Source organism: Hemiscyllium ocellatum, chromosome 26 (genome assembly GCF_020745735.1).
Source record: "Hemiscyllium ocellatum isolate sHemOce1 chromosome 26, sHemOce1.pat.X.cur, whole genome shotgun sequence".
In the NCBI taxonomy this organism is placed as follows: domain Eukaryota; kingdom Metazoa; phylum Chordata; class Chondrichthyes; order Orectolobiformes; family Hemiscylliidae; genus Hemiscyllium; species Hemiscyllium ocellatum.
This window is the reverse complement of record NC_083426.1, coordinates 47799905-47944083: the sequence shown is the minus strand read 5'-3', so window position 1 is coordinate 47944083 and position 144179 is coordinate 47799905. Positions and strand designations below refer to the sequence as shown.

Here is a 144179-nt window from a genome sequence, read left to right as displayed (position 1 = left end):
TGGACTTATTGAACTCCCCTCGTGAATCAGCAGCGGGAGTCAAGAGAGCGCAAGCCAGGGGACAGCTGGGAAGGTAAGTCAGGAGAAGGAAAGGGAATAGGCAGACAGTGAAGGGATCCCCTGTGGCTGTTCCCCTCAATAATAAGTGTACTGTTGGGCACTGTTGCAGGGGAACAACCTACCCGGGGAAAGCCACACTGGCCAGGTCTCTGGCAATGTGGCTCAGAAGAGAAGGGGGGGAAAGAATAGGAGAGCGACAGTGATACTTACTTTGTGAATCAGGGGATTGAAGGCTGAAAAGGAGTGAATGCGGGCATGGGGACTGCCGGGTAAGTGAACTAATATATTTGGTCAGTGGCTATATCCAAAAGATAATTCATGTTGTGTCTCTCACCTGTTCCTCCTCCTCTTTCAAAAAAACACAGAGTGGAGGATTAGTAAGTAAAAGTTTTTTTCAATCTCTTTTGGCAAGTTAGAGCAGAGGGGATGGAGGCTAGGACAGTCGCAGGCTCCTCTTGCAGGATGTGGGAGATAAGGGTCACCACTGGTGTCCCTGATTAGTTTGCCAGCGAGAAGTGCACCCAACTCCACCTCCTCACAGACCCCGTTAGGGAACTGGAGGTGGATGAACTTTGGATCATTCGGGAAGCTGATGGGCTGATAGAGAGGAATTATAGGGAGGTAGTCATACCTAAGTTACAGGATAAAGGTAGCTGAGTGACCATCAGGAGAGGGAAAGGGAATAGCAGACAGTGCATGGGTCCCCTGTGGCCATTCCCTCAATGATAAGTGTACTGTTGGATACTGTTGTGGGGGAACAACCTACCAGGGGAAAGCCACAGTGGTCAGGTCTCTGGCAATGTAGCTCAGAAGGGAAGGGGGAGAATAGGAGAACGACAGTGATAGGAGATTCAATGGTTAGAGGAACAGACAAGAGAATCTCTGGTTGTGAATGAGGCTCCCAGATGGTATGTTGTCTCCCAGGTGCCAGGGTCAAGGATGTCTTGGATTGAGTCTACAGGATTCTTAAGGGGGAGGGGGAGGGGGAGCAGCAGAAGGTGTGTACACATCAGTGAAAATGACAGATCAGGAAAGGGATGAGGACCTGAAAAGTGAATATAGGGAATTAGGTTGGAAGCTAAAAAGGCAAGACGAGCAGAGTAGTCGTCTCAGGATTGCTACTGGTCCCACCGGGCTAGTGAGGCTAGGACCATAGAGCGAGCGCAGCTGAACACGTGGCTGCAGAGCTGGTGTAGGAGGGAGGGCTTCAGATATGTGGATCATTGGGATACCTTCTGGGGAAAGTGGGACCTGTACAAGGAGGATGGGTTGCACCTGAACTGGAGAGGCACCAGTATCCTGGGTGGGAGATTTGCTTGAGCTCTTCGGGATGGTTTAAACTATTTGGCAGGGGGGTAGGAACCAGAACTACGGATCAGAGGATGGGGTACCTGGTGAATAGCTGACGTGTAGAGAGTCTGTGAGGAAGGACAGACAGTTGATAGGGCAAAGTTGTAGTCAATGTGATGGGTTGAAGTGTGCCTATTTTAACACAAGAAGTGTCAGTAGTAAGGGTGGTAACCTTAGAGCATGGATCAATACTTTGAGCTACAATGTTGTGGCCATTACAGAGACAGGAATGGTTGTTGGATGTTCTAGGGTTTAGATGTTTCAAAGCAAATAGAGGGGGAGATAAAAGAGGTGAGGGAGTAGCATTGCTAATCAGGGACAGTGTCACAACTGCAGAAAGGGAGGTCGTTGAAGAGGGTTTGTCTACAGAGCCAGTATGGGTGGAAATCAGAAACAGGAAAAGAGCAGTCACTTTATTGGGAGTTTTCCACAGACTGTTCAATAGCAACAGAGACATAGAGAAGCAGATTGGGAGGCAGATTTTGGAAAGGTGCAGAAGTAACAGGGTTGTTGTCATGTGTGACTTGCCTAATATTGATTAGAATCTCCTGAGTACAAATAGTTTGCATGGAGCAGATTTTGTCCAGGAAGGATTCCTGACTCATTATATAGATAGGCCGACTGGAGGAGTGGCCATTTTGGATTAGGTGCTTGGCAACGAACTAGGCCAGGAGTTAGATCTCTCAGTGGAGAGCATTTCAATAGTGATGATCACAATTCCCTGACCTTTACTATACTCATGGAGAGGGATAGGAACAGACGTTATGGAATGTATTTAATTGGGAGAATGGGAATTACAATGCTATTATGCAGGAACTGTGGAGCATAAACTGGGAACAAATATTCTCGGGGAAATGCATAACAGAAATGTGGAGGTTGTTTATGGAGCACTTGCTGAGAGTGCTGGAAAGGGTTGTTTCACTGAGGCAAGGAAGGGATAGTAGGGTGAAGGAACCTTGGATGACAAGAGATGTGGAACATCCAGTCAACTTAAGGTTGAGGAAGCAAGGATCAGACAGGGCTCTAGAGGGTTACAAGGTAGTCAGGAACTGAAGAATGGATAAAGACAGCTAGAAAGGGGCATGGAAAAGCCTTGAGTGGGACTAAGGAAAACAACAAGGTGTTCTACACTTATGTGAAGAATAAGAGGATGGCCAAAGTGAAAGTAGGAACAATAGTGGAGGGAACTTTTACCTGGATTCGGAGGAGGTAATGAATACTTTGCTTCAGTATTATTAGTGAGAGGGACCTTGTCATTTGTGAGGACACCATGAAACAGGCTGATATGCTCGAACAGGTTGATGTTAAGGGGGGGGGCATGCTGGAAATTTTGAAAAATCCGAGGATAGGTAAGTCCCCTGGGTCAGATGGGATATACCCAAGGTTACTACTGGAAGTGAGGGAAGAGATTGCTACACCGTTGGCAATGATCTTTGTGTCCTCACTGTTCACTGGAGTAGTACCAGATGATTGGAGGATGGCAAATGTTATTCCCTTGTTCAAGAAAGGGTATAGGGATTACCCTGGGATTTACAGTCGGTGGTGGGCAAATTATTGAAGGGGGTTCGGAGATATAGGATTTATGATTATTTGGAAAAGCATAGTTTGATTAGAGAGAGTCAACCTGGCTTTGGGGGGGCAGGTCATGCCTCACAAGCTTTATTGAATTCTTTGAGGATGTAACAAAACACATTGGCAAAGTTAAAGCAGTGGATGTGGTGTGTATATGGATTTTAGCAAGGCATTTGGTCAGGTTCCCCATGGTAGGCTCAGTCAGAAAGTAAGGAATCATGGATATAGGGAAATGTGGTTGTCTGGATACAGAATTGGCTGGCCCATAGAAGACAGAGGATGGTAGGAGATGGAAAGTATTCAGCCTGGAGTTCGGTGATCAGTGGTGTTCCACAGGGATCTATACTGGGATCTCTGCTCTTTGTGATTTTTATAAATAACTTGGATGAAAAACTGGAAGGGTGGGTTAGTAAGTTTGTAGATGACACGGAGGTCAATGGAGTTGTGGATAATGTGGAAGGCTGTTGTAGGTTGCAACGGGACACTGACAAGATACAGAGCTAGGCTGAGAAGAGGCAGATGGATTTCAATCTGGAAAAGTGTGAAGTGACTCATTTTGGAAGATAGAATTTAAATGCGGGTTACAAGGTTAAAGACAGGATTCTTGGCAGTGTGGAGGAACAGAGGGATCTTGGGGTCCATGTCCATAGATCCCTCAAAGTTGCCACCCAAGTTGTTAGGGTTGTTAAGAAGGCATGTGGTGTGTTGGCTTTCATTAGCGGGGGTATTGAGTTTAAGAGCCGCGAGGTTATGCTGCAGCTTTATAATGCCCTGGTTAGACCATACTTGGAATATTGTGATCAGTGCTGATTGTCTCATTGCAGAAAGGATGTGGAAGCTTTAGAGAGGGTGCAGAGGACATTTACCAGGATGCTGCCTGGACTGGAGGGCATGTGTTATGAAGAAAGGTTGAGGAAGGCTTTTCTCATTGGAGTGAAAAAGGACAAAAGATGACTTGATAAGGTGAACAAAATGATGAGGCATAGATAGAATGGATAGCCAGAGACGTTATCACAGGGTGGAAATGGCTATCACGAGGAGGCATAATTTTAAGGTGATTGGAGGAAGGATAGGGGGAGATGTCAGATATAGGTTCTTAACCTAGAGAGTGGTGAGTGCATGGAAGGGATTGTCAGTGGTGGTAGTAGAGTCAGATACATTCGGAACATTTAAGCGATTCTTGGATTTGCTCATGGATGGTAACAAAATGAAGGATATGTAGATTAGTTTGATCTTAGAGGTAAAAACAATGAATACAGATGCTGGAAATCAGAGTCTAGATTAAAGTGGTGCTGGAAAAGCACAGCAGGTCAGGCAGCATCCAAGAAGCAGATGCTCCTCAGATGCTGTTGAAAATGCGTTGCTGGTTAAAGCAGAGCAGGTCAGGCAGCATCCAAGGAATAGGAAATTTGACGTTTCGGGCATAAGCCCTTCATCAGATGCTGCCTAAACTGCTGTGCTTTTCCAGCACCACTCTAATCTAGTCTGATCTTAGAGTTTTATAAGCGTTTGGCAAAACATCGAGGACCAAAGGGCCTGTACTGTGCTGTACTGTTTAATGTTCTGTTCTTATTTTGCAGTTACTGGCAATTATTTTTGTTGAAGAGAGCAAAATAAATTTCTGCTTTTGTAACTCCAAGTGGACTACATCAATTTAAAGTAATGCCTTTTGAGAATGAAAAATGCACCAGCCACTTTTCAAAGGCTCATGAACAGAATTGTGCTGTCCACATAGGTGACGTAGTGACCTTTAGCCATTCATGGAAAGGTCACATGGAGCATTTGGCAGAGCTCTTTGAGAGACTATAGAAGGTAAAGTTGATCATAAACTTGGCAAAAACAGAATTTGCGATGGCAGAAGTGGCATTCTTCAGGCTCAACATTGCATACGGGCAGATGACACCGAGGAACAAGAAGACAAAGGCCATCAATGAATTCCCAAATCCATCTTCGATTGAAGTGCTAAAAGTTTTGGGATGGAGTGGATTCTACAGGAAATCTGTATCATACTTGAGTTGTGTAATGGCACCATTGACAGATTTGTTAAAAAAAACACTAAAAGTTCAGTGAACAGGAGGCATTTGAGAATTTAAAGCTATGTTAACCACCGCACTAGTTTCAGCCATGCCTAATTTTTGAAACTCTTCAGCATTGCCATTGATGCAAGTGATGTAGGGGTTGGAGGATGTTGTTTCAGGAGGATGTTTGTGGAACTGAAAGGCCATTTTTCAAGAAAACTCAATATCCACCAGAAAATATATTCAACTATTGAAAAAGAGAGAGTTATTGAGTTTGGTAATGGCCTCACACATTTAAATGTTTACATTACAAATAATGCATCAGAGATGATCATGTAGGCGATCACAATCCTTTGACATCTCTGGAAAGATTGAAGGACAATTGCAACATTTAGGAGGCATTTGGATGGGTATATGAATAGGAAGGGTTTGGAGGGATATGGGCCGGGTGCTGGCAGGTGGGACTAGATTGGGTTGGGATATCTGGTCGGCATGGACGGGTTGGAGCGAAAGATCTGTTTCCATGCTGTACATCTCTATGATTCTATGACTCTATGATAAGAACACCAGATTAGTTTGTTGGAATCTCATGTTACAAGCATTTATGGATTGTACATGTTGCAGGTCATGAAAATATTATCGCGGATGCTTTACCTTGGGTTTAAAAGTAAAATGCTTATATAAGATAGAAATGGTAGTGTTCAATGTTATATATAAATTGGGTTGGTATAGAATAATGAGCAATGGATCTGTTAATATAATGGAGTTAAGGTTTTAAAAAAGAAAATCTTAACTCCATTATATTACCAGATCCATAACTCATTAATCTTTTCATAATAGTGGTTCATTATTTTTTAAGTGTGAGGTATGGCGAAGTTGGGTTGAGTAATTGTAGACTGGGAGGCAGGAAGTTTGAATTTGGTGTTTGTAAAATTGGGAAGGCATTGTGTGATCCCTTTAAAAAAACAACATTTTTTCCGTGCGAAATTTAAAATAGATGTTTGTGAGCGGCAGCTTGAAGGTTTGCAAGTACATAGAGAGCACCCAAATTGAAACATTTGTTTCAAAAGGCCAGATGGTTAACAGGCCACACCGCAGTTTTTAACCAAGACAACAGGCTTTTGAATTTAGCTCTTCAATTTGAACCAGGTACTAAAATACCAAAAACCAAAAACCTATTAAATTTAAATGATGGTTTTGACAACATAGGACCAACCCGATTGTAAGAAATATCGATATGTCATCAAGGTATAAAAGAAGGGGGCAGTTGGACAAAGACCCCAGAGCAAGCTGCCACCCACCAGAGCTAACAGCCCTCAGCTCTTGAGAGAATCACTAGCTCCCACAACCTCATCTGTGTCTTAGAAAAAGCACCATCTTAATAACATTGGTACCAACATCAGAGAAGGTATTCCTGACAGAATAATCGACGGAAAGGGCACAGAGCATTCTGGAAGACACGTAATCTGGTTGTAATTTTGCGAGACTAAATTCTACTGTTTTTATATATGAGTGGGGTTTGTTTTTTTTTGGAATAGCATACCATTAGAATCTGGCTTTATTGTGGGACAGTCGGTAGTTAGAAGGGTTTTTATTCAGAGTGTTAATAGTTTAGTTCATTTGTTCTGTTAGGGACTTAGATAATAACATCAACAATTTAAAAGTGAATGGCAAGGATTTATTTTATTTAACCACTAGAAGTTGCTGAAAAGCAGGTTACAACACTTTTCACTCTCCTTTTACAGATTATATGGTGAGGTGCTCCTCTTTGGGTGTTTCAGTTGTAGTTCGCAGAGTGGGATGTTTGGGAGGGGATCAATCTTTGCTTAATAACACTGTTCTTTTGAAAGATTGAATATCCTTGAATATAGAGTTCCATGTCATGTTCATCCTATACATATACAGTATCTCCATAATAGCTATCAAGTCATAATCATTTATTTCTGTTTTGCTGTCAACTCATTTATCTTGTTACAAATGTTGCATGCATTCAGATAAAGAGCCTTAAGCTTCAACATTTTAACCATTTTTTCACATTTTGGTGCTAATTTCTCCTCTAATTCTGTATAGATTTTCTACTCCTTCCTGTCTCACTCTAATTACTGTTTGGCTGGAAAGTGAACTAAATTTTGATTCAATTTAGAAGACTTGTTTGGGACTACACCAGACCTGCATGATGCAGACATGCTTCACATGGATGAGCAACAAAAAAAATTCACTGCTAAAACTTTCACTCACTTAAAAGTTTCATTAGCTGACTACCTCTGTGCCCCTGAGCAAGATGGTGCTTTTCTCTGTACCCACCTTCCTAATACATTGTTAGAATTGAGATCTCATCATGTGTGGAACTGAAGATGGCAGTCCGTTTCCAGCTAGAAATCTTGATGGTACCACATTAATTTAATAACACATTGATCAAGTCACATCAAAATCCGATTTAAAACTGTCTCCATCAAGATGCCAAACCAGAGTTCACATCCAATTTAATTTGAAATATTGATTCTAATTTCAGATTGAAAACGTGTTGCTGGTTAAAGCACAGCAGGTTAGGCAGCATCCAAGGAACAGGAGATTCGACGTTTCGGGCATAAGCCCTTCATCAGGAATTCCTGATGAAGGGCTTATGCCCGAAACATCGAATCTCCTGTTCCTTGGATGCTGCCTCACCTGCTGTGCTTTAACCAGCAACACATTTTCAGCTGTGATCTCCAGCATCTGCAGACCTCATTTTTTACCCTCTAATTTCAGATTGTTCTGTATTAGTAATGTGAACAAATTCACTCAGCTTTTCTCAGTGAAATTAAATTCATACCTTTTTATGAAGTGATAGTTCATCATCTGCATTGCAGCAATGATAATACCTAGAGGAGCTGGGCGAAGACAATTTAAAATTAGAACTGAGCATTCCGCAATATAATCACAGCTTTTGTTCTCTCATTCTTGCTTTGAGGAAGGAGGAGGGAGAACGCTTGTAAAGCTGCCTTTTAAGAAATGACTGAGGAGATTGCTGCTTGCTATCAAAAAAACCTGGTTACCATTGACAGTGATGAGATCTCAAGTTTGGTTTCAGTCAGTCAGCAGATGGGGTTTTACACGACCAGGTGGGGATTTGGACTTTGCTGTATTTCATTTTGTTCGATTTTAAGTGGAGATTGTGACTAGCTCTGCACTGTTGTTAAAGAATTGTGTCTGAACTTGGTATTACTGTATCTGTAAAACTGTCCTGATTCTTTACTTCCATGTAACCCTCTAATACCTGGAGATCTGGTTTCAGCGATCCTCCTTCCCCAAGCCTGGTACAAACTGCATAGGAAGGGAATGAAATGTTGCTGGGTATTTTCAGCTGTACAAGCTGAATGATATTTCAGCTGAATCTAATATCTCCACACTGATGTAGCACATGTATAAAACAGGTAACTCCTTCAGCTTGATAAACGTGTCTTTTTATTAAAAGAAAATAATTCCCAAGCATGTTGCAGCCATGAGTATGTTGATGGCAGAACTAAAGTGAGCAGGATTACTGCTCGAGGGGACATGACTGACCACGCCATGGACAGCCAATACACTGGTGAGGGGGCTAGGCAGTTGTGCAGTAGGTATGGGCAGGGAATCATGGACTTTGTTATCACTGCACAGGGTCAAAGGACCTGGTGCAATATTTAGACTGCACCCCAGCACACATCTTCTCCCTGTTAGCCAGCATCACCATTCTGCCTGTCTCAGAGGAGGAGTTTAAACTGCAGCTGCTTCCAGTGAGGGTTTAGGGTGGAGTCGCTTACAGGATGGCTTTTTGGAACAGCTTGTCATGGAGCCCACAAGGGAGCAGGCTATTCTGGACCTAGTGCTTTGCAATGAACCAGACTCTATAAAAGACCTTAAAGTAAGGGAACCCTTAGGAAGTAGCGATCATAATATGGTAGAGTTCAGTCTGGAGTTTGAAAGAGAAAAGGCAAAATCGGATGTAATGGTGTTACAGTTAAATAAAGGTAATTATGAGGGCATGAGAGAGGAACTGACAAAAATAGACTGGAAGCAGAGGCTAACCGGGAAGACAGTAGAGCAAAAATGGCAGGAGTTTGTTGGTATAATTGAGGACACTGTACAGAGGTTCATCCCCAAGAAAAGAAAGATTATCCGGGGAGGGATTAGACAACCATGGCTGACAAAGGAAGTCAGGAAATGTATTAAAGAAAAAGAGAGATCCTATAAAGTGGCCAAGAACAGTGGGAAATCAGAAGATTGGGAAGGCTACAAAAACAGAGGATAACAAAGAGTGTAATAAGAAATGAGAAGATCAAATATGAAGGTAGGCTAGCCAGTAATATTAGAAATGATAGTAAAAGTTTCTTTCAGTACATAAGAAACAAACGACAGGCAAAAGTAGACATTGGGCCACTTCAAACTGATGCTGGAAGCTTAGTGATGGGAGATAAGGAAATAGCAGGAGAACTTAACAAATACTTTGCGTCAGTTTTCACAGTGGAAGACATGAGTAATATCCCAAAAATTAAAGGGAGTCATGGGGCTGAGTTGAGTATGGTTGCTGTTACGAAAGAGATAGTGCTAGAAAAGTTAAAAAGTCTTAAAATTGATAAATCTCCTGGCCCCGATGGGATACACCCTAGAGTTCTGAGGGAGGTGGCTGAGGAAATAGCAGAGGCATTGGTTGAGATCTTTCAAGAGTCACTGGAGTCAGGAAAGGTCCCGGATGATTGGAAGATGGCTGTTGTAACCCCCTTGTTCAAGAAAGGATCAAGACAAAAGATGGAAAATTATAGGCCAATCAGCTTAACCTCGGTTGTTGGTAAAATTCTAGAATCCATCATTAAGGATGAGGTTTCTAAGTTCTTGGAAGAGCAGAGTCTGATTAGAACAAGTCACCATGGTTTTAGTAAGGGGAGGTCATGCCTGACAAACCTGTTGGAATTTTTTGAAGAGGTAACAAGTAGGTTAGACCAGGGAAACCCAGTGGATGTGGTCTATCTAGACTTTCAAAAGGCCTTTGATAAGGTGCCACACGGGAGGCTGCTGAGCAAGGAGAGGGCCCATGGTGTTCGGGGTGAGCTGCTGGGATGGATTGAGGATTGGCTGTCTAACAGAAGGCAGAGAGTTGGGATAAAAGGTTCTTTTTCGGAATGGCAGCCGGTGACGAGCGGTGTCCCGCAGGGTTCAGTGTTGGGGCCACAGCTATTCACATTATATATTAATGATTTGGATGAGGGGACTGGGGGCATTCTAGCGAAGTTTGCCAATGATATGAAGTTAGGTGGACAAGCAGGTAGTACTGAGGAAGTGGGGAGGCTACAGAAGGATCTAGACAGGTTGGGAGAGTGGTCCAGGAAATGGCTGATGGAATTTAACGCGAGCAAATGCGAGGTCTTGCACTTTGGCAAAAAGAATAGAAGCATAGACTACTTTCTAAACGGTGAGAAAATTCGTAAAGCCAAAGTACAAAGGGATCTGGGAGTGCTAGTCGAGGATTCTCTAAAGGTAAACATGCAGGTTGAGTCCGTGATTAAGAAAGCGAATGCAATGTTGTCTCTTATCTCAAGAGGGTTGGAATATAAAAGCAGAGATATGCTACTGAGACTTTATAAAGCTCTGGTTAGGCCCCATTTGGAGTACTGTGCCCAGTTTTGGTCCACACACCTCAGGAAGGACATACTGGCACTGGAACGTGTCCAGCGGAGATTCACACGGATGATCCCTGGAATGGCAGGTCTAACATATGAGGAACGGCTGAGGATCCTGGGATTGTATTCGTTGGAGTTTAGAAGATTGAGGGGAGACTTAATAGAGATGTACAAGATAATACATGGCTTGGAAAGGGTGGACGCTAGGAAATTGCTTCCGTTAGGCGAGGAGACTAGGACCCATGGACACAGCCTTAGAATTAGAGGGGGTCAATTCAGAACAGAAATGTGGAGACATTTCTTCAGCCAGAGAGTGGTGGGCCTGTGGAATTCATTGCCACAGAGTGCAGTGGAGGCCGGGACGCTAAATGTCTTCAAGGCCGAGATTGATAGATTCTTGTTGTCTCGAGGAATTAAGGGCTACGGGGAGAACACTGGTAAGTGGAGTTGAAATGCCTATCAGCCATGATTGAATGGCGGAGTGGACTCGATGGGCCAAATGGCCTTACTTCCACTCCTATGTCTTATGGCCTTCTGGGTCGAAGGGAGGAGGAGATGGAGGCTTGGTGAAGGAGCGGAGGAGATGGAGGCTTGGTGGAGGGGAGGAGGAGATGGAGGCTTGGTGGAGGGGAGGAGGGGATGGAGGCTTGGTGAAGGGGAGGAGGAGATGGAGGCTTGGTGAAGGAGAGGAGGAGATGGAGGCTTGGTGAAGGAGAGGAGGAGATGGAGGCTTGGTGAAGGAGAGGAGGAGATGGAGGCTTAGTGGAGGGGAGGGGGAGATGGAGGCTTGGTGGAGAAGAGGGAGAGATGGGGGATGTGGGTGGGGAGGCATGTTCACTTCAATCATCCCTGAAGACCCCTCCATTCTGCTCATAAACATTTGCGATATTCAATCGTATATTAAAATGTATCAAGTTTAACATCATTTGAAAAGCAAGACCACCGTACCATCATCTGGGAGCTATTGTCAACAATAGAAGAGCTGTTTCACAGACTAGTCAAGCAACAACTAGTCATATTCACAGAATCATACTTCAGTGTTAATACCCCAAACATCATCCCTGGATCTGTCCTGTCCCACTGTCACGATAGACCCTGCAAAGGTGATAACCCAGTGGTATACAGTCAGAAAAGAATTGACCTGGGAGTCCTCAACGTTGACTCCAAACTCCATGAAGTCTCATGACATCAGTTTAACACGAGCAAGGAAACCTCCTGCTGATTACTACGTTTTGTTTTCCCTCAGCTAATGAAATAGTGGCTCCTCCATGTTGAAGAAACACTTGGAGGAAACACCGAGCATGGCAGGTGCACAAAATGTACTCTGGGTGGGGCATTTCAATGTCCATACCAAGAGTGGCTTGGCAACAGTAAGACTGATTGAGCTAGTAGAGTCCTAAAGGAAATAGCTGCTAGACTGGTTCTGCAGCAGATAGTGAGAGAACTAACAAGAGGGAAAAATGTACTTGACCTCATCCTTGTTAATCTGCCAGCTACAGATGCAACTGTCCATGGCAGTATTGATAAAAGTGACCACTGCACAGTCCTTATGGAGACAAAGTCTCACCTTCACATTGAGAATCCTCTAGCATTTTGAGTGACAATATCACTGTGCTAAATGGGACAGACTTTAAACAGATGTCCCAACTCAAGATTAGACATCCACAAGGCATTGTGGGCTATCAACTGTACTCCAGCACAATCTGTAACCTCATGGCCCAACATATCCCACACACAACCATTACTATCAATCTGGTTCAATGGAGATTGCAGGTGGCATGCTAGACGTAGTGCCAGGCAGTCCTGAAACTGAGGTATCAATCTGGTGAAGCAACCAAACAGCACAGACAGCAAATGATAGATAGAGCTCAGTGATCCCACAACCAATGGATCAGATACAAGCTCTGCAGTCCTCACACATCCAGTCAGGAATAGTGGTGGGCAATTAAATAACTCACTGGAGGAGGGTGGAGAGGAGGAGGTGACTCCACAAATTTCTCAATGAAAGGAGAGCCCAGCACATCAGTGTAAAAGACAAGGCTGGATCATTTGCAGCAATCCTCAGCCAGAAGTGCTGCATGGATGATCCATCTCTGCCTCCTCCTGCAGTCCCCATCATCACAGATACCAGTCTTCAGCAATTCGATTCACTCCACATGATATCAAGTAGTGTTTGGTGACACTGGATACTGCAAAGGCTATGGGTCCTGACAATATTCCTGCAGTAGTACTAAAGACTTGTGCTTCAGAATTTGCCACTCCATTAGCTAAGCTCTTCCGTACAGTTACAACAGTGGCATCTACCCACCAATGTGGAAAATTGCAGCCCACCAGTCAACCCTCGAACATCAGTAAAGTCTCATCAACAGTGCTTTCAAGCAACACCTGCTCAGCAATAACCTCCTCAGTGACGTCCAGTTTGGGTTCCACCAGGACCACTCAGCTCCTGACTTCATTACAGCCTTGGCTAAAACAACAATCACGCAGCAAGATCTGGACAATATCCAGGCTTGGGCTGACAAGTGGCAAGTAACATTTGGAACACACCAAAGGCCGGGCTATGACCATCACTAACAAGAGACAATCTAACCACATCCATTTGACATTCAATGGTGTTACCATCAATGAATCCCCCACTATCATCATCCTGGGTGTTACCATTGACCAGAAACATAACTGGACTCGCAAATAAACACAATGGATACATGAGCAAGTTAAAGGCTGGGAATGAGTAACTCATCTCAACTCCTAACTCGCCAAAGCCTGTCCATCGTTTACCAGATACAAGTCAGGAGTGTGATGGAATGCTCCCCACTTGCCTGGATGGGTTCGGATCCAACAACATTCAAGAAGCTTGACAATATCCAGGCCAAAACAGCCCGCTTGATTGACACCACATCCACAAACATCCACTCTGTTCACCACTGACACTCTGTAAAGCAGTGTGTACTGTCCACAAAATGCAGTGCACAAATTCACCAAAAATCCTCAGATAGCACCTTCCAAACCCATGACCACTTCAATCTAGAAGGATAAGAGCAGCAGATACATGGGATCACCTCCACCTGAAAGTTCCTCTCTGAGCCTCACACCATCCTGACTTGGAAATGTCGCTGGGTCAAAATCCTGGAATTCCCTCCCTAAGGACCTTGGGTTAACCCACAAAACAAATGACAGCGATTCAAGAAGACTGCTCACTACCACCTTCTGAATTAGAGACAGACATACATGCTGGCCCAGCCAGTGATATCCACAAGAGAATAAAAAACAAATTTACTTTCTCAGTGATTAAAATTAAAAAGATAGGCTAAGTGAGTAAGCTCTTTTCTTGCTGGGAAAGGACCAATGAATTTAATACCACCTTTTGCTGAAATTGGATACAGCTCACACAACAGCCATTTCACTAAAACACACTCGCTCATTCTATCTAACTGGTTATGGCTCACTCTACAGTCTGTTCACCGGAGCCCACTCACTTAACACAAATGGATATAGCTCTTTCCAGAATCAGTTCACTCAAATACACCCAGTCAGTCAACATAACTACTTTTAATGCTCTCCAAAGTCAGCTCACTGAATGCATACTCTCTCTAACTGGTTAAAGATTCTCAAAGACTCTAGCAAAGACCAAGGATAGGCTGAGTAATGCAGAGAGCACATCTTTCTCATTGTCTATACTCAGAGGATCAGAACAAATGCCACCATCTCAATGTACATTACAGAGGAGGCAGGCAATGAATTGAAACATGAACCAAGGGTTGGGAGTTGATCAATTTACTGCTTCAGCTACATGAACACAGAATTCATTCTGCTGACTAAAATACTGCAGCTTTTCTCTCTCTGGAGACGTATCTTCTAATCCACTTGGCAGTTGACAAGCCATTCTGTGGCTGTCATTAATTCAGTAACAGCTGCAAGCTTCACTGTGATGTCAATATAAAAGTCATACAGGAAATTTAATGCAGCAAATGAAACTACTACAACTACTCAGCAAGTTAAACAGTATCAATAAAGAAAAGAGCTGCCCTGTCCATAAAACTGACAACATGCCCTGAGGCAATTAATTTCCATGATAGGTTTCTGCCCATGTGCGGTGGAAAGACCTTAATGATTATATACTTTTTAAAAGCAAGTCGCCTGATACTCATTGTAAGTACTGTTTACACAGCTGCTTCTTTGAACAGTAGAGGTGGTTGGGTTTGCAGACAAGCTGGAACGAGCGACCCACATACACACAGATTTTTGGCCGGCTAGAGTTGTTGAGAATCTTTAACCAGTTATAGAGAGTGAGAGAGTACGCATTCAGTGAGCTGACTTTGGAAAGCGCTTTAACTATTTACATGTCCTGAGTGAGTTCAGTGAACGGACTGTGGAGAGCAATAAAAACAGTTACATCAACTGACTGGGTGTATTCAAGTCTGTGAAATCATGACTAGTTCTTGATAACAAACACTTCCTACTGGCCAACACCGAAGTGATTGGCTTCCAGGCAGCCAAAGAGCTCAGAGGTGTGAATATTAGGTGTAATGGCAAGAGCCTTTGGACATTTGAAGGTGAAGGAGCTGTTTTTGTTCTGCAGTGAAAACCATGTCAAGCATAATGAAAGCCAGTATATTTCCCTTCTTAGGGTGCTGTAAGTAGTGACTTTTAATTAATAAGCCTGAGACTTTTGTGTGTGTTAACTAGTCACCTTGTGCCTCCTTCAAACAAGTGTGGAGTTTGCACATTCTCCCCATGTCTGTGTGGAGTTTGCATGTTTTCCCCGTTTCTGTGGGTTTCCTCTGGGTGCTCCAGTTTCCTCCCATGGTCAAAGGTGTGCAGATGAGGTGGATTGGCCATGCTGAAATTGTTTGTAGTGTCTATGGATGTGCTAAGTGGATTAGCCATGATAAATATAATGGGGTAGAGGCGTAGGTCTGGTTGGGGTGCTCTTTGGAGAGTTGATACAGACTTATTGGGCCAAATGGCCTCCTTCTGCACAGTACAGATTCTGTGATTCCATGAAATTGGCAAATAGTCCTTAAACATAATTCAGTCACATAGCAGCTCTTATGGTGCAGTTGTAGATCTATTCAACCCATACTGACATGTAGTGAACCCAGAAAGGACTGAAGCCCAAATGAAGATTCCTGTCCATCAACAACTCTTTGAAAATTCTGGGTGACACCATGGCTCAGTGGTTAGCACTGCTGCCTTACAGCACCAAGAACCTGGGTTTGATTCTGGTCTTAGACAACAGTCTGTGTAGAGTTTGCACGTTTTCTATGTCTGTGTGGGTTTCTTCTGGGTGGTCTGGTTTCCTCCCACAGTCCAAAGATGTGCAGGTCAGGTGAATTGGCCATAGAAATACGCTATTATATGGGTCTGGGTGGGATGCTTTTTGGAGAGGCAGTGTGGGCTGAATGGCCTGCGTCCACACTGTGAGATTCCATGATAAGTGTAAGTATTTGGAGAAGGAAGGAAGATTGAGAAGCAGCATTATGATCAGCAGGGACCACTGAACTACTTTCTCCAACTTTGCTCTTGCACACAACACCCATTTTAGTTTGCATCTGTGTATCGAGGGAGAGATTTAAGTGGATTAGAGTTTTAACCAGTTTGATTATTTGTCAATAGTTCAAAATGGTTTATCTGTAGTTAGAATCTACTTCAGCCCAACTAGTCCACGCCGACCCTCCGAAGAGTAACCTACCAGACCCATTCCCCCTAACTAATGCACCTAACTCTACGGGCAATTTAGCTTGACCAATTCACCTAACCTGCACATCTTTGGACTGTGGGAGGAAACCAGAGCACCCAGAGGAACCCCACACAGACACGGGGAGAATGTGCAAACTTCTTTATAATAAATAGTCAGTCATTCTTATCAAGCACAGAAACCTGTCTAAAATACAGGCAAATTGAATATTCCGTGTATTTTTTAAGACCATAAAGACCATGAGAAGTAGGAACAGGAATGGTTCTTTTGACTCCTCAAACCTGCTCCATCATTTGATAAGATCATGGCTAATCCAACATTTCTTACGTCCACTTTTCTGCCCTTCCCCATAACCCTTGATTCTCCGAATGATCAGGCGTCTATCAATCTCAGTCTTAAATAGACAGAAGGATTCTGCCCCCCACAGCTCCGAGGGGAAGAGTTCCAAAGACTTACAACCCTCAAAGAAGAAATCCCTCCGCATCTCAGAATAAAGTAGTGCCTATTTAAGATTGAGACAATGGCCTCTCATCCTAGACTCTCCCATGAGGGAAAACATCCTCTCAGCATTTACCCTGTCAAGCTCATTAAGAATCCTATATTTTCATTGAGATCACTTCTCATTTAAATTCCAATGGAGTAGCATCCCAACCTGTTTAATCTTTGCTGATAAGACAATCCCTCCATAACCAGGATCATCCTAGTGAACAGGTAGCATTTGTGGGCGGCACGGTGGCACAGTGGTTAGCACTGCTGCCTCACAGCGCCTGTAGACCCGGGTTCAATTCCCGACTCAGGCGACTGACTGTGTGGAGTTTGCACGTTCTCCCCGTGTCTGCGTGGGTTTCCTCCGGGTGCTCCGGTTTCCTCCCACAGTCCAAAGATGTGCGGGTCAGGTGAATTAGCTAAGCTAAATTGCCCGTAGTGTTAGGTAAGGGGTAAATGTAGGGGTATGGGTGGGTTGCGCTTCGGCGGGTCGGTGTGGACTTGTTGGGCCGAAGGGCCTGTTTCCACACTGTAAGTCTAATCTAAAAAAACCTCTGAACTGCCTCCAATGAAACAATATCTTTACTTAAATACTGCTCCCAGTACTGCAGTTGAATAAGATAAGGGCCATGGTGTCAGAGGCAAGGCGCTAACATAGATAGAAGCTTGGTCTCTGGCAGAAAACAGAGTGGGGATAAAACGGTTTTCTCAAGATGGCAGCCGGTGACAAATGGGGTTCCGCAAGGCTCAGTGTTGGGATCACAACTTTTCACTTTATACATTAATGGTCTAGATGAAGGAATTGAGGATATTCTGGCTACCTTTGCAGATAATACAAAGATTGGTAGAGGGATAGGTAGCATTGAAGAGACAGGGAGGCTGCAGAAGGATTTGGACAGGTTAGGAGAGAGGGCAAAGAAATGGCAGATGAAGTACAACGTGGGAAAGTGTGAGGTCGTGCACTTTGCTAGGAAGAATAGAGGCATGAAGGCTGAGGGGTGACCTCAGAGGTTTATAAAATCATGAGGGGCATGGGTAGGGTAAACAGACAAGGTCCAGAACTAGAAAGCATAGTTTTAGGGTGAGGGGGAAGAGATATAAAAGGGACCTAAGGGGAAACTCAGAGTGTGGTGTGTGAATGGAATGAGCTGCCAGAGGAAGTGGTGGAGGCTGGTACAACTACAACATTTAGAAGGCATCTGAATGAGTATATGAATAGGAAGAGTTTAGAGGGATATGGGCCAAGTGATGGGAAGTGGGACTAGATTAGGTTGGAGTATCCAGTTGGCATGGATGAGTTGGATCGAAGGGTCTGTGTCCGTGCTGTACATCTCTATGACTCCAATACTATTTTCTGAATGGGGAGAACTGAAGTGCAAAGTGACTTGGGAGTTATAGTCCAGGATTCTCTCAAGGTAAACTTGCAGGTTGAGTCAGTAGTTAGGAAGGCAAATGCAATGATGGTATTTATTTTGAGAGGACTTGAATATAAAAGCAATGATGTATTTTTGAGGCTCTATAAGGCTCTGATCAGACCACATTTTGAGTATTGTGCACAGTTTTACGCACCATATCTCAGGAAGGATGTACTGGCCCTGGACTGTGTTTCAAGGAGGTTCATGAGAATGGTTCCAGAGATGAAAAGTTTAACATATGAGAAACGATTCAGGACTCTGGGTTTATGCCCGATGGAGTTTAGGAAGAAGAAGGGGGGTCTGATTGAAATATACAGAATACTGAATGGCCTGGACAGAGTGGATGTTGGAAAGATGTTTCCATTGGAAGGAGAAACTAGGATCTGAGGACACAGCTTTAACGTAAAGGGAAGACCTTACAGAATGGGGATAAGGAGAAATTTCCTCAGCCAGAGGGTGGTGAACCTATGGAATTCATTGCCACAGAAGGCCAGGTCATCGAGTATATTTAAGATGGAGATAAATAGGTTCTTGAGTATTAAGGGGATCAAGGGTTATGGGGAGAAAGGGGCAGAATGGGATTGAGAAACTTAATCAGCCATGATTGAATGGTGGAGCAGGCTCGATGGGCTGAATGGCCTAATTTCTGCTCCTGTGTCTTGTGCTGGTGAGACCACATCTTATGCAGTTGCAGTTGCTGTCCTCCTCACTCTCCAAGGGTGAGTATTGAGGCTTTACAGGAAGCATTGCCAAGCCCCCTCCAGTTCAGAAACTGACACCTTGGGGGGAGTGACACATTTAGAAATTGTGGGAGCACAGTCTGGTGAAACCGTCACTGTGACAGCTCCATGGCTGGACAAGGTAGAAACAGCCCCAGTTGCTGGCCTAGGCAGAGACTGGAAACGCACTCAGTAGCAGGCAGGAGAGGACACCGTAGTGTCAGTAATCAGGGACTTGTCCACACACACACACAGGGAGGGACAGGAGAAATTTTTTTAGATCAGATTCCCTACAGAATGGAAACAGGCCCTTTGGCCCAACAAGTCCACGCCAACCCTCTGAAGAGTAACCCACCAGACCCATTCCCCTACCCTATATTTACCACTGACTGTGGGCAATTTAGCATGGCCAATTCACCTGACCTGCATACCTTTGGACTGTGGGAGGAAATCAGACCACTCAAAGGAAACCCATACAGACACAGAGACAATGTGCAAACTCCACACAGACAGTCACCCGAGACAGGAATCGAACCCAGATCCCTGGTGCTGTGAGGAAGCAGTGCTAACCACTAAGCCACCATGCCACGCAATGTGGGGCAGAATGGCCCTTATTGCCCAGAGGCTGCAGCAGTGCAGTGAAAGATATGATTGTCTACCATGGCCTTATAGTATCCAATTTCCATCCCATCTTATCACATGCTGTAGGGACTCTTGTGGTGATGTGGTAATGTCCCTACCTCTGTGCCAGGAAACCTGAGTTCAAGTCACACCAAGACCAAAGGTACATCATAGCATCACTGAACAGGTTGATTAGAAGATCTACCATGAGCTGTACTCAGAACAACTCGCCCCTCAGCAGATAACCCAGATTTCAGTTGCATCCCCCACACCCATGTCATCTTTAAAAGCCATTGTGCACCCAGACAATCACTAGAGCTGGACTAGAGCCTGACATGTGCCCCACACGTGACGGTCAATGGGAAATTGGTGCCCCACATTGTGGCAGGTGACCTGGAGGTCCTGCTGGATTGGGTGATGCCAATGTGGGATTTCGTCCTCCCCAAAGACCAGTAGTGGAGGACACAATTTAGGTCATGCCAGTCTGCTCAGAACTTTTCACCTGGACAAAGCAGATTTAACCATCAGGAGAAATGCCCTGCATTCTAGAAAGAAGCTCAATACCATTCTCTGCTTCACTAGTGTTTGTTCCGCTATCTTCTTTTTGCAACCTCACTCTACCTCTGCTACCACATCCACCTCCCACTAAGGCTCAAGTTCTACCACTTTCACTGTTACCCGCAACATCTTCCCTCACTCGCCCCAACCCAAGAAATCACTAACTTCAAATTGCACTCTGTACTGTCCGCTTACCCACTCAGGTCACCTCTCCATCTGCACCAACAGTAACAGCTGCCTCTTCCATCACCCATAATACCTGCCTCTTCCTCAATTCAGGAACAAAACAAACTACAACATGGCAGAAAGAGTTGATGGGTGGTGTGCTGTCTGTCATTTGGCTCCTCACCTCTTATGAGCAAAGGATCCAGACTGACTGCCCTGGGCAGAGCCTAAACTGGTATCAGAGGCTGCCCTTGACTTTGTGTGATGGGACCCCCTTGACTTGACTGAGGACTGCAGTAATACAAGTCTGGTATCTCTCACTGGGGGGGCAAAGTGTAAAAAGGCAAGGTTTGGCAGTGCCAGGGAGAAATGCTGTAAGCATCCAGGTAGCCTCAGAGTGTGAGTGCTATAAAAGCAAATGAAGAGCCTGGAGATGTAGCCTGGCCCAGTCAATGTCTCTGAGCACACAGTGTCCTTGCTGCAACATTACAATGAGAGTTGCCGGTGCAGCATTGAATTGCAGAAACATTGTGAATGTGGATTAGAAATGTGCCATGAGTGTTATTAAATGTTGGCACATGTAGGATGCCAGTGACTGTGGATGTGGAGTGTGTGTGGCTAGCATCCATGGAGTGTACCCTCAGATATTGTTGCCTGATGTCCAATAAGGGGTCCTTTGGAGCAAGTGGCGAGCTGCTTGCTCTGGTTTTCATGTCATGCTTTCCTTAAGTCGACTGTATTTGGCATATTTGGTAAGGTTGGAGCCTGAATATTAATGAAGTGATGGCTGTTTACAGCAAATAGCCTTCACTTCCCCACGGATGTGCAACCCATCTACACGTCCAATCCTTATCAGCATGGACTGAACACTCTCTGCTTCTTCTTAGAAAGAGACCTGAACAATCCCCATCCACCTCTGCCCTCTTTTGCCTGACTGAGCTTCTTCTCAATTTGAAAACTTATCCTTTAACATGTCTCACATTCTTCAAGTCAAAGGTGTGGGTATTGGTCCCAGTGCTGTCTGTCTCTTTGAGGGGTATGTGGAACATTCTTTGTTCCAGGCCTACTCAAGGCCTCATCCACAATTTTTACTCCTTTACATTGTCATGTCTTTGGTGCTGCTTCTTGCTCTTTTCTTGAATTGAAAAACTTCATTAGTTTTGCTTCCGAGCTCTATCTTTCTCTCATCTTCATCTGACCCATTTCTGACTCTTCCCTCCCCTTCCTTGACTTCACTGTTTCCATTTCTGGCAATAGACTGTCCATTGAGATCCACTACAAATCCACTGAAACTAGCAGTTACCTTGACTACACATCCACACACCCTGTTTCTTGTAAGAATTCCATTCCATCCTTAGTTTCTCCATCTCCACTGCATCTGTTTCAAGGACATTGGTTAGGCCACTTTTGGAATACTGTGTGCAATTCTGGTCTCCCTCCTATTGGAACGATGTTGTGAAACTTGCAAAGGTTCAGAAAAGATTTACAAGGACGTGGGGAATCCACAACTAAAGGGTGAGAGGAGAAAAATATAAAAGGAACCTAAGAGGCAACTTTTTCATGCGGAGGGTGGTGTGTGTAGGGAAAGAGCTGCAAGAGGGAGTGGTGGAGGCTAGTACAATTGCAACTTTTAAAAGGCATCTGGATGGGTATATGAATAGGAAGGCTTGGAGGGATGTGGGCCAAGCGCTGGCAAATGGGATTAGATTAGTTTAGGATATCTGGTTGGCCTGAGTAGATGGGATGGCGATAGGTGGGCGAAGGTAGGAGTTGATTGTTATAAGTTGGTGGAAACTGTGGAGCAGATAGGTGGGAAGGAAAATGGTCAGTTGGGTCAGGTTAAGAGGGTGATGCTAAGTCAGAGGGTTAGATCCTGGATAGTGAGGGGGGGGGGGGGGGCGGGGGGTGCGGTTGGTTGGGGAGGAAAGGAGACTGGTGAATTCAATGTTGAGGCCGTGTGGTTGTAGGATCCTGAGGCAGAAGATGAGGTGTTCCTCCTCCAGTTTGTGGGGGGCTTTGTTTAGGTGCTGGAGGAGGCCTGGGATGGACATGTCATGAGTGGAGTGGAGTGGGAGGGGCAGAGGGAGTTTAAATGGTTTGGTGTATACGGAGCAGAGATGTTCCTGAATCATCCCGCAAGTTTGCACTTGGTCTCTCCAATGTTTAGGAGATCACATCAAGAGCAATGGATGTAGTAAATGAGGTTCGTGGATATGCAAGTAAATCTCTGCCAGATTTGAAATGATCCTTTGGGGCCTTGGACGGAGGTGAGGGGGAGGTTTGGGCACATGTTTTGCACTTCATACAGAGGTAGGGGAAGGTGCCTGATGTGAAGAGGGGGTTGGTGGGGAATGTGTAGCTGACGAGGGAGTCACGGAGGGAATGGTCCCTGCAGAACACAAATAGAGTGGGGAGGGAAATATATTTTTCGTAGTGGGGTCTGACTGTAGGTGGTGAAAATGGCGGAGGATGATATGCTGGATTTGGAGATTGCTGAGGTGGAATGTGAGAACCAGGGGATTCGAGGGCAGAGTTGCTGGAAATGAAGGAGATGTGATTGAGGGCATTGTTGTTCACAGGGGAGGGGAAATTATGGTCCTCGAAGTAGGAGGACATTTGGGATGTCCTGGAGTGGAATCACTTATCCTGAGAGCAGATATGACGAAGGCAGAGGAATTGGGAGTAAAGATGGGAGGGGAGGGGAGGGGAGGGGAGGGGAGGGGAGGGGAGGGGGGTGGAGTCATTTGGGTTTGAAGTAGATGTCAGCGTTGAGTTGGTCATCGGAGACAAAGAGGTTTCGGAGATGGTCCAGGTGAATTTGAGGTCAGGGTGGAAAGTGTGGGTGAAGTGTATGAACTGTTCAAGCTCCTCGTGAGAGCTCAAAGCAATGCTACTACAGTGATCAATGTAGCAGAGGAACGTTGTATTCAGGGGACGTTGCATTCTACAAAGAGGCAGGCATAGCTGGGACCCATGTGGGTAGCCATAGCTAGCCCGCTGTTTTGTAGGAAGTCGGAGATTTTAACTCTGACTCTCCAGCATCTACAGTCCTACTATATCCTGAGTGGAGTGCATGTAAATTGTTGCTTCCTGTGGAAGGTGCATCTGGGACCATGGATACTGAGGAGGGAGGAAGTAAATAGGCAGGTGCTACACCTTCTGCGATTGCAGGGGATGGTGCCGTGGGGTCTGGGGATGTATTGTGAATGAAGGAGGAGTGGACCAGGGTCTCCCAGAGGGAACATACCTCACAAAAGGCTGACAAGGAAGGGGAAAGGAATGTGTGTCTGGTGGTGGTATCGAAACGGCAGCTTGTGATCCTCTGGATGTGGACACTTGGAGAGGGAAGGGTGGGGGACATGAAATGAGGATGGGGGACCTTCTCAACGTAGTGTGAGGGGAGAAAAAAGATGAGAGCAGAAGTGGAGGAAGTGCGTCACACACGGTTGAGGGCGCTGCCAACCACGGAGGCAGAGAATCCTTATTTGAGGAAAAAGGTGGACATTTCTGAGGTGCTCCTGTCAGAACAAATGTGAGGAAATGGTGTATTTATAGGGAGCAGGATAGGAGGATGAAATTGTGGGCATCGGTGGGGGTTTGTAGCGGATATTGGTGGGCAGACTATCCCCAGAAATGGAAACAGAGATGTCAAGGAACACAAGGGAGGAGTCAGAGGTGCAAGGTGAGGGAATGATGAAAATTGGAAGCAAAATTGATAATTTTTTTCCAATTCCTAATTAGACAGGAATATAAATACTTGGCATAAGAGCAGATCAGAAGCTGGCAATTCTACAGTGAGTAACTCCACCCTCTCTCCCCAAAGCTGGTCTATCATTTACAAAGTAAAAGTCAAGAGTGTGATGGACTACTCCCCACCTGCCTGGATGAGTGCAGCTCCAACAATACAAGAAGCTCTGCATCGTCCAGGATCTGACTGGCATCCTATCCACCACTTTAAATACTCATTTCATACACCATCATGCATAAATGGCGGCAGTATGTATCATCTGCATGATACACTTTCCAAGGCTCCTTTGACAGTGCCGTCAAAATCCATGACCTCAACCATCTCTAAGGACAAGGGCAGTGAATACAAGGAAACACCACAACTTTCAAGTTCCTCTCCAAGCCACTCACTATCCTCACTTTGAAATATGCCACCGTTCCTGCAGTATCACAGTTAAAATTCTGGAACTCCCTCCCTAACTGTCGTGGGGATGTACATACTCCCATGGACTACAGTGGTTCAAGAAAGCAGCTCACACCATCTTATTTAGGGCACAGAGACTTGGACAATAAAAGCTGGCTCAGACAGAGGTGTCCACTTTCTAAAGAAGAATCATTTTTATTTTAAATTGATATTACCCCTTGTCTCCATCCCTCTCTTATTTCTTCAAATAGTTTGAAGTTGGCTGAGCAACACTTTTGGAATTCACACCAATTTTTAAAAATTACACTTAAGGTAGAAAGAAGCTGGAATATTTGGTTGGCTAGGAATGGGCTGAAATTTGAGTTTACTTTTGGCCAAATTCAAGGACAGGGTCAAAAGTTTCTGGTGTAAGATTGAAGAGTTTTAGACTGGCTGGCAAACCCAGTGCAAAGTGAGCAATGATACTGCAGCCATAGGCATATTGTAAGTAATGTTCATGTAGGGAAGTTAGTTTGGTTTTGGCACAGAGATGGCTGAGGTTAAAGAGTTTTCCATTTGAAGCATTTTCAATGCTAACACCTCTATGATGAGGTGTTTAGTGACTGGACATTGTCTGGATAAATCAAAATTTGGTCTATCCTATGAGTAGTAGCTCTCACTCTCAAAAGAGAGTGAAACTATTTCAAAGACACTCTGGAGCTCTCCTTGAAGCAACTACATTAATGTCTGGAAGGAATTGCTACTAATTGTTTAAAAAGGTGATAACATGCCGATCAAACTGCATCATTCTTGGAGTCACAACACCTTAATGGTAGTCAGAGAGACAGCAGAAAAGGAGAGTAAAAGAAGCAAATCCTACACTTGGGATCCAACTTTGTCAGGGGACAAACTGCCCTTCACGTCAAAAGATCTGCAAAGGTGAGAATCAGTCTGTTATTAAATTCAGACACAGGATGTGGATGTCACTGGCCAGGCCAGCAGTTATTACCCATCACTAATTGCCCAGAGGCAAGTTTTACTCATAAGACGACCCATAGTAGAAACTCATGGCCCTGAGTAGACACTATCCTGGAATGAAGGCACAGTTGATGATAACAGAATAACTGCAATCATGTTGGTGTATCGGTTATCCAACTACTTTAAGTAGCAGCTGTAGTGGTAAACAATTCCTTGCAGAGTGGAATCCACAGAAACCAGAAAACAATATAGCACCAGAAAAGGCTTTTTCATATTCAGTTGGTATGGCACTGGAGAGGAATTTGTGGAGTCAGGCTATCTCAAGGCATTTTGAGGACTTAGAGTCAGAGATGTACAGCACAGAAATAGACTCTTTGATCCAACTCGTCTATGCCGACCAGATATCCTAAATTAATGTAGTCCCATTTGTCAGCACTTGGCCCATATCTCTGTAAACCTTTCCTATTCATAGGAAAGGCATTTGGATGGTATATGTTTTAAGTCCACCAGCCTCCAACCACTTCCTCTGCGTAAAAAGGTTGCCCTTGAGGTCCCTTTCAAATCTTTCCCCTCTCACCTTAAGTCTATGCTTTCTTGTTCTGGACTCCCCCACTTCAGGGAAAAGACCTTATCTATGTACCCTATCCATGTCTTTCATGATTTTATAAGCCTGTATAAGGTCACCCCTCAGTCTCAGACACTCCAGGAAAACAGCCCCAGCCTATTCAACCTCTCCCTAGAGCTCAACTCTGGCAAAATTGTTGTAAATCTTTTCTGAATCTTTCAAATTTCACAATATGCTTTCGATAAGAGGAAAACCAGAATTGCACACTTTTACTTCTAAGAGTCTACTTTGTCTTTGCCTCAAAAAAAGTGTTAATTTGTTCAATACGAAACCATTTTACAAACCCCACAATCCACAAAACAGGCAAGTTTGTGCAACATACAACTGGATAAACCAGCTACTCAGCATTCAGTTTTTATTAATTCTATCCACTGTTCATGCAGAATCACTTATTTCCAAATGTAGTATTGCAACAAGTATAGTTAATACTGTGGTCAAAACCAACCAACCAAACATTTACATCTCAATTTACTCATTTATTTGTCCACTTCTAGAACTGGAACAAGTTGATTACATAAGATGCCAGTTAGAATGCATACTGGAATGGCATAATCACAAGTCAATTGCACTTTTATTATGCTAGATTACTTCCTCAGTTTTAAATTCCAACCACTATATCAGTTTTTGAACAACAAAAACCTCAAACTGTCAACCAAAAGGACAATCAGCAAGTAGCTTCAAAATAAGCTGGCAAGCTATCCAGACACTTAAATTACTCCAGAAGGCAGCAAATATCACAAAATCTTCATATCATCTCATCTAATGTTTTAGCTGAACTAATTTTGGTTTTGTGTTATCCAAACTGCATTGAGAGAACAGTTGCAAATTCAATTTAATTCAATACAAGTATTGAAGCGTCACATGTTAGGCAAATAACCCACATCCCCAGTTCCACTTTGCACAGTACGTTTATGCTATGCAGGAATTATCAACATAAAAGTTTCTGCAAAGTTCAACAGTTCGGCAGAATACAATCCACAAATATCACATCATGCATTTATGAGAAACAGAATGAACCAAATGAGGAACTCAAGTCAATAACTATTCACAGTAAGACTCTACAATTCATTTAGAAGTCTGCAAATGCCCATTCACTCAAATTGACATTTTCACAAAAAGATTAAATTCAATGTTAATTCACGACTTTACAAACCATGCCATAATTCCACCTGCAAAGCAACCAAGGCTTCAGCCTAAATGCACTCAACTATGAGCAGCAACATGCATCTTACTGAACTGACAAATTGGATTTCAAAGAATGTTCATACCTTCTCTTTTTTCTGCAAGGAAAATACAAAAGGAAAAGCAAAATTTTAAGAGTTTAAGAATGGGAGAAACAAAAAAGGACAATGAGCATATGGTTGCAGTTTTTAAGCACAGTCAAGAGACTATTGAATACACATGTTTTTGCACTGTGTAAGACAGTTTGCTAACCAAGGACCATCAAGATGTTGGTCAAATTAATACCAACCTATTCTCACTTTTGGAATCTCCCTCTTTCAAAATCAGTTTCGTTGCAGTGACGACAAAAAACACCAGCTCCCAATACTCAGCTTCATTTGGAGGGGCGGAGCATAGCAGAAGCACACAAATTAAGAACATTACTTCTTAATGTAATAGAGGACATTCCAATTGGTTCAAGGGAAAAAGAAAACTTCTACTTGATTAATTTCAATGGATTTCAGCGAAGAAATGAGAACCAGACAATTTTGATCAAAGCTGGCTTCTTTCCTTATCTGGAGCATCATTCAGTCCACAAGACCACCTCAAGTACCTTAATGATTCATTACAGAATTTAACAGGCAAACTTCAGACCAGAGATTTCAAGACCAAAAGCTTGTTCCAGCAGCTTGATATTCTTTCCCTATCCTGCAACCAAAGAAACTCCGTTCCATGACTCTCCTCTTAGACCAGTCATTGTAAGCTTCTCAGACAGCCAAGTGGCAAAAGAAAATCAACTAGCAGAATGCTACAGACAAGCATTTGGTGGAACAAAGATAATAATCAAAGTAACTCAAACATCAATGAGCCCCAATCAGAACAGTACAATGCAGGAACAGGCCTTCCAACCTTAGCAATATCCTTGTAAATCTTTTCTGAACCCTTTCAAGTTTCACAACATCCTTCCTATAGAGGGAGACCAGAATTGCTACAATACTCCAAAAGTCGCCTAACCAATGTCCTGTGAAACCACAACATGATCTCTCAACTCCTGTACTCAATACTCTGACCAATAAAGGAAAGCATACCAAACAATTTCTTCACTATCCTATCTACCTGTGACTCCACTTTCAAGGAGCTATGAACCTGCACTCCAAGGTCTCTTTGTTCAGCAACACTACCCAGGACCTTACCATTAAGTGTATAAGTCCTGTCCCGATTTGCCTTTCTAAAATGCAGCACCTTATATTTATCTAAATTAAACTCTGTCTACCATTCCTCAGCCCATTGGTCCTTCTGATCAAGATCCCATTGTAGTCAGAGGTAACCTTCTTTGCTGCCCACTACACCTCCAATTTTGCTTCATCTGCAAAGTTACTAACTATACCTCCTGTGTTCACATTCAAATCATTTATATAAATGATGAAAAGCAGTGGACCCAGCACCAGTCCTTGTGGCACACCACTGGTCAAAGGCCTTCAATCTGAAAAGCAACCCTCCACCACCATTCTCTGTCTTCTACCTTCAAGCCAGTTCTGTATCCAAATGGCTAGCTCTCCCTGTATTCTGTGTGATCTAACCTTATGATATTGATATCATTATGATATTGAATGGTGGAGCAGACTTGATTAGCTGGACAATCTATTCGTGTTCTTATTTCATAAGGTTCTAATGTTCTTGTATGTATGATTCTGTATCAGTGATGACAACTGATCCACATGGACCTTTCTTCTCATGAAAAAGGAGAGGTATAGACTCCTATATGAACACACATCACTTGCACCACAGGCATCCAAGCAGATCATTAAATCTGTAAAGCTCTCCTGTTGTTGAGCATTTCCACAGTGGAATAGAATGAGTTGTGAGAGTAAAGCATTTTAATCTGCATGATATAACTGAGGATGGGAGACCGAATAGTTATCACCACCATTTATTTAGAAGGACTCTTTTAGACAGGTACATGGATAGGATAGGTATGGAGGGATATGGACCAAACACAGGCAAATAGGACTAGTTTAATTGTGAAAACTGGGCGGCATGGGAAAGTTGGGCCAAAGGGCCTGTTTCCATGCTGCAGACCTCTATGACTCTAATATTCAGTCATGTACGAATTCACAGTAACCTCTCAGCATTGATAAAGTCACCCACACCCATATTACTTTCTAGGTCTGTCTGAAACATATGCATGTTTTTGTAATTAACTTAATATTCTATATATGAAAATGGGAGGATGCGTAAAGTCCAAGTCTAGCTGATTCGTTGAGCTGCAACTGCCCGACATGAATACTGTGATCTTCCTTTCCTTTCAAACACAGAGGAAAAGCCATATAAAATCCCGAAGTGAAATGTCCCTGGGGAAAATACACAGATCTAAAAAGTGTGCAGCATTGCAAAGCCAATTCATTACAAATCCATTCTTCTAGAAGAGATAAATAGATATATTATAAAATACCTGCCAGTATTTGAGATAACATGAGATCCCTTAAAGGAAAACAATCATTTGGTATCAAAGGGATTTTGGCATTTTGAGGTGGGATAGGAAACTAAGAATAGACGGGAGGTTCAGGAGTTTCTTCCCATCCCCAGCAAAACGCTGTTGAACTGGGTCAATATAAACTTTCAAACTGAAATTGGTAGTTTTTTTTCAATTGTACAAAGTATTAAAGAGCATTGGTGGGGAGAATGAGTTAAAGTATATAATCAGTCATAACTTAGTTGACTGATATTTGGTAAACAATGTTAATTGTTGAAGCACTCAATTTCAGATGTAGCATCCAAAAACAATTCCACAATTTTCACGTTGTGAATTTAACTGCTTAAGAGTGACCAGCTACATATGTTGTGATGGGAATATTTTCAGACATACGGGTCTAGCATGAAGAGTCTGTTGATAATATATCCTGAGGTAGGGATGTAACTGCCAGCTTCTTGAAAGGTTCACCTTGCCCTTCCACTTCCTGTGTATTTTCACACAAAGTAGAAGAGTATAGAAGGAAAGTTATAACTGAGCAGTTAATGAGAACTTCAAGTGAGCTCTAGGCTTTTCCTCAATGCAGGAAGCTAATACAGACAGTAGATTAATGGTTGCAGTCAGAAGTTGCTTGTAAAGATATATAATGTTAGAAACATCAGTCCAAGAATGGAGCATGGCATATGGTTCATTTCTTCTTCCAAAGAGAAAACATTACACTGAATAAAGGAGGTTGATTTGCTTTGACTGTTTTTCTCCAAGTTCAATTAATATTTGTAAAATAATAACTAAAATTAATGCTTCCCATCAGGTTTGGTCTGCATGTTTTTCAGTTCACCTATCGAAATGGCAGAGAGCTGTAAAACAGAAAATGTGAGAGACATAATATACGGGTCCGAGTTCAGGCAGATATGATTGTTAAGTTCCTAGGTTATGGTGGATAGATGTTGGGCACATGGGCATATTCAACAACAACAAGCTGCATTTATTAAGCATTATAAACATAGTAAAGCATCCTTGTGACACCTTACACCAATGTAGCTTGGATTGAAATGTAATAATGGACTAATGTTCTACCTTGCCTGTAGTCATGTGACCTCACCATACAGCACATTCACTGCAGGGCAATTCAATGAAAACTCTTCTGAGCAGAAAGCCGACTTCTCAACAGAGAACATAGTGCCAGAAGTGAGAGATACTGATTAATAAACAGCACAGGCAGTCAGCTGCACAAGTTCATTGCCTGGTCAGTTAGCTGGGCAGGTTCACTGCTTCTTTCTTCACCTCTCATGTGGTACCTGCACTCTCAATTCCTCCCTTTTTAAAAGTACTTTTGTTTTGATCTTTTCTCCCCAAAGTTCCAAAACAATGCAAAAACTTTTAAAACAGTAATTTCTGCTCCAAGAATTCGAAGAAATCAGCTCCAATATTGAAAAAAAAACTAAAAAAAGGAGCAGTTCTTACAATCACAATTTTCTGCTGTCCTCCATTTTGCATTACCAGTTGGCAGTACTAAGTGAAACTTAGATAAATGCTGTTTAGTGAAGGCAGGAGCAGTGGGTGGGACTTGATGTGTGTTTTGACCCAGGCGACTTCAAGTTTACATAAGGTATGTGCTGGCAGACCAGCCAGGAGCATTGGAATAGGAATGTGTAATGGTGTAGGTGAAGCTTTCTGCAGCACAGAGATGAACAGAAGTAGATTTGGGTGATATCAGTGAGCTGGAAATAGGGGGTCATGGGGATGGCATAGATGTGCTAAAAAATGGTTTCAGTCATCTGAATATTTAATTGGATGAAATATCAGTTAGTGCAGTTCTGGATGTGAGACAAATAAGAAACAGTGGAGGAGTCAAGAGTAAGTCAAGATGGTGAACTATACCTTAATGTCATCAGTGTAATGTGAGAATTAATGTTGTCTTTTCAGATGAGGTCACTGAGAAGCAGCATGCATATGCAGGATGTAGCAATGTAAGCCAGAAGAGGCACAGGCTGCTTCAGCGTGCTGGGCCCAGTACCACGTTTGAGCCCAGCTTGAAACCTGACTGCTTCAGTGCTGGCTGCATTGCCGAGGTTTACCCAGCACAGACTCGTGGCAATGATGGAGATAAGATGGCACGAGAAAATGACTACAGTTCCAGCGATGGCAGCACAGCTCCATGTCATGACTAGGCCTGGGTACCTGAGGTGGTGGTGGTGATGGTGGTATTGGTGGCAGTGGCATTCTGGCTGCGGTGGCTTGTGGGGACTCGGGGTACCTGAATATTCGCAGACTGCAGGATGGACTTTGAACTTTGTTTTTCAAGGCAAGGACTCACCAGCAGAGACAGGGAGTAATTTGGACATTTCCTTTTCATTTTGTCTGTTTCTTTTATTTCTATCTTTTACATACAAAGGTGGTGCTGGAGAATGGCAACTTTGTACACTTTTACTGCACTACTGTACTTGAGTACATGTAACAACAACATCTTACCTAAATCTAGATAGAAATGGAGCATGAGTGAATACCAGAGGTAATAGTGTCAAAGAGAACTAATTTAAGGAAATCTTTGCCAATGATATAACAGCGCAAATATGAATGGCAGGTCAGATGATTTTTCAGAATAAAAAAAAAGCACGAATGACTGAAAGGTAAATCAGAAAAAAAGTCAGAGAAGTGGAGGAAGCGAGCTAGAAGTGTAAAAGAGATAGCAGGAGTTTCGACATATCTTAAAAGAAAGGAGGAAGTTGAGTGTTGGTCCTCTAAACATTTGAGAATACAGAATTAACTGTAAATAACAAGGAAATAGCAGATGAAATGAACAAATATTTTACTTCTTTCTTCAGTACAGAGGTGTAAATCAGAACATGAGAGGAAGAGAGGAGCTTGGTGAAATTACAATCGCCAGGGAAGTGGTACTCAACAAACTGATGGAGCTATGCATTGATATGTCTTCAGGTTCTGATGGAGTTTACCCCAGGATCTTAAAGAGTTGACAAGCATTGGTGTTAATTTTCCAAAATTCCCTAAATTCAGGAAATGTTTCTTCAAACTAGAAAGTAGCAAACATAACCCTCTGTTCTAGAAGAGAGAGACACATAAGATAGGAAATTATCAGCCAGTGAGCTTGATGTCTGCTGTGGGGCAGGTGTTAGAAAGGATCATTCAGTTGGTTGTAATTGGGCATTTAGAAAATTTAAGGGAATTGGAAAGCATCTGCATGGTTCTTTGAAATGAAATCATGTTTAACCAGTTTATGACATTTGCAGTCGATAAGAGGGAACTCATTGAACTCCAGAACATATTTGACATGGTGTCACATCAAAGGTTAATGCGCAAAGTAGAAATAATGCACCAGCAGAAATGGAGCAAAGTACAGTGGATGCTGGAAATCTGAAATAAAAACTGAAAGTGCCGGAGAAACTCAGCAGATCTGGCAGTGTTTTTTCACTAAAGAAGAGTCATTTCAGACTTGAAATACAAACTCATTCCTCTTTCAAAAAGTGCTGAGTTTCTCCAACACTTTGTTTTTATAGCATGAATAGAAGATGAGCTGCCTATCAAAAAACTAAAAGTTTAATAAATGTCTTTTTCTGATTGGCAGGATGTGATGCCTGGTCTGACAGGGGTCTCGGCTTTTTATAATTGATATTGATTACCTAGATGAAGAGAATGAAGGAAAGATAACTAAATTTTCAAATGACACAAAGATACGTACTGAAGAGGACATAAGGTTACAGGCAGATCTAGATAGGTTCATCAAGTAGGCAAACATCTGGCAGATTGAATATTATGTGCGGAAATGTGAAATTGCTCACTTTGCAGTAAAAAATAAAAAGCACAAACAGAATGACTGCAGAAGGATCTAGTTGTTCCAATGCATGAGTCACAAAAGGTTAGTATGATGACACAGCAAGTAACTAAGACGACTAATGGAATCCTATACTTTATTCAGAGACATTGAATATAAAAGAAAGGATGCTATGCCTCAGTTTTACAAGGCATTGTTGAGGCCGCCTCTCGAATACAGTATGTAATTTTGGTCTTCCTTTTTAAGGAAGGATGTAAATGTGTTGGAGGCTGCTCAGTACAGGCGTATTGGGTTGCCTTATGAGGAAACGTTGGCCAGGCTGACTTTGCTTTCATAAAAATTGAAAAGAGTAAATAGTAACATGTTTGAAACATATAAGATCCTGAATGATCTTGAGTAGATGGAATGTGGAAATGATGGTTCTTCTTGGGGATCAATACATTACTAGGGGGCAGTGTTTTAAAATTAGGGTCACTTTTTAGGGCACAGATGAGATTTTTCTTTCTCTCTCGGCATGATATACTGCTTTGGAACTCTGCCTGTGGAGATGTTGGAGGTGGGTCATTGAATAGAGCAGTCTTAACAAGATCAGGAGTGGAGAGGCTTTTGAAGATGATGTGGTAAACTGTGTCAAATGCTGCTGAATGGTCAAGAAGGAAAGGAGGCAAAGTTCAACTTTGTCCTAGTTACATCACTTGAAATTGATGTTTGCTGTTTCAGTACTCAGCAGGGATGCAAAGCTGACTGGAAAGATTCAAAATTAGAACACTGGGAAAAGAAGGGAATGGATCTGGAAGATGTCAAAGCATTCAATTAGAGTACAGGATGATTGGAGATGGTGTGGTTGTTTGCAAGGATGCAGGGATGAAAGAGGTCAGAATGATCCTTTAATGGAAGATTGTCCTGATGGATAGGGGAGAAAAAAAATAGAATGGATAGTTTCAATCTTAGTGCCATAAATTCATTCCAGTTATTTAGGGTGAGTGAGGAGGCGGCCAGGGAGAGAATATTAAGCTAAGATTTGTAATAGAGAAATCAGGAGTTATCTCTGCCTTCCAGGACAATCCTGGAATAATGAGCATCATTGGCAGTGAAGAACAATGCTCTCCCCCTCTCTGCCCTTCCTCCAACTCTCCCACTTTCAGTTTGATACACCCAATCAATAAAGTCACCCCACTGATACAGTGATTTATAAACAGTCAATTTGAATATTTGAATCCTCTAGGATCAGAGAGGGATGGCTTTGAATTGTAAACAGAATGTTATAAAATATTGGGCTTTAATGGGAGTGTAAGAGATTAGCAATGGCTTTCACTGGGAGTGTTAGGGTTCAAGAGGTGGCTCGCATTCTCTCCCCTTCCATCTCCTCCTCTCTAATGAGCATTTGTGACACATTGAACTCTAAACAAACACCTTCCCTACTCCCAAACATGCATGAAATCCTAAGTTGTATTTGTACTTGCTCCTTAAGAGAATATGTTTCATGGCTCCTGATCAAGCATCCAAGGGCACCAAAGAGTCCTTTCCTATATGTCTGTTGTGATTATTCTGTATTGGTCAGTCAATCAGAAGCTGAATATCATTGTGCATCTTTGGAAATAGAGACTCAATTACATCATCCCATGTAATAAATGTCATGGAATAAAGTGATGGAAATCCTGATATACTGAACAGTGCGGCAGCACTAAAATTAACAGAAGAGCATAACATCAGTAAACAGTGTGTGTGGTATCTTCATGTGACTTGGTTTCTGTTCCTTGAATTATAAAGCAGCTGTCTTTGCTCCTAAATATATCAAACAGCATCACAGTTTCTTTCCTCTGAGAGGGGTTTAATTTCATTGCCATGAGGCTGATCAAACAGGATCAGGCAATCACACTAATCAAAAGAGGTTAGAATTCACCATTACTGCTTGTCACTAACAACCTACCTCACTATTTCAGTAATATTTCATCCACATTTTTTTTGAAAAATTCTCTATTGAGGATTCAGATGAACAATTGAAGGACAGGAGCAAAGGGCAGATTAATTCCTCCTGGCCTATCCTTACTCAGTACAACTATGAATACTCTCAAGGACATGTTTATGATTTTGTAGCTGAAGTACAGTACATCATTGCTGAACACAAATCTAGTAACCTAGCAATAGAAATACACATTGTGCAATCAGCCAAGCACATGGTGTCACATCTAAAGGACAAGCAAAGGAAGTGTCTCAAGTAGCACACATCAAATAATGCAATTATAGTGAGAATATTCACATCCTCTTCATTAGCAAAGCAGACCATTTTCACACCATGGTGAATGAACTATTAAAGTACTTACATGGTCACTGACAGTCAAGGATGAACAAAGAATTAATACCATGGTTCCATCAGATATTGGAAAGTATTTCCAAGCCCTAGATTAGTTCCAATGAGGTTATTGGACAAGATGGACCAAATCTCAACACACTTTCAGTTGATGTTCATATTGCAAAAACATTGCAATTGTCAGGTGTAAATTTGTTATTGTGCTTTAAAAACATGTATATTTTGAAGAATACATAATAATCAAAACACAAGTTGAAAACTCAAACTCTTGTACATAACTTAGTAATTTAAAAGTAATTATTGGGAGAACTGAAAGATCTACTTTGAAATTGAGAACCAACACCAGTGATACTGCTATTCCGAAAGGAATTTGAACTGAAGCTTTTAAAGAGTAAATTCCAGGTGCACTGGATTTATGGTTGCAGTTTGATTTTCATGGATAACAAATGAAAATTTCAGAGATATTTCTTTCTGAAAATATGCTTGATAAAATATACTACACAACCAATCAAAGCTGGTATTACATAAGATGCAACTCAAATCAGATTTTTTTCCAATATTCAGTTACTCAGAATATTTACAACTACAATTAATATTTACTAAACTCATTACACAGCATACAGCCAGAGGACTGTTATCCAGTTTCCAGCTTTTGGGTGTTCAGTGTTTGAAAAGCCTTAGATGGTGGCCATTCTGACTGAACCTCTGTGGTGGCTGCATCAAGTGTAGCTGTAGCCCTGACTCCACATCCCCGCCCGCCACATAACCCTCCACTTTTTTGTAGATCAACATCAGTCATCGCCAGTATTGAATATGTTCAATGATTCAACTCCACACTGCTCTTTAGGTAGAGAATTCCAAAGATAAGTGACGATCAGTGAGTACAACTTCTCCCACATCTATCTTTGAAGGGGAATCCTTTATTTCAAAACTGTGACTTCTGGAAAAACTTTGAAAATATGATGATGGTTGAGTGCTCTTTATATGCAAACTTATTTTGTACCCATTTAAATGTTTGTTTAGCTATCAGAATATTCAGTAATTTAATCTGCAGTTCATGTTCTGCCAACACTGCATTTTCCTGACACATGAAATGATTAGGAAATGTTCAAAGGACCAAAGAGAGCCAATGTAGCATTGTCCAAGACTAGTCATGCCTACTGTTTTTTGAAGAAATATATAAAGGGAAAAAGGTGGCCTAGTAACAATGTCACTAAATCCCAAGCCAATATTCAGGGACATTGCAGACAGTGAAATTTGAAATAATTTTTAAAAAAGCACGACTCAACTGCTTATCACCTCTACCCCACTCCCTGACAGAACGATTCCTCTCTCACCCAAAATCCCTCAAGTCCAAGCCCATGTCCACTCCCCGACCACCGACATTCTCTCCCCCTCTTCTTCACCCACATAACCCGAAAATCCCTCACTTACCCCTACATACCTCTTTCTCTTTTTCTCTCACCCAAAACACCTCCCCTTCTTCTCCAAACATCCCCATGCCATTCTTCCCGCCTTCCTCCTCCTCCCCTCTCCTCCCTCCCGTATGCACCTTCCCCTCCCCACTCTACTTCACTCCCTCCTTCATCCCCTTTCTTTTCCCCCAATCCCCTACCTCCCCTTACCCCTCTCTCATCTCTCCCCTGCCCCTCCCTCGCCTTCCCTATCTCTCGCCCTCCCCTTTCTTCTCCCTACCTCTCACCCCTCCCTTCTCTGTCCACCCAAACCCCTCTTCCCCTCTCTCGCCCCATCTCACCCCCTGCCCCACAACCCCCTACCTCCCTCCACCTCACCCTCTCCTCTCTTCTCCCTCACTACCCCCTCCATCATCTCTCCCCCTCCCTCCGCAAACTTCCCCCCACTCTACCTCCTCCACTCCATCACCCCTCCCCATCACTGCCTCCCCTTCCCAACACCCCCTCTTCCTTTCTCCCACTACCTCACCCTCCACGCTCTTTGCCCCATACCTCACCCCTCCCATCTCCCCTTCCCCCCCACGCTATTTCCCCACTCTCCCTCCTCTCTCTCTACCTCTCATTCACTTCCTCCTACCCCCTCTCTCCATCACCACGACCACCTCCCTCCCCCGACACCCCATACCTCCTCCTTCCCCCATCTCTCCCCCTTCTACCGTACCCCTCCCCTAACCCACTATCTCCCCCTTCTGCCCTCTTTCCCCCTCTACCACCCCCTTCCGCCCTCTTTCCCCCTCTACCTCTCTCCTCCCCATTCCACCCTCTTTCCCTCTCCCTCCCCTTTACCCATCTACCTCACCCCTCCCCCTTCCACCCTCTTTCCCTGTCTACCCCCACCTTCCACCCTCTTTCCCTGGTACCTCCCCCACTTCCACCATCTTTCCCCCTCTACCTCCCCCACTTCCACCCTCTACCCCCCTCCACCCTCTTTCCCCTGTACCTCCCCCACTTCCACCCAATTTCCCCCCTACCTCCCCCTTTTTCCCACTACCTCCCCCTTCCACCCTCTTTCCCACTACCTCCCCCTTTTCCCCCTCTACATCCCCCTTCCACCCTCTTTCCCCCATACCACCCCGCCTTCCACCCGCTTTCCCCCTCTACATCCCCCTTCCACCCCCTAACACCCTCTTTACCCTCTACCTCCCCCACTTCCACCCTCTACCTCCCCCTTCCACCCTTTCCCCCTCTACCTCCCCTTCCACCCTCTACCTCCCCCACTTCCACCCACTTACCCCCTCTACCTCCCCCACTTCCACCCTCTTTCCCCCTCTACCTCCCCACCTCATTCCCGCTCTACCTCTCCTACCACTTGCCCCCTCTACCTCTTCCCACTACCTGCCCCACCTCATTTCCCCTCTACCTCCCTCCTCTTTCCCCCTCTACCTCCACCTCATTCCCCCCACCTCTACCTCCCCCCTCTACCTACCCCACCATGTACCCCCTTCCCCCCCCACCTCTACCTCCCCCTTTCCCCCCTACCACCCCCCCTTTCCCCCTCTACCTCCCCCCCTCTTTCCCGCTCTACCTCCCCCCCCACCACTGCCTCCCCTTCCACCCTCTTCCCACTCCCCTCCCCCATCTCTTCCCACTCCCCTCCCCTCATCTCATCCCACTCTCTTCCCCTCTCCCCCATCTCTTCCCACTCCCCTCCCCTCTCCTCTCTTCCCACTCCCCTCCCCTATCTCTTCCCACTCCCCTCTCCCCGCCCCCATCTCTCCCCCTCCCCCATCTCTCCCCCCTCCCCCATCTCTTCCCACTCCCCTCTCCATCTGTTCCCTTCCCCCATCTCTTCCCACTCCCCTCTCCATCTGTTCCCTTCCCCCATCTCTTCTCACTCCCCTCTCCATCTCTGCTCCCTTCCCCCATCTCTTCCCACTCCCCTCCCCTTCCGCATCTCCTCCCCTCCCCTTCCCCATCTCTTCCCTCTCCCGCCCCCTTCCCCTCTCCCCCATCTCTTCCCCCTCCCCCCATCTCTTCCCCCTCCCCCCATCTCTTCCCCCTCCCCCTCTCCATCTCTTCCCCTCACCCCATTCTCCCCTCCCCCATACCCACCCCCTCATCCCATTCTCCCCTCCCCCATACCCACCCCCAATCCCATTCCCCCTCCCATCCTCTCCCCTCCCCTCATCCCCATCCTCTCCCCTCATCCCCCTCCTCTCCCCTCCCTCATCCCACCCCCCCACATCTCCATCCCCCATCCCATCCCCCCATTCTCACCCCCCCCCCGAGCCCACCCCCAGCCCCCCGATCCCCTACCCCCCCACATCCCCACCCCCCATCCTCATCCTCTCCCCCACATCCCCATCCCTATCCTCCCCCTCAGCCCCACCCCCATTCCCCCTCATCCCCATCCCCCCATCCTCACCCCCGATCCCATCCTCACGATCCCCCCTCCCATCCCCTCATCCTCATCCCCTCCCCTTATCCCCATATCCTCCCCATCCCCATCCTCCTCCCCCTCATCCTCCCCCCTCATTCCCATCCCCATCCTCCTCCCCCTCATCCTCCCCCCTCATTCCCATCCCCTCCCCATATCCTCCCCCTCATCCCCATCCCCTCATTCCCATCCTCCCTCCTCCCCCCATCCCCCTCCCCTCCTCCCCATCCCCTCCCCCAATCCCCATCCCTCCTCCCCCCAATCCCCCTCCCCTCCTCCCCCCCTCCATCCCCCTTCCCCTCCCCTCCATCCCCTTCCCCCCCATCCCCATCCTCCCCCCTCCATCCCCTCATCCCCATCCTCCCCCCTCCATCCCCTCATCCCCCCTCCTCCCTTACCCCCTCCCCCCCTCCTCCCTTACCCCCTCCCATCCCCTCCATCCCCTCCCCCCCCCATCCCCTCATCCCCCCTCCCCCTCCATCCCCTCATCCCCCCTCCATCCCCATCCTCCCCCCTCCTCCCTCCCATCCCCTCCCCCCTCCCCATCCCCCCTCCCCCCATCCATCCCCTACCCCCTCCCCCCATCCATCCCCATCCCCTCCCCCTCATCCTCCCCATCCCCTCCCCTCATCCTCCCCCCTCATCCCCATCCCCTCCCCTCATTCCCATCCTCCCTCCATCCCCCTCCCCTCCTCCCCATCCCCCTCCCCTCCCCCAATCCCTCCTCCCCCCATCCCCCTCCCCTCCTCCCCCCTTCCCCTCCATCCCCTTCCCCTCCCCTCCATCCCCTCATCCCCATCCTCCCCCCTCCATCCCCTCATCCCCCCTCCTCCCTTACCCCCTCCCATCCCCCTCCTCCCCCTCATCCCCCCTCCATCCCCTCATCCCCCCCCATCCCCTCATCCCCCCCTCCCCTCATCCCCCCTCCATCCCCATCCTCCCTCCCATCCCCCTCCCTCCCCCCCCCCCCATCCATCCCCTACCCCCTCCCATCCCCATTCTCCCTCCCATCCCCATTCCCCCACCCATTCCCCCCCTCCCATCCCCATTCTCCCTCCCATCCCCCTCCCCCCTCCCATTCTCCCTCCCACCCCCCCTCCCATCCCCCTCCCATTCTCCCTCCCATCCCCCTCCCCCTCCCCCCCTCTCCCTCCCATCCCTCCCCCTCCATTCCCCTCCCCCTCCTCCCCTCCCATTCCCCCTCTCCCCTCCCATTCCCCCTCCCCCCATCCATTCCCCCTCTCCCCTCCCATTCCCCCTCCCCCATCCATCCCCCTCCCCCCTCCCATTCCCCTCCCCCTCTCCCCATCCATTCCCCCTCTCCCCTCCCATCCCCCTCCCCCTCTCCCCATCTCCCCATCCATTCCCCCTCTCCCCTCCCATCCCCTCCCCTCCCCCCATCCATTCCCCCTCTCCCCTCCCATTCCCCCTCTCCCTCCCATTCCCCCTCCCCCCATCCATTCCCCCTCTCCCCTCCCCCCTCCCATTCCCCCTCCCCCCATCCATTCCCCCTCTCCCCTCCCCCCTCCCATTCCCCCTCCCCCCATCCATTCCCCCTCCCCCCATCCATTCCCCCTCTCCCCTCCCCCCTCCCATTCCCCCTCCCCCCATCCATTCCCCCTCTCCCCTCCCCCCTCCCATTCCCCCTCCCCCCATCCATTCCCCCTCCCCCCTCCCATTCTCCCTCCCCCTCTCCCCTCCCATTCCCCCTCTCCCCTCCCATTCCCCCTCCCCCCCATCCCCCTCCCCTCCCCCCTCCCCTCCATCCCCCCTCCCCCCATCCATCCCCCTCCCTCCCCCCATCCATCCCCCCTACCCCCTCCCCCATCCATCCCCCACCCCCCTCCCCCCATCCATCCCCCACCCCCCCCCCCCCATCCATCCCCCACCCCCCCCCCCCCATCCATCCCCCTACCCCCTCCCCCCATCCATCCCCCTACCCCCTCCCCCCATCCATCCCCCCTACCCCCTATCCCCAACCCCCTCCCCCCATCCATCCCCCCATCCCCCCTGCCCCCTCCCCCATCCCCCCTGCCCCCTCCCCCATCCCCCTCCCCCCATCCATCCCCCTCCCCCCTCCCCCATCCATCCCCCTCCCCCTCCCCCCATCCATCCCCCTCCCCCTCCCCCCATCCATCCCCCTCCCCCTCCCCCCCATCCATCCCCCTCCCCCCATCCATCCCCCCAACCCCCTACCCCCATCCATCCCCCTCCCCCCATCCATCCCCCTCCCCCCATCCATCCCCCCAACCCCCTACCCCCATCCCCCCACCCCCTACCCCCATCCATCCCCCTCCCCTCTCCCCCCCATCCATCCCCCTCCCCCCCATCCATCCTCCTCCCCCCCCATCCTCCATCCCCCTCCCCCCCATCCATCCCCCTCCCATCCATCCCCCTCCCCCCCATCCATCCCCCTCCCCCCTCCCCCCCATCCATCCCCCTCCCCCCTCCCCCCCATCCATCCCCCTCCATCCATCCCCCTCCCCCCTCCCCCCCATCCATCCCCCTCCCCCCTCCCCCCCCCCATCCATCCTCCATCCCCCTCCCCCCCATCCATCCTCCATCCCCCTCCCCCCCCATCCATCCCCCCCATTCCCCTCCCATCCATCCCCCCCAATCCATCCCCCTCCCCCCATCCATCCCCCTACCCCCTCCCCCCATCCATCCCCCCTACCCCCTATCCCCAACCCCCTCCCCCCATCCATCCCCCCATCCCCCCCGCCCCCTCCCCCATCCCCCTCCCCCCATCCATCCCCCTCCCCCCTCCCCCATCCATCCCCCTCCCCCTCCCCCCATCCATCCCCCTCCCCCCTCCCCCCATCCATCCCCCTCCCCCCATCCATCCCCCCAACCCCCTACCCCCATCCCCCCCTCCCCCCATCCATCCCCCTCCCCCCATCCATCCCCCCAACCCCCTACCCCCATCCATCCCCCTCCCCCCCATCCATCCATCCACCCCCCATCCATCCTCCATCCCCCTCCCCCCCATCCATCCCCCTCCCATCCATCCCCCTCCCCCCCATCCATCCCCCTCCCATCCATCCCCCTCCCCCCCATCCATCCCCCTCCCCCCCATCCATCCCCCTCCCCCCTCCCCCCCATCCATCCCCCTCCATCCATCCCCCTCCCCCCCCCCCCCCCATCCATCCTCCATCCCCCTCCCCCCCCATCCATCCCCCCCATTCCCCTCCCATCCATCCCCCCCAATCCATCCCCCTCCCCCCATCCATCCCCCTACCCCCTCCCCCCATCCATCCCCCTACCCCCTCCCCCCATCCATCCCCCTACCCCCTATCCATCCCCCTACCCCCTATCCATCCCCCTACCCCCTATCCATCCCCCTACCCCTTGTCTCCCCCTGCCACCCACCTCTCTCCCTTCCCACCACTTTCCCTTCCCCCACTCCCCTTCTGTCCCCCATCCCCTCACTCTCCTGCCACCCTGTCCTTCTCTGTCCCCCACCCCTTCTCTATCCGTCCACCCCCTCCGTGTCCCATCCTCGACCCCCAGTCCCTCCCCCCATTCCCTGTTTCCCTCCCGAGACCACGTTCTCGCCCCTCCCTCACGCGCGAGATTTGGCCGGACCAGCAGCTGTTCTCGCGAGATTCTGATTTGTTCCTACGTAATGTGCCGTGCTGCTTATGGCGGCGCTGGAGTGCTTTTGCTGTTGGGGTGAGTTGTCGAGACTGAATGGCGCCTGCCGTCTTCCCCTTCGCGTGTGGTGGCTCAGGAGTGAGTGAGTGAGTGTGACAGGGAGGCAGTGTGAGTGTGTGGCCGGTTGATCGGTGGCTGGGATGGAATAGTGGCCGGGGTGGCGGTTGGCCTGGGCCGAGCCGAGCTGAGCTGCGCCATCGCCGGGGAGCGAGTAGCGCTCTCCGTCCGTCCGTCATGTTGTCTCAGGCCGCGGATGCGCCATTGCTTTGTGCGTCTGTGTGGGGGAAGGAAAAGTGTCTGCTTTCGGGGATATAGTTACCGCCCTATCACCGCTATCTATAAATGACACCTCGGCGTTCAGCTGAATTTTTTTTAAAAATCCGCAATCCGGGTGAAAATTTCCTGCGTGCGTGTGGATCACCTTTTATGGGCTGCCGTTGATAGATGGCGTTCAGGACCAATCGGTTGCCGACGTAAAGGTGGGATTTCCTGTGCCGCGCACTGCCCGTTGGGAGTTGTAGTCTTCGCTTCCGGACTTTCGGTGGGTGGAAGGAAGGGCGGGGCGCTGGAGGACTACAAATACCAGCGTGCATCGCGCGGAGATGGCTAGTCGGTCGGGCCTCGGTAGGCTTAACCACGAAGTAGGTGCAATTGCGCAAATCTTGTGTTCGATGCCTGTAAACAACGTGCACAAGATCATGGGCGATATCTGCAATATTGCGCATTGACGCTGAAGGCTGTGTTTTTCTATAACTAATGTTAAATGTTGGATTGCGATTCTTGCAGATATTATATTCGGACGCCTATTTTTCGTTAAGCATAGAACAAAGGGTGTATACGCAGAGGCAGTGGTGCTGTGTTGGGAGGACACTGCTTCGACCAATCGAAGGATTTTGTTGTGTAAAATTTTAGTTTTTTGTAAAAGATAACGTAACGGTATAGTTCACTTTACTATAAATTTTGAGTAAAATCTAAGCTGAGATTAAATGGTCAATAGGTTCTACATTGCAACGAGTATTACTTTGGTAGTAAAAATGATCCTCTGGATTTTATTATTTTTAATGCCTTTATGGAATGTGTGTGTAAGTGGCTAGGCCAACATTCCCGAAACGTCGATTCTCCTGCTTCTTGGATACTCCCCGACCCTGTTTTTTTTCCCAGCACCATACTCGCCTCAACATTTATTGCCTGTCTTTAATTGCTGTTGAGTCACATGTAGGCTAGACGAGGTAAGGGAGGCAGTTTTCTTCTCTCTAAAAGACAATAGTGAACCCAGTAGTTTTTCCTGACAATTGATGGTTTTATGGTGAATATTACATATTTAGTTCTGGAGTTTTGGATTCAAATGACACCAACTGCTCTGGCAGATTTGAACTGGGTCCCCAGAACATTACTTGGGTGTCTTGATAATACCACTAGACTATCATCTCCCTAGTTTTAATATTTTTAAAGTCCTCTTCAAAGATGGGGTCTGACACTTTTTTTAAATCCTCTTTGTACAGGAAGTAAAATCTTGCTGATAACTGCATATTGAGGAAATTGATAACCTTTGACAAACATAGAACTTAAAAATCCAAAAGTCTGGTAGGATGAAGAAGTCTGCCTTAAGACTTGTTGGGTGGCACCACCTGAAATTAGGTGGCTGTGATTGGCCATAAGAATGTATGTGAAAGGGAGGGTCAAATGAGTCAATTTCTGGTCAAAGTTTCATCCAGGATTTTATACTGTCGAGGCCTGCTGGTGTGCATTGACTACAGTTAGTGCTCACTGTAATATCCTTTTTTTAGTAATGTAGTAGCTCACAGGACTACTTTTTGGGTTAATGCCATTTGGGTCATAAACCAAAGAGTACTCCATTCATGCTATATTTCTGAGAGAACAGACATTTTGAGAAGGGTGAAGTATAAGCTAGACTGAATCATATTTTAATGGCATATTTTAAAGTCCTGGCCTAAAATTATTTTTAAATTAAGTGGAGTTGTGCCATGGTAATCCATAGTAAATGAGTTTTGTTTTTCTTTAATAAATTTTGAGAATAGATTTGAGTTGTAGTTCATGTTTAGTCAAAGTAACAATTTGCCTTTCTTCTACTGTACTTGTCTACAGACAATCTTTTGTCCTTTTCTAATTGCCAGTGTTTCGCTATTACTCAATTTGTTTTTTTCTTGATCTTGAAATAATGCAGGATTTTGATTTCAGGAGTATTGACCACCCATACTTTCTCACCTTGGTGGCTAGACTATCTTATTCCTCAGCTGGTACGCTGTTTTTCTGGCAGAGAATGTCTGCAGCAGAAACCATAGACTTGGTCTTTTTGGTGTTTTAAGGGATTTTGATGTAATTAGACATGGTGTTTTGGCTGAGAGCTAATTCGATGGTTGAACCTTTTGGGCATGGCATTATTTTCTTTAGGGGTTATTTACATACAATATGGCTACATTCTTAAAATTGATTCATATACAGAGTGATAATTACTTCTTCTACAAAGTCTCTAAATTAGGCAGCCTAATTTAATTATCAGCATCTATTGAGTTTAAGGTAGTTGAAGTAGTTATTAGGATTTTAATTGTTTTTGTATTGGCTATTAAATTCTGGGTGCACAGCAGCATTGCCCCTCTTCTGCTTTTCATGTCTGTGTAGCCAGAGATGTAAGCTCAATGATATGGTGATTGGGGCATTATGATACACTATACTAATGTGTAGCAGTTTTCCAAACCTTAAACCAATTAAAATATTAGATTAGTTAATGCTTTAACATGCATGATTACTTTGTAGCAAATTAATAACTCTTGTCATGTTTCAAGTCTGTGTTCAAACCTGAACTCCAATTGTTTTATGGTTCAGACTTTAATTATAGATAAAAATAATTAATGGGGTTAGAAGGTAAGTTAAATAGGGGTTATATGTTCACTTTAATTCAGTTGCTGTAAATTTTAAAATTATTGACCACTTGGAAAAGTGTTACACATGAAGTATAATTGTGCCCAGTTGTCAATTTGTTTGTTCTGATGAAGTTTTGAAAGGATGTAAATTCTTCAATTCGTTTTTTAAAACTATGGAATTTGCCCTTGAAATTTCAGAATAGAATGTGCAGTTTGTTCCCAGATTTCTGCCGTGATGCTCTGTAACCAGCATTGATTGGTATTTTGTTTTTTGACTGCTTTTTGGATAATTGGAATGAAAAAAATTGGCCTTTTTTTCTCTGGTGTTACAGCTGTGATTAGAACTGGGTGCATAGGGAATTAAGGGTTTCAACTTGCAGCTATTGTTCCACATTGTTGTAAATTCTAGAACCTTGTGTTCTTTTCACCCTTTATTGTACATAAGATGCCTCTAATGAATTGTGGTAGTTTGTCCTTTGATAGCTGTTCCTGTACTTGGGATTACAGAATCCTTTTGGGATGCTCGTGGTTTGAAAATTTGGTGTTCTGTGAAATTCAGGATGAGAAAGGGTCGTGAGACCCATAATGCATTTCCATTTTATTGCTCATCTGATCTAAACTCAACTTGAAAATTCTGAACAGATCTCCAGAAATGGTCAGGCTAGCCTGAGAAGCTCCAAATTCAAACTAATTCCCAAAATTATTTGTCCTGCCTTCTGAGGAGTTTGACTTTAATGCAAAAAAAATCATTTTATTAAAGGGTCATACAAATTTAGCAAAAGTGAGGACTGCAGATGCTGGAAATCAGATTCTAGATTGAAGTGGTGCTGGAAAAGCACAGCTGGTCAGGCAGCATCCGAGGAGCAAGAAAATCGATGTTTCGGGCAAAAGACCTTCATCAGGAATCTGATCAGAACAACACTCTCTAATCTAGATTAGTGGTACTTTTCCAGAACCACACTAATCTCGACTCTCAAAAAAATTTAGTGCTAAACTGAACCTTTTGTGCACTTTTTTTCCCTGGGGAATGAATTCTATACCTCAGCCTCTTAATTTAAATAAGGCAATGTCTGGTTCTATAAGGCATAATGTCGTCTGTTATGTATCTGCTTGATTATCAGGGCCCTTAAACATTTCAAATATCCCCTTAAACTTTTTTCTTTGCAGTGAATCCAAAGTGAAGGTTAGAGCTGTTATGTTCCACTGCATATGGGTGAATGCTTATGCATCTTGGATATCTCTAGTACTGTTCTCAGAAGTTGAGGTGACATCAGAATTATGCATCATATTCCAAATGAGCTTTCATGAAAGCATCAGTTTGTTGAATATTAGAATCTACAGTATAGATTGATATAGACCTACAAAGATGACTAGCTATGTTTATAATCACAATGCGACAGTGCACACCCTGCACTTGTATTCCCATTTCTTTTGTGTATCAATCTGACTGTTCAATATATTAATGCTGTCTGCATTAATGAGTTCAACAATGAGTTCTTTGTGGTCTGTTCAGAGCATGTGTTGATGTCCCCTTTGTCTATACTTGGCCACAACATAGCTGCCTTTGCATGCACTTTCTGCTGAAACCATGCAAAATTTTATAGATCTGAGTTTTGGGTTTTATTTCAGTCTCCTCTTTCCAGAGCTTGCACATTGCAGGCCAGAAACATGTTCATCTTGTGCATTGGCAAACTTGTAAAGATTGACCTGTTACATCATTTGTTCCTTCCTTATGTTCTCACTGATCTATATGGTGCCCAAGCAAGCAGTGTCTTGATTTTTAAAATTCTCAGCCTTGTTTTCAAATTCCTCTGAATTCTCTCCACTTCTAAGTGTCTTCCAGTCCCATATCACATGCATCCAGGTATTAATTGAAAAATTCAGTATTAGAAAACTGGCATTATATTAGCATTTTATTTATCTTAGATATTTGCTGTTTTAATCAATGCTTGAATCCCCAAATCGCTTTGGCCTCCTTTGTTTCTAGCTATTAATATTGGGAAAATCCTCTGTCCTATCGCTTGTAATTAAAACATGTGCTGTGGTTCATTTTTATGCTTGAAATCTACTGGTGATAATTTGCCCATTCATGTTGTACACTTGTGTGCAATGCTTACAATGTCATCCATCTTCTCCCCCAAGCACATGCACTTATGGGGTGAATTTGTGCTTGCACAACTACATTTTATTTTGCTCAAAAACTGCATGAATCCATGGAAGATTCTGTGAGAACCTTTTTCAGATTAGAATTATCTGAACATCCTCACACCTTCAGTGCATTATTTGGGCTGACATGGCACCTATTGTTAAAGTTCATTTGAAAATGTAACTTAAAGTTCTGGGATTTACAAATTAAAGAACTGAAACCAACATGCCCATTCTAAAAGATGAGACTTTACAAGCAATCCACTCTTTTTCTATATATAAAATTTCAATTATATCACTAAAATTTTGCTACGAATTGTCTTGCGATCTTGCACTCCACCATCATCTGGAGCAGTGCTCTGAAAGCTCGTGCTTCCAAATACATCTGCCTGGTGTTGTGATTTTTTTTAAAACTGTATACCCCGGCCCAACACCAGCACCTCCAAATCATTTATCTTTCTAACATGAGGGAACTTGTTACATTGTATTGAATCATTAGTCATCTATGAATATAGTAAACATCTGAGGGCCCAGCACAGATATCCAGTATGATCTTGCTCATTCGTGTATGTATACATTACCTCTCACTCTAACTCCAGCTCAGCCAATGTCCGAACTGGATCAGTTGTTTACCAACAGTTCTGAGCTTCATCTTTAATGGTTACTTATGGATCTAACAGTGCAGTTAATACTAGATTTGAGAAATTCTGGAAATGGTCCAGCAGTATCTATGGAGTGTGTGTTAACTTCAGACCTGACTTTTAATTCTATTCTTCCTTAGAAATGCTACCTGATCTCAGTATTTCCAGCATTCTCAAATTCCTGTTCCTGGACTTGGTTAAGAGGGGCAGATTAGATGTTAGTGGAACAATTATACTTCAATGGTTTCTAAAACTTTGCAATATGGCTCTTATCTAGCTTTTATATTTTCCCACAGCAGTTATTCTTGTGGTCTTTTATGTTGAATTATTAAAAATATGTTGGCTATTGTGCATGAAACTTCTATTTCCCAATTTTTTTAATGTGAACCTTTTCCCTTTACTAATCTAAATCTTTGATAAATGTAGGTTGAGCCATTCATCCCTGCTGATTTGATATTGTCTAAAGGTGGAGGCAAGTACTTAGAATAACTACTTACAGCTGTAGCATCATTTCCTAATGTGCTTAATAGATGTTAAGAAGTCTGGCTTCATGCAGTGCAGTTCTCTAGAACACGCTCACTTCTTTACAGGAAAATTTCAATATTCAGACGAGTCTTTAATTCTTAAATGAGTTAGCTATTGTGCCATTTTTAATGCAGATTCTTTTTCTCGTTTCAGTATGAAGTAAAATAGAACTGAATTTACCATCTGAAACTGCTGCTTCATGTTCGGATCACGTTGACAGAAATAAAATAAGCTGAAACAACCAAAGAGCAAACTGCAGCTAAAGAAAACTTGATCTGAAACCGAAGTTTGTGCCTACTCAACAGCCTATAAAGAGCACTTCACCACGCTGCTAGACCTTCTACTCTTCTCAGTGCTGCCCTGGGACACACTCCCTAGTGCAACAAGAATAGGAATTCTCTGCTAGCTTGATAGATCTTTTTCTCTGCCTCTTTGACCACCTACCATTTGAAACTTCTTTTGAGCGTGTCCTAGACAGATCTGACAACAGTACAAAGTGCAATATTCAACATCATCACAAGGTATGTAATTCACCTGATACTTAGTGGAAAAGAGACTGATCATTCCCTGGTAGTGTAGTTGAAGCGATCATCTCCTTTGGAAATCCAGAGTTAAGAATTTGATTTGAAGAGAAACCTATAGCCATCACCTTCTGTTTCCACCTTTTAGACTTCCCCTTTTCCAATGGTAGTCTGCATTTTAATAGCATGTTCAGTATGGAAAATTTTGTGGGAAACTTCGTGCAAAAGGACAGGACCAATTAGTCATGAAAGTGTTATTGATGGTCAGGAAAAGAAAATCTCTTTATTTTAAAATAAATTTGAGTGTTGCTGTTCCAGCATTTTTTAAAAAAAGTATACTTTTGGGGAGAGATTTTGAGTAGGGTTGACATGGTTGAAAGATTTATTCCTGATCATCATAGGGGGAATTGTACAAGGCCAGCAGATTGGATACAAGGCTGTAGGAAGTTGGAATGGAGCAAACATTGGTGCTCACATTGGTAAAATTTCTTCTCTTTACTTTTTCCTCAACTTACTTAATGGTGCCCAGGAAAATTCTTGGACACAGAATAAAATCCATTTTTGCACAATTACTCCATAATAGGTCATAGAACCCCTGTTCTGCTCAGGTGTGTGCAGTGGGAAGATGAGTCATTCTAAAACCTGTTGTAATATGGTACTTGTATGATAAACCACCTTGCCAAAATGAACTGGAAGGGAAAAGATTGTGTAAACCAGAGTTTTGGATTGCCGATATAAACCAAAGAGCTTTTTAAAGTTGATGTCTACATGGGCAGAGTTGCACAATTACAGTTGTTAAAATGTGCTGTAGTCAGAAGGTTAACCAAATATTTTAATTAGTTAAATAACTGAACAATAAAAATGCAACAATAGTGACAGATGAGATGCTATTTTTGTATCTTTATGATCTCTCATCTGTTGCTTCTGCAGCAGTGGTCATGTTATGCTTCCTTTCTTCCCTCAACTAAGGTTCTCCCCACTTCCCCAAAAGAGAACATGGCACTTCACTCTTTCCTTACACGCAGTTTGAATACATGGGAGCTTGACAGCTCTTCTCTCCCCCCCCCCCCCCGCCCCCCCTGGTATGATAGAATATGGTTTATCAAATCTAAATCTTGCATGTCTTACATGTATAATATTAGTTCAAGTCTAAGTTATCAACTTTCATTCTTTTAAAGATGGCTTAAGTTTGTGTAATTGTTATCCAGCATGTTACATACATTGGCGTCAGAGCAATAGCTACTCCAAGAAATATTTTACCCCAAGTAGAATGTGGGATCCTATACAACCATATGAACAATTCTTTAGTGTTCTGCCTTTTTAACCTTGCATTTTATTTGTAATTGCTAATTTGAAATGTTTTCTGCTTTTAGGTAAGAACTAAAATAATCCTAATTACTTGCACAAATGTATAGAAACTGAGTAGAAGCATTTTCTCATACTTCCTGTTCTGTAAATATCGAGTGAAATTGTATGTGTAGAGATTTTTGATAATGTAGCCAGCCTGCTAAAGTATTTTCATAAGTTTCTAGCAATAAAAGAGGCTTTTTTCATAAAAGCAAAATATTATGTATGCTGGAAATCCAAAATAAAAAGTGCTGGAAATACTCGGGTCTGGCAGCATTTGTGAAGAGAGATAGAGGCAATGTTTCAAGTCAAATATGACTCTCTTTCTTCAGTTCTGAAGAAATGTGATAAGATTTAATGGCGTGGAAAGGAGAGGGGGCCAAAGAACAAAAGGAAGGTCTGGAATGGAGAAGAGGGCGATGGAAAAACGAGGAGAATGGAATAGAGTCTTTGCAGGAGGTATGATGTGAGGAACTGATCTTTTTGGGAGATGTGTAAGTTGGGTTTGTATCAAATAGCTGATAGCTACCTTGACAGCACTTCTCCATCTCATCTGGTCTAATGTTGCAAGTTTCTGCAACAGTGCTTGATATTTCCTTTTCCTCAACTGAAATTTCTCCCATGCCCACCCCTTTTCTTTTACTCACCTTGTCCTCACTTAATACCACGCCAGTGTCTATATTCAAGAGATCATCCTTTGCCATTTCCATCACCTGCAACATGTCATTGCTAAACCCTTCCCTTTTCCCTGTCAGCATTTTGAAGGAACTTTTCCTCTGACATCCTGGTCTACTTGTCAATTGCCACCAGTACTTCCCAAGCAATTGCAGGTGATGTTACACCTACCCTTGTACATCTTACCACCTCACTGTCGAAGGCTGCAAGCACTCCTCTTGATGACTCTGATTGGCTTGCACTGCTTTCAAATAGTGTGCTGTATTGGCTGTTTGCAATGGAATCATGTGTACCAAATCCTGCTTAGACTGAATTGCAAAATACCTCTGCTCAGTCCACATGCATGACTAAGCTTCTAATTGCTTGCCATTTTAGTTCACTACCTTGCTCTGATGTTCATGTTTATCTTCTGCGTGCTGCAGTGTTCCAGTGAAGCTTAATGCAAGTTCAAAACATAATCTCAGCTTCTGGTTAAGGCTCTTGTGTGGCCTTCTGAACTCAAGATTGAGATCAATAATTTCAGGCCATGAGCTTCCTCTCCCATTTTATTTTTTTTTTGCCATGTAACAGTCTTAATCTTTTTCATGTATTTCATGGACTGAACTGATTTGTTGTTCTGCCATTCATGATCACCAATCTCAACGCTTCTTTACTGCTTTTATCACTACTTTGCTTTTTGTTCAATGGCATCTTTGCTTAGTCTCTGCTAATGTCTACATTATCCCAGACCTTCCCTCACATTCTTTCTCTGCCTTTTCAACAATGTACTTCCTTTTGGTTCTGAAAGAGAGTTGTGTTTGACTTGCTGTTAACTTTATTTCTCTTTTGACCTGAGTATTTAACACTTTCTGCATCTATTCTGTATCCTATTTTACATTTCATTAATAATTAATTTCTAAGACTTCTGCATTTTAGCTATTCGTGTTATGCAAAGTATATAGTATAATGCAGAATTTTTTCTATTGTCTGCTGGATGCAACCTTTTTAAAGGATGAATTGTTTGTACAGATCATGGCATAAGTTTTATGACTTGATACAACAAAAAGTTTTGATCCAAGTGTTTGGATTTTACATAGCCAAAAGGTGGGGAAAGAAATCCAGCTTTAAATTTAGTTATTGGTTAATTAATACAAAGGGAAAGTAATGTAAATATTTTTAAAGGCAATTTCCACCTAATTTGTGTACTATTTATAGCTAGCTTAAGGTTTGGGGAGCAGGATAGTTTGTTCTACAAGGAAATCCCTAAACTGTGGTAGTAATGCTACAGAAAGTCAGTTTTGCACTGTCTTCAAGACATGAAGTAATTGATTTCAAAATATTATTTTTAATTGAAACAATCCATGAATAAAGATTTGTATTGATTCCATAATCTGTCTCTTAAGCCTCTCACTGATCTGTCTCTACAGTTTTCAGGGATGAGGAATTTCTGCTGTTTAGAATTCTAACATTGAGTTGTGGAATTCCATTCTTTTAAAAATCTTATCTGTGCCACTTACTGTTGTTGCATCTTGCTGCTGTGGAAGAAAGTAGCAGAGTGTGTTGATCCTGAAATTCGGTACCAGTAATGTGGCTCTGAGACCGCCTGGAAGCACTCTGCTTTGTGCCAGTCCTTATCTGAGTGATATCCAGGCTTGTAAAGCTGCTTGAGTTACTAGTAAGATAACATTACTGGCTCCTCCCACTGTTCCAGAATGTGTGTCACTTTGGCTGCCAAATTGCCCACCAGCTGATTTGAGCACCTGTGGTACTTTAAGCAACTATTCCTTGAGCACAGCAATGGTAAGGTTATAACTATAAAAGTGACATGCTGAGAAAAATACTTAAAATAGGTGATGGATGACTGCAGATGTCTTGTAAAGGGTACATGCTACTGCCATTATGACAGTGGTGAGGGGAGTAAATGTTAAATGGTAGTTGGGGTGCCAATCAAATGGATTTGGTTTGAGGTGATGTCCAGCTACTTGTGTTGGAGTTATTCTCCATTGAACTGACTAGGTGTGTTCCATTGTATTCATTTGTGCCTTTTTTTAAGATGGTGGATAGCATTTGGGAGATGAATTTCTTGCCATAAAGCTGCTTTTCTGATCTTGCAGCCCCAATATTTGTATGGCGGTCCAGTTCAGCTCCACTGAATGCACTGTGGTGAAGAATAGGTAATTGTTTGAGTACTTGTGGTGCAAATGTTCCTTGCCACTTTTCAGCCCAGGTCTTGCCTCATTTGACCATGGACAGCTTCAGTATCAGAGGAGATGAAAATGGTGGTAAAAGTCAGTCATCAGTGAACATCCTCACTCCTGATGTGGGGGGGGGGGGGGGGGAGGAGTCATTGGAGATGTTGAAGTTGGCTGGAGCTAGGATGTTACCCTGAGGAATTCTTGCAGTAATGTACTAGAATAGAGATGACTGATCACCAGCAAGCACAACCATTTCCCTTTTAAATTAGCAATGATTCTAACCAGCGAAATGTTTACTCTTGATTCCCATTGACTCTAGTTTTGCTTGGGATCCTTGATGCTATACTGTCTTCAAATGCTACATTGACATCAAGCATAGTTGTCATCTCACTTCAGAAGTTCAATTTTGTTTTCCTGTTTTGGACTAAGGTTAGGAGTAATGTGACCCTGGCAGAACCCAAATGGAGTATCAGTGAGCAGATTTTGTTTGCAAGTGCAGGTTGATAATACTGTCAGCAACTTTTTTTCATTGCTTTGATAGGGTAAACTGAGGAGATGGTAATTTGTTGGGTTGGATTTGACCTTTTACTGTGCACGTGACATACCTGCCAATGAACCAAATTGACCAGGTAAATGATGGTGTTGAAACTGTGTGCTAGAACAACTTGTTTTGGGATATAACTAGTTCTGCACTAATAACAAGCCTTAAGGATTAGATTAGATTAGATTACTTAGTGTGGAAACAGGCCCTTCGGCCCAACAAGTCCACACCGACCCGCCACCCACCCATGCCCCTATATTTACCCATTACCTAACACTACAGGCAATTTAGTATGGCCAATTCACCTGACCCGCACATCTTTGGATTGTGGGAGGAAGGACTGCTGAAATGTTGTCAGGACCTATATTTGCAGTGTCCACTGGCTCCAGCTGTTTCTTGATATGACATGCAGTAAGCCAAATTTCCAAATTTGCTGAAGGCTGGAATCTAAGATGGTGGGGACCTCTGAGGCAGAGATGGATCATTCATTCAACACTTTGGCTGAAGGTAGATGCAAATGCTTCAGCACTGTCTTTTGTATTGAGACAAGTTGAATGTTTTGTGGTTTTGCCTGTTCCCACATATTTAGTTCCTACTTCCATAATTTAATATGGAAGTAATCCTTTGCAGTTTCACAGATTGTTAACTTGCTTTTAGGTATGTGTAGTATTGCACCTGATGTGCACTATTGCACTCTTCTTTGCACGAGGGAAGAGATCCTGGCTTGATGTCAATGGTAGAGTGAAGGCTGCGCAAGATTGCGGCTACAAGATTGTTTGAGCATAAAGCATGCTCGCTTTTGAGTTGAGGTTTGTTTAAAGTCTGTCCTATTTAGCACAGGAGTGCCCCACGCTATAATTGAGAATATCCTCATTACGAAGGTGAGACTTTGTATTGTCAGCAAGTTTGGCACCCATACCTTCAATTTCTTCGAAGTCTCCCAGATTGTTAAAACTGGAGATCCCACCACTGATTCTTGTGGTGCACCATTCGTTGCATCTTGCCAACCAAAAAAGTGATTACTATCCATGTTGGCTAGTGTGCGAATGTTATTTTATTCTTGTCTGTTTTGTTTCAATTTGCGATGTTATACCAAATACTCCAGAGGGAGAACATTTTTTTTAGCTACACTTGTGGTGCTGTTTCCACCTTTTTCATAACCCAACTTATTGTAGTAGAAACATCTAAACCTTCTGAACTTCATCTCTATCTTCAACGTTGTTTGCCTGTCATCCATCTGAGGAGTGCTTCAGGCATTCCCTACTGCCTCTCTTATGAACTTTAAAACATTCCTGGCAATGTAAAATTATTCTAAAAGAATATTTATTCGTCCAGTAAGTATTTTCACATGTGAATGCTCTTGCTGCCTATCAATTTTGTTTCTCTTTTTCAAACCAGATATCACTTTTTGTCTGGGACCAAATCATATATCCTAGCCCTATTTATCACATCCTAATCTTGGAACATTCCCCTGGTAGGGATGTATAAATCTCTTGTGTATTACTAGTTAACTTTGCATGGGCTCGATCCAATATGCTTTTGAACACTTTGATTGCTTTCAAATAACATGAAAAACCTTTTTCTGCAACTTTGTTTTTCATCTATAGACTTGTTCAAGCTCTCTTGACGCCTGATTTTTAGCTTGCTTATATTCTCCCCTTCCCTCTTTGCTTGCTCTTCTGCTCCTCCTCTCACCTACTTTATTGCTCCCCCCCCCCTCCCCCCCATACTCTCCGCTTTAGATCTCTTGTGGGGTTCACAGCATTGCTGTAGGAAACTGTCTTGAATACCCAAAATTTTATGAATCTGATTTCCTGGACTTCGCTCATGCCTCTCTTTTGTGTTCATGTGATTAATTGACAAAGCAACTCCTTGACCACCTCCCAAGCTTCCTATGCCACTTAATAATTCTGATTCCATTTGTCATCCTGCAGGCATATCTCTAATTGCCTCTAAAATATGTCACATTTTAAAGAAGCTATTTATTAGACTTGAACATGTTTCTAAATTCCTCTTGTGTGAAAAGGAGAAAATAGTTGAGTTTTGCTTAATTGATTGCTAAAACATGGTTCATTTTGACTCCTATTGAATTCAAGCAGCCTCAATTTGTTTTGGCTGTTCAAAGAACTTTCTGCAGTGTTATTTATAAGCTTTGTTTCCATGTTACACATTCACTTTTGGAGTGAGGCGATACGCACACATTCCTTTTAGTGCACAGACCTTCTCTTCTGCCTTAGAACGCTTCAACCCCAGGGCATCAACATGGGCTTAACCACCAACCTCCCGGCTCAGCACTGTCCTCATGACCTGTCCTGCCTGCCAATCTCCCTTCCCACCTATCCGCTCCACCCTCCCCTCTCGCCTATCACCTCCATTCCCATCCCCATTCACCTTTTGTACTCTTTGCTACCTTCTCCCCAGCCCCATCACCCCCCATTTAGCTCTCCACCCGAGAGGCTTCCTGCTTCTATTCTTGATGAAGGGATCTTGCCCAAAACACCTATTTTCCTGCTTCTTGGATGCTGCCTGACCTGTGCTTTTCCACCACCACTCTGATCTGATCTTAAGTTGTGCCTTCCCTCAAACATTACTTCTAACCTCCAGATAATTGCATTGGGCATTTAGACCCAAACGTTTTGTGATCATACAACTCTTGTCCATTGGTGGTATTAGAATTAGGTTGATTTGAAATGCACACTAAGTAGTCTTATTTACATAAATTCTAACTTTTAAAATGACTTTGATACTTAAGATTGGATTAAGCAATTTTCGATGCAAAATTAGCCTGAATTATTGGATTTCCACTGTTCATCTTTTTCCACATGGAAGGTCCATGATTTTAAAACTTATTTCTGGTGTGCCCTTTTACTTTTTTGTAGATTTAGTTTCACAATACTGTTTTAGAATAAAGGATTAAACGAGAATTGTTCTAAGGATTATAGCTGGATGATGACTCCTTTTTTGTAATGAAGGATTCTGCTCTGCTTCTTTTGGAAATCAAGCAAATCTACAGTTTTTTTGATTAAAATTGCCTCCTGATAAATTGGCAAAAATCAACCAACATGCAATGTAAAACTATTAATTCTCAGCCATTGCCATACAACTGATTGTGGACCCAAGGGTACAGCAAGTAGCATTGGCCTCATTAATTCTCCAGTTCAGGAGCAGGTATTCCTTGAAAGAGATTATAAGGATTTATTAATAAGGGTTATCTATAACCTGAGAATAAATGTCTGTAGCTGTAGGAATTGTGGTGTTATAGTTCATTTTGATCTCTCTCAATCCTAAGTGGTGCTCTAGTTAGTACAATTATGCCAGAATGATTTTGCGGTCTACAGTGGCTGTTATGCAATTAATTTGTCTAATGTAATCTTTTTGGTTGGTAGTTTGTACCAATGTTGCTTGCATTGTGACCATTGATTTGATTTACTATGTTGTGTTCCAAGGAGTCTGCTTGCAAAGTCAAATAAGGGATGTTGATGAATTAGCATTTGACTGATTTTTTTATATATATAAGAGCTTAATAGAAAACTTGCAGTCATGCAATGTGTACATTGTATATTCTTCCTAGTAAATCATTAAAAGCTTTTAAGAACAGTTATCAAACAAAGAAGGTTGGAGTACAAGTAGAAATAGCATCTATTTTGTTGCAATTATATGCTATTTGTAGCTTGTTCAGGATGACGTTTTTCATAGCTTGACAGCACATAGGTGGTTAAAATGGTCTTGTAACAGTGATGACAGAAAAAAACATTGAACTGTCTTCAGGTGAAGTGATACAACCTACAGTATTTGTTGGTTCCTGAGCCCACTTTAGTTTTTAATCTTTGTTTTGTGTGGTGTCAATTGTAAAGTGTTGAAGGAAAATCAGATTTAGTTCTTTTACCTTGTGTTGGCTGCACAAGTTGCAGAATAGTATCAAGTTTGTGATGGGACAGGCTACAAATAGTAACTTAGAAATGCAGAAATCTCATGGTTAGTGGCTTTTGGGTTGTAAAAAGGGTTTGTCACTTAAGTGGTAGAGATTGTGGATGGTACCCAAATTCACTGCATTGTGTAGCTTATTCTGATTTGTTCAGGACTTGTATTGTTATACTGGAGATACAAATTTTAACATTTGTTTAATACTGTCTATTGATCTTGGCCAACATAAAGTGTAAATAGGATTTGACATCAATATGTTTTTTTGTTTTGCAGTGTTTGAAACAACTTCCTTGGCATGTGTTACACTCATGAACTGTGCAGTCTGATCTTCCCTGGCTGTTAACTACTATTAATGAAGTGGCATGCTGCCACATGAATGATTCAAATCCAGAAACTAGTAACTGAAATTCCCTTTATCTTGTTGTTAAAATATTTTTGCCAACTGGGTATGTCCCTCAGGATTTCAGCAGATTTGAAGTTTTCAAAAATCTTCTAATGGTTTTAAGAATTGCAAATACTATGCATGCTGAGAGGAAAGTAGGCTTCAGTTTGCTGACACTTCTTGCGAGAACTGGAAAAAAAAATGCAGGTTATAAACAAGGGAATGGTGGAGGATGTGATAAAAGACCATGACTGTAAATGATAGTGATTAATGGATAACAAATCATTTTCATTGCCTGTTGCCTGAAATTAATAGCAGTGAGTGTAGTGTGAAATTGTTGAACCAGATATTCTCAGCATAGCATCTGGGGATGTGCAGGCTAAGTGGGATAGCCTTGGGAAAGGTGGGGGAATGGATCTGGGTGGGATGCTCTTCAGAGGGTCATTGTGGACTCTGGGCTGAATAGCCTGCTTCCACAGTGTAGGATTCAGTGATTCTGAACTTGAGCTAAAATTTTTACAGCCATCGGAAAAACCTCTTAAACTGATTTCAGTTTGGACCTGGACTTAAAACTCAATTGAATATCAAAGATAAATGTCATTTCTCCAACTGCCCCACTTTAACCTTTTTTTTGAATTTCTTCTTGGAGCTATGTCTAACAGAAAAATAACTAGTGACTGTGTGTAGTTTAGTAACGTTGTACGGTTATGTTTTATGCAGGTGATCACCTGATCATAAAGTCAGTTTATGACCCACACCCACCCTTGTTTGTAAAGTGCACCAACTTTGTTTCTGTTTGGATAAATGTGCTGTTGGATTTTGCTTTTTGACCTATGACTAAGAGGTGCTTAACTTTGTGAGAAGATTTATAGCTCCTGTGTTCATTGTTGTGGTTCTGTTCGCGCTGGGAATTTGTGTTGCAGACGTTTCATCCCCTGTCTAGGTGACATCCTCCAGTGCTTGGAGCCTCCTGTGAAGTGCTTCTGTGATGTTTCCTCCAGCATTTATAGTGGTTTGAATCTGCTGCTTCTGGTTGTCAGTTCTAGATTCAAACCTCTATAAATGCCGGAGGAAACATCACAGAAGCGCTTGATAGGAGGCTCCCAAGCACTGAGGATGTCATCTAGACGGGACGAAACATCTACAACACACATTCCCAGCTCAGCAAACAGGACCACAACAAGTGCTTAACTAAACTAGCACTACTCTTTCCCATGTTCACAAAGGTGTTACGTGGTAGTGACATGGTTTAACATGTTAAGTTTTCACTGAAAGCATTTCCCTTGTGCAGCTGCTGATTTGCAAGGGGCAGGGGGCGAGAGAGAGATGGTCTAATAAGCCCTCCCCTGAGGAGTTTTAATCAGCGCAGCCTGCTTTTCAATTCTTCCAGTTGAGTTATTCTAAATAAGCTATAATTTCGATGAGCCACAGAATTGTACATATCTTGTCAATCATTGTGTAATTTTATTGTTGGAGATTTTAGAAATTTAAAAGTACAAGATATTGATCAAACTACATTTCATTCTTTTTGAATTGAATTTAAGTAGACCTGGAGATCTCCTGATTATCACTTCCAACTAAGCTATGCTGGCAGATGTTGGGATATGTTCTGTACAATTTGGCAGCAAACTCCCCAGAAGCTGTTATGTCCACACTATGAGCACTCCTCCCACCTTGTGAAAAACCATAAGCTGGGCATTAGTAATTTGAGGGTATCATCAGAGTTGGGGTGAAGCTGTAGCTCATGTTGCTCCCAAGGTACATGGGACATGCCATTTTAACAGGAAGCAAGGTGCCAATTGAAGTTCATACACGAGTCGTCATTCAATAGCTGTGACTAGATAAGTTTGTGTTCAAGCTGTACGATTGGATGAACTGCAGAGGCATTTGAAATGACAGGAGGAAAAGGAAGTAGCTTCTTAAACCTAACCGCTCCTTCTGCAAGATCCCAGAGTGCTTGCTCAAGTGAGTATCAAAGCTGTTTAAATATAATGCTGATGGGCAAAAGCATTGCCACTTTGTTGTCTTTCTTTTACCTGAATCATTGTCAAGGCCACTGAGTTTCCACGTGGCACCCTTAGTTTATAAAACCTAATAGGTTGACGAATGAAACAACCTTGCTGCTCTCATTAGCCAGCTTCTCCAAATTAGCTTAATGTAGATACCTGTTTCAAACAGTTGTATCACATTAGTTTCAGCATTTGCATCTTCTCGTAATTTATATGGAGAGATATTTTTGCAGTGGCTTGTGATCCCTTGATATAGAAACTTAACTGTTTTCCTGCTTTGAAGAGAATTGAAGCTTATTAATTAGTGTAGTTGGCAACTGACCTTTATGGATCTGTTCTATAATGCTATACTTTCATGCACCAGATGGAGAGTCTCTACGCCATGTCTTCAGAGCATCTTGCTCCTCCAACTCCTAGCACACGCTCCCGCCCTCTTTCAACTTCACGTTCTGCTTCAATCAGTGCTAAAAAACAGAAGAGAATCCCTCTTTATCAGAGATCAGTAAGTGAGGAAGAATCGACTAGTGATCCTAACTAGTGTTACTAACAGCATGTAGTAACAGTAGCATTACAATTTGGCTTGACTAGGGAGTAAATGAACTTGCATGACCAGAAGCCTAATGTTAAAATATGAATTTGAAGATATTGATGTCATGGCATCGCTATTGATTTGTACATAATGCAAAGTGCTGACCTTTCTCTCGATTAAATTAAATGTAACTTGAATTGTTATGAAGAGGGCATTGATTCCAGTGTCTGTTTTGAGCTGAAAGCCTGAATTAGAATTATATGGAACATAACTGTATTTCCTCAAAATGTTTGAAAGATGCTGATATTAAATTAGGGTTCAGAAAAGATTTACCAGGATGTCGCTGGGACTACAGGGTTTGAGTTTATAGGGAAAGGCTGGGAAGTTGTTTCCACTGGAGTATAGGAGGTTGAGGGGTGACCTTGATTGATAAAATCATGAGGGGCATAGATAAGGTGAATAACAAGGTCTTTTCCCTAGGCTGGGAGAGTTCCAAACTAGGGGGTATATTTTAAAGATGGAGAAGGATTTAAAAAGGGACCTGTGCGGCAACTTTTTCACAAAGCATCACTTGTATGTGGAATGGAAGTGGAAGTGGTAAATGCAGATACAATTACAACATTTTTAAGAGATTTGGACAGGTAGATAAATTGGGAAGGTATAGAGTGATATAGGCAAGTGGAACTAGGGAAATTTGATCGAGGGAAACTTGCAAAAGTTGGACCAAAGAATTTGTTTCCATATTCTGACTGTTCTTTTATTAGGGTAATGGATTTCAAACCAACAGCAGATGGAAAATTAAAGAGCAATATATAACATTGCTGGAAAATGAATTTTTTTGAAGCCCCACTGTTTGAATCAGCAGATTTGGAGAACAGTTTATATCAATGTTTTGGGTCTAGTGCACTTCTTTAAAAATAATGTTTAGCTGGGATTTAGCTCGGGAATAGAAAGTTTTAAAGGTATATTTAAATACCTCTATTGTACTGAAACAATCATAATTAATATCTCTGAAACCTGATCTGTTTGCTAGTCTGTTAAGCTGGTTTAAGTTAAATATTGTAGGACTTTTTACTATTTTGAAGTTCCAAAGATGCCATTGTCCAATCAAGTATGATTTTAAATATTCAAGCAGGAACTATTTGCATCATGTTCTAATTCCTTTGAGATTTGCCAGAACTGGAGACCCAAAACCAGGGCTCACCTGCTCTCTGCACAAGATATGGGTTGCTGGGAGAAAAAAAATACAGATTGTTACGTTTTCTCCAGTGACTCAGTTTAAGTGTCTCAAGGGTCAGTTCATTAAAAAAAAATTGTCTTGGGGGGGGAAAAAAAGCTTGTGAATTTGCAAGCCTTACGCAGCAGTTGTTAGGCATGATAGGAATGCAATAGGCTTTGTCCTCCACCAAAAAGTGAGGGTCAAAAAGGGCCTCTCAGCTATCAAAAATTAGCAGCTGCTGTGAAGCTTAGACTATCTTGCAGCTTGTGATCCTAAAATTTGATCTTGCTTAGGAAGCATTTGCTATTTTCTCACTTTGTTTTTAGATGTGTTGTGGTACATTTTTAACATAACTAAAATCTGCTTTTGTTTTCTTAAATACTGATTAATATAGCTGCATGTTGAACTTGTAGCTAATCCTTGGACTGTTGCAGTATTGGTTTTGTGTAAATCTTCAGCCTTTTTTGTACTTTGAGCAGCAATGTATGTTTAATTTAAAATCTCAATTTTAATGATTGAGGTATCTTCCTTTTTGGAGAAGTATTATCATTTGTCTGATGTATATTTTTCAGTACTTAAATCTTTCAAACTTTTTTAGTTCTGTATTCCTCTTTAAACCGAGGAAGCTGTGAGGTATCCATGAAATGATTTCCATGTAAAACTAGAGTTGTCAGAAATTTGCACTGTTTAGACTTGTCAATGGCCTTAGTAATATCAACACACAATGATATACCAACTCAGTATGTCATGCTATTTGAAACTTTTAACAATTTCATCAATGCCTTTTTTCTTAAAATCTTTACCACATCCTTTAGTTACAAAGGCAACCAGTTAAACTCTTCTCTAAACTGCAGTAACCTAAGAACTGAGCTGACTAATTTGACTTTGACCCAGCATGCCACAAACAATTTCTGTACTTATATTTTAATTTTTATTTTGTCTCTGCATGAGCATATTAAAAATTTGCATTTGATGTACTTCATGCTTGAATTTTTTGTTTGACTGAGTTTTTCACCAGTTCACTGTTCTGGTAAATATTAATATTTAAATCTTCAATGCTTGAGTTATTACTTGGGAAATGTAGTCCTGATTTCTTTCAATGAAATGACCCCTCTAGTTACAGCGTTCTTCGGATTTCTAGTGGCTAATAAAAGATATTTGAGATCCATGTTTCCTCAGTTGTTGACTTGGGAAAAATACCTTTTTTGCCCCCAAACAGATGAGCTTTGATCCGAACCTCTTGCATAACAATGGCCACTCTGGTTTTGCTAATGGTACCTCAGGATCCTTGCGTGAAACAGGCATCATTGAGAAGCTGCTGGCATCATATGGCTTTATCCAGTGCACTGAACGTCAAGCCAGATTGTTCTTCCATTGCTCTCAATATAGTGGGAATCTCCAAGATCTCAAAGTGGGAGGTAAGAAATATTCACCGTTCGAGTGTATTCTGTATCAGTTCAACCTCTCACAGCAACTTAGAATATTTGGGATAAAACTGATTCTTTGTGACGGAACTTTGCAGTTATATGACAAGTGAAACCATAACTTGTTTTCAGATTCATTCAATTTGACTAGTTTAGGTTGATTTTAAGCAAGAATACCTGCTACTTCTAGAATGTGGACAATGTAATTACCTATTAAACAATTATGAAATAACACGATGAAATGTAAGCATCAAAACATGGCTTATGGCAGCATTGATTTATTACAATAGGAATTGCTGTGAAACCAAAAAACTCTTCTTAGTGTTGCCGTTCTTTCGTAATGTTTGTTTAGCATACCTGAAAAGTAAAAACCGATACAACTGAGTATATCCATTAATTGTTGCATCCACCATGCTACTAAGCCATTTGCTGTTATTTCAGGTTGCATTTTATAAAAGAAAAATATTTGCATGAGTATTGAGGTTGGAGGTATAAAATATTTGGCCATGTCTGTCTTATTTTGCAAGCTGTAAAATGGTCAAAACTAACATCTCAAAGTAATATGCAAAGTTCCTCAATCTGTTAATGGTGGGAGAAGAATATTATAACTTGCAATAGAGCCAATTTGATTATGTAGAAAATATGGCATTAAACAGGCCATTCAGCCCAACTGGTCTTATGCTAGTGTTTTATCACCCTCTAATAATATAGCACAAGTACTGCAACTGTTCAAGAAGGCACCTTATCACCACTTTCTCAATGTAACTTGGGTGGAGCAATAAATGCTGGCTTACGCAGTGACGTCCATGACCTAGTAATAAATACTTGAAACATTTAAGACACAAATCGGTGATTAAATGGCTCGCAGGACAGTGGCATGGCGGTTCAGTGATTGGCACTGTGCCTCTCAGCACTAGGCTCCCAAGTTTGATTCCAGCCTTGGGTGGGGTCTGTCTCTGGAGTTTTTGTGTTCTCCCCATGTCTGTGTAGATTTCTACTAGGTGTTCTGGTTTGCTGCCATAATCCAAAGGTGTGCTGGTTAGGTGAACTTGCAGTGTTAAATTATCCTGTAGTTTGCAATTTTCTTAAGATCTAGCTCAGGTTGTAAGTTTGCTCGCTGAGCTGGTAGATTTGTTCTCAGATGTTTTGTCACCACGCTAGGTAACAGTCTCCAATGAAACGCTGGTGTTCTGTCCTGCTTGCTATTTGTATCACTATCACTCATATCCATACAGATGAAGAGGACACCAGTTCAACTGGGACAATGCACCCAAGTGACCACCTAGAGTCCTGGCATGCAAACCGGACTTCCATTAACAAACACATGGATGTGGATCCTATTTATCAAACTTGGAGAAAAAGAACCAGAAGTGATATCATATATCACAACAGACCAAGACGGATAAATAGCAAGCAGAACAGAACGCCAGCACTTGATCGGAGGCTCGCTGTTAACCTAGTGTGGTGACGTAACGTCTGAGAACAAATCTACCAGCTCAGCAAGCAAACTTAAACCTTTGCCTGTAGTGTCCAGGGATGTGCAGATGAGCTGGATTAGCCCTGGTACATGCAAGGCTACTGGGATAAGTTGGGGAATGGATCCAGGTGGAATACTGTACAGAGGGTCTATGTGAACTTGTTGGGCTGAAGACCTCTTTCCACATCTTATATACACACACAGAATCATATACAGTTATCGTTCAATTGCCATATTTGAATGGCTTGCCATTGTAGGTACTTGCATACTAAACATACCAATGCTGATGGGACATTTAGTAACGGCTGACTTTTCAAACCTCTGCAGATTTGCAGAAGCAAACTGCAGTCCTCCCACATCAAGTTGGAAATTATGGTGGACAACGAAATAATTATGGAAGCCAAATATTTCTCTCATTCCCATTCTCTAATGAGGTTGAAGCACTTAGTCATGTTCAACTGGAAATGCTAAATGTATGATCTACCTTGACAACTTGTGGTTATGAGCATCGCAGTTGCTTGTCTTCAAAATATTCATTTTAGCCCATGTAGTTTAAGAAACAACTGAAGGTACTGGATATTGCCAAGATGGTGGGCCCTGGCAATAATTTAGTGCTTTAAACTACTTTGTGTCCCGAACCAAGATGTTTCCAATACCACTACAACAGTGATATCTGCCTGACGCTATAGAAAATTACCCAGAGGTGTTTTGTGTACACCATGCAATGCAAAGTCAATCCAAATCCAGTCAGTCAGAAAATTGAAAGGTGTCATTTTTCACCAAGTAGTGCTTAACATTTTTGGATGTCTCCATATCAACGTCCTTTTGGTGTGGGGTGCAGGGAGATAAGCCATTGACCAGGAACTGAATTGAACGAGCCAACTAAATGTGCAGCTACAATAGCGGGTTAGACTAGGAATTCTGTAGTGAGCAACCCTTCTCTTGACTCCCCAAAGCATTTCCGTTATCTCGAAGGTCCAGGTTAGGACTGATTTGAGTTACTGCTCATTTGTCTGGATGAGTGAAACTCTATTGTCTTCAAGAAGTTCAAAATCACCTAGGGCAAAGCAGCCTGTTTCATTGGCACCTCACTCACTGCATTCTTTGTGTGCTTTCACAAGTCTGATAGCAGTGTGGTACAAAACTAGAGTTGCACTGGAGCAACTTACTAAAGTTCCTTCAATAGCACTTTCCAAACTTGTACCATGTGACAGGATCAGGGTAGCAGATGCATGGGAAACCCACCTGTAAGTTCTGCTCCAAGTCTGAATGGTGTGGAGCTTAGAACTAATATCAACATTCTTTTACTGTCACTTGGTTTAAATCCTGATGTTCCCTAACTGTAATTAACTACATACATCACCTGCTTTGGGTTGGGGTGACTCATCCTCCTTGAGGGCATTTTGGGATAAGCAGCAGGAACTGACCTGACTCCATTGTATGTCCACTATAAACTTTCTCTCACTTGACCTAGTAGAAGTTGGGTAATAGTTGATTTGAATTGATCTGCAGATGATGTGGAATTTGAAGTGTCTTCTGACAGACGGACTGGAAAACCAATTGCTGTGAAATTACTAAAAGTGAAGCCTGAAATTTTGCCTGAAGAAAGGATTACAGGACAGGTAAGAATCATTCATGTCAGAATAATCTGGAAGTGTCTTTTCAACATTGGTTCATAACTAGATTTTTTTAGAAAACCTGGGAATTGTTTTGTCCATCAAATGTTTACAGTTGCATTCTGTAAGATTATATCCTGAGTCTAATATGAATGCCATATCTACATCCAGTCTCTCTACCTTTTTTAAAAAGTAACTTTTTTTACCAGTTTTTAAAATCAATTTGAATGTTGAGGAAGCATGCAGCAAGCCTGATCTTTCTCAAATCCCAAATGTTAACACTTTCATAAGTGGGGGTGGGTGTAAAGGTTGCTGCTTTAAACTTTGTTCTCCACATACCATTGGTCACCCCTTAAATCAATAAATCCCAAGTGGAATGTTGAGTTTTGAGTTTGTACTGTTTTTAAAAAAAACACTGTCTGCATCTCCCATGTAGTGGTGCTAAGAAAAATTGTCTGGTTTGGTATCTTGACATATGTTGGTCTATTCACATGTGTAAAGCCCTAAATGACATCTGTGCTTTGAAACAAAGGAATGACGTGTTTGCTGTTTCCAAGCTCTCAAATCCTGATGGCTCTGTTCTGTGCAAACTTGGAAGCAAAAAGTCTGTGTAAGACGCGTCATAACAAAGTTATCAGAAGAAACCCGATAGCACTCCTGTTTTTTTTGTTTGAGTTGTCAATAACTGCATTCTGACTCAATTAACCTAAGTAAGCAATGGTGATGTTCTTCACCCCCCTTTTCTGTTGTCACACTCCATTCCCTTTCTTCCTCTTATCATATTCATCCAGTCTTACTCCTGGGAAATTGTGTGTGTGAATTTTCCCCATCTTGGCTCTTCTGTTTCCCCTTTGACTAAATTCATTGTTTGAGTAACACCTTTTTAAAGGAGCTCCTAACTAACCAAACTTCAGCTTCAAATTTAAACAAAGACTGTGAGAAAGAATTAAAGATTGAGTGGGAGCGGTTGATGGAAAAGTCAGAATTGACAACCAACTGATCTGTCAATGTTCCGTTGAATCCGTTCCAGGATGATTTGCCTTTTTCTGCTTTCTAGCTGTTCCTTTTGTAAGTGGTTTTCTACTCCGTTCATTCTATTCTCTGTTCAATTAGTTTCCACTATATAATCACCATCAGTGAGATGTTAGAAACTATTCAGTCCCTCTGTCGCATGTTGTTCATCCTTTTGGTTCCAGCCAGTCCTCCAATTTGTTCATGTTTTTGGGTTGTATTGTCTGATCATCAATAGAATTACACTTCCATTCACCTTTAATTTGTCCCAAGTAGACTTGTAATTTCTGGTAAGAGTTTTGAATATTGCTGTCAAAGTTCTTTTAGCATCTTCCTACTTCGTAACAGTTCTTTTACCATTGAAATAAGCACCTTTTTGCTATTCTGAATCATTGTTTATCTTCTCATTACTGGGGATTTTATTATTCCTGCGCCTGTTCTCCAGTTCTTTTATAGTGCACATATGCTTGAGTCCAAATTAGTATCATGCTTTAGCTTGTTCCTTGCTGGGCCTGCCCAGTGGAATTTCTTGACTCTTGAGTCTATTGTGTCTGAAGTTGGAAATCTAAGGTGCTACAACATTGTTCTTGATTGTAGAACACCTGTATTAAAGACCTTGGCCGCCCTCATAAATTTCTCAACTTTTTTTAGAAAATTGGGAATGTTAGAAGTTTCAACTACTTTGATTTAGAGAGGACACTTCTATTGTGTCTACATACATATGAAAATAACTGAACAGTATCTCCATAAAGTGTTGTGCTCAAACTCTATGTAAATTGTATCCAAATCTAAATCTGTGGAGAGATGTTTGCATTTCAATAGTGAAGATCTTGTCAAGTAAGTGTGTATAGAGAAATTCAAAAATTCTGGGAACAAACCCTTGGTGTAGGTGATAAGGCTTGTGGTCAAGTGAACAAAGAGCTCTTCAGAAGTGCGATTATGCAACTGGCATTCGCAAAAACAACATTAATTCTTCTATGACATAACCAGGACCACCATCACTGTTTCTAGTCCAAATTTCTCATTCTTGCTTTTTTTAAAGCAAGTGGGTATTTTTGGAAGAGGGGAGTTTTTAAGTTGTTTCGAGTTAGAACATAATTTGCTCACTGAACATTTGGACCATCTTCACTGTGGAAATTGTACTACAGCTTTTGATATGACTGTCACACAGTCATTCACTAACAGAAGCAAATTTTTTTTTGTGTTAAAGGATTTGCAGGTGGGCTGCTTCTCTGCTAGGTATATTGCTTACGTTTGAGGCCCAAAAAAAGTTAGAGTATTACACATAGCTCAGTCTTATTGACTATGCTGTATAAATATACAGTCTGTAAGCACATGGACGGTGGGGTCTGAATAGGCCTGACATTTGGACCTCCTAGTTCTGCAGGCATGCAGAGTTTAAAATAACCAAAAGGATATGGCTTTTTCCAAGGAATTTGACCTTCAATTGCACCAAGCTTTTTAAAATTTCTGCTTGAAACCGAGCCTATCTTCCCTTTTTTTTCCCTCCTCCTAACTCCTACTGTAAACTTTGTCTCATGTAAAAGGCATTGTTCAGAAGGCATCCCTGCTTAACACTAAAGCAGGAGGATTATGGAAAAGATCTTCATCTCCATGAAAGGAGTAGAATCGTGGAAAAGAACATGTTGCCTCTTAGAGTTAGCTTCCTGTTTGAGGGGCCAATCCAACAGGGGAGGAAGATATTTTCAGTATTGCAAACTTTGCTTGCTCTCATCCTCTAGTCAAAACAAGTTTGAGGCTTCTCATTTTGAGATTCATAAAGTAAATGGGTTTTACTGTGATCCCTAATGGCCTTTTTCCCTCCTGCCCTGTTCTCTACCCCACCTCCAGTCTTTTGATATTCCTGTACTAAAGTAGACAAAAATGCAACAAAGCATATTGTTTTGTGAGTAGATGACCATAGAACCTACAATAAACTGAGGAAAGAACCTATAAAACTTCCCAACCTTGTGTCCAAACCTGAAATGTCAGGTTAAAATTGAAATTCTAGGTTCTCTACAGTACAGCCAGTTTTTAAAAACCAATCGTAAGTGTACTTGGCCAGTGCATATTAGTTGTCTTTATGTTGCTATGCTATCATTGTTAACAAATTGGTTATCGTGCTGATCTGGCATATGGTGGTCCACAGGGGTTCTCAGTGGCAGATGTGTCTATGCCATTCATACAGTTGCCTGCATAGAAACATCAACTAGATCAAGTCCTGCAGCTGATCATCGAAGTATTATAACACCCTTTCTAGGTTATTGGAATAAAGAAAACAGGAATCTTGTTTATTCTAAGTGTTTTGTCTTGGTCCTTGTCAAACTCTTGTTTTCTCCAAGGAGTATTTTGTTCTCTCCATTCCTTAACTCTTGTTAATGCTATTTTCAACAGCTTAAAATAAAATGTCCGCAGTTGTAGTTGGTCAAGATTTCCCTCTTGTGAAATCTGGACAAAGGCTTGCTGTACTCTACACTCCAATAAGGCCTTGTCTGCAGTGTTCACAAGAGAGCGTGGAACACTTGCATTGTGATGCACAAGAATTTTAATCTGCATTCTGGACTCTATTAGTGGGGTTGGATAGGGAATTTACTTGACGAAAATTATGTAGGGGTAGGGTAGAGAAGCTGTTCGTATACTGTTAGATCTGTTTTATTGTTTTAGACATGAGTTTGTGATTTTAGTTAATGTCATTCTTGTGGCCTGAGTATCGGCCGACAGGGTGAGTCAATTGTGCCGCCTTCTGGTCAGATGTGCTTGTTAACTCATTCCTGCTAATGATATCTAAATTCCAGGTGGCTCTGCCTTGATTTTCAAAAAAATCTCCTTGGAGATGATTATGGACTGCAATGATACAATCATCATACTTTGTAAATACTGTGATTTGGCCATTAATGGGGATGTTAGTTTGACAGGCTAGCCTGTAAAGAACATAAATTGATTGGATCTCTTACTATTGGGGTGTAAAATCATTGAAGATAATGAAAAGGTATATTCTCAAAGCCTCCATTTTTGAAATAATACTACGTATTTCTTCATTGTATACCAATTTAGATTGTATTCAGTAATTGGGATCTTGTATCACGAAGGAGAAAGCTGTGTAGCTTTCATGATTTTAGTTTCAATGAGTTCATGTCTGACCTGCTCTGTCAAGTACGTTTTGAACTTGGTAACACTGATCATACTCTGATTAGAAGGGATTTTCTGCAAATATGAGTATATGGAAGGGAACCTTATTTAACCTGTTGGAAACCCTTTTGAAGGAACGGATGACTGTAATGACTGTTCCATTGTATTACTATTTTTCCCATGGTATGTGGAGGATAACTTATTTTCATGATTGAAGGAAGGAAACTATACCTTCATGGTGAGTAAGCTACCTTTTTTAATAGAAGAGTAAATTTTTTGCTATTGATTGGTGTCAGCAACTAAATAGTTTCTTAGCAACCACTGACCTGTTTTTTTTAATAAGAAAGACTTTTTAAACCAACAAATCAGCTGGAAATCAGGGGTTGAAAAGTTGAATGTAGTGGTTTAGAAATGGGCATGCCAATATATTCCGGTTGTCAGGCCATTGCAGATCTGATATTACTGTTTCAGTACTGAATTACTGCTATCGGATGTTACAGTATGAATAAGATATTCAGTGGCAGAAATCCAGTACTTTAACAGAACATCACAGTTTTTCAACCAATTCATTAGAAATTGGAGGAATATTTTCTGCTGGTCTAAACCTGAAAATAGAGACCTAGGGCCTTGACCAGTGGCATTTTCAACCCCTGGAAAGCCTTCATATACCCTCCTGACATTATTCTTTGTTATGTCATGGTATGTCCAGGTTGTCTGTGCTGCTCCCCTTAACCTTGAGAACAAATCTGGGCTGAAACCTTCATCTCCTGGTCAGACTTCAGGCAGTGTGTGCTATGAACGCAATGGGGTAAGATTTGGATTTTGTCTTTCCAGGTAATAAATGATCTTCAGGTAGGTCACCCATAAAGGCACTTGAGTTTAGGCATGCATGCATCAGCCAGATTGTTTTTTCAATTAGATGGCTCCTATATTGTGGGTAACCTCCATGTACCAATGAAGTTCCATACCCCAGTAACTTTGGACATTCTAACTCTTAGCCTTTGTGTGGTGGTTTTGGGCTCTTTTGTCAGTTGGGTAGTGTTTGGAAAATACTCCAGTGTGGCATAACCTCTTAAGCAGTTTAGTTTTTTCTAAATTTTTTGAAACTACAATTTTAAAAAATTGATGTACATAATAAAGCAAAACTTTTGTTTGTTTTTAAAAAGCATGAAAATATTCAAATGTGCCTTTTGAATTATCAGTTAGATTCTAGTTGAAAAGTGGTTTGAAGTTACATTCTTTCAGTGTGTGTTGTGCATGCTTTCTAAATCATTTGGAAGATTTGTCACTATTCAAGGTTTTAATATAAATGCTTATTTCAGCCCCTGAAAAGTTTGGATTCTTAGAGCCATCCCTACATTGATTTTGAGCAGCTTTCTCCATAGATGGAGCTTTATCGACATCAAACTTCCAAGGTGTGCCCAAGGTTTCCCCCTTGGGAAAAATTTGTTTGTGAAGTATTTCAAAAGGATCAAAAGGACTAATCCTGGATACTGAAGATGCACTTGGGTGGTTTATATGAAGGAGGATAGGTGCTATTATCGCAATGGTGTATTTCATTCTTTTATGCTGAGATGTCTTCTGCCTTCAGTTATTGGGCAGTTTTTATCGTTTAAGCTATTGCTTATAAAGTACACGAGGCATGGCAAGAGCAAAAGCTTTAATTTTTCTTAAGCTGTAGTGAAGGTTCAAAGAGTGGACCTTCAATGGCCTAGCAGAATTCCACTTAACTCCTGTCTGACTTTTCAAGAGCAAGACTAGAAGAATTTGCTGTCTTCTCATTTGGAAGGCCTTCAGTGAGAAACCATTTTAAATTGATGTACTTTGAAAGATTTTCAGTTGTCCAGTTGGCTTCTATAAACTTTCAGCTCCTTGGAACACATTCATTTTTCTTGTTTTGATCCTTCTGACACATCTAGCTATCAAGCAGCCAAAGTAATTGCAAACTCATCTAACGATGGCTTGCTGTTATAATCAATTCAAAGGTTGTCTGCTGAAGATCTCTGTATTGTCTAGATTGATCTCTTGTCCAGTGACGTGTCAGAATTTTTAAAAAAATCTATTGTTTAAATGTTTAATCTGGCTGTATGCATATTGCATAACCTGAAATTGAATTCTGCGTATGCTCATCACATCCTTTTTTATTTTTTTTCATGGCATGTGATGAAGCCATTTCATGTTGTAATTTAGTTTAAATCAGGAAAGAGCTTCTGGAACATTTTTGTATTGGCTGTGTAACTCCTCACCTGAAATTGCATTAGGAAAATACTTTGATCATCATTTAATATGGCCCCCTTGAATTTCCAGGCCCATACCATAGCATAGTGATTGGAGTATTGGATACTCATCAGTTGTATTTATCTTCCAACACAATAACTTGACTACCTTGAAATTTTTGACATAGGTATTTCTCTAATGCATATCCTCCACATATCATGAAAATGTTTGCCAATCCCAAGACTGACATCCAGTGGGGTTTTTTTTTATTAAATCACTTCTTTTACAAATGTGTCCTGCCAAGGCGCACATTGATATTACTGTCAGCAAACCCACCAGCATTGCATTCAGTTTGTGTTCAAGCTTTTAGATTTTATTTTCATTTGTGATGTTTCTACTTTTTGCCAAATACTAGTTTTAAACTTTAGTCCCAAATTTCTTGGGTGTTACTTAATTTTGTTGCACTTCATGATTTGCTCAAGAGGATTAAAAGAAATAAAAACTTTTTGCAAAGGACGGCTTTGTTTTGAGGAATGTAATTGAAGCAGGACTTTGTGAATTCTTGGGATAATCCAGTTGCATGGTAAAACATCAAAGGCTGTAAATTTGCATTTGACAAAATTTCTAGGTGTTTATTTTTTGTTTGCATTAAGGACAAGTCTGGCAAATTTGAGTATTTTTGGGCAAGACAAAACATGATTTTGATTTTTTTGAGCACAGCCTCTAGAACAGATGACCTCTACTTTGTCTTTTGTGCTAGCTTCAGAGTAGGATACTCTCTTTATTCCCTGACTGCAAATTATGGAAGTAGCATTTTGAGGATTGCCATAATATCCATGTGTGACCTTGTGTGGCAGAGCATTAACTAATTCCCATGTTGGTAACTGAGTTTAAAACTAGATTTTTCTTTTTGTCGTCTTTGTCTCTGTTCCGTAGTCATCTTGATGCTGTTCTTAGTTGATAAAATGCATTTAAAGTAGCCTGGTCAATATGGAAACTGAATGTGACATTTTCCAATCAACTGGTCAAAGCTCTTCAGTCCTTCCACATCCAATCATGAATGGTGACACCATTTCTTTTCATGAGTAGGCTCAATGCATACCTCTATCAGTTTGAAGCTGAGAATTTAGGTACAAAAATGGAAATTCAACCATTTGTAGCTTGCTTCAGGCAGAAAGACCAAAAAAAAATGCTTTGTTTGCCTCAAGTCCCCACCATCAGAAACAGATTTTCAGCCATTTCAATACAATGGACATCATCGCAAAACTGCTGAGCACACTAGATAAAGCAAAGGCTATGCTCCTGGCAGTACTCTACTGAGATGAAGTTACTCCCTAGGCAAGCTGTGCTTCAAAGTTGTTCCAGTTCAGTGAAGAACATTGGTATTTATCTGATGCTGGGAAATACCTCCGGCATTTCCTATTCTGAAAAGACCTGGGAAAATTGAATCTGTATCTAGCTGATAGTCATTTCATTAGCCTCATCTTATTTAGAAATAAAAAGATTTTGTTGATGGTGCTATTGAGCAGCATATAATCATCAATAACCAGCTGATTGCAACTCATCTGAGCAGAAGGACCTCTCGGCTGTAGATCTTATTACAGACAGGCTCCAAACACGAGTGCACGATCTGAATTCCCAGAGATGATGGGAGAGTGCTACTCTTGGTTATCAAGGTATCATTTGACAGGGAGTAATGAGAAACCTTAGTAAAACTGAAAACACTATTGGCTGGCATTTTAACTAGTTTTAAAAGGAAGTGATTATGGTTTTTGGTGGCCAGATGTCTTGGTGAGGGCAAAGTGGTCAAACCTGACCACTGTAGCTGCTGCTTCAGTCATCTTCACTTCAACCTCCAGTTCAAAGTTGGAGATGTTCAGTTATTGCTGTGTTCTGTTAGACTTACAGCTCTTCAGATTACAATGCAATTTGTCAGCATTTCATCTGATGAGTGACAACTGTAAAAGTAATGGACTACCATTGAAAGCCTTTAACTACTACTCATGTATGTCATTGACAGCAAGGAAATAAATAAGTCAATCTCCTGGAGGTTAGCTTGGCCCTTAAACTGAACTGGGCATGCAAAAAAAAGTTTGGCTACAAGAGCAGGTCAGACACTAGTATTCTGTGGCAAAAGCACTGACTTTGACTCCCCAAAGTTGTTTTTCCTGCATGTGGAAGAATCCAGTCAGTGCTAGCATTCATTACCCATCTAAATTGCCCTTCAGGTAATGGTGAGCTACTGCCTCTAAATCCTGAGGTCCTTGCGATGTGGGTATACACAAGTGCATAAATGTGATGGAATACTCATTTGCGTGAATGGGTACAGCTAGCAGTACCAGAAGCTTGCACCATTTAGGATAAAGCAATCTATGTCATTGGCACACCATCCACTGCCTTGCAAGCATTCATTCATTCAACCACCAGTATGCAGTGGCTATGCTGTTTACTCCAAGATCCTTGAAAACCACTTGCTAAGCACCTTCAACAGCATCTTTCAAACTGAGATCTCCTCTGACTCAGGACAAGTTCAGCAGTCATTAGAGAGACCTCTAATTTGGGTATCACCCTCAATTGGAAATAAATCACTGTTCCTCCATCACTGAATCCATCAGCTCCATTTCAAATTGGAGAACCCTTCATGTTGAAACTCATTCGCTAATTCTTGACTTCTCCACAAGAGAGCAGTGTCCTCTTGCTGCTTCAGAATCTGTTTCTAGAAGATCACCTCTCATTTTTCAACAGGCACTGGCCCAACCTGTTCAACCTTCCTGTCCTAAAAGGGCCTCTTTGATTCTTGCGAATCAACCTCCTCAATCTTGCCTGAACTGCTTCTGATGTGAGTGTAGTCCCTCTTTCCTAGAATATAATTATGCAGTGCTCCAGGTATGAAGAGCAGAAAAAATTCACGTCCCTTACGATTGGAACAAGCTTCCTATTTCCATTCTCCATCCCACTTCGATTTTTAAAAAGCCAGCATTACTTTTGTTTCCCTAATTACTTGATGCACCTGAATGCAGACTTTGTTCATGCACACACTCTGCTTCTGCTTCTTGTAAAGAATACTTTTCCTAAGTGAGCAACCTGTAGTTTTCTCACATTGTGCAAATGTCTCTGATTAAAGTACATGAACCTAAGGTTTAGTTGTGTTGATGTTCAGTCTCCTCTTTCTCCCCCCCCCCCCCCCCCCCCCCCCATGCCATTTCCTTGTTTCCCATTGAGAACTCCTGCTCTAAGGGGCTAATATTTTATTACAGCTACTCCCTCCCTCCCTTTCTTGATTTCTATTTCTTATACCATCTCATGTTCCCCATTAAATTTAATCGTGCTTTGGGTAGGTGAAACAGCAATCGTTGATCTTTGTATTGCTGTGTCCCTTTGTTATTTCACTTGGCTATTAATCATTTAATAGTCAGAGATGATGTATTCTCCTGTTTTAACCTCGGTGGAATTTTTTGAGCTTGGAAATATCTCCTTTTTAAATATCTGCAATTATTGCTCTGCTTACTGTCGTGTTCTTACCTAATTTTCATATTTACAAAATTACCATTATTCAAGCTTAAGACACTGGTTTCGTTTGTTGCCCTCAACCTGATTGTGAAGTTCTGCATGTTAAGATTACTCTTGGAGGATTCTTTTACTGTGATCATTTAATCCTTGCACATTTCACGTAACTCGGTCTAAAAAACCCTGATCCCTTGTTGGTTTCAGAGCTTACACATGTTTTACCATGTGAATTAGGGGTGCCAAGTGAGTACTGACTATGCCAATGGCATCCACATCCATGAGATGGCAAAAGAAAGCATGCCATTGTCCTGATCCATTGTCAGATTGTCTATGACACTAAAAATAGTAGCTGGCTTTAGTTTTTCAACTCCAAGTTTTTGTAGAAGTTCCTTGAAAGGTAGGTTTACTGTTAGCTTTAGAATAACATCAGCATATTTTCACTTGGAACCTTCAGTAATATAAGCAATAAATGCATTAGTTTTTAGGGATGTTATTCTCTTCCTGCTGCTTCACCAATAATCTGATTAGGATCCATCTTTCCATGAAGTTGCAACACTTATGTGAAGCAATGTAGTGACACCATATATTGCATGCTTATGAAATAGGAGAAGTAGGTCATTTAGCTCCTTGAGCCTGCTTCTTTATTACATAAGGTCATAGACATGGCTGATACTTGTTTAAAATTTCACCTTTCCTCCTCCAACCCTTTTTTGCCCAGGTGACTTTCACTGTCTTAAAAATATAGAATGCTCCAGGATATGCTGGTATGGTGCTCTTGATTCTTTTATTCCGATATATTCAGCTCTTGCTGTGACAAAGGGTTAGAGAAGGAACTGGGGACAAATTTAATCTTGGCAACAGGTGATGGTTGCCTGGCTGGATACATCTTGTTGGCCCTGTGTTTTGAACATTTTAAGACTCTTCTGATATCAGGTTCTTCTTCTTGAGTTTCTTACACACGAGATGCAACTGCAATACACCAACTTCCGTGAACAATCTAAATTTATTAAGCAAGTCCAAGTTTTGGAGGATCACTTAACACTCATTGCTTGCGAAGTGTGTCAAGGGAAGCTCTTGAGCAAGGGAACAGTTCTCCTTTTCAGAGGATTTGACATCACGTGCATGCACGCAAGACTCAACCCCCTGCCGCTGCTTCCATAATCATGTGCCACTCGACAATGTCAAGTAAATCATCCCTTGATGGCAAGATCTGGTGTAAATTGTTTTTTCAACTGTAGGCAGTAGTCACAATTTTAACTGCAATGTTCTTGATTTTGGACTTGATGTCCATAATCCTCCTGCCCTGGGCTTAATTGGGGAAGAGGATTAGGGTACCCATCCTGCATCTTCCCTGCCTCCAAGCATGTCTCCGAACATTAAATTCTGTTCTACATGTTTCCTTGCAGTGGCAAATGCTTGAGTTATTCTGGTACAATGCAGTTGATTGCAGTGAAAGAGCATTGTTTTTTCCAGTAGGTTATTTTCAGTTAGTGTAGCTCCAGGAAACTGAGGGAGGGAAACTTTGACAAATGTATGGTACAGAAATTTACTCTAGTTTATACATGAAACTGTTTTAAGGGCACTGATCCTTCCTTCATATTCCTGTCTCACTCCCAAGTCTGGGTTTTATTTATACTGATCCTGTGGATGAATTACATTAATTTGGATTTAGTTTTAACAGCCTTAACGTGTCTCCTGTGGGGATGTTCCTGGTCCCTACTATACCACTATTGGATTTGGACGGTCTAGTCTACAGAAACAACTGCACTGTTCCCTGCATGCAGTGGAGCTTCACTGTCATTGTCGTCACCATTTAGGATTAGAAAGTATAGTTTGTCACTTTTTGACTGAGTACTCCAGTTTTTGTTTTATATTGTCTATAAGTCTCCATACAAAATGTCCAAGCACAGCAGGAAACTGGAAAATTGGAAAAACCTTAAAGGTCAACAGAGCCGCTGAAAGGAAAATAGGATAAAACATGAGAAAAAAGCTAGCACAACATGAAGACGGCAGAAATTTCTATAAATGTATATAAAAATGAAAAAGTGGCTAAACTAAACCTGATGAGAAGGGGCATTTAATTATAGGATATGAAATGGCCAAGGCATCAAGTAGGTATTGTTGGTACTCAGTGAAGGACATTAATAATGTGCCAGTAATTGACAGAGACAAAGGTAAGTGAAGACCTGAAAACGATCACTTATAGAAGTGGTAGTGTTGGGAGAGCGAAGGATAGACAAGTCTCCTAGCCATGATGGAATGCCTCCCAGGGGACTAAAATGGTGCAAGAAATAGTGAGAGCACTGGTGGTAATTTTCCAAAATTTGTCGTACTCTGGGGCAGATCCAACAGAGTGGGAAAACAGCAAATGTGATGCCACTGTTTAGACAAAAGGGAGGTAGACAAAAGATGGGGAATTATAGACCGGTTAGCTTAACCTCTAGTGGGGAAGGTGCTGGAGTATGTTATCAAGGAAGAAATAACAAGGCATCTAGATAGAAATTGTCCTGTTGGGCAGATGTAGTATGGGTTCATGAAGGGCAGGTTATGCTTAACATATCTTTTGGAATTCTGTGAAATCATTATGAACGAGGTCGACAATGGGGGCAATGTAGATGTGGTGTACCTAGATTTCCAAAAGGTCTTTTGACAAGGTGCTGCGAGTTTCACTTTGTTCATTTTTTTCCTTAGATGCACTCCGATGTGCAGAAATACTTTGAACTCGAGCAGCAAAAGTCAGCTGTGCCGTTTCACTGCTGTCAGACAGTAGTGAAGGTTTCTTTCACTGTCTTTGACCATGTGGTGTCTGCCTTTGTCTCTCTTCCTCCTTTCTAAAGGGCCATTGTTTTGACCCCCCACTCCCAGCCACCCTGCCAAATTCCAAAATAATGCAACAGCTTATCAAACAGTAATTACTGCTGGAATTGAAGGAAATCTGCTCCAACACCCAAATTACCTCCAAAAAGGAGCTCTTACAGCCACAACACTTTCCCTGTCCACCCTGTTGGATTACCCAGAATCCTTAGTAAAGTCAAACCTTAGGTTTGAAAGACCACTTCAAATGTTGTTATCTCAAGCCAGATTTGAGTCTGGTATCAGACTTGTCTAATGAAGACAAGCAGAATCATATTATTCATTTTGAGTATTGAAGGCCATCTTTGCACCTTAATCTGCAGACCCAGAAAATAGTAGCCTTACTGCCTTTAAAAAAACTGCTCCAGGCTAACCTAGTACCAATGATATATATTTTCAAATTTTTATTGAGACAGACCTCAATAAAACAGAACCAATAGGTGCCTACTTTACTCACTATTGTAGATTTAAAATAAAGCAAGATTACATTTTGAACCATGCACTTATCTGCTCCTGTGTTGTGAGCTCTACCACACTGGGTTCCTCAAAAGGTCAGCTGCGATTTTTCATTTTGTTCATTTTTCTTAGAAGCACACTGTACAGAAATACTTGAACTCAAGCAGCAAAAGGCAGTAGCTGTGCAGATGCTGCAACTTTTTACCATTCAAATAATAGTCCTTTTTAACTGTTACCCTCAGGAGTTGTCCTTGTGCATGAATCACAGAAGGCTTACAGGTACTACAAGTAATTAGGCAAATGGAATTTTGACCTTCATTGTTAAAAGGATTGAGATTAAAAGTAGGGAGGTTATGTTGCAGCTGTTCAAGGTGCTGGTGAGGCCACACCTGGAGTACTGCATGTAGTTTTGGTCCCCTTGCTTGAGGATGTACTGGCACTGGAGGGGGTTTAGAGGAAGTTCGCTAGGTTGATTCTGGAGTTGATGGGGTTGGTTTACAAGGAGGCACTTAGGCAAGAATTATTAATTGGAATTTAGAATTTGGAGGGATGGATGGGGGAGGAATGTTAGATAAACAGAATTATGAAATGAATGGATAAGATTGACGTGGAGAGGACGTTTCCATTGGTGGCTGAAATGAGGACAAGAGGGCATAGCTTCAAAATTGGGGGAGCATATTTAGGACTGAATTGAGAAGGAACTCGTTCACCCAGAGGATTGTAAATCTGTGGAATTTCCTGCCAGTCAAATAGTTGGTGCTACTTCTGTAAATGTTTTTAAAGCTCAGAAGGTTCATTTTTGGAACACTAAAGGAGTTAAGGGATATGTTGGGAGGGCGGGTAAGTGGAACTGAGTCCACGAAACCATCAGCCATGATCATGTTGAATAGTGGAGTAGGCCCAAAGGGCCAGATGGCCTACTCCTGCTCCTATTATGTTCATATCCTGGTGGTGAAATTAAGATGTGCTTTTTTTGTGTTTTAAAAATGGATAGCATTAGTTAAAATGTCTTCCTCCTCTTGGTGGAATGATTTAATTTTGTTTAGTAAATGCCAAAAGTTGTATAGTTTGCTATCCCATTTGTCTTGACATTTTCAAAATTTTAGTTCCAAGAGGGTTTGGCAGCTTGTACTTTGTGACAGCATTTAAGGAACACTTGGCATTATTTTGTTGGGCCTTCTGTGAGGGAAGGGTCTGGAACAAATAGTGAGAAATTTGTTTTATAATCCTTAACTCATTAAATACAGTTGTTCAATTGTGGAATTTAAATAGAAATACAGGAGTAGGACCTCTGGGCCTGCGCTGCTGTCCACTGTGGTCATGGCTGATCATCTAGCTCAGTTCTCTGTTCCTACTTCCTCCTGATATCCTTTGATTCTCAGAACTAAAAGAGAATCAAAGGAAAGGATTTTGGGTAATCCAAGATGGAGGATGGGGAAAAATTTGTGACTGTAAGCACTACTTTGAGGTAATTTAGGTGTTGGAGCTGATTTCCTAGAATTCCGGGAGCAGTAATTACTGTTTGATAAGCTGTTGCATTGTTTGGGAATTTGGGGGAAGAGGGGGAGCCAAAACAATGGCCCTTTTAGAAAGGAGGAAGAGACACGAAGGCAGAGACCACATGGTCAGAGACAGTGAAAGAAGCCTACACTGCTGTCTGACACAGCAGTGACTCTGCACAGCTACTGCCTTTTGATGCTTGAGGTATTTCTCGACATTTGTGTATCTATGAAAAATGAACAGGTAGTGAAAACTGCAGCTGACCTTGCAGAACCTGTGATAGCGCTCACAGCACAGGAGCAGGTAAGTTCATGGTTCAAGTGTAATCTTTATTTAAATTGAGTAAAGTGGGTTCTTATTAGTTCTGTTTTATTGAGGTCTGTCTCTTGATGGAAATTTGAAACTATAAATCATAGGTTCTTAGACTGCAGCAGGTTTTTGGGCAGGAAGGCTGCTATTTGCTGGTTCTGCAGATTTAAGTGCAAAGATGGCCTACAACAGTGGTGTGCTCTTCCTGTCTGGTGTGGAAGATTAGGGAGTGTTTCCTTGTTACTGATGATGTCAACAGCAAGTATTTGGTTGTGAATCCCTATCATATTGCAGGGACTGGTTGGAGGGTCAATTAGAAGCAGTGAGGAATTTACAGGAGCTGGGGCTGTGATGGAAGGGGGGGAAAATGCAGATATGGTTTGATAGATGGGTTACCTCCAGGAGAGGGAGGCAGGTAGTGCAATGTCTCCTGTGGCTATTCCCATTTCAAACAAGTATGCTGTTTTGGAAAATATAGGGGGTGATGAACTCTTAGGGGAATGGAGCATGAACAGCTAAGCTCCTGGTACTGAGACTGGCTCTAATGGAACAAGGGGTACATCGGATTCAAAGCAATCGATTGTGATAGGAGACTGTGTAGTCAGAGGCACAACTGTTTCTGCAGCTGACGGTTACCAGTCAATGTTTTGTTACCTCCCTGGTGCCAGTATCAAGAATATAAGAATGTGTAGACCATTCTCAAAAGGGAATGGGACCAGCAGGAGTTTTTGTACACATTTAGAGCTCGTGATGTAGGAAGGAAAAAGGATGAAATTCTGAATGTAGAATATAGGAAGTTTTGCAGGAATTTAAAAAGGAGCTTCTCGAGGGTAGTGATATCTGGATTGCTCCCAGTGCCACAAGCTAATGAGGTTAGGAATAGGAGAATGGAGTAGATGAATGCGTGGCTGAGGAGCTGGTGCGAGAGAGGAGGGTTCACCTTTTTGGATCATTGGGATCTGTTGGTTTGAAGTGACCTGTACAAGGATGGATTGCACTGGAGTTGGAGGTGGACAGATAATCTGGCAGGGAGATTTGCTAGAGCTGCTGAGACGATTTAAAATCTTAAGATGGGTGGGGGTGGGTCCTAGGGAGATTAATCTTTTTTTTTTCTCTATCTGAGACGAGCACAAATGGGGAAAAGGAGCAAGTCAAATGACCAGGGCAGGCAGGAATAAAGCAGAGAACTAGGTAGGACTAATAAATTAAACTGCATTTGTTCCAATGCAAGAGGCTTCACCAGGAAGGCAGATAAATTCAGGGCATGGTTAGGAATGTGGGAGTGGGGCGTCATTGGTAATTAGACACGGCTCAGCAATGGACAGTACGGGCAACTTAATGTTCCAGGCAACAAATGCTGGTGTAAGGATAGAAAAGGGAGGGCAAGAGGGTGTTTTGATAAGGGATAACATTACAGCTGTATGTCGGGAGGATATTCCTGGAAATATGTCCAAGAAAGTCATTTGGGTGGAACTGAGAAATAAGGGGATAATCACTTATTGAGATTGTACTACGGACACCCCCGTAGTCAGCAGAAAATTGAGAAACAGATTTGTGAGGAGATTTTGTTATCTGTAAGAATAATAGGGTAGTTATGTTAGGGAATTTTAACTTTCCAAATGTGGACTGGGACTGCCAGAGTTAAGAGTTTAAATAGAGAGCAATTTAAGTGTGTGCAAAAAAATGTTCTGATTCAGTATGTGGATATATCTACTAGAGAAAGTGTAAACCTGATCTCCACTTGGGCACTAAAGGATAGATGAGTGAGGTTTCAATCGGGGAGCACGTTGGGGCCAGCGACGATAATTCTATTAGTTTTAAATAGTGATGGCAAAGGATAGACTGGATCTAACAGTTGAAGTAGCAAATTTTGGAGCAAGACCAATTTTGACAGTATTGGGCAAGAACTTTCGAAAGCTAACTGGGAGGGCGGATGTTGGCAGATAAATGGATGGCTGGAATATGGGCAGCCTTCAAAAATGAGAACTAGAATCTAGAGATATGCTCCTGTTCAGGTGTAAGGTGAGGTTGCTAGGTGTGGGGAATGCTGGATGGTTAGAGAAGTTATGAAAAAGAGCAAACAAGTCGGGTATAGACGCAGAGGTAAAAACAATGACTGCAGATGCTGGAAACCAGATTCTGGATTAGTGGTGCTGGAAGAGCACAGCAGTTCAGGCAGCATCCAGAGTGCAGCGAAATCGACGTTTTGGGCAAAAGCTGATGAAGGGCTTTTATCCGCAACGTCAGTTTTGCTGCACTTTGGATGCTGCCTGAACTGTGCTCTTCCAGCACCACTAATCCAGAATATAGACAGCAGAGACCCAGTGAATCCTTAAGTATACTCCTACTGCCTTTTGAGGGAATTCAGAGCAAAGAGGGGACATGATAGCTTTGGCAAATGGTGTTAAGGAGAATTTTTATATAATTCTAATTTTATAATAAAGGGATTTTATAAATACATTTTAAGGGCCAAGTAATTAGGGAGAGAATAGGACCCCTCAAAGATCAGCACAGCAACCTATGCGTGGAACCGCAGGAGATGTGGGAGATACTGAATGAGTATTTGGTGTCCGTGTTTACTATGGTCAAGATGTCACCAGCTATTTCCCCACATGCTACATCTTCCATTCTTGTCCAAGTCCATTTTTAGAGGTGGTGGTATTGGATGTCTTAAAAGGCATAAAGGTGGATAAATCTCCAGGACCTGATCTGATATTCCGTCAAATCGTGGAAAGCTAGGGAAGTGATTGCTCGGCCCCTTTGCTGAGATATTTGGATCAATGGTCATCATGGTTGAGGTGCAGGAAGACTGGAGATTAGCTAAAATGGTGCCGCTATTTAAGAAAAAGGGCCAAGGCACTATAGATAAGGTGACACTGGCGTTGGTGCTGGGCAAGTTGTTGGAGGGAATCCTGAGGGCCAGGGTTTGCATGTATTTGGGTAGGCAAGGACTGATGAAGGACAGTCAACATGGCTTTGTGCATGGGAAATCATGTCTCATGAATTTGAGTTTTATTTTGAAGAAGTAATGAAGGGGATTGAGAGCAGAGTGTTGGACGTGATTTTATATGGACTTCAGTAAGGTGCTTGACAAGGTTCCTCATGGTAGACTGGTTAACAAGGTTAGAGCACATGGAATACAGGGAGAACTAGCCATTTGGATATAGAACTGGCTCGAAGGTGGTGTTGTAGGGTTGTTTTTGACTGGACACCTGGGACCCCTGGTGTGCCACGTGGATTAGTGCAGGTCTCTCTGCTTTCCTTCATTTATATAAATGATTCCAATGTTCACATTGGAGAAGTAGTTGGTAAATTTGCAGGTGACACCAAAATTGAAGGTGGGCAGCAAATGTTTCCTCAAATTACAATGGCATCTTGATCAAATGGGCCAATGCGCCGAGTGGCAGATGGAGTTTAATTTAGATAAATGTGAGGTGCTAAATGTTGGAAAGGGCAATCAGGGTAGGACTTAACACACTTAATGGTAAGGTCCTGGGGAGTGTTGCTGAACAGAGACCTTGGAGTGCAGGTTTATGTTCCTTGAAAGTGAAATCGCAGGTAGATAAGATAGTGAAGATGACGTTTGGTATACTTTCCTTTATTGGTCAGAGTATGGAGTATAGGAGTCGGGTGGTCATGTTGTGGTTGTATAAGACATTGGTTCGGCCACTTTTGAAATGTTGTGTGCAGTTCTGGTTCCTTTCTATCGGAAGGATGTTGTGAAACTTGAAAGGTTTCAGAAAAGGTTTGCAAGGATGTTGCCAGGGTTGGAGGGATTTGAGCTTTAGGGAGAGGTTGAATAGGCTGGGGCTGTTTTTCCCTAGAGCATTGGAGCCAAAGGGGTGACCTTAGAGAGGCTTAAAACGTGTCAAGGGGCATGGATAGGGTAAATGGGTAAGTCTTTTTTTCCTGGGGTGCAGAAGAGAACTGGAGGGCATAGATTGAGTGAGGTGTGGGAGGAGGGGGAGATTTAAAAGGAACCTAAGGGGAAACTTTTTTACGCAGAGGGTGGTGCATGTATGGAATGAACTGTCAAGAGGATGTGGCCTAGGCTGGTACAATTACAACTTTTTTAAAAGGCAGCAGAAAGGGTTCACACACTCATCCCAAATGTATGTTGTTTGGTTGACATGGGCAAGTAGGGCAAATAGTTCTGCTTCTGTGCTATATGTCCCTATGATTCTGGCTCTAAATCTATATCTGCATCTTTCTTGAGTCTTCAATGTGTTGTTGACCTGTATAGATTCCTGTGACCGAAAATTTCACATGCTCACCACTCTGAATAAAGAAATTCCTCCATCTGTCCAAAAAGGCTTCTCTTTAGACACTGACCCCTGGTTCAGCACTTTTGGTTGTTAAGGACATGTTTCCTTCCCTGTTAGAATTTTGTAGGTTTCTATAAAATTCCTCCCCATTTTTCTAACCCCTGAATATATTTTTCACTGATCCAGTGTCTCTGTATACATCAGATCCACCATCCCAGGAATCCATCTGTAAACTTGCTTTGCATTCCTTCAGTAGTCCAAACATCCTTGTGTAAGGAAACAAAACCCCATGCAATACTGCAGGTTTGGTCTTCACATTGTCCTGTATGGTGCAGCAAATCATCTCTGCTTCTGTATTCTAATCCCTTCACTATGAAGGCCAATCCCACACAAAAGGTTCTTTTCCCAGGTTTAATGATGTGTATCCACATAAATAACTCAACTTTATTTTGTAATTTTGAACAGAATGTGGTCTTGTTAGTCTTTATGAAATTTCTTGAACCTTTTACTTTTAGTGGACGGAAGTCCTACTAGCCCAGTCTTCCGTGCTGCCTTAGTCACGTGAAGTTTTCCTGGGGGGGATGTGAATAGCTTGCTTTTATTGAACCATAGTTGAACTGGACATCTTTAAACTGTTGCTTAAAGGTTTGTTTTATTTGAGGATTTATAGTTTTGAGTTCCCTGATTTGGAAAGGAGTGCAGCGTTCTCGGGGAATGCCTTTCGATCTGAACACTGCAGTGTTTGTGGCAGCTGCTTGAGTTTCACCCATCTGTCTAAAGAGCGCGATCTAGTTTTGTTGGGCAAGCTGAGAGAGAAGAATCCTTGCAGACAGCATCATTCTCGGTTTCTTATGCTTTTTCTTTACCCAGATGGGTGGGTGAGATTTTCCCAGACATGATGTAAACTTAATGGAACTTCACCATTCAATTGACTGTTTAAGTTCAGATGCATCTTTCCTCAATTTTCTTAATGTGCTTCTGTGTTTTTATGGGGAATTGCACTCTGCTGACACTGAGTCATCGGTATCATTTGTCTTTTTTTGTCTTTATTGCTTTGGCAGACTAATGCCAGTCTTTTGCCTTAATTTAGCAAAACAGTAATATTCCTCTGAGCTACTATTTTGCCCTTAACCCTGAAGTCACATTTGTCCCCTCAGTAATGGTTTACTTTTAAAACATGCTATAAGGGAACTAGTTATCTTCTAAACTTTGTAAAACATTTAATGGGCATGTTCAGAACTAAACTCAAGTATATATGGGAGATTGACTTTGTGGAATTTTCTAACTTTATTTCCAATATAATGGCTCTGGTTATTGTCTGTTTCTGCATAGTTAACTTTTTATTTGAACTCTAGCATGTTGGAAGATCAATTTGGATAGTTGATAGTAAGGAAAACTATTGCCTTGGTTAGCTATGGAACAACTATCCCACACGTTTATCTTCCAACCTATTTCAGCACCTTACTATGCACACTAGCAAGTAGCAGTCCGCAGAAGCAAAAGATTTGGACATCTAGTATTTGGGTATCTCTGCTTAATGCAGTGACTGGCGATAAGTCTGTTTGGATTCAAGTTCTGCCTAAATTGTCCCTATTCGTTTAAAAATAAAACTTAAACTGTTGTATGTACTCAAGTAAACCTTCTGGGAGTTTGTTTTGCATCATTCAAGCTTTAGTAATGAGACTATCTGCCCGAAAACTTCTTTTCGGGTGACGACTTATCTGAATTGCTCTGCACAATTTTGCTTTGTAATCTTCATGAAGGCTGTGTGTTGAATAGAATTTCATGATTGTGATGTGGATGGTGAGGTTATCCATTTGTTAAAGACAGCTGTTTCAGTAGTGACAGATGCACTGCTAGTTCAGATGCTGTGTAGTACGTTTTTGATGTGGATGAGGGAAATAATTGAGATTCTCCTGGTTTACTTTGAGAGAAGTGATAATTTACTGTCTATTTAAATGTTTTTGAAAGTTCCTAATGCCTATTAATCAGTTGATTGCCCACGGAGTTCAGTCAATGTTTGATTGGATCCTAGTTTCGAATCACTTGTTCAGTTGGGCAACAATGGCACTATTTTGCACCCTAGTTTTGGGGAGCGATTCTGATTTCTTCTGTCTTATTTCAGACAACTAATAGGTATTGGTCTCAGCTGCTAATGTGATTGCAGATGTGAAGATTAACAATATAGTTGCCACCCTCAGCCACGTACAAACTTTTAAATCAAATTTTACTTAAATCTAACTTTGTAAGATGGTAAAATGCTAAATGTTATACTGTTCCCACTGCAGTGTTCCAAATCTGAACCAATGCAAAAACCTTTAGTGACACTTAAAGTTTAATTTTTGAGTCATGTCCAGTATATGTCTCCTGGCTAGTTAGAGGGATGTTGCATCATTTCGCAGATTGTTTTTAAAGTTGGAAACCTGGGGATGATTTGAATCACGATAAATCTCTGCAACAGTAATTAATATTTTAATGTTGTAACATGTAATTTTAAAGGTAAAAAAACATGCTAGATAAGTTTTTCTATGCCTGCGTGTTGTGAATTTGTTGACCAGTATATGTACAACTATCGTACTGTTAAATCATTATAAGGTTAACAAATTCAAGAATGCCTTAGGGTCATCTGAATAAGTATACATCAGTGTCTTCAACTGCATCAGTTGTATTTGTCAATAGTGGCATATACATTATCATTTAGAAACTTGGCATATGTGTTCCTCCCAGGTTAAACATTGTAGCAGGAAGTTGGTACATTACTGGTCACCAGATTTAAATGGAAGATTTTGCAGCTATGTGCAATAAAATATTACAGAATGTAAACTATATTTAAAAGCTAATATTTTTGTTTGGTGGTTTAGGAAGTATTTTATCTGACATACACCCCTGAAGATGTTGATGGAAATGTCCAACTTGAAACAGGAGATAAAGTTTCTTTCTCCATGGAAACAAACAAACAGTATGTATTGCCACCTTTGTTAAATCCTGGTGTGCCCATGTTTTGATTGTACCATTTTGCTTCACATAAAACGGCTCAAAGGCTTGATGAAACTAATCATAACAGATGTTTGTATTAGCATGTTAACAAATTAGCTGAAGCTCTTTTGTTAGAGGAACCAAGAAATTAAACTTTAAATTTTATTGTAGCATTAGCATGCCAGCAAGGTTTACCTTGCCAAAATCCACACTTAAATTCTGTACCAAATGTCTTTGATTCTGCTAATCTTGTTTATCAGTGAGGTGATTTTAATTTGTGATTACATACAGTTACCCCTTGTACAAAAGGGACAACTTGCTGCTTCGAAATGACTAATTTTGTTTGCTGCGTTGAGGCATTCTTTCTGTACTACAGCAGTGCCCAGTTTTTGTTTTAAAACATTTCTTTTGATTGGAAGCTCAATTTCCAAGTGATTAAACATTTTTAAGTACTGTGGAAAAATATTAAATTGATTTTACCTTCAAGCATCTTTTAAATAGCAAAATAATTATAGGGGGTGCTGGCATTGTAATTTAAAGATCTAAAATCACTGAGTTGATTCATCACGACTTAACAACTTTAGATAAAGAATTGTTGCCTTGGTCCAAGGAACTGATAATCCTGAGGTCCAGAAAAGCTGAACATTCAGTGAATTGAGAATTAGCAATGCTTTGCTGAGCCTGAACTGGAAACATCTCCAGTTCACTTAACTAGTTTGTGCTTGTGTTAATCTGATTTCAACCAAGGAGTCTGCAGTGCTGTTGCTGTTGCCACTCAAAACTGAAAGCCGAGATCTACTAGAAGTATATGCGCACATTCATTTGTAATGAGATGTAATAATTGGAGACAGAAATTGATATCCAGATCTGGGGGTTGTTGCTTCATGTGGATCATACAAGTAATTGAACAAATGTGACCATTGACTAAAACATAGTTAAAGTTCACGCTGCCATCAAGCAGATGAAGAATTTTCATCAATACCCTGCATGAAATGTGTGTACAAACATTTAAGCTTTGAGACAATCTCAACCTTTGAGGAATAACTTATTTTCTTCATTTTGTCAGCCTGAAATGTAATTACTTCATCCTTCAAAACAACTCTCACCTGCTGTCAACATAATTGGAATCAATTTATTTGCAGTCTTCATTGGGTACAGATTTTCTGTAGGCGCTCTATATACCCCTGCAAAAGTTACTAGCTAGCTTTCAACTTTCAGCAATGCCTTCACCTGCCTTATGGCAGAAGTATATCATATTGGTACCCTTGAATACTTCTCCGCAGTCTTAACTGAGAAGCATTTGTCTTTTCAAGGTTATTATTCCTGTCAAGGTAATTCTGTTTTGTGTGACTCGACACCTCTAATTTGTGTGGATTTGGGGGGTGGGGGGGTTGCTCTTATGGTCGATGTGGACTTTTTGGGCTGAAAGGCTTTTTTCCACACTGTAGGGAATCTCATCTAATCACCCGAAACCTATGCCATCTAGTTCTGGACTCCCCTCACCCCAGGGAAAAGACTTTGTTTATTTATCCTATCTATGTCCCTCATGATTTTATAAACCTCCTATATAATGGTCACCCCTCTGTCTCCAACGCTCCAGGGAGCCCTAGCCTTTCCCGATAGCTCAAATCCTCCAACCCTAGCAACTTCTTCATAAATCCTTTCTGAACCTTTTCAAGTTTCGCAACCTCCTCCTTCTGATAGGAAAGAGGCCACAATGATGAACCACATATATATCCTTAGGTTGTGCCTTTTTAGTGCTACGCAACCTGAGCTTTTGAAGGACATCTTACAAACCCACCTATCTGCATGGTGATGTGAATTACTTCCACTTTGTATCCAGGTTCGGAATGTTAATTTACCCTTCTTACCACCTACTTTCTTTCTTGGAGTTAAGTTGATATTTTGTAAGTAGAAATGTTTGCGTTTTGATTCGGTAAAATATTTCAATCTCGAGCTATCAAACTGCCCAGGTTTGTTGCCCAATAAATGTCAGAACTGATCACGTGAACTCTTTCAACTTTAAGGACTGTGTCAAACTGATTTTTTAAACTTCAACATCCTTTCTAAAAAGGAATAATTCTGACCAAATGGTCCCCAGGCAGAATGGCCTTTCACCTAAATTTGAATGTTACATGTCAGTTAGCAAAACCTGTGGTTACTGGTAACTAAAATGCAGACCAATTTCATTTTATTTTGAAGTTGGTTGGTTTGCTTATTATAAGCTCATCCAAATGCTAATCCAAAATGATAATTTCTAGTATTATAATATTTTTATTCAGTTTACTATATAACTAAGGCAGTAGTAAACCAAATCAGATGTTTTTGCTTAATGTTGTGACTACTTTATCTGACAAGAAACTACCATACACTTGTTAAAAAAAAATCAACATCCAGCAAAATGCAGTTCATTCTAGATTACCTTTTTAAATGTGTTGTAAACTGTTTCTTTCTTTAACCATAAATTACTAATAAATTGGAGCATGTTGTATGTGTCTTTGGAATCAAAGTTTACCTGTCAGCTTGGTCCTTCTACTGTTCCTTCTCAGTCATGAGTGCAGAAAGTGTTTGTTGTTCAGTGTCTGCAGGGTGGTCAAATTGTTTATACTGTTTCACTTTGCCTATTACACTTGTGCTTATGGACTGTTAGTCAGCTTACTGTATGTCTGCTCAAGTGCTCTATATGACTAATTGTAGATGCTTTTATTTCTTAGTACTGGTGCTGTAAATGCTCACAACATTGTACTGGTGAAGAAGAAACAGGGTCGGTGTCAAGGTGTAGTTTGTGCCATGAAGGTATGTGTCCACTTTTTGGATGATCCATTATCTTGAGGTACTAATGTTGATATTTTGAAAGATAAATCTTCATTGGAATGAAGGTGAGGGTTTGACCATATTGGTTTAAAACTAGATGTGTAATGGTGGAGGGATTTGAGTTGGTGATATTTCAAATTAAGTTAAACTTTTGAAATTTTCAAAAACATGACCTCTTAACATACAACTGGAAGTCTGAAAGCATGCTGGAGAAACAAGTCTGGCATCTCTTGAGAGAAAAATATTTAATGCTTTAAGTCCAGTGCCCCTTTGTCAGATCCTTTTAGGAGTTAGCATTTTCTCCACCTTGTTTTGAGAAACTCCTCACTTGCCAAATCAAGGTAGAGTTGTAAATGTTCTAGTTCTGAGTTAATAGCATAGCTTTACTACAGGTGTCAATAATGCAGGTTCCTGATCTTGACTGGGGCTACATCGGAATTATGAATTTTGTGCCAACCCTAACATCAGTGTTCTGGACTCTGAAAGAAGAAATGTGATCGTCTGTGTGAAAGAAACCACTAGAATTGGCACATCATCAAATTGTAAACAAAATTCCTTTTTTTTGGCAGCACGGTGGCTCCGTGGTTAGCACTACTGCCTCAGTGCCAGGGACCCGGGTTCGATTCCACCTCAGGCGACTGGAGTTTACACATTCTTGTGTCTGCGTGGGTTTTCTCCCACATTCCAAGGATGTGCAGATTAGTTGAATTGGCCATGCTAAATTGTCCATAGTGTTCAGAGATGTGTAAGTTAGGTGCTTTAGTCAGGCTAAATGTAGAGTGGCACGGGTGGGTGCGTTGCTCTTTGGAGAGTCGGTATGGACTTGTTCGGACAAATAGCCTGTTGCTACACTGTAGGGATTCTGTGATCAATGAAAACTCCCATGATTTTTTTCTTTTTTAATCTTAAGATAGCTGTGACCTAATTTGGAAATTTTGGTTGTCATTGTTGTGCAGTTAGTATAAAAAGGACAATTGCATGTTTTGTTAAGCCTTGTTTTAAAGTTTATTTCAAATCTGGGTCTATTGGGAATATCACAGTGTAATATTCAGTGTTCTACTTAGGCCTTACATTTTTTTAAGTCCGTGCAGGTAATTTATTTTGTATAGCAAATACTTATGTTAACTGTTCATTGATCTTTAAAGGAAGCATTTGGATTCATCGAACGAGGTGACCTTGTAAAAGAGATCTTCTTCCACTATAGTGAATTCAAGGGAAATCTGGAGACCTTGCAGCCAGGCGATGATGTGGAATTTACTATCAAAGAAAGAAATGTAAGCAGTACAATTATGTCCAGTGGGAACATATGTAATTAGTCTTAGGAAGCTGTAAATGTGAGGAAGGCAAGAAGCTAAGCAGCATCATCATTATGTTTAGTAATATCTTCTGTAATACTAAATTGTATCCATATAGCTGAGCTTGACAGTGTTCAGCATTTTAATGAATGATCTTTCAGGGTAGTTATTTTAACTGATCTGAACTGGGTTGTTGCTGCCTGGTGCACCTTCTAATTTTTAGTATGTAGTTGAGACTATAGAAGTATAAGACTGAACAGTATATTTGGTCCTTGTACTCACTAGGTCCTGTAAATCTTTGTTTACAGCTGAATAGATTATTTGAGGGGTTAGCGTTCTTTCCTGTCTAGAGCTAGAGAGATTGCAATGGTATGAAATAGTTTAAACAATTGAACTTAGTTGCGTGTGCAATTGCAGATAATTTAATTTTACCTTTAAATGTGAACCTGCCTAGAATTGTTAGTGTTATGCAGTCCACAATTACTTGAAAATTTGCTTTTAGTCTTAGGCTGTTAAGGAACAACTTTAAATTGGGGGCACGAGAAAGGTTTGGCAGAATGGATTAGGGAGAACACACAGGCATTTTACACTTGTGAGGAATAAGAGAATGATCAAAGAAAGAATAGGGCAGATCAGGGATAGCATAGGGAATTTGTGTGGGGATTCTGAGGATGTAGGGGAAGCCCTAAATGAGTTTTTTGCTTTGGTCTTTACAAAAGAAACAAACTTTGTAGTGAATGAAATCTTTGAAGAGCAGGTGTGTATGCTGAAATGGATAGAGATAGAGGAAGCTGATGTGCTGAAAATTTTGTCAAACATTAAGATTGACAAGTCGCCAGGTCCAGACCAGATTTGTCCTCGGCTGCTTTGGGAAACGAGAAATGTAATTGCTTCGCCACTTGCTAAGACCTTTTCATCCTCGCTGTCCATTGGAGTCACATCTGAGGACTGGAGAGAGGCAAATGTAATTCCTCTCTTCAAGAAAGGAAATAGGGAAATCCCCGGCAATTACAGACCAGTAAGTCTCACGTCTGTCGTCTGCAAGGTGTTAGAAAGGATTCTGAGGGATAGATTTATGACCATCTGGAAGAACATGGCTTGATTAAATGCAGTCAGCACGGCTTTGTGAGGGGCAGGTCATGCCTCACAAACCTTTATCGAATTCTTTGAGGACGTGACTAGAAAAGTTGATGAGGGTCGAGCTGTGGATGTGGTGTATATGGACTTCAAGGCATTTTGATAAGGTTCCCCAAGGTAGGCTCATTCAGAAGGTCAGGAGGAATGGGATTCAGGGGAACATAGCTGTCTGGATACAGAATTGGCTGATGAACAGAAGACAGCGAGTGGTAGTAGAAGGAAAATATTCTGCCTGGAAGCCTGTGGTGAGTGATGTTCCACAGGGCTCTGTCCTTGGGCCTCTATTGTTTGTAATTTTTATTAATGACTTGGATGAGGGGATCTAAGGATGGGTTGGCAAGTTTGCACTTGGCACAAAGGTTGGAGGTGGTGTTGACAGTATAGAGGGCTGTTGTAGGCTGCAGCGGGACATTGACAGGATGCAGAGATGGGCTGAGAGGTGGCAGATGGAGTTCAACCTGGATAAGTGCGAGGTGATGCATTTTGGAAGGTCGAATTTGGAAGCTGAGTACTGGATTAAGGATAGGATTCTTGGCAGTGTGGAGGAACAGAGGGATCTTGGGGTGCAGATACATAGATCCCTTAAAATGGCCACTCAAGTGGACAGGGTTGTTAAGAAAGCATATGGTGTTTTGGCTTTCATTAACGGGGACTGAGTTTGAGTTGTGAGATCTTGTTGCAGGTTTATAAAACTTTGGTTAGACCGCACTTGGAATACTGTGTCCAGTTTTGGTCGCCCTATTATAAGAAAGATGCGGATGCTTTGGAGAGGGTTCAGAGGAGGTTTACCAGGATGATGCCTGGACTAGAGGTCTTATCTTATTGAGGAGAGGCTGACTGAGCTAGGACTTTTTTCATTGGAGAAAAGGAGGAGAAGAGGGGACCTAATTAAGGTATACAAGATAATGAGAGGCATAGATTGAGTCGATAGCCAGAGACTATTTCCCATGACACAAATGACCAACACAAGGGGTCATAGTTTTAAGCTGGTTGGAGGAAAGTGTAGAGGGAATGTCAGAGGTGGGTTCTTTAGACAGTTGTGAGAGCATGGAATGCGTTGCCAGCAGCAGTTGTGGAGGCAGGATCATTGGGGATATTTAAGAGACATGCATATGGTCCCAGAAATTTGAGGGTGCATACATGAGGATCAGTGGTCGGCACAACATCGTGGGCTGAAGGTCCTGTTCTATGTTCTAAAATGTGAACATCTGATTTTGATATGTTTCACATTTCAGCATGTCAATTTTGCTGGGTTTTCTTTTGGAGCTGGTAAATATAAATTTTGTTATTGGCACTTCATTCTACACAAATGCAATAAGATTTTGTCTCTGATTTCTATTTTGAGCTGTTGGGGAAATGAGTTTACAAGACTGACTTTTTGCCCCCCTCAATTGTCATCTTTTAAATCTGGCAACATTGTCATGTATGTTTGACCACAGTGTGCAAGAATAATAGGGTGTGTTTTTCCACTGGATATATGCTCAATATGTCCAAGTAGGTTGGAGTTGTGCATGGAGGGTCTGAAATTCCAATCAGCGACACTGAAGGAATTGCCTGGGGAACAGAATGTTCCTCTGGAAGGCCTAGAATCCTCAATATCCATTTAAATTGGAAACTTAAATGTTTGTGATTTAAATAAAGTAAAATAGCTACTCAAAAGTTAAACTTTAGTCCATTGTTGAACTTCCACGTAACTATTAAACTGACCCCACATTTGTCCCTCGCATCCCCAAACAACATGAATGTGACCACTTAACACAAGATCCTGATCCTTTGCTGAGAGCATTGCCCATTTCTATGCGATCAAAATACTTGTCCGAATTTAATTAGGCCTCTGCATTTCTGAGGGAGACCTGAGCAGAATTCCCTTTCAGATATCTGGAGCTCCCCCCTAAAGTTTAAACAAAAACAGGGCTGCAGTGACCATCTGCAGGAGATTGTCACTCATTAGAAAATCTTGTACTATATTTATGCTTTTGCTAGGAAATTTCTAAAATAGCTGATTTAATGAAAACGTAAATATAATCTAGTAACTGATGCATAATTGCTCTCTTTCTAGGGAAAAGAAGTTGCCACTGAAGTGAAACTGTTACCCCAAGGAACTGTTATATTTGAAGATGTTAGCATTGAGCAATTTGATGGGACTGTCACCAAAGTTATTCCAAAAGTATCCAGTAAAACCCAGGTAAATAGCCTACTGCAGAGTTTACATATCTTTCTAATAATCATGTACAAGTTCTGTTACCAACAGTACTTTTTTTTGCGTGAGAATTTGACTAGTTTGCAAGCAGGTTGAACAATGGCAAATTGGTCATTTTGCCAGTATCCCAAGCCAGAAAAACAGTATCTGACGGGTTGGACCGAAGGGTTTGTTTCCATGCTGTACACCTGACCCTGTGAATTGATTGTAAAACATGTCTTAAAGCAATCGACAAACCCGTAGTGGGAATTTACAGCAAGGTTAAATTTTCTATTTTGAGAAATTGTGCTTGAATTGCATAGACACTAGTTAGAGGTTATGCCTTGAAGCATTTCCATCAAAAATGCAAACTGAGGAAGTCAATGGTATTACAATAGCCATTGAGCACAAGTGCATACCTATTCACAATGATTAATGATTTGAAGGTGATGGTGTTGGACTGGGCTGGAGTGCTGGTCCTTCATCACAACCACCAATGTGGAGTTAGCACATTGTCTGCATGGCTTTCCTCCGGCTGCTCTGGTTTCCTCCCGTGGTCAAAGATGTGCAGGTTGGACGAATTGGCCATGCTAAATTGCCCATAGTGTTATGTGTGTTAGGCAGGGAAATGGTCTGGGTGGGTTACTTTTTTGGAGGGTCTGTGTGGACTTGTTGGGCCAAATGTCCTGTTTTCACACTGTAGGGAATCTAATCTAATCTAAGATTAATCATGACTATTCTTGCTTTTGTACTGGTCTGATCATCTGTTATCAGTTTTACTGGCTGGTCTATTGAGTTTTGCTCTGGATTAATGTTAGTCATGGCAGGTGGGAGTTGGTTTGGCTCGTTTCAGGTTGACCATAATGATCGTGGTCCCTTAAGACTGTTCTGTTGTAAACATTGAGATTTTGAGTAATGTAGTCTGGGAAATAATGTGACTGAAATTATTTTTGTTATTGCTTGGTACAGTCATGACTAAATAGGAGTCACCTCTCTGTCTAGTTCTATTCTGGGATGGGAAGTCAGGATCTTATGCTATTTCTTTAATCGAAAGAGCTATGTAGCTAAACCAGGTAAATCACGCAGTAAGAATCCATATGTTGCAGTGTTTGTTTTGTCATGCAATATACAGCCCTAGTAAACTAAAATACCAGTGCTTCGAATATTGACAGAACTCTTAAATGGAGTACAACCTTCATTATCTTATTGGGACCAGCATTGGAAAGAGGTTTGTTTTGCAATGGAACTTGGACTTGTGGAAATTCTGAATTCAAAGTTGTATAATTCATATTCTTGCTGCTTAAATTTGTAGACTGACCCCTTGCCAGGACGCATCAAGGTAAACTTTGCCATTTCCAAAGAACTGCCCTTTGGAGATAAGGACACCCGATCTAAAGTGACACTCTTAGAAGGTGACCATGTAAGGTTTAATATCTCCACTGATCGACGTGACAAACTGGAACGTGCTACAAATATTGAAATTCTGACAGATTCATTTGAGTTGACTGGAGAAACTAGAGAAATGGTAAGCTGGTCTTTTTAAACCTTTTCTTGAATAACTGGATGCCTTGCTCCGTTCTGATTAGATCTTGATGACTTTCCAGTCATTACTAATGTCAGAAAAGGAACAGTTCACATGTGATGTGAAAATGTGAGCAGACATAAAGAATATGGTTCAGAGAATAATGCTCATTAAAGAATGGCTGCATTTGGTGAAAAATCTGCATTTCTAAATTTGTTTTCCTGTAGATTTATAGGTTTTTTTTTTGTCTTCAGGGTGTGATTGCTGCCATGAGAGATGGGTTTGGTTTCATTAAATGTGTAGATCGCGATGCTCGAATGTTCTTCCACTTTAGTGAGATCATGGATAGCCTCCAGCTCCACATCTCTGATGAAGTTGAGTTCACAGTTGTCCCTGTAAGTCTTTCAATTCATAGAAATTAAATTTATTCAGTTTGTATTAAAATGTTTAAATATTGTCAGCTGCCCAAACTACTAAACAAATGGGGCCTCTAGTCCATTTTTATCACCTGAGGTGGACTACAGTTGGCTTTTCCTGAAAAAAAATTCATGTGGACAATGCTGCAAATTTAGTCATTGACTTGTCAGTAAATTCATCTAGGACCCAGAAACAGTAATTAATCTAACCAACTTGTGTTTATTTGTTTGACGGCGCAGTGGTCATAGTATATGTAGAGCAGTGCTGTATGATATTTTTGATTCACTCACTCAAATAGGAAGTCCTCATCTCTTACTCCTGATTATTGGTGCTCAGTCTTGCAGTGAAGCTTGAATCCACAATGTAACTAACCCAGTGAATGTTGCCAAATAATCTAATTAACTATAAGCATGGCTATGAAGGGTCATCAGCTCAGGTTCATGAAATTATTCAGCATAGACCTTCTGTGTGAAATTGGTGGGGAAAGAAAGTAACCTAAAATCAAAGTGTACAATATCTGATTTCATGACACTATCCATTGTGTGGATAATTTTTCTTGCACCATATATTTGACATAATCATGAAAATCTGTACTACAGTGACCAGACTCAAGTGGGTTTGTGCATATGCAAATTGAGCTTTAGTTAAAAATGTAATCAACTTAATTTGTGTTAAACTCTGATCCCTAATTGAGTAGTGAAGTGGAAAAGTGACTTCTTTTGAGGACAGGGTGTGCTGAAGATGGACAATGTTTCATTCAACTGCATAAAATTACAGCTTTGTGATTAATGTTAACCTTTGGCCATGAAAATGGCTATGGCGCACAATGCTAGTGCATTTTGGTTTGAATGCAGCTCCCACAATTTTTTTATTAATCGTATGTTAAATAGAGGTGAACTTTTAAGGACCAATTTTCCAAACCCAGCAGGATGACTGCTCATCAAATTGCTTTCGCAAAATTCAAATGTCTTCTAGATTGTCATAACATTGCATGAAAACAATACTAAATATAGATGAATGAGTCAGTAAGACTTTCCTTGGTAGTATTTGTAGTATATTAGCTTTATTAATCTGTAATTTAAAATTGTTTGTTCTCCTTCAAAAGGATGTACTTTCAGCCCAGAGGAATCATGCAATTCGTATTAAAAAACTTCCAAAAGGAACAGTGTCCTTTCACACACAATCTGAGCAACGTTACTTTGGCATGGTGGAGAAAGAAGCTACTGGTTCAATATCTAAATCTACTAGCCCAGCCAAGGGTAAAGAAAAGGTAATTAAAGTTAAAGCACACAAATCATCCAAGCCTCAGAATGCCTAAAATACTATTTAATGTAAACTTAATAGACTCTTTCCAAATCCTTTTTGACTTTGACTGCATTCAAGAACTAGCTCAAGGAATTGGTTGTGGAGTTCATTTCACCCATGCCCCATTGTAAGTCAGTACAATAATCTGTTTTGATTTTTGAGATTGGACGACTTCGTCTGAATTGATAGATACTGGAATATTGTGCTTGCTTTAGAAATGCCAATAGTTACGTGCAGTAACACTCCATTTCCAGTATCTATCAAAGGATGGGTAAGAGGCAAGAACTGAGGTTCTTGAGATGAATGAGGTGTTTTGTGCAGATGAAAGCTATGTCCCTGGCAAAGTAGCTCAGTAGCCAGAGATTTGAAATTTAAAGTTCTTGTCTAAAGATGAGAAAAGACAAATGAGTTGCTAGGATCTGGAATCTTCCACCTGAAAAGGTTGGTTAAAGTGTTTATAAAATAAACTTCAGTTGTGCAGATCTTAGAGTATGAGGAGCATAGCATGATATTACTAAAGATAAACAATCTGGGATTAATTATGATGGACTGATTTGTATTTGTTTCTTTCTCTGAAAGACCAACTTTAAGTTGGCTTAGACCCCACAGTTAATCTGAATGCCATAATACTAATATACTTATTTAGAACCACAGTTCTCAACTTCAATCATGTTTCTAATTCTTGGCTATTGAAAAGACTTTAGCACCTATTTTCAAAGTGAGGTTAGATAATGGGTTTCTAATGCAATCCTTCTACTTCAAGCTATACTTGGGCTTAAAAATAAGGTACAGATGGGGATGAGCATGAGCATTCAAATTTCACCATAGTTTCTAGTGAATTTGAATTCAATCAATAATGCAAGGTTACTGTTGACTGTAAGAACCCACCTGATTCATTGAAGGTCCTTTCAGGGTGGATATTTGTCTTTATACTAGTCTGATCTATACATGACTTCAAATAGACAATAGGTGCAGGAGTAGGCCATTCTGCCCTTTTGAGCCTGCACCACCATTCAATATGATCATGGCTGATCATCCTTAATGAGTATCCTGTTTCTGCCTTATCTCCATAACCCTGGATTCCACTATCTTTGAGAGCTCTATCCAACTCTTTCTTAAATGAATCCAGAGACTGGGTCTCCACTGCCCTCTGGGGCAGAGCATTCCACACAGCCGCCACACTCTGGGTGAAGAAGTTTCTCCTCAACTCTGTCCTCAGTGGTCTACCCTGTATTTTTAAGCTGTGTCCTCTGGTTTGGCACTCACCCATCAGCGGAAACATGATTCCTGCCTCCAGAGTGTCCAATCCTTTAACGATCTTATGTCTCAATCAGATTCCCCCTCAGTCTTCTAAACTCCAGTCCAGTCGCTCCAGTCTTTCAGTGTAAGGTAATCCCGCCATTTCAGGAATTGACCTCGTGAACCTATGCTGCACTCCCTCAATAGCCAGAATGTCTTTCCTCAAATTTGGAGACCAGACCTGCACACACTACTCCAGGTGTGGTCTCACCAGGGCCCTGTACAGCTGCAGAAGAACCTCTTTGCTTCTATTCTCAATCCCTCTTGTTACGAAGGCCAACATGCTATGAACCACCTTCACTATCTGTTGTACCTGCAGAATTTGGTTGACTCTATAATCTGCTCTCTCAAATGGGATATTAAATCCATTGATTAATGGCAAAAAAGATAATAAATGCATGTCTCACCTGTCTTATGAAATGCATCTTTGGCCAGGAAGTATTTTGGGCAGCAGGACTCAAACTTAGAATGTCCCAATGACTGCTCACCAACCAGCCTTGATCTTTTCCTCCTTAGACTATACTTTACTCTACTCATGTTATATCTCCATGTCTAAACACAAGCCTAGTCCCACTCAGCAAATTCTCACCTTCCACTTAAGTTCGTGAGTGCAAATTACTGGGCTTTAAAAGATTGCATACGAGTATCTAGTTTTTGACAATTGTAGCTATTGCAGGTTTTCATTCTTCAGAGAAGCTGTGAAAGCAGCACTTCAGCTACATGGAGTTAGCTAACAGAAGCACTATTCCTCCCTGCACTCACCACTTCTGCTCCCAGACAAAAAGTAGCAATCTTTTTAACTGGCTTCCATGGGCTCTTTTTGCTCCCTTTCTGATCTGTACTTTTTGTGCCATTTTGTACTGCAGAGACACGCTACTATATAAAATGGCCAATTTTAACCTAACCCTATCCAGTCTATGCGGTTGCAGTGAAACAAAGTTGAGCATCACATATGGAGCTTGTTATGCTGTGAATTTAAGGTCTTGCCCCCCTCCCCCAGCCCTGCCAAAGCATTGTCATGCAGAAATACTCAGTGGAGTCTACCTCTAAAAGTAAATTTAACATGTCTCCACAAGCGCCATGCTAATTGGTTCTTGCTGCATCCTTGTATACCTTTCAGCTAGGAAATATGTGGCCTCTTCTATATTCATTGCTACTTTAAAGATGGATTAAAAGCGCGTTATACCTTGGGATTACCACCGTTTTTGCCTTCAGTAGGTAAAACTCCTGACTTCTCCTGAAATGACATTTGAAAGTCTTTTGATGTATAGAATTCTATCCTGTCTGTTACTCTGGTGTGATTTTTAGAATATATGCTTGTGGTATGCAACTACTGAATTTATTTGCTTCCATTGAAAATGTCGTCATTCTTTTAAGTCTTAATGTAAGGCTGAAGTTAGAGATGGAAGGAAGTGACATGTTGTTCGTTCATGGAATGTGGGCATTATTGGCAAACAGAGTACCAAAGTCCTGTAATTGTTCATAAATTTCTACATGCAGAAAGTCTGGAGTCATGTGCAGGCCAGAATAGGTAAGGATGGTAGATTGCCTTCCCTAAAGGGCATTAGTAAAGAGTATTTTTTAAATGACAATTGACAGTGGTTATGGGTCTCTTGGCTAGCACTCTATAGTCATTGAGATGTACAGCATGGAAACAGACCCTTCGGTCCAACGCATGCTGACCAGATATCCCAACTCCATCTAGTTCCATCTGCAGGCACCCGGTCCACATCTCTCCAAGCCCTTCCTATTCATATACCCATCCAAATGCCTCTTAAATGTTGCAATTGTACCAGCCTCCACCACTTCCTCTGACAGCTCATTCCATACACGTATCACTCTCTGCATGGAAAAAGTTGCCCCTTGGTCTCTTATATCTTTCCCCTCTCACCCTTGACCAATGCCCTCTAGTTCTGGACTCCCTGACACCAGGGAAAAGATTTTGCCTATTATCCTATCCATGCCCCTCATGATTTTGTAAACCTCTATAACGTCACCCCTCAGCCTCCAACGCTCCAGGGAAAACAGCCCCAGGTTGTTCAGTCTCTCCTATAGCTCAGATCCTCCTACCCTGGCAACATCCTTGTAAATCTTTTCTGAACACTTTTTCAAGTTTCACAACATCTTTCCGATAGGAAAGTCAAGATTTCTATGACCAATACATTTCACCATCTGCTATGGTGGAATTTGAACCCATGTTGCCAGAAAATGGACGTGATATTTGAGTCTTGCCAGGAAATACTAGGAGACATTAAATTTTAAGGTGGGGTGGGGGGGGAAATAGAAGGATGTTTAAAGGAGACTTAGAAAGCAGGGTTTTTAGACTGGTTGGTAGGTATCTAGAACATGCTGTTAGGGGAGGTGGTTGAAGCAGGCACAACACCACAACGTTTGAGGCATTTAGACATCTGAACAGACAGGGAATAGAGGAATATGGGCCATGTGTAGGCAAATGGGACTAGTTTAAAATGGCATTGTGGTCAGTACAGTATGTTGGGCTAAATGGCCTGTTCCTGTATTGTACTGTTCTGATTGGGGCTCATTGATGTTTGAGTTACTTTGATTATTATCTTTGTTCCACCAAATGCTTGTCTGTAGCATTCTGCTAGTTGACTATCTTTTGCCACTTGGCTGTCTGAGTAGCTTACAATGACTGGTCTAAGAGGAGAGTCATGGAACGGAGTTTCTTTGGTTGCAGGATAGGGAAAGAATATCAAGCTGCTGGAACAAGCTTTTGGTCTTGAAATCTCTGGTCTGAAGTTTCTGTTAAATTCTGTAATGAACCATTAAGGTACTTGAGGTGGTCTTGTGGACTGAATGATGCTCCAGATAAGGAAAGAAGCCAGCTTTGATCAAAAATTGTCTGGTACTCATTTCTTCGCTGAAATCCATTGAAATTAATCAAGTAGAAGTTTTCTTTTTCCCTTGAACCAATTGGAATGTCCTCTATTACATTAAGAAGTAATGTTCTTAATTTGTGTGCTTCTGCTATGCTCCGCCCCTCCAAATGAAGCTGAGTATTGGGAGCTGGTGTTTTTTGTCGTCACTGCAACGAAACTGATTTTGAAAGAGGGAGATTCCAAAAGTGAGAATAGGTTGGTATTAATTTGACCAACATCTTGATGGTCCTTGGTTAGCAACCTGTCTTACACCGTGCAAAAACATGTGTATTCAATAGTCTCTTGACTGTGCTTAAAAACTGCAACCATATGCTCATTGTCCTTTTTTGTTTCTCCCATTCTTAAACTCTTAAAATTTTGCTTTTCCTTTTGTATTTTCCTTGCAGAAAAAAGAGAAGGTATGAACATTCTTTGAAATCCAATTTGTCAGTTGTTCAGTAAGATGCATGTTGCTGCTCATAGTTGAGTGCATTTAGGCTGAAGCCTTGGTTGCTTTGCAGGTGGAATTATGGCATGGTTTGTAAAGTCGTGAATTAACATTGAATTGAATCTTTTTATGACAATGTCAATTTGAGTGAATGGGCATTTGCAGACTTCTAAATGAATTGTAGAGTCTTACTGTGAATAGTTATTGACTTGAGTTCCTCATTTGGTTCATTCTGTTTCTCAAATGCATGATGTGATATTTGTGGATTGTATTCTGCCGAACTGTTGAACTTCGCAGAAACTTTTATGTTGATAATTCCTGCATAGCATAAACGTACTGTGCAAAGTGGAACTGGGGATGTGGGTTATTTGCCTAACATGTGACGCTTCAATACTTGTATTGAATTTCTTACTGTTCTCTCAATGCAGTTTGGATTCCACAAAACCAAAATAATCTTATCTAATGTTTTAGCTGAGCCAATATGAAGGTTTTGTGCTATTTGCTGCCTTCTGGAGTAATTTAAGTGTCTGGGTAGCTTGCCAGCTTATTTTGAAGCTACTTGCTGATTTGTCCTGTTGGTTGGCAGTTTAAAACTGAGGGAGTAATCTAGTGTAATAAGTGTAATTGACATGGAATTGTCATTCCAGTATGCATTATAACTAGCATATTATGTAATCAACTTCGTCATAGAGACGTAATCATGGAGACAGATCCTTTAGTCCAACTCATCCATGCAACCAGTTATCCCAACCCAATCTAGTCCCATTTGCCAGCACCCGGCCCATATCCCTCCCAACCCTTTCCATTAGTCATCCAGATGACTTTTTAAATGTTGCAATTATACCAATCTCCATTTCCACTGACAGCTCATTCCATACACTTGCTACTTTGTGTGAAAAAGCTGCCCCTTAGATCTCTCTTATATCTTTCCCCTCACCCTAAACCTATGCCCTCTCTAGTTGTGGACTCACCCCACTCCAGGGGAGAAACTTAGGGTAAATAGACAATCTATGCCCCTCATGAACTTATAAACCTTGATATGGTCATCCCTCAGCCTCCAACACTCGAGGGAAAATAGCCCAGCCTATTCAGATCCTCAAACCCTGGCAAAATCCTTGTAAATCTTTTCTGAACCCTTTCAAGTTTCACAACCTCCTTCCAAAGGACTGACGCAATGTCCTGTACAGCTGCAACACGACCTCCCAATCCCTGTATTCAGTAATCTGACTAATAAATGAAAGCATACCAAACACTACATTCACTATGCTATCTACCAGCACGGTGGCACAGTAGTTAGCACTGTTGCCTCACAGCACCAGAGGCCTGGGCTCAATTCCCGCCTCAGGCCACTGATTGTGTGGAGTTTGCACATTCTCCCCGTGTCTGCGTGGGTTTCCCTCGGGTGCTCCGGTTTCCTCCCACAGTCGAAAAAACGTGCAGGTTAAGTGAATTGGCCATGCTAAATTGCCCGTACTGTTAGGGGTAAATGTAGGGGAATGGGTCTGGGTGGGTTGCACTTCGGGTTGGTGTGGACATGTTGGGCCGAAGGGCCTGTTTCCACACGAAGTAATCTAATCTAATATCTTTTAAAAATAAAAAAAAAACCTGCAACTTCACTTTCAAGGAGCTATGAACCTGCGCTCCAAGGTCTCTATTCAGCAACACTCCCTAGGACCTTACCATTAAGAGTACAAGTCCTGCTCTGATTTGCTTTCCCAAAATACAGCACCTCACATTTTATCTAAATTTAACTCCATCTGCCACTCAGCCCATTGGACCATATGATCAAGATCCCATTGTAAGCTGAGGTAACCTTCTTCACTGTCTACTACATCTCCCAATCTTGGTGTCATCTGCAAACCTACTAGTTATACCTTTATATGCTCACATCCAAATCACTTATAAATGATGAAAAGTAGTGGACCCAGCACCAATCCTTGTGGCACTCCACTGGTCGTCATAACTAGAGACTAGTCTAAACCATGTGGAAAAGGTCATGAAGTAATCTCGCTCAGCTAACATGCCCGACATCATTGTCCTATGAAATGGCTTTTTCTTTTTTTAAAAAAAATCTGAGATTCCCAAAATGCAAATTAAATTCATGACATTCCTAGATCTTGTGCTCCAGGGAATATACACATTCAACCCATAACAAGTGCACACACCCAAGTCCGACCACAAAGTTAACCTTTTACCAACTTGTGTCCGGTCTCTCCGTGTCCCTTGAACCCTTAGGTCAGTGAACGTACTTTACGTGAAGAATGCTCTCGCACGCTCTCGGCTTCATAAATTCAAATCCGGTCAGTGTGGTATACATGAAAATGTATCACGATTGTTGTAATACATGTTCCACTCAGCTGATTAAATTACACAATAGGAAAGGAAATTGTACGAGTTTTAAGAGTCTTCAATATAAAACAGAAATTCAGTTATCCAACATCCAACTGTGAAATATGTGTAGTTTCCAGCCCTCGAGGTGAGAAGGAAGTACTGCCACACATTCCACAAGTGAACAAATTTAACACCTTATTTACACTGATCCATTGACACTAAGAACAGATGTCCTTAATCCTTCTGAACTGTTTGATCGCGTACATGCTAATTAACAATGTCAACAGAAAGCTCAAACAATTATCAAGACCCGCAACGCATAAACTCGAGACATCAATAGGTCAGAATATTTTCAGCATTTCCAGTTGAAAGTTGAATATGTGAATAACTCAAATCGAAACATAACAAAGTACCTAAATTCTAAAAATAGTTAGGTGTACACAGCATGGAAACAGACTCTTTGGCCCAATTTGTGCATGCTGACCAGATATCCTAGATAATTTCATCCCATTTGTCAATACTTGGCCCATAAACCTTTCCCATTCATATTCCCATCCAGATGCCTTTTAAAACATTTGTAATTGTACCAGTCTCTATTGCTTCCTCTGGAAGCTCAAACTATACACTCACCACCCTCTGTGGAAAAGGTTGCCCTTGAGATCCCTTTCAAATCTTTCCCCCTGACCTTAAACTTGTGCCCTCTTGTTCTAGACTTTCTCCCCCCCCCCCCCCCCCCCCCCCCCCCCCCCCCCTCCCCCAGGGAAAAGATGCTAACTATTTATCCTCTCCATGCTCTTGATTTTATAAACCTCTATAAGATCACCCCCTCAGCCTCCAACACTCCAGGAAAAGCAGGTCCAGCCCATTCAACCTCTCCATATAGCTCCAATCCTCCAACCCTGACAACATCCTGAAGTTCTTTCTGAACCCTTTCAAGTTTCACAACGTCCTTCCAATAGGAGGGAGATCAGAATTGCACAATTTTACTTTTAAGAGATATCATCTTTGCCTGAAAAAAGTGTACATTTGTTCATTACGAAACCATTTTACAAACCCCACAATCCACAAAACAAGCAAATGTGCAAAACACAATTCGGATAAACCAACTACTCTGCATTCACTTTTTATTAATTCTATCCACTGTTCATGCAGAATCACTTATTTCCAATTGTAGTACAGCAACAAGTATAGTTAATACTAGGGTCAAAACCAACCAAACAAACATTTGTCTCAATTTACTCATTTACTTGTCCACTTCTAGAACTGGAACTAAACAAATTTGTAAGAAGATCTCGTTATCTGTAAGAATAATAGGGTGGTTATGGTAGGGGATTTTAACTTTCAAAACAGTGAGGTTCCCAGCCTCATTCTTGATGAAGAGCCTTTGCCTGAAACGTCTATTTTCCTGCTCTTCGGATGCTGCCTGATCTGTGCTTTTTCAGCAACACTAACCTTGACTCTAATCTCCAACATCTGCAGCACTCACCTTTTGCCTGTTTATTTGGTACCTGTCCTTCTTGAATAGACTGTGTAGATTTGTTTCTCCGGCTGCTCATAGTTCTGGGCCCTGGTTTGTCTACCTTGGGCTATCTGTAGATGCAGTGTGTGTTGGATCAATCAGGTTTCATCTTTTTTGAGATCTATGAGGATTCTTCAATTGATTGATTAGATTACTTAGTGTGGAAACAGACCCTTCGGCCCAACAAGTCCACACCGACCCGCCGAAGCGCAATCCACCCAGACCCATTCCCCTACATTTACCCCTTCACCTAACACTACGGGCAATTTAGCAATTTTGGACTGTGGGAGGAAACCGGAGCACCCGGAGGAAACCCACGCAGACACAGGGAGAATATGCAAACTCCACAAAGTCGGTTGCCTGAGGCAGGTATTGAACCCGGGTCTCTGGCGCTGAGGCAGCAGTGCTAACTACTGTGCCACCGTGCTGCTCAATGTAGCTGTGATACGGTCTTCTAGCTGTGAAGTCAGGTCTATCGCCACCTGTTAGGTATCAGTATCTGTGAGCAGTGAGTTAGCCTTTTTTCAATGTACTGTGTTCTGTTTAGGATGACGGTCATGCACCCTTTACCTGCAGGTAGGATTACAATACAGAAAAGTACCTATACAGTGTATTCAAGAAGAACAAATTCCGATAAACACAGTCTGCCAATTCTTAAACAAGGAGACACGATACACCCAGAAATTCTAGCCACGCTACCATACGTCAAAGACTATTAAGATGACCAGGCTACTCTGACCCACGTTTTTAGATTAGATTAGATTAGTGTGGAAACAGGCCCTTCGGCCCAACAAGTCCACACCGACTCGCTGAAGCGCAACCCACCCATACCCCTACATTTACCCCTTACCTAACACTACGGGCAATTTAGCATGCCCAATTCTCCTGACCCGCACATCTTTTGGACTGTGGGAGGAAACCGGAGCACCCGGAGGAAACCCACGCAGACACGGGGAGAACGTGCAAACTCCACACAGTCTCTCGCCTGAGTCGGGAATTGAACTCGGGTCTCAGGCGCTGTGAGGCAGCAGTGCTAACCACTGTGCCGCCCACTAGCCCTTGGCATCACGGTAGCCCACAAACCTAGCAACACAGTAATACAGCAACTGATTAACCTAAGGACCCCATAGCAGCAACCAGTAAAACAAATGTCATTAACAAAATATCATGCAAGGGCTATAACAAACACAGGAAGAAAACCGCCCACCGAAAAGTAGTGAACCACCATCACTAGTACCCTGCTATACAGACGAAGGAGGACATCACTTCGACTGGCACAACGTGTTCATCCTAGGACAGGTACAGAGACACACGTGGGAATTCCTAGTAGCCTGGTGGTTCAAACTGGAATTCCAACAATTAAGACAGAATTGGACTCCATTTACCAAAGTCTGAGGATAAGAGTACTGAAAATGATATCATCCACCTTAACAGACCAAGGCGCACAAATAGAAAGCGGGACAGAACACCAGCACTTCACCGGAAGCTCACAGATGTTATCTAGCATGGTGGCAAAACATTTTGAAAACAAACCTGAGTTGAGCAATGTATACGATTTAAGTGAAAAGCATTCCAATTGATAAGACTGAGGCTGTTTTATTTACAGTTAGAACTTTTCTGAAAAGGAAATCAGATAATGGAAGATCCACAAAGTGAGAGTATCTTACTCGTGTTAAAAGTTTGCCTTGAGAGCAAATTGTTGTAAATGATCAGCCAAATGAGGCGATCATGAAGATTAAATCTGAAAAAAAGTTGGAAGTTGCTAAAATGATTGGACTAATAATGCCCAAATAAAAGAAATGAGAGCAGGACCAGGCCCCAAATGAGAGTAGACCATTTGGCCCTTAACATCTATTGTAATATTTAGTGAAATAGTGGCTGATTTTTGATCATGACCTTTAACTCCACTTTCTTGCCTATCCCCTGTAACTGTTGTCTCCCACATGGATCAAAGCTCCACCTAACTAATAGATTTGAAGATCCAGTTTCCATAGTTCATGAGTAGAGAATTCTAAGTGTTATTGATCAACTGAAAGCTTGTCCTCTGTCTCACTGTAATCGTTTTTTATTCCAACTTTTCTGGTCATACTCTATATCAGTAACCCAAGACTAGTCTAACAATAGAATAAACACAGTTCACTGGATAAGGTTTCCTTTTTACAATCACATGAACAACTTTGAATTATTTCTGCAAGTGTCTGCTACAGTTTTCGTATCTTTCTGGCCCACTGTAGCCATCTCTGCATTTGTGCATTTTACCCAAGTTTAAAACATTAGTTTGACCTATATTTTTCACTGTCCAACTGAAGATGAAATTCATGCTGTAATCACTCTTATCTCAAGAATACTTTTAATGTAAATCATGCTTTAATCCTGTCTCCTTGCATGTTACCAAGTCTAAAATAGCTTGTACCCTAGTAGATCCTAGAACTTTTTGTCTAAGAAACTGTCCCTCGAGTCTGTCAATTGTTTTGTTCAACCTAATGTAAAGATTAAAATCACAATGTGTAATCTTGAATGTACATCATGGGGTATAGTGGGTGGAAACCTTTTCCAGCCTTGTCACATAATCCTGACTACCCTATTGCTGGTTGCAAAGTAAGGAACAAAGGGGTAATGTTAAGTGGTAGAAGTAAGAAAGCTTGTAACTGTACAAGATCACTAGGAACTCTTGCCTTATAAATGGCAAATAAGCTTTAAACAGTAATTGTAAAAAAAATTAATTGCAGTATAGAATAGCAGATGGGATTAGTATAGGCATTCAACTCTTGAACCTATTCTGAATGAATGAACTGATCAATTCAGGTGACGTTTTCCTGTAACCTCGATGGTAATGTCATTGTCACTGTTTGACTCATGGAACGTATAGCCTGTTTCTGAACTATTTCTCCAAATGCTTGATTTTTAATTTTTATTCACTTCTGGGGTGGATGGAGTGGTCCAGGATTTTGATACTTAAAGTCAGACTGTTTTGAGTTGGTGGTATTTTTATTCCCCAACTGTTCTTGTTTTTTAGGTTGCAAAGTATGTGGATTTGTAAGATGTGTTCTTGTATTGTCTATTGTACACAATGCAGCTGGTACTGGAGGGAGTGTATGTTTAAGATGGCAGATGGGCTACTGGCTAGCAAGCTGCTTGTTCTCTGGATGGTATCGAGCTTTGATCTTTGGACCAAATGGAGAATATTCTGTTGCAATTTTCCCTCCTGAATGGAGGGAATACTTCTAGCCAAAAGCAACTTCAGTTCTTTGCTCTCTCCTTATCCAGCTTTCCTTAAGTGATTCTATGCTTTAATCTTTTGATAACACGGCAATGATATGTACTAAACATCTTGAGGTGAAATATTTTGAAGTACTGTTTTGAGAAATGAAGTGTTATATTTTCAAAAATGGCTTAGAATTTAATTGAAATACGAAGTTAATTTTGATCTCATGCATCAAATTTTGTTATACATCCTACTTGAATGTAGTTGGCTCTTTTAGGAACTAAGCATCCCACAAAAAGTTTTGTAAATGTGATCTGGTTAATGTGGAAGGGAGTGGCTTCAACAGTTGCTTAACTTATTCTGTTCTATTGCTGTTTAGGATGCAGAAGAGGGAATCATTGCATATGAGGAAGCTGGGGTAAGAATGACTGTACCATACCACATAAAAGACCTGGAAGGGTGTGCAATTCCACAGCTTGGTGATAAGGTACAAGAAGCTCAATTACTCATATAAAGTTTTTTGACTGTTAATTTAGGTAAAAAGACCATATTATAAGAACCATTGACACACTTCTGAAAGATCAGTCAAAAATATGACTTGGATTTCTGTTGTGATAAGTTGATGTCTCTGCAGTCATTTAATCATGGAATGTGTGTGCTGAACCTTGGGTTTTACCACGAGGAGAGCAATGTTTTGACTCGTATGTATTTTTGGTGTCCTTTCTTTTATGTTTTAAAAAAAAACTCTTATCCTGTGGAAAGTTTGAGACTAAGAAAAGTGTTTAGTTCAAGAATAGTATGAGAGCTAACACAACTACACCAAGTCGGTGACAGTGATCAGGGAAAAGTGCAAACTAAAGATATTTGGAACTTGCTAGATAGAGGAAACTAATCTGTGTTGTCGCACATTACTGATGTGACTTGCTAATTAATCAAAATCTACAGTACACCTTGGTTTTTCAGTGATCTATGGATAAATATTGCCCCGAACACTGCTGAAACTCCTGCCCTTTTGCTATAAGAGATGTATTTATGTATGAGTTTAATAGCCTTGAGATTCACAAAGCATGTTACAGCCATTGAAGTGAGCTTATTGTGTTTCTCTTATAATGTAGGGAAAACACACAGGAAATTTGTGCGCAGGAGTTCCTGCACTCAGGTGTGGCTGATGTTAGATGACTCGATTTGCAATGTCGTCATCTTGCTGCTTGGGTGCACCACATCCTTTTTAAAATTGAGAAGCAGATAGAGAGCCACCATGTGGCCATTGTATGAAGTTCTGAATTTAGCAATAATTTGTTACTATTTAAACTGACTTTCAAAACCAAATGAGAATGCAGCATGACAGAGTTCATCAGTATTTACAAATGTGACGTGCTGCATACAGTATATCAATGAGTCGGTCCGTATGGCAGGACTGCTAAGTAAATTTTGAAATGCGTTGTGTTGTGACACTTTCAAAGACTAAAATCTGTTTAAATGCCTTCGGTTTCTTAATATGGCTGGAAGCTATTATTTTGTCTATTTTGATTACAATTCCTTCGGCAGAAGGGTATTGAAAAAATAAATTTTGTCCTCATCATTACATTGAATTGAAAAGCTTCATCTTTTGGTTTTTGTCTGATCTTTGCCCTGTTACATTCAACACAGCCAATATCGACTTCTGCCAATTTTGCTTTTCTGGTGAATTATTATATACTCCCATTATGAAGCAGCTTGATGTTTACTGTATATTGAACTCAAATCTGTACAGTATTCCCAGCATATTTTTAAAAACTGGCCACTTTTTGAGGGACTATGTTTCTTCATTTTTTTGGGTTATTGAAGAGAATGAATAGTGTGGGCATGGTTTATTCCTGCAAGTAAGAGCAGGCAAACCATAAACAGCCAGTGGTATTAATGGAAAGCAGTACAAGAGCAGAGAACTAAAGTTGTAGTTCAGAAATGGTACTGTCTAAGGTATCCAATTATAAAATGAGTTCACTGAATATACAGCACGAGACTTGACTGACTTGATTTACTCCTTTTTTGCATCACATTGGTTGTCAAAGACTTAACCCCAAAAAAACTAGCAAATATTAATCTTGGATAAGTAGTGACCTTTTTTATAACCAAGTAGTCCATGGCTGGCTGTTGAAAAACCAGCTAAGATCTCTTCCTGGAGTCGTAGTGATCTTTTAAAAGCATTGGACGTAGTTCATCTGAAGTATCAATTGAGAATTTCTTTTTAATTACCAAAATCTTTCAGAGTAGCACTTGATCGCGAATCACAAGTATGTGTATTCCCTTTGGCATATGCTTCCTGATTTTTTTTTTTAAAAAGTATTTCTTCCATGGAAATATTATTAGGTTAATAAAATATCTTCAACTTTTTTGTATCTACTGTTCCATGTAGATTGAATTTAGTATCTGTGAAGTTAAAAGAACTGGTCTCCAGAGTGCAGTGTCAATCAAAATTCTAAATCGTAACCCCAATGCCAAGAGACTTGTAGGATATGTAGCTGCTTTGAAGGATAACTTTGGTTTCATTGAAACTTCTCAACATGATCAAGAAATCTTCTTCCACTACAGGTGAGCCAAATATTTGATTCCTACATTGTATTAATGAAATAATCTGAATGTAGTTAACTGGTGAAATGCGTACCAATGAGTGTGAAAATTAAATCATTGTTCACTATTTACTCATGTATTGATATCCCAAGTAAGACCTTTTTAAAGTTTTGATTATCTGGATTGCATTGGCATTACTTTTTGCTTTGTGTAGAATTTCTAAGGCTGCATTCTTCTGTCCTTAATTTTCAAATCTTAAGTTGAGATCCCTGGCTACATAATTTCTCTATTCAAGAATTTAAGCTGCTAAATGCATTCTACACCAAACTTATTACTCCATAGACTTTTAGATTAGATTACTTAGTGTGGAAACAGGCCCTTCGGCCCAACAAGTCCACACCGACCCTCCCAAGAGCAATCCAGCTAGACCCATTCCCCTACATTTACCCCTTCACCTAACACCTACGGGCAATTTAGCATGGCCGATTCACCTAACCTGCACGTTTTTGGATTGTGGTAGGAAACCCATGCAGACACCGGGAGAATCTGCAAACCCACAGTTGCCTGAGGTAGGAATTAAACCCAGGTGTCTGGCACTGTGAGGCAGCAGTGCGAACCACCGTGCCACCCAGTTGATGTAAATAAGTGGCAATTATTGTGCAAGCTTGTGACCTTTTTTTGTATTCCTAAAATCCATCAGCCATAAGCTTAAGTACTTTTATATTCAACATAGGTGGGGAAAAAGTTAACCAGGTGATGCTGTCGCTCATGAGCGATTTCAGCATACAACTAGTGATTGATAGTTGGGTCAGATGTCTGTATTTGTTTTAAATTTTGATTTGTTTTTCAAGTATTTGCCATCTGAAGAATGTTAAACATAAAGGTTTCATTCCAGCTGATCCTGGAGCTAGTTGTGCATTAATTTTAAAGTCCTGATTTCATGACTACACATGTATGATAGTTTGAAGCAATTGCTGTTTTCATGTGCATTGTCTTGGCAAATTTGGCTTAATGAAATTTCTAACTGTTCTTTGCACTTTCCTTCCCCATTTTATGTAATAACTTTGCCCCAAAAATCATTGAGGCTTTTATGGACTGACGGAAATGGGAAGAGTGAAAGACCGATACATGGCTTTGGTTACAATCTGAGTTCCATTTATTTCAAAGACATTGCACTGTCTGTCTGTGTCCTTTTCCTGCTTAGCCTTTTTGTTTTGGTAGTTTTCAGACATTTCATTCTTGATTCAGAATAGACATCTGACACTGTTGCATACTGTTACTGGGGAATCTCCCTTTACCTAGAGCAATATTGTCTTCTGCATTTGCAGTTGCACTAGACCAGAGATGAATCTAACTCAAATTGTTTAAAGATATTCATCACAAATATTTTTGAATAATAAGCCCTAGTCTAAATTCATTTGGTTTTGCTTAGATTTCCAGCATTAGTCTAAGCTGTACCTTTTTCCAAAATGCTGTATATATAATTGTCTATTGTAAATCAAATATATGTAAGAGGTAGTTTGCTGTTCACCTTATCTATATCTTGCATATTTTATAAACCTTGAAGGTCACCTCTCAATCTCCTTTGCTCCGGTGGAAAATTGTCCCAACCTATTCTTATAAATCAAACCTCTCCACTCGTGGCAACATCCTGGTGAATCTTTTCTGAACTCCGTCCAATTTAATATCCTTCCTGTAACAGGGTAACCAGAACTGCACGCAGTCCTCCACAAGTAGCCTCACCAGCATCCTGTACAGCCTCCAAATGATGTCCTGACCCCAATATTTAAAGCTCTGAGCAGTGAAAGCAAGCGTACTAAATTCAACCAGCCTGTCTATTGGTGACACAAATTTCAAAGAATTATGAATCATAATCCCTAGATTTCTGTTCTACAACAGTACTCGGGGCTCTACTATTAATTGTACATGTCCTGTCCGTGTTTGTTTTTACCAAAATGCAGTACCCTATCCAAATTAAATGCTTCCACTGTGATTTAACTATTTCCCAGATGGGTATGATGCTGCTCGTTATGCTGTCCTTGGTTTTTTTTCCCCAGATGTCGTAAAGGAGAGAGACTACAAAGTCTAAGTTTGAAGGGTTTTAGGGCCAGTTTGATTATGGCTAACAGATACTGCCTAAGGCAAAAGTTGTCAAGTTTTTTAAAAAAATACACCTGTACAATGAAAGGGGAGTGGCCAGTTCTCACAGCTCCGCTTTACTCTGGTTTGATTTGGTTTTTGGCAGTCTAGCTATTCACTGAAAGCAGTCAGATAGTTTGGAAGCTGCTGGACCCAAAGAAACCAGTCCATGCTTGTTCTTGCATGCTCGGGTGTCTCTCCTGTGCAATCATTTGAAACAGCATATTAAGTTGGTGTAATCTGTTGGATTTTTGGATAGATTAAGGTATTCTGTTCTGTTGTTTTTTTGTGTTTCATTAATCTTGTAAATTCTGTTTTGCTTAAAACTAGCTGGTTTGACCAGCTGCATCCCTCCTGGAATATCTACATTATGCCTTTTTAAAATAACGAGTAAAGTTAGGGTCTGGGTTATACTCTTGAACTGTTTTGAGGTGGTCTGGACTGGTCCATAACATGGAGGCAATGAGATAAACTAACTTAAGGTGGTCTGGAGTGGGTGAAGTTGGGGGCACATCATTTGTAGAATTTATGATCAACTTAATATCAGTCTTTGGTTTTAAGCCTACATAATTAATTAGCTAGGTCTCCTTATGAATGGGTAGATTTGAACAACAATTGTTGTTCAGGAAGCACTGTTGGAAACCGAGTGCAAGATGAGTTTTGTACAACCTCCAGAGCATGATAAAACCTTAGTCCAGCTGTATTTAATTCAAAATGTAGCTGTACCTCTTTAGTCAAACTACTCCTGTTTCATTTGGCATCAGGTGCAGCTCTTAGCACCAAAAGAACATTAGTAGCATATCAGTCTTGTTGACTCAACATTGTATGCCTATTTAGATGCTTGGAACTTAGTAGTAACTGATGTCCTCTCCAGTTACTGTACATTTTGCAGTAGAAATAATTGGCCAATCAGTGTTACTCTTGTGTTGGTTCACTCAGCACTTATTCACATCTATCAATAAATTTTGCTTTTTCTGAACACGTTTTGTTTTCCCTTGTAAAAGCTATAATGAATTCTGATATCATTAGTTTTTGGGAGGGCATTCTGTGTTTTAATCATATCTTGCACAGTAGACTAGTAAATGCATTTCCTTGGTAGCGTTGTGCCTTCTACTTTCTTGCTCAGCAGGCAACACAAATGATTTCTTTTTGTTTTCTGGATGATTTTGGCAAAGCCCCAATTTCAGCCCATTGTGGTTTTCCTGGGAAGTTGGTGGTGACTCGTCTTGAACCTTGTGCAGCAAGTTGGCAGATTCTACAATGTTGACTTCATAATTCGAATATCCAATATTCCTTTTAACCATTTTTGGCGGTGTTTAAAATAGTTATTCACTTACCACAGTTCCCTTTGCAGAGAAGGGGGAAAATTGGCAAGCTTTTTGTTTAAATAAATTCATTTTTAAGTTGCAAATTCAGACACCACAGCTGGAACACGAGACTTGCAAAACAGGACAATTGTTATCTGGTAAAATAAGAAGAAAGTGCAGATGCTGAAGATCTAAAATTAAGTGGTGAAACCCATCAGGTCCAGCAGGATCGGGAGAGAGAAGTTAACATTTTTGAGCCTTGTATAAAAACTAATGGTCTAAAAGCTTTTTCCTACTGTTTTCAAAATAGGAAGGTGTGAATGGAACAGTGAGGATGCACAGAACGTTAGATAGAGGGAGTACTAATCGTAGACGAGAGGTGTTGATGCGAAACAGGTCTTAATGGGTAGGATATAGGTTAGCTTTGAAAGCAAACACATGCAACTTGGATGGTTATGCCAGGTTGTGGAAGGTGCTGGTATGTTGAAGGGAAGGTAATCCTAATGAAGGAGTGTTCATGCTCTGAAGTGTTTGTCCTCAAAGATGTGTAGTGGTAAATGCAGTGCTGTTCCTCCAGCCTGCATTTGGCTCTGCAGGGGCACTGCAGTGAGCTGAAGACACTAATGTTGGCACAAGAGCATTCTCTGGTACATATCTTTGAAATTGAGCAATGTTCAATAGGTTATTGATTGGAGGTGGGGCTTGGTGAGAAGAAAGAGAAGAAGACCCATGAAATGCCAAAATTTGGTATTGATGTAAAATATTTTGTTCTTTTGCAATTAAGTAATACTTTTAGACTAGCTACAACTTAAAGGCAATTTATCACATCCAGTAAGCACAACTGTTTTCTTCCCAAAATAAACACATTTTGGTCACTGTGGTGGCTACCCATTTAAACATGTACTTGTGGTAGTGAAGTGTTATTAACCTGCATAGTATACTTTATGTGCCAATGTGAGTCTCTCCTGAAATATTGGTCTTGGCACAAAATTAATGCAAAGACTGTATTTAGTTTGACCGTCTGAGCTTGTTAAATTTGACCAGTTGACATTTTGTTCCCAGCGAGTTCTCAGGTGATGTCGACGAGTTGGATGTCGGAGATGTTGTGGAATACAGTTTGTCAAAGGGCAAAGGGAACAAAGTGAGTGCTGAGAAAGTTGCCAAGATTACAACAGGTAAGAGCCAGGTGAACACTCTGCATTTAAGAAAATCTGTGTAACCCAAAGGCTGGAATTCACTGTCTGATTTGATGGAGGCAGGAACCCTGAACTTGTTTAAAAGGTACCTGGAAAAGCATTTAATTGCTGTGAACATTAAAGGCTTCCAGCCAGCTGCTGGATAGTGAGTATGGAATGGGCTCCTAATTTTCACCTTTTGCCAGTACAGACATTAGTAGACTGAGTTTCATTTTGTTCTAACCTTTTTTTATGGTACTAACTTTCATTGCCTCCAATCTGATCAGTTTTTATAGCAGTAGAGAATCTATTTTTTCCAATGGCATCAAATAACTCTGTTAGAATTGTAACAATGTGGACTTAAGTGATACAAAACTTGAAGCTAAACTGTTTAGCTGGGCTTAGCAGAGCTATGATTTTGGGGTCTTCCACAGTTGTAAGGGCCAACCAGAAATGCTACAAAATGCAGGTGGGGACAGGCTGGTTAACTCTGAATTAAAACTTGAGCAAACCTTAAGGGGTAATGATATTGATACTTGCTGCAGTGATCATGGAGTTTTTCTTTTTAAAGAAAAGACTAAATCTCAAAGTGCTAATTTTACTGGAACACCTTGGTGTTTAACTAACTACAAGTGTATATGAGCATTCAAAAAGTGACTGCAATGCATAATACTGAACAAATACAAATGGATGTAAAGAATCTGTAGAGACTACTGTTTTGTATCTGATCCAGTATAAATAGGATTTTCTGCATTGAAATTGAACTGGATTCTACAGTATGACTATGCTTCTATGTGAATTATGTGTCAATTTGGTATTTATCCAGTTTAATTCATATAAGCATGACACTTGTATTTAAATATTTTTATATTCTCTCACTGCCCACAAGTAATGATTTTCGGACATACTGAGCTATTCAGCTGAAATTTCTATTTTTAGCACTACTGAAACCAGGTAAAATTAGTAAAGTGCTCAACAGTTACTACATACAGTTCCTAAACAGAATATTCCTACCTTTTCTGTTTTTACAGTTTGGGTGTTAAATTTAGTAACCAATGTATTGATCGGCTGAAATTTGTAATGCTGCACATTATGGTCTTGCAATTTGGAGTCCTTTGCACAAATTGTCATTTTTATTTGGTAGAAATGAAGTGACATGAATACACCACAGGATGAGAAGAAATTACTTAGTATTTTGAAATCTTGCCACCTTTTACAGGATGTTAACAGTGGAGATTCGGTGATCGTAACACCTTTTAACTGTCTAGGACTAGTGGTTAGGTTCTTGTTGGAAATGGTCCATTGTCTTGTGCTTGTGTGGTGCAAGCATCACTCACCACTTCGTGTTCAAAAAGTAATCCATGTCTCTTAATTTATATTGGTTTTAGAGGTTCTTAGTTATCTCTCTGATATACCTTTTTTTGGCTCTTGCTAACAAAAATAAAAATCCTGTTCTTGAATCAAGTAATTTTGAAGATCCCAGCCCTTTTTTTTTAAAAAGGACTCTGAAATATCTTTTCAGCTGAACTCAAGACTTCAAATGAATACTATGATCCTGCTTGTTGTCTTCATTAATGGGCGGCACAGTGGTTAGCACTGCTATCTCACAGCGCCTGAGACCCGGGTTCAATTCCCGACTCAGGCGACTGTGTGGAGTTTGCACGTTCTCCCCGTGTCTGCGTGGGTTTCCTCCGGGTGCTCCGGTTTCCTCCCACAGTCCAAAGATGTGCGGGTCAGGTGAATTGGCCATGCTAAATTGCCCGTAGTGTTAGGTAAGAGGTAAATGTAGGGGTATGGGTGGGTCACACTTCGGCGGGTCGGTGTGGACTTGTTGGGCCTGTTAGGACGGGGCTACCGTCCCGTGTTCGTTTGAAGGAGAGAGACACAGGATCTGATTCAAAATATAAGCTGATTTAATGAGAGAGCCGTACACAGGACATGCAGTGAGATGTTTACTCTTCGCTGGAGAAGGCGCGTTCTGATCTATTGTTCTTTGTCTAGCTTTTAGCCCCTCACATCCCAGTGCTACATCCTTATTTGGTAAGAAGCGGTATTCTCTAATAGTATTGGTTCCAGAAGAGATAAGATTCAGTTACCTCAGTATGAGCTACGTGCAATCTAACACGGTTTCAATGTCCTGTTATCTGTTCACCCTCCCTGTGGCCCCATTATGCCATCAGTGTTTCAGTCTGTTCTTAGTGTAACATAATGACTTACTGTTGTCTAGTGAAGCTAACAGTTTCCAGACTTGCTAGTACTACCTTACGTGAGCGCTACCTAACAATAAAGTTTCTGAACACAACCTACCCTTAATAATGCTTCCTAACAGGCCGAAGGGCCTATTTCCACACTGTAAGTAATCTAATCTAATCTAATCTAATCTAATCATTAGACGAGTCTGATATCAGACTCAAATCTGGCTTGAGATAACAGCGTTTGAAGCGGTCTTTCAAACGCAGGGTTTGACTTTACTAAGGATTCTGGGTAATCCAACAGGGTGGACGGGGAGAGTGTTGTGGCTGTAAGAGCTCCTTTGTTGAGGTATTTTAGATGTTGGAGCTGATTTCCTGGAATTCCGGGAGCAGTAATTACGGTTTGATAAGCTGTTGCATTGTTTGGGAATTTGGGGGAAGAGGGGGAGCCAAACCAATGGCCCTTTAGAAAGGAGGAAGAGAGGCAAAGGCAGAGACCACATGGTCAGAGACAGTGAAAGAAGCCTACACTGTCTGACACAGCAGTGGCTCTGCACAGCTACTGCCTTTTGCTGCTCAAGTTCAAGCATTTCTGGACATCGGAGTGCATCTAAGAAAATCGCAGCTGACCTTTTGAGAACCTGGTGTGGTAGAGCTCACAGCACAGAGCAGATAGGTGCATGGTTCAAATGTAACCTTTATTTTAAATCTACAATACTGAGGAAACTGGGTTCTTATTAGTTCTGTTTTATAGACACTGTCTCTTGATGGAAGTTTGAAACTATAAATCATAGGTACTAAGTTAGCCTGGAGCAGGTCTTTTGGGCAGGAAGGCTGCTATTTTCTGGTTCTGCAGATTTAAGTGCAAAGATGGCCTACAACAGTGATGTGCTCTTCCTGTCTGGTGTGGAAGATTAGGGAGTGTTTCCTTGTTACTGATGTCGACAGTAAGTATTTGGTTGTGAATCTGTCAAATTGCAGGGACTGGTTGGAGGGTCAATTAGAAGCAGTGAGGAATTTACAGGAGCCGGGGCTGTGATGGATGGCAGTTATAGGAAGGGGGGAAAAAACGCAGATACGGTTTGATAGATGGGTTACCTCCAGGAGAGGGAGGCAGGTAGTGCAAGTGTCTCCTGTGGCTATCCCCATTTCAAACAAGTATGCTGTTTTGGAAAATATAGGGGGCGATGAACTCTTAGGGGAATAGAGCACAAACAGCCAAGCTCCTGGTACTGAGACTGGCTCTAATGGAACAAGGGGTACATCGGATTCAAAGCAATCGATTGTGATAGGAGACTGTAGTCAGAGGCACAACTGTTTCTGCAGCTGGCAGTTACCAGTCAATGTTTTGTTACATCCCTGGTGCCAGTATCAAGAATATATGAATGCGTAGACCATTCTCAAAAGGGAATGGGACCAGCAGGAGTTTTTGTACACATTTAGAGCTCGTGATGTAGGAAGGAAAAAGGATGAGATTCTGAATGAAGAATACAGGAAGTTTTGCAGGAATTTAAAAAGGAGCTTCTCGAGGGTAGTGATATCTGGATTGTTCCCAGTGCCACAAGCTAATGAGGGTAGGAATAGGAGAATGGAGTAGATGAATGCGTGGCTGAGTAGCTGGTGCGAGAGAGGAGGGTTCACCTTTTTGGATCATTGGAATCTCTGTTGGGTAGAAGTGACCTGTACAAGGATGGATTGCACCTGAGTTGGAGGAGGACAGATATGCTGGTGGGAGGTTTGCTAGAGCTGTTGGGGGGAATTTGAACTAGAAGGTGGAGGGGGTGGCATTCACAGAGGTAGAAGGAGCTCCACCTGAGACTGGTACAGTTGGGAAAAGGAGCAAGTCAAATAGCTAGGGCAGGTAAGAATAAAGCAGAGAACTAGGTAGAACTAATAAATTGCATTTGTTCCAATGCAAGAGGCCTAACTGGAAGGCAGATGAATTCAGGGTGTGGTTAGGGACATGGGACTGGGATATCGTGGTAATAAGAGATTTGGCTCAGAGATTGGGTGTTATGAAGTTGAAGGTATGTCCTGCACCTTGTAAAATCTTTTGGATTTGTAACAAATACTAAACAAAACAATTTGCAGCAATACAAAGAAACCCACTAATTTTGAGCTAAATCATGACGGTGGTAGTAGTAATAATAATAATATAGCTCAACAAACAAAGTATTAGCACTCTTTAGGCAATGCATTTACCAGAGGGTCTATTACAAAATCACCTGCTACCATAATATGCTGAGATGAGGTTAACCAGTTTAGTGCTTAAGTGGGTGGGCTGTGGGATGAATAAACATTTAAGATCCCATAATCTTTCCCATTCAGAGCTTTAAGGATTACAAATCTCTCGTGTCTCTTTAATATACTCTTAAGTTATACGAGAGATTCTTCCGAACAAGTATTCTCTCCGTCTCTCTCCTTTCTCCCCCCCCCCCCCCCAATTCTCTTATTGAAAGATAAGAAATAAACCCGGTCATACTCAATCTGTTGCAGTTTCAGATGCTCTGCATCATCTAGATGTATTGCAACAGGGCAACATCCATCCCCTCCCTTTTAAGACTGAAAAGTACCTCCTTCCTTTTGACCAGCGAGTAACTCCTCTTAATGTTCCACTTGAACACATCCTTAGTCATAACCTTCTGTAGCACTATTTAGACTCCAGGGAGAACTGGGCTTCATAAAGTCCATTAAACATTATAAACTAAACAGTTAAAACCCACAAAACTTGCAAAAACTATGTACACCAAAAATGGAAGCATCAGGGCCAAAGGCACTGATTAGAGGAATTTCCCTCTCCCCATTCAACTTGGGCACCTAAACATCCCAAAATCCAACTCCCCAACCCCATCACACTCTTAATTCCTCCTAGCTCAGGTCGCACCACAAACACAGGCAACTTTGTAGGAAAAAACACAGGATTCGTAATTATACACAAGTTTAAAGTAAATACATCACCATCCCTTGGTGGAATTCAGAAATAAAAGGTAAATTTTCTATCTATCCATCCCGTGCATAATTTAACACAACTTATTACCAATAGAAGTAGACTTCTCAAGTCCCCTGTAAATGAGGACAAACCAGAGCAACTGTTATGTCTTTTCAGTCATACAGCTTAAGTGTACACACCAGTTTCTCACTTCCTCTGACAAGTCAAATAAATGTACAGATCTATTACAATCTTAGTACTGGATCCCAAGCGCAGTCGGTCTCTTCTTGATGTGTTAGGCCTTCCTTTTCCTAATCACTGCTGCTGAAAAGTCTGGGAAAAACATGACCCTGGAGCCCTCTGATCTTTCCCTTGAACTCTGGAAGCTTCCACGACTCAGTTTGTCTTTATAATGATGGAATTGTACCAGGACAGGGCAAAGGTGCTGCCCATTCCTGGCCTTCGTGCTGTGATCCAATGGGCGCCCTCAATCTTTATCCTTCAGAGAGCCACTTCTTAAAGAATTTCACTTCTTAAAGAATTCCACTGGCTGCTCATAGACTGTCCCCCTGGCATGCCAAAAATGCAAAGTTTCTTTCTTCTGCCCTTGTTCTCAAGGTCATCCACCAGATCAAGCAAGCCATGGAACTGGTTTCCAGGGCATCGATCCAATTCTTGGATGAGTCAGCCTCTACCTCCACCTCTGTTGCCAAACAGCTATTTGATTTGCAGCACAAACCAGGGAAATTTTGGAGATTTCACTTTCATCTAAAATGTTGAAGCATTGTTGCGTTTCAACACAGCATGAAACATTGTTAGCTTTTGTCTGAAATGTTTGCTCTGATCAGGTTAGATGACGAGGCCTTGGATCATTTTGTGTTGAAATCGAGGGTAATTCCACGAAGGGTAAAACAACTACAAAGTACCCCGATTTCCCTCACTTAAAAATATGATGAATGATAATTGCAAATCCCTCGTATCTGTCTTTTGGTCTTTTTATTTTAAAAAGCATTTTTGTTTCAGAATTGGTTTAAGATATCTTGGAAAGTTGAATTCTTACTTGAATACCAGGTTTCTATTGCTACTTTTAAAAAAAAAAGCCAGGCTGCTAATGTTTTTTTTTAAAACAGTGAACGGTCCAAGTGATGAAGTGTATCCGACTGTCTATACTGGTAAAGTGGTGAGGCCATTGCGCAGTGTGGATCCCCAACAGGCTGAATATCAGGGACTTATTGAGATTACAGAAGAAGGTGAGGTTATGTTGTGAATTTTTTTGTAGCATGTCTGGACTCTGTGATTAATGTCTAAAACTATATTGAGCAATTAACTGAACATGGTGCAGTCACTCCAATTTAGTGACCCTCTTCATTATTCTTACATGGAGTATGGATCATGTTAGCATTTGTTGCCCAAGCTAAGTTGCTGTTGAATTGTGGCTTGGTGGGTCATTTTAGAGGGAGTTTCAAAATGAGTCAAGTCCAAACTAGGCCACACCAAATGGATGGTAGATTCTGTTCCCTAAAGTATATTAGTGAACCAGATGGATTTTTACAGCAATCAGTGAAGGTTAAATGGTTGTCATTAGAATAACTTTTCTGCATTGCTTTTATTGAATTCAAATTTCACCATCTACCATGGTGGAATTCAGACCCATGTTCCCAAAACATTATCCTTAGTATGGTTACAAGTTTAGTGACATTGCTACGAGACTAATGCCTCTGGATAATTATGGATTTTGGTTAGGTTATAATTTGCACTTGTTTATGGACTTTTCTATTTCCATTTCTGTAACCCCCCCTGGCCATTTTGATTCTAGCTTTTTGTCTTCTATCCATTGGTCTCTCTCATCTTTAGCAATTGGGGATGTCTTTTAGTCCTTTTTAAGTCTATTCTGCCATTCAATTAAATAATTACTAATCTGCAATCCAACTTCAAAACCTGCCTTTGCTGTGTGTTCATGTAATATATCTGATTAACAAGAATTCATCAATCTCCTGTTGAAAGTAACAATTTATTTCACGTCAGTTGCTGTTTTGTGGAAAAGTGTTCCAAATTTGTGTGAAGCTAGCTTCTAATTTCACTCCTGTTAGGTCTGCAATCTCAGATTCCCCAAATAGCTGAAACTGTTTTCTGTTTAATTTAATATCCTAAACCTCTGCCAAGTCATCCCCTTTACCACCTTGTACATCCCAAGTTTGTGTAATTTCTCAAATAATTTTAATTCAGTCCAACTATTCTGTACATGTTGGCTAAATCTAGGCTGCAAGCTTTGCCTAAACCTTTACATCTCCATCTCTTGGGAATTGCCTCTTTGTAACCATCTTTTCATCTATGATTGCATTAATGTGAAGCATCTTTCAATATTTTGGTTTAAAATAGTTTTCTAAATTCTTGCAATATTTTTCTACATAATTACAACATTTCAAAAGCAACTGCTGTACTGAAGATGACTGTTGGCCAAGAAGCCATTTTTAACGTGCTAATCCAGAACTGTTCGGGTAGTTTTTGTGAAGCACTAAATTAACTTGTCATACACTGGTCTTAAATATTACTTTTCAGCACACATTTTAATGTTTTTAAGTATTAAGGATTTGCTATGTTCTTGCAGGGCCAATGAAAGGAGAGGTGTATCCTTTTGGCATCATTAGTTTGGCGAACAAAACAGATTGCCTTCAGAAGGGGGAAACTGTCAAATTCCAGCTATGCACTGTGACCCTAACAGGACAGAAATTGGCCTATGATGCCACACCTTTACGAAGAGGCACTGTGGATTGTGTGAAAGACCAGGTGAGTGTTAACTTGGCATTACATTATACACACACACTTCAGTTAAGCAGATATTGGGGGTTTGTAGAATTTTTTCTCAATAGAACTTGCGTGAACTGTGTTCTTCCCTTATTGAGTGAGGCACTGTCCACGAAGCAATTACAATTTTTAGGTAGCCTTAAAATTCTTCCTCTAACTGTGTATATCTGGGTGGTGTAGAGGAGGAGAGTTGGGCCCTTTTTTCTAATGTTTTGCTTTACCTGAGCTGGATGGTTATTGTCTGAATGTGGTGCTGGAAAAGCACAGCTGGTCAGGCAGCATCTGAGGAGCAGGAAAGTTAGCGTTTTGAGCATAAGCTGTTCATCAGGATGGTTATTGTGGCTAGTTCAGAGATGGACAGAGCTGAATGTTAATGTTTTGAGTGCATGCATTTAATTACATGGTAATATAGTACAAATAAGAGTTTTAAAAATGAAATATAAATGCATTGGAATTAAAGAGAACTTAACTATACTGGACTGATGGTCCTGGTAATTACCATAGCAGTGAAAATAATGAAGTACTGCAGTGAACTTTAGTATAGAAAGATTATTAACATGTGTTTCTTTGGGTTGGGTGTTTTATTTTTGATTTGTAGCCAGTATTGGAGGGGAAAAATGTTCCTGGTAGCTTTTATAAGCATGGCTGTCAATTCTTAAGCTCCAACATATATTCTAATGACAACAGATGAACCTCAAACTGGCAAGCTGCAAAATATCTGTTCAAAATGTTATTGAAAGAATATTGGTACAGATTTTCTTAGATTGTACATAAATTGATGGCTTAGTGTGTAAAATGCAGAATATGATAGTTACTGGGAAGATCCTAGTATTAATTACAAAATCTGTTGTCAGCAATGTTAGGCTGATGGTGGACATTGTCACTGTAACAATGAGTGAGTGGGGAAAGTCAGTCGGGACATCTGAAGCTGGGATTTGTCCAGTTTGCTGAAACTGCATGTTCACCTCAGTTGAGAATACAGGTTAAGCTCCAGTGGTGTCAGTAGTGTAAATTAACAGCACTTGTGGAAAAGCTCTACTGTTTTCAGATGAGTCAGTGCACACAACAATGAATATTTGTGAAGTCGTCCAGTAAGTGGCTAACTTTGTGATAATTTGCCTGTGAAATTTTGACAACTTTCTTGTTGATTCTGGAAGATAGGACCACGAGTTACCCAGGTGGGTGGGAATCTTTACTGGGGGCCAAGTGGGCAGTTTGGTTTCTCTGAGATCGTTAACTTGTCTGCTGCTAGGATTTCAGTATGAATCCAGCTGTACACTTTATTTTGTGAACTAATGTTTGTTCACTATATTCGGTTATAGTTGTGGCTGTGACACAGTATTGAATAGCTGTTAACTGGTGATTCAAATAATTTGTCACAATTCATTTCATTTTTTTAAGCATAGGAATGGGAGTGGGTCATTCGGAGTCCCTTGAGCTTGTTCTGATGCTCAGTGACTGATCAGTTTGTGTATTCTAGGGCAATGTTGGTAAAAATGCCATTTTCCTTTCAGCACAGCCCCTTTTGGTGTTGGACGTGTAGGTAGATAACTTGTTGAATGAATATTATCAATTTGAGTCAACTGTTCTCATTTTGTACAAGTTGACGGTGCCACAGAGGTCCGTTTTTGAGGCTTTACAGTTCAAGGCAGTATTCTGCTGTGTTTATGGTGAACAAGTGTATTTGAGACTTAATGCAGTTCTCTTTGTAGGTTGAGGATTTTTGAGAGGAGTTGGTGGCCGGAAAGAAGAGGCTGTTAACTAAATTTTTGTGGATGGAACAGTATACCACCTTCAAGGTTTACAGTCACTGCATTCAAGCTTCAGAGTTTGGCTGGCTAGGTCAATTAACAGATCTTTTGGGGGTGCGGTGTGACAGTGGCATAGCTTTTAGCATTTGGTTGAAGTTCCACTGGGTCCACAGTTTGAGAATCCCTGTTAGGTAAGTTATAACTGCTGCGCAGCTAAACTGAAGTCATTTAGGTTAGTGAGAAAATCACACTGAAACACCATTCTTGGATGGCTGGTGTTGTGAAGTGGCTGTCCCTGACTGAAGAGCTTAGAGCTAGGGCTACAGTCAAAGAATAGGTCAGCCATTTAGAACTGATGAGAAATAAAATTGTGGGTCTGTTGAAATTCTCCACCTCACTGCTGTGGATGCTGAGTAAGTAAATCCAAGACCAGATTTTTGGTATAGTAAGGACTTGAAGGATGTGGGGATAGAGTATTTTGGCTGTGAAAGAGCACAAATATAAATTGAGTCCCCTCAAACCACCCAAGATATTCAACAAGATCATGATTCTATACCCATTACTTGTCCTATACTTGAATCCCTTATTCCCAAGGAATTAGTTTAGAAAGTGGAGTTATGTAGAAGTACAGTCAGATCTTATTGACTATCAGAGGAGGCTGAAAGGCAGTATGACCTCTTCCTGCTCCGGTTTCATTTTATTTACCATCCAAAATACTTGGCATTCCTTTCAAAAGGGATGACAGCGGGCTGTATGCAACAAAACTTAAGTGCTTTAAATTCTGTTGTGGTTCTGTTCGCTGAGCTGGGAGTTTGTGTTGCCAACATTTCGTCCCCGTTTCTGTTTCTAGGTGACTTCCTCAGCGCTTCACAGGAGGCTCCCAAGCACTGAGGATGTCACCTAGAAAGGGGACGAAACGTTTGCAACACAAACTCCCAGCTCGGCGAACAGAACCACAACAACGAGCACCCGGGCTACAAATCTTCTCCCAAACTTTGCTTTAAATTCTGGTACACAAATGGACAACCTATTTTGTGCATGCTTTTTTTTCAAAAAAGCATTAGTGACATTAGCCTAAAGGTTGTGATAGCATTAATTTATATGCAACTAGAAGTTGGAAGACTTGCTGTAGTGGTAAATTCTGAAGTGTTAATTTCCAGATTTTTCATCTGAATTAAGTTAATTAAACTTTGCCTTTCCTTGCATTACAGTTGATGCAAGCTCCCACTTTCCCCAATTACTGACTCTGCTTGTAACATTGATTGCAGCTAAGAGTTTACTACTTATCCACTTTATACTGTCTGCTGGCCCTCTTGCAGATGAAAAATCCTAACTTTTTTTTTAAAAAGCTTGAGCATTTAATCTTTTGCAGTAAAATTGCACAGTGAGGTTGGTCATTTAGTATCCATCATCACGAATGTAGTTATAGTTTAAAATAAATGTACCAAAGGTTTGAATGCAATATCCAGCAATACATCCAGGCAAAGAAGAAAGAAACAAATTTTACAGCCCAGGAACACCCTTCCAAGCCTGAGCCTATACAAATCCACTGTCTAAACCTATCGCCCAATTCCCAAGGATCTGTATCCCTCTGCTCCCCACCTCCTCCTGCATCTGTCCAGATGCTCCTTAAATGAATCTTCTGTGCCTGCCTCTACTACCTCTGCTTGCAATGTGTTCCAGGCACATCTATCAACTTCTGTGTAAAGTACTTTCTGCGTGTATCCCCCTTAAACCTTTCACACCTCACCTTGAACGTGTGACCTCTCATTGCTGAATCCTTCACCCTGGGGGAAAAGCTTCTCTATCCACCCTGTCTATACCCTTCATGATTTAGCACCTTCCATACCAGGCAACATCCTCATAAACCTCTGCACCCTCTCCAAAGCACCCGCATCCTTTTGGTAATGTGGCGACCAGAATTGTATTCAGTATTCTAAATGCAGTCAAAGTCTTCTACAGTTTTAACATGATCTGCCAGCTCTTATACTCAATACCCTGTCTGAAGTCAAGCATATCATATGCCTCCTTGACCACTCTCTTCACCTATGCAGCCACCATGTTACAATGAACCTATACTCCCAGATCTCTGCTCATCAATTGTTCCCAAGCCTCTTCCGCTTACAGTATAGCTTGCTCTAGAATTAGACCTCCCAAAATGCATCACCTCACATTTGTCTGGATTGAACTCCATCTGCCACTTCTCTGCCCAACTCTCCAGTCTGTCTATATTCTCCTGTATTCTTTGACAGTTTGCTATGCTTTCTGCTACTCCACAAATCTTTGTCATCTGCAAACTTACTGATCATGCCAACAATGCTTCCAGATTGTTCATGTATATTACAAATAACAGTGGCCCCAGCACTGACCCCTGTGCAACACCATTGGTCACCTTTCTCCATTTTGAGAAACTCCCTTCAACAATCTCTCTCCTATTGCTCAACCAGTTCTTTATCCACCGAGCTAGAATATCCTGAACACAGTGTGACTTCGCTTTTTCCGGGGAACCTTATCGAACGCCATACTAAAGTCCACGCATATGACATCTACAGCCCTTCTTTCATGTATCAACTATCACTGATAAGCCCGTTCTCTTCCAAATATAAATAAATCTTGTCCCTCAGTACCTTTTCCAGCAACTTCCCGACCACTGACATCAGGCTCACTGGCCTGTAGTTACCTGGAATATCCCTACTACCCTTCTTGTCCAGGGAGACAACATTAGCAATCCTCCTGTCCTCTGGCACTTCACCTGTGTTTAAGGATGCTACAAAGATATCCGTCAGGGGCCCAGCTATTTCCCCGCTCTCCTCCCTCAGCAACTTGGGGTAGATCCCATCTGAACACATACAAAATAGTCATTGAGAATCTCACCCATTTTCTCAGATTCGACACAACCTTTCTTGCTTCCTTATCCTTTAGTGGACCAACCTTTTCTCTAGTTGCCCTCTTGTTTCTTTTAGATGTATAAAAAGCATTGGGATTCTCCTTAATTCTGCTTGCACGAGTTACTTGATCCCTTTAGTTAGCTTGATTTCTCATTCAAGATTAGTTCTACTCTCCTGATATTCCTCCAAAGCCTATTCTGTTGTTAACTGCCTGGACTTTAGCCAAGAGGAAAAAGGGAAGTATACATAGTCACACGATTTCTCCTGTCATCCATGGTTCCTGAATCATGCCTTTCCTATCCCTTGTTTTCAACAGTACATACCTATCCTGCACTATCTTCAACCTATATTTGAAAGCCTTCCATATATCAAATGTGGACTTCCTTTCAAATAGCTGCTCCCAATTCATATTTCCCAGCTGCTGAATTTTGATATAATTGGCCTTGGCCTAAGGACTCTTCCCTTAGGTCCACACTCATCTTTGTCTAAGTATTATGAAACTTACAGAATCGTGGTCACTGTTCCCAAAGAGATTCCCCCCACTGCAAGGTCTACCACCTGGCCTGGCTCTTTTCCCAACATCAGGTCCAATATGGCCCCTTCCCTCGCCGGACTATTAACATACTGCTCTAGAAAACTCTCCTGGATGCTTTTTACAAGTTCCTTCCCATCCAGACCCCTGACACTGTGTATCGCAGTCAATGTTGGGAAAATTTAAAATCTCCCATCACCACCACCTTGTTGCCTTTACATTTTTTCCATAATCTATTTACCTATTTGTTCTTGCTTACTGTTGGGAGTCCTGTAATATAGCCACAGCAATGTAAATGCACCCTCTTTCTTTTTCCCCCAGCTCCACCCATAATGCCTCACTGCTCAATCCCTCCATAGTGTCCTCCTTTACCACATCCCTGACCAGCAATGCAACTCATTCTCCAGCCCCCCCCACCCTTTCCCTTCCTGTCTGGTCTGAAGTGTCTATGACCTTGCATGATTTTAGTTGTCAATCGTGCCCTTCCTTCAACCGAGTCTCTGATCGCAATAACATCATATTCCCAAGCACCGATCTAAGCCCTAAGTTCATATGTCTTACCCAATATACTCCTCCTTTAAAGTATATGCACTTCAGGCCACCAGTTCTTTTGTGTTCATCTGCTCTCTGCCTACTCTTTCCCTTTATTAATGCTAACTTCGTGATCCTCACGGTCTCTAGTTTCCACCTCACTGTCTACTCCTCTTCCCTTCTGGTTCCCAGCCCCCTGCCACATTAGTGTAAACCCCCTTCCAACAGCAGTAGCAAAACTCGCCCATGGACATTACATCTGAACCAGACTGCAAATAGACTATCCAATTTGTAATAGTTTCGCCTTCACCAGAACCAGTCTCAATGTCCCACAAATCTGAACCCCTCCCTCCTATTACCATCCCTTAAGCCACGTGTTCGTCCTGCCTATTCTTTCATCACTACCCTGGCTAGCATGTGGCACTGTTTGCAATCCTGAGATCGCTACCTTTTGAGGTCCTCCTCTTTAACTTGTCTCCTAGCTTCCTGAATTCTGTTTTCAGGACCTCGTCGCATTTTTTTTTACTTATCATTGGTGCCTTGGTGCACCACGACAACTGGCTGTTCACTCTCCCCTTCCAGATGCTCTGTAGCCAATTGGTGACATCCCTGACCCGAACACCTGGGAGGCAACATACCATCCGGGAGTGTCTCTTTTGGCCACAGAACCGTCTATCCACTCCCCTTGCAATAGAATGAGTCTTTTTCCTGCCCTTCTGAACAGCAGTGCCCATCATGGTGCCATGTTCCTGGCAACTCCTGCCCTGCCCTGATGAGCCATCTCCCCAATACTGATTTACATGTTTTGGAGGAATATGACCACAGGGGACACCTGCACTGCCTTCCTACTCTTTTTCTGCCTTTTGGTCATCTATTCATCGTCTCCCTCAGCAATTCTAATCTGTGGTGTACAGTTCACTAAACTTGCTATCCACGACCATTGTGGATGCTCCACAATGAGTCCATCTGCAGCTCCAGAATCATGAAGTCAAACAGCTGCAGCTGGACATGCATCTTACAAGTGTAAGAGTCAGGGATGTCAGCCACATCAGGCAGTTTCATGGAGTTACTGAACTTGAGGCATTGAAAGAGGGAAATGTGAAGTGAGGTCCTTCATCTGGAAAACAGCAAGGTAAGTATCCGGGTCACAGTTAAGATTGTGTGGAAGTCAGGTTTGCTGCCTTTGCCAAACTGTATGCTACTTGATTCGAATTATGGATTTATAAATATTACAATAGACAATAGGTGCAGGAGTAGGCCATTCAGCCCTTCGAGCCTGCACCGCCATTCAATATGATCATGGCTGATTATTTCTAATTAATCTCCTGTTCCTGTCTTATCTCCATAACCCTTGATTCCACTATCCTTGAGAGCTCTATCCAACTCTTTCTTAAATGAATCCAGAGACTGGGCCTCCACTGCCCTCTGCGGCAGAGCATTCCACACAGCCACCACTCTCTGGGTGAAGAAGTTTCTCCTCATCTCTGTCCTAAATGGTCTACCCCGTATTTTTAAGCTGTGTCCTCTGGTTCGGCATTCACCCATCAGCGGAAACATGTTTCCTGCCTCCACAGTGTCCAATCCTTTCATAGTCTTATGTCTCAATCAGATCCCCCCTCAGTCTTCTAAACTCAAGGGTATACAAGCCCAGTCGCTTCAGTCTTTCAGTGAAAGGTAATCCTGCCATTCCAGGAATTGACCTCGTGAACCTACGCTGCACTCCCTCAATAGCCAGAATGTCTTTCCTCAAATTTGGAGACCAGAACTTTATCATTTTAAAGATTTAATGGTTTAGAGTATTAAAAAATGTGCTAGATGGGAGTTTTTTTCCATTTTTGGTATAGAAGGCAGCACCTTTCAGAATTTGGTACAGTCATTATACAGTATCTGCGAGAGGTTTGGGAATTGAGGGGGGGGGGGTGGGGTTCCCATTTGAGAGCCCTCATACTTTATGAAAGTCACAAGTGCAGAACTCATTTTAAAAATCGTGAGTATGATTTTTACTGCCCGTGGATGTTTATTTTTGTTTGCAGATAAGTGAATTTATGATTTTGCAGAGAAGATTTCCTGTAGTTAACAAATGCATTTGACATGCATATATATTATAAAGTATTTGTGTAATTTTGTATCGGACCTGCTGTAGAAGGAATGAATTAAGCAAGGTTTCTGTCAATCAAAGTGCAGGATTATTTGATGTACAGATTTGAGATCACGTCTAAGTACATACATTTAATAGGTGCACTTATCAGAATGACTTTTAAAATATCGTATAGTGACTTAATGTTTCTTTGTAAAATTGTAATGTAGCTTTTCCTATGCAAACTATACCATAGCAGCAAGCTTTCAAGCTGCAATAGTGGTTTCCATAGCAATATCCAATTCGTGCTGCATTTTTGCAAAGGGTGTATTAAGGAGTACAAATTCCACTGACTTGTGCTGGTAGATCTGTATAATGTTGATGACTGCTTCAACCAGTACATGACATTCAAGAATTCATTTTTTTAAATATATTTTTTTAAATTGGCAAATGAACAAATGCTATTTTGTAGTTTGTTAAAAGTTTAATTCCAACAATACCATGCAGGAGAAATGGGCAAAGCAAAATATTTTGGGGCTGTTTTATTTAATCTTATGAATGGGCTGAACAAATTAGCTTGTATTAAAGGATAAGGCAAAATTATTCATATTATTTCACTAATATGAACTTCAGGAACTGGCCTGCTTATTTTGAATACAACTTTAAGACTTTCAGGTGTGCAGTCTCAGTACCATTATTGCCTGCCTTCTTCTCTCCCTGCGATATTAACATTCTCCCTAATCACTTACAAACCAAAATTTGTTTTTCTGGTGCCACTTATCTCTGCAGCTGTCAGCTTCCCACCCTTGAGTAATAACTACTCGTGTGTCTGACTTTTCTGTCCCCTCCTCTTGTCAGAGTTTGACATCATTTAAACCTGAAGCTATTAGATTTGAACTTGAGTGATAACCAAAGTTGCTGTTGAAGCCTTTCAGTTTTTAATTTCACTGTTTAGGCTTGCATATAGTTCGAAAACCTAATGTGGCATAGCCCCACAAAGCTTTAAGGAAGTTTGTAATCCAAACTGGATTTCTACATGTTGCTGTTCATGATGTCCATTTTCTTTGTGTATGCTTCTCCTAATGATGACCTTGTTTTTCTAGTTTGGCTTCATTAACTATGAAGTTGGTGATGGTAAAAAGCTGTTCTTCCGTGTGAATGAGGTACTGGATGGTGTTGAGTTGCAGCCAGGAGATGAGGTGGAGTTCTCTGTCATCTTAAACCAGCGTACAGGAAAGTGCAGTGCCTGCAATGTGTTCCGTGTCAGGTGAGCTTTTGGTGTAAACAAAAATGTATTGCATAGAAAAGCAAAAAAGAAGTTTTGATGCTCCGTCTCAAATTATCTGGATTTGGTGATCATTTAATACATTAGCTGTGGATGTTGTAATGATACCCTAGCTATGGCTGTTCACTGACTCTTCAGCTAAACTTTACCAAATTACTGATGTTAATGTTTGTTTTGCTTTATCACTTTAGCAGAAACTGTTAAATCTATTCCTTATATGACACTGCAATTTGACATACAAATTGTAGCCAAGCTTAGTAATTCTTAACGTTTCAAGCCAGAAATAGACTTAAACCTTGTACTGTCAAATTATAGAAAATATAATATTTACTAAGCTGTCAGGTTGACTTCAACAATATTCAGCTTGTGGTTAAATTCAAAAAATAGCTTAAGATGCTGCACATGCATACCACATGACTGCATCTTTTCTGTAACTACTATTGCAAAATGTTTTGGATCTACAAGTATGGATCTATCCAGTGTAAGAAGAGTTCTGTAAGCTTGCCTCAGTGCACAGGCTGACATTGGTGTAGAGTGTGCTCCCAGAACCATTATTAGCTGTTGCTTGATTTTCTGTGGTGCAGTTGAGATTATTTATTTCAGGTGGATCTAAAAATTTGTTGTAATTTGGGTTAAAATTCTAAATTTTGAAATTGAAACCCTTGAAAGTATCATCTTGATTTAACAAGTGAATTTTTAATCCTATTTTGTACCAATTTCCCAAATAGATGTTCAAATAATACTTTGTCATTTACATAAATGATTTGGATGCGAGCATAAGAGGCACACTTAGTAAGTTTACCTCAGATTACAACAGGATCTGGACCAGGTGAGAAGTGACAGATGGAGTCTAATTCAGATAAATGCAAGGTGCTGCATTTTGGGAAAGCAAATCTTAGCAGGACTTATACACTTAATGGTAAGGTCCGAGGGAGTGTTGCTGAACAAAGAGACCTGCCAGAGGATGTGGTGGAGGCTAGTACAATTGCAACATTTCAGAGGCATTAGGATGGGTTTATGAATAGGAAGGGTTTGGAGGGATATGGGCCGGGTGCTGGCAGGTGGGAGTAGATTGGTTTGGGATATCTGATTGGCATGGATGGATTGGACCAAAGGGTCTGTTTCCATGCTGTACATCTGACTCTGACTCTAATAGAATAGTGAGAGCACAGTCAGATCAGTTTTTGTTTTTTTATAAAAGATAATTTTCAGTCAAAGAAACAGACCCTTTGTTCCAAAGCATCCATGCTGACTAGGTATCTTAAATCGAGTCCTATATGCCAACATATGGCCCCATCCCTCTAAACGCTTGCTATTCTTATACCCATCCAGATGCCTTTTAAATCTTGTAATTGTACCAGCCTCCACCATGACCTCTGGCAGCCCATTCCATACATGCATTCTTTGTGTGAAAACATTGTCCCTTCGCTCTCTTTTTAAATCTTCTCCCCTCTCACCTTAAACCTAGGCCCTCTAGTTTTGGACTCCCCTATCCTGGACAAAGGACCTAGACTATTCACCCTATCAAAGTCCCTCATTTTATAAAACCTTCATAAAACCACTCATCCTTTACTCCAGGGAAAATAGCCCCAATTTGTTCAGCTTCCCCTTGTAGCTCAAACCCTCCAACCCTGCAGCATCCTTAAGTCCTTTTGTAACCCTTTCAAGGTTCACAATATACTTCCTATAGCAAGGAGACCAGAACTGAATGCAGCACTCCAAAAATGGTCTAACCAGTGTCCTGTACAGCTACAACATGACCTACTAACTCATATTCAATGCACTCCACATTTAAGGCAAGAGTAGCAAACATGGCTTTCATTGTGACTCTATTTTTAAAGGAAGTATGTGCCTGTACTCAAGGGTGTCTGTTCAGCAACATTCCCAAGGACTTTACCATTTAAGTGTATAAGTCCTGCCCTGTTTTACCTTTCCAAAATGTAGCACCTCACATTTATCTAAATTAAACTCCATTTGCCACTCCTCGGCCCATCCGATCAAGGTCTCGTACTCTGAGGTAAACTTTGTCCACTAGACCTCCAAATTTGGTGTCATACCTCCTACGTTCATATCCAAATCATTTTTATAAATGATAAGCATTGGACCCACAGTGATCCTTGTGGTACACCATTGGTCACAGGCCTCCAGTCTGAAAAGCAACCCTCCACCACCACCTTGCCTCCCTTTGAGTTGGTTCTGTACCCAAATGGCTAGCTCTCCCTGTATTCCATGTGATTTGAACCTTGCTAACCAACCTACCATGATTTTCTTTTTTTTTAGAAAATCAAAACATTAGCTTTTTTTATGCAGAGGTCACAATATGGAGTGTTATCTGAATCAGAAGGTTGTGGGTTCAAACCCCCCCCCTTGATACTTTAATTAACAAGGAGGTGCTGCATTATGGAGGTACTGTCTTTGAGGTGAAATGTTATCCATAGGATCCTGTCCTTAAGGTGAAAGCACAAAAGGTTCCATTTGAAATGCACTATGTAGACTTCTAACTTAGCCAGCCAGGACTAGCCCTTAATTGCACGCCTCTTCCCTAAATCCCTCTCTTCTGTCAAAATGCACTTGCAAATTGAGTGCAAAGCAAAAATGTTCTCACTTGTTTAGTATGTAGTAGGTTTCACTGGATTGTTTTGTTTTTGTGTGTAGTGAGGGCCCTCGACCTGTGGCAGCTCCACGTCCTGACCGTTTAGTACATCGTTTGAAGAGCATCACATTGGATGACGCAAGCGCTCCAAAACTGGTCGTGCTTCGCCAACCAAAGGGACCTGATAACTCAAAGGTAAATACTGTAATGGCGGTGAGAACTTTTAATCAGCTGGTTGATAAGCTCATGAGTAATTTGTGTTAGAACCTACATTTTAATAGTTTGCTCAAGTCTGACCTCTCGCTCCTCACTGATTTGAATTGTGGTTGTAATCAAGATTCCAAACTGTTGTTCCTTTTCCCAAAACATTGCAATTGCTTGATTGTTTTATTAAATCTTACTGAAAAGTACAATTATGATTCAGGTCAAATGGGCCTGGGATTTTAACATGTTGCTTGATTATTCATGAGGTTTATCTCTGTGGAAATGCCAAAACTAGCATTGTTTCAACTTTTTATTCTTATTAGTATCAAACCTGTATTTTTCAGGACATTTTAAAAACTGAAGTACCGTTTCAACCTATGCTGATTTGTGGTTCACATTTCTTAACTATATTAAAGGCACTCAGTACAATATATAGTTTCAAAGTTGCCAGCACCTTCTGTGAATAGCCTTTTTAACTGTTGTAAGCCCCGTGAATGGCAGCAGAAGTTGAGCAGAAACCAGATCCCATCACCAACCCCCTTATTACATCACCTGCCTCTTTATAAAACTTGAGGAACATTGGAGTTTTGTTTAGAAGTCCCACAGAGGCAGTCCAGCTGAATAGGTAAATCCAGCACAAAAGATTGGCTTTCCTATCCTGACTTAGATCAGAGCAGTCATTAGGGATTCAAAAGCATTCTAGTTTTCAGCTTGTCATCAGTTAATATGATCTTGTGTTCAGAGCTATTGGTTTTGTGAATGAACCAATAGATGTCAATATAGTTGCTAAACTATCTGCAGCTGAAATTTACCTCCCATAACAGATATTTTAACAGCACCAGCAACTACATCACAGGTTTGTTTTTACTGTAGTTATGTCAACGATTGAGTTGCCTGTGATGCAAATGTTTGCTGCTTGTTTTTAATTCCCAGTTATTTAAGGTGTGTATTTGCATCAAGATGTCCAGATTTCATTTTTACTTCCTGGTCTATGACCCTAAGCTGATGAGTCCACAACATTTGATTGCACAGGATGTTTCGGTTGAGTCGATTTTGAGCCTCCCTTAACCTCCATTATGTTTTCTATTAGACATTAGTGGTGCAAGAGTATGAAACTGCTTTTATTTTCTCCAAGCTTTGGGATACTGTTTCAGCTATAGTGCAAACTGAAAATCTGAACTGGGGCTATTTTCTGAGTTAGAGATACACAGCTATTGCACCTCAAACTTGGGCAGAAACCAAATGCTGTATGCTTGACAGAGCACGTATGAGGGGTCTCTTGGAGAAATACAAGCGAAGTAAGAGTTGACATTTATTATAAACTACAGGGATACCAGCATAAAATTAGATGACTGAGATTTCAGTCATCTGATAACAGTTTGATTGTGTCCCTTCAAAAACCAAACTACTAAGAGTTCATCCAGATGACCATCCCCAAGCACCTGGAAGCTCTAGTAAAAAGATTACCTGAGAACATAACACAACTCTGTTCTAAAGAGAAATAAATTCCTGAATTTTTAGGACACAGCACAAATCATCTCATGGGTGTAATCTTTTCTGCTGAGAAGTAGTCCTCCTGGTTATATTGCACACTTTATTTTAAGTTTAGCATGTGCAGTGTGTAGGCTTGGCCACTTAGTACTGAAACCCCAGAGGGATCACAGTGGTCACATTATGCTTAGTCACAGTATACTTGGCTGAGGAAGACTATAAAAGATCCTCTTCCTGACTGTTCTGTCTCATGGCCTGCCAACAGTCAGCATTGACAATCACTTTGTTATTTGGTACCTTTGATCTGCTGCCCTCTGTAGAACCAGAAGAGGGCAGAAATTCAGGAAGCGACCAAGTCTCTGGTTTCAGTAATTGTGTTTGTCTGCATAGCACAATTGGGTCATAGAGATGTATAGCATGGAAACAGACCCTTCCAATCCATCCATGCCGACCAGATATCCCAACCCAATCTAGTCCCACCTGCCCCAAGCCCTTCCTATTCATATACCCATCCAAATGCCTCTTAAATGTTGCAATTGTACCAGCCTCCTCCGGCAGCTCATTCCATACACGTATCGCCCTCTGCGTGAAAAAGTTGCCCCTTAGGACTCTTTTATATCTTTCCCCTCTCACTTTAAACCTATGCCCCCTAGTTCTGGACTCCCCGATCCCAGGGAAAAGACGTTTTGACTATTTATCCTATCCATACCCCTCCATTTTGTAAACCGCTAAGGTCACCCCTCAGCCTCCGACATTCCAGAGAAAGCAGCCCCAGCCTGTTCAGCCTCTCCCGATAGCTCAACTCCTCCAACCCTGGCAACATCCTTGTAAATCTTTTCTGAACCCTTTCAAGTTTCACAACATCTTTCCGATAGGAAGGAGACCAGAATTGCATGCAATATTCTAACAGTGGCCTAACCAATGTCCTGTACAGCCGCAACATGACCTCCCAACTCCTGTACTTAATAGTCTGTCCAATAAAGGAAAGTATACCAAACACCACCTTCACTATCCTATCAACCTGCAACTCCACTTTCAAGGAGCTATGAACCTGCACACCAAGGTCTCTTTTTTCAGCAACACTTCCTAGGACCTTACCATTAAGTGTATAAGTCCTGCTAAGATTTGCTTTCCCAAAGTGCAGCACCTCACATTTATCCAAATTAAACTCGCATCTATCACTTCTCAGCCCGTTGGCCCATCTGGTCAAGATCCTGTTGTAATCAGAGGTAACCTTCATCGCTGTCCTCTACACCACCAATTTGGTGTCATCTACAAACTTACTAACTGGACCTCTTATGCTTGCATTCAAATCATTTATGTAAATGACAAAAGTAGAGGACCCAGCACCGATCCTTATGGCACTCCGCTGGTCACAGGCCTCCAGTCTGAAAAACAGCCCTCCACCACCACCCTCTGTCTTTCTACCTTTGAGCCAGTTTGGTATCCAAATGGATAGTTCTCCCTGTATTCCATGAGATCGAACCTTGCTAATCAGTCTCCCATGGGGAATCTTGTCGAACACCTTACTGAAGTCCATATGGATCACATCTACTGCTCTGCCCTCCATCATCATTGTAACTTCTTCAAAAAAACCTCCATCGAGTTTGTGAGACATGATTTCCCACGCACAAAGCCATGTTGATTATCCCGAATCAGTCCTTACCTTTCCAAATACATGTACACCTTGTCCCTCAGGATTCCCTCCAACAACTTGCCCACCACCAAAGTCAGGTCTATAGTTCCCTGGCTTGTCTTTACCGCCCTTCTTATACAGTGGCACCACGTTTGTCAACCTCTAGTCTTCCTGCTGTAAATCAAATTTACCATGCATTTGACCTGCAAATGAAGCCTGCAAGGTATTTGAGATCAGCGTAAAGTTTGGCAATTGTGGCTTTGAAGTGTGAAGAATTTAGCTTCTGAATTTTATTATCTTTGGCAAGAAAACTGCAGAGTTGACTTATGAAAGTTGTAATTCTGAAGTCTTAATTTATCAACTTGTTTCTGCTGTATCAGTTTGCTGCAGAAGTTCAGAAATTAACCATTTGTTTTGTTACTTACAGGGATTCATTGCAGAGAGAAAGATTCGTCAAGCTGGAGTCATCGATTGATTTTCTTTTCTCTTCCCCCAGCAAGCACATTACCCAATGCAGTATCTTCGGGGAGGGGAGGGTTTACGCAAGATTAGTCTGCCTCTACTACCCTCTGTGTTTCCCAGTCCCAAATGGAACACAGTTAACCTATATTTTCAAGCAAATCTTCAGTTCTACAACTTGTCTGTGCTTTTATCAAAAGCTTAAAAAAAATACAAAATGAAGCAAAAACAAAAAAAATACAAAAAAGGTAACGCACAGGCTCGGGGCAGTGAATAAGCAGGAAGCCTTATTAGTCTCTCAACCTTATAGGAGCTTGATTTAAAATCAAACAGCATCTTACATCAGTGCTAATTTGAATTTAAGTTTATTTGCCTTTATATGTTAGGAAAAAAAAAATCTGAAACACTCGAGTGCCATGAGTGCTGGCTTTCATTTAAATCTTTAAAAACAAGTTTGATGCTGTGGAGCACTGCAGCCTTGGAACCCTATTCCAGAAACTAACAGATCTGTGCCTAAAAACAAATATCACTGTTATTCCCACAAAGGGCACCCTGTGTAATGCCGAATGAAAAAGAACGGCTGACTTTTTTTAAAAAAGTATATTAATGCATCAAGGTGGAAATGTTAATTGTTGGTACTGTATATATGCCTTTTGCATAGAAACAGGGAGACTAGTTGATATCAAGCGTTAGTAATCAAATAACTGGTCTGTGTTATTATACCAAATAAGATCAGGAATTTAATTGTTGATGTGGGACAGAGGCAGTACCCTGTTTCTGTTTCGCCTCTGCTCACAGTTTGGGGTTTGTCTAAACTGGGAGATTGCTTTGTTCTTGCAAGAAAGAAAATAAAACACCTGGCTTTCTCCTGTGTCCCTGTTAATGGTCATGAAAAACTAGAATAAAAAGTTTTACCATAAAGTTTGAAATCTTAAATTGACTTTGTCTACCTGGATCACTGGACATTGTATGAGATTCTTCCATTGGTTTTACTGAATTTAAATAGTTTAATTTAGTAACTTCAGGACATGGCATGTGTGAATAAATTGAGCACAAGGAGGAATTTTTCCACCTGAAATTATGAAAAACTTCAAGTAAAATTAGATTCCTTACAGTGTGGAAACAGGCCCTTCGGCCCAACAAGTCCACACCGACCCGCCGAAGTGCAACCCACCCATACCCCTACATTTACCCCTTAGCTAACACTACGGGCAATTTATCCTGGCCAATTCACCTGACCCGCACATCTTTGGATTGCGGGAGGAAACCAGAGCACCCGGAGGAAACCCGTGCAGACACGGGGCGAACGGGCAAACTCCACACAGTCAGTCGCCTGAGTCGGGATTTGAACTCGGGTCTCAGGCGCTGTGAGGCAGCAGTGCTAACCACTGCCACCGTGCTGCCCACCAAAAATGTTACATCCAGAGCATGTTCTGAAAAGAGCAACTGCCTTGCCATCAACTAAACATCAATATAGCCTGACACGAATCCCTGACATGGTGTGGCATGCATGAGGTGTGAAATGAGGTAAAAGGCATTTTTTATTTATTCCAAGTTAAAAGTATTGGATAAAATTTGCTACACTAACAGATCAGTCAGTTTGACAGGACTGTCCCGTATATGATCCACCCTGTCTCGCCACATTCTTTATCTAACTAACTTAAAGATGAGTAGCATTTTTGTACTGCATTTTTAATGTGGTAAGATATCCAGCTGCTTTCCAAGAGCTGCATCCAACCAAAAACACCAATCACTTGAAATGGTGA

General features: G+C 41.6%; 1 protein-coding gene across 5 annotated transcripts; it reads left to right on the top strand.

The window, feature by feature from the left end:
- Positions 1-43219: 43219 nt before the first annotated feature.
- csde1 (cold shock domain containing E1, RNA-binding) lies at positions 43220-143279 on the top strand. 5 transcript variants are annotated; one of them, XM_060845592.1, is made up of 22 exons: positions 43220-43283; positions 49612-49979; positions 51659-51785; positions 61396-61533; positions 63999-64197; positions 67193-67302; positions 72146-72244; positions 89405-89502; positions 92234-92315; positions 93479-93607; positions 96825-96950; positions 98257-98469; positions 98721-98861; positions 99989-100153; positions 112249-112356; positions 114265-114440; positions 118928-119040; positions 125292-125411; positions 126770-126948; positions 135849-136012; positions 138686-138818; positions 142382-143279. In XM_060845592.1, exons 3-22 carry the CDS (start codon positions 51684-51686, stop codon positions 142427-142429), a joined length of 2643 nt encoding a protein of 880 aa, XP_060701575.1. In that variant the 5' UTR covers positions 43220-43283; positions 49612-49979; positions 51659-51683; the 3' UTR covers positions 142430-143279. The 5 variants fall into 5 exon arrangements, with proteins under 5 accessions (XP_060701575.1, XP_060701577.1, XP_060701578.1 ...); XM_060845594.1 differs by lacking the exons at positions 43220-43283; positions 51659-51785; XM_060845595.1 differs by lacking the exons at positions 43220-43283; positions 61396-61533.
- Positions 143280-144179: the final 900 nt, after the last annotated feature.

Coding starts and splice junctions, on each gene's coding strand:
- csde1 (XM_060845592.1), top strand. CDS start 51,684: ATGGCGTGGAAAGGAGAGGGGGCCAAAGAACAAAAGGAAGGTCTGGAA. Junction 112,357..114,264: donor TTCCACAGCTTGGTGATAAG/GTACAAGAAGCT, acceptor TGTTCCATGTAG/ATTGAATTTAGTATCTGTGA. Junction 125,412..126,769: donor TATTGAGATTACAGAAGAAG/GTGAGGTTATGT, acceptor ATGTTCTTGCAG/GGCCAATGAAAGGAGAGGTG.